This window comes from Drosophila simulans, chromosome 2L, assembly GCF_016746395.2.
Source record: "Drosophila simulans strain w501 chromosome 2L, Prin_Dsim_3.1, whole genome shotgun sequence".
NCBI classification, from domain to species: domain Eukaryota; kingdom Metazoa; phylum Arthropoda; class Insecta; order Diptera; family Drosophilidae; genus Drosophila; species Drosophila simulans.
The window spans coordinates 1,461,450-1,569,120 of record NC_052520.2 but is presented as its reverse complement, the minus strand read 5'-3'; the positions used below and the strand labels follow the sequence as shown (position 1 = coordinate 1,569,120).

Below are 107,671 nucleotides of genomic sequence, written 5' to 3'. Positions count from 1 at the left end.
TTTCATAGACTGTGGCTAGCTGACTGATTAGTTTTCATTTCGAACATTTTTTATTGTGGAAGTATCTTTTCGCTAGTTTTACATCTCAGAATCCTATATTGCAGCCCTGTACAATTTGGTCCACACTCTAATGCCATTTGGCCGCTGACCGGGTCTTGTTTAGTTTACTGCAACGGTGCTGTATTGCGCTGTTATTTTTGCTTTGGACCACGCCGAGTGCCAACTGTCGCAGTTGTAGAGCTGCATCTGTCGCATCTGCCACCGTTACACATACGCCGCGTTGCACGCACGTCGCTCATACGCCCCCTCGGCCAGATAGCAAACATCCAGCGCCCACTAGCCACTCTTGTTTGCGCACACGGCAACGTGTTGAATGCAAATGAATTTCTTCGGTGGCGGCTGTCATTGTTGTCTGTTGGCCATCGCTTTCAGTGCTTTTGGCCGTGATTTATGTGGCCAGACGGTTGCGATTGTCGCCGCCTTCTGGTTACGCATGATTTCAGCGAATTTTATGCATTGAACCCAGTTCCGGACAGAGATTGAAATTTTGTTTACCCGCAGTGTGTTTGTAAACAACTGCCAATTAAGCTCCGGCCATGGTAAAATAGGTTCACAAAGAGGCTATAATTTAATAAATTATCATTCCTATTTTTGGTTGTTAAAGCGTTAGGTAAACAATTATAATTTAATCCCAGCAGATGCCATTGAACAGTTCTTTCTTTGCTATAAAGTCCTCTTAAATAAAGAGAATAAAATGGATTTCCAAATACACTGTGTAATTACCATTAGTTTCTCTGAATTTATGGTAAATATTTATGGATAATTAAGAAGTTAAATTTTAGAACTTTTGTATTTATTTCCTCTGGACTTGTTTAATGCTTGCCAAGTTCCAATAAAACCTGGAATAAATTCCCCACAAAATCAAACGGAAACTTCTCACTCAATAGTTCCGTTCAGTTCAGAAGCCAATAGCAATTTTAACCGATAAGAGCTTATCAGCCAGAAATTTGTGGTTTTCTTCTCATCTTTTCCGATTCTCCATTTCAGCCATAATCGAGTAACTTTCATAAACCGTAAGTTTGTGATTTGCAAATGAAAATTAAATGGTTAGTAATTAGGAATGGCATTTAGCAATGGGCCACTTTGAGCTATGCCATTCGGTGGTCATTCGGAGTGCTGCGCAAATAATCATAAATATTTAACAAATTACTCCGCACACACAGAACTTTTTAAATTTAATTAAAAATTTAAATGCGCAAAACTGAGTAAGCTCTCCACTGACTCAAAACAACCCACACATGGACCAGCAATCATTGGCAAAATGCTAAGAGGGTGGGCAAACAAACTGGCAAAAACGGAGTAGTGGGTGTGGTCCAAAGCGACGGGAGAATTTAAATAAAGCGTATAAAACACAAGAAGCGTGCACTTTATGACTCCCCCCAGGACCTCGTCCTCCGTCCTCCCAACCTGAATACGGAATATGGGTGTACGACCATCAAAATGCGCTCCGGAGCGAGCGAGCGCTCACAGCGCCAATTACACGGGGCCCGGTCATAAAAATAAAGCGCAAATAAATACACTTAAAGCGAGAGGAAAGCGCCGACCCCGTCCGACCCGCCACGCCCCTTTTTTGCCCACATAACGGACAAAGTTCGGTGGCAAAAGCCGAAAATGAGGGACCGCTGCTAGGTCAGGACACGCACAGTGGGCCATTAAGTCCTAAGTACCTAAAGATCGAAAAATAAAATTATAATCAAATATTTATATAATTAATAAAATGTAATATAAATAATAGTAATGAATTTAAAGTGACACTTTCTGTTCAACCCAATCATCAAATATATTTCCTATTTCATTTTCATCGCAGAGCTCCAGAGCTTTTGAGCAGTTAAATGGCAGTGTCGCCCACCGTACTCAGGCTGCTTTGCCGTTCTGCAGCTCGACGCTGGCATAAATCAAGCTATTTAAATGGACATTTCGCGCAATGAAAAGCGAGGTCCGAGTCACTTTGCGCTGCCTGTTGGATGTTGGTTGTTGTATGTTGTATGTTGTTTGTTGGCTGGATGCTTGGATGGTTGGATGGCTGGACGGCTGGTGCGTGGAGTAATTACAATTACACCTGCACCACAGAGGGCGTAAAAGATGAGGCTGGAGTGGCGTTTGTGCGGGGGGGAAGTGGGGGTGGGGAAGCAGGAGTCGGCGCGTGCCATTGCAGTAAATTATAATTACGCCGAGTCAAAAGTTGACTTTTATTAAATTTTATTTATAATGCTTAAAATGTCATTAGCCAACTGGAGCCGGGTTAATTGCAAGCGAGTTAATGGAAGGTCATGGCAAAAGCCTATCGTTGTCCCACAAAAAAGAAAACCATTTGCTCAGAAAACTATCAGCAGAGACAAAAAGATTTGATGGCCATTAAATGTTTCCCCTGTCATTGCATTGATTTGTAATAAATGCTGGCCCAAAAAATTCGGAAGCAAAAACCAGAATCAGACAGTGACTGACGTTTATCACGACGCTGGCCATTGGGGCACGATTTGTCAAGATCCCAGTCGAAAAACACAGGGAAATTGTCTTTTTATGTGGCTACGTGAATTTCGGCTGGCAAAAACCCGATTCTATTCTGTAAGCCGGATGCGAATATGGGTTAACCACTCCGCACTTCCACACGCAGAAAACAAAGTGCCCATAAATAATCAATCAGCGAAGAGTCAACCGAAGTATTCACATTTTCGAGGCTTGATGATGATGGTGATGGTAATGTTTGGGAGTCGTTTTTCAGCTAAGGCAGATTTGCAGAATCTTGCGGCATCTGCTTGGACATTTTGTTTTTATTTGACCACTTCTTAGGCAACCTCAACTGGGTACAGTGACTTAAATGAATGAAATCGACGGAGCCGTACTTAATTAATTTATAAACTCGGACATTAAGCATTATTTATTTTCCCTAGGCATAGTAAAGCCTGTAAAAATGATGTGTTTCAATAAATATCAAGTACGGAATCTTTTTGATATAGGGACACTGTGTCAGAGAAAACTATGTTAAAAGTCAATGTGTCGAATGATTGCTGACCCAGTCGAAAACTGGAAGCAGATGCAAAACTTGTTATTTGCATTGGCCTATGATGTGCAAACAAGTTTTTTCGTGGACATGCAACAGCAAAAATAAATATAAAAATACAATAAAATAGGGAAATAAAAATTTAATGAATTTTTGGCCAAAAAAATAAAGACCTCAGCTTTAATCGAAAGTGTGCAGTGGCGAAACAAACAAAATATATGTTTTAAATTTCCAATTAATTAATAACGATGATTGCAATTAAACTTCTCGTTGATGCATTGTTAATAATTTAGGCCAGAAAAGCACGAATATCAGTAAGGAACTCGTTTTGTAACTTAAAGTCTGTTCAAATTTCATCCATCTTCGCCACACAATTTTCTCCGCAAATATAAGCAACTGTCGAACTTCAGTCTCCGTTAACAATAACAATAAAACTGGCACAAATACAATACATATAGAAAGAAAAGCAAATCCCCTTGGGGGAATGAAAATGTCGTAGAACTCAGTTCTCGAATGTTGTGAGTTCCAGTGATTTTCAGCTGCGACTTCAGCCCGAGCTAAATGTTTCGGAAACGGCAGTGCAAGTTCCGAACACCCGGATGCATTTTGTGTGCGCAACACACAGTGAACGCGAGCATTACACATACGCCGTGTGGTTCGCAGCTGGCTTCGCTGGCAGCTCGCGCTCATCTCATCAGCAGCCAATGCCTTCGACTGCAATTTGGCTGCATGGCTAAGACAGGCGGAGGATGGAGGGAGGTGGAGTGGGATTCAGGGAAGTGAGTGAGATTCAGTACACAGTTCACTGCACTTCATAGTGCCGCAAGCTGCGTGTTTCTGCAGTGCTCTGCTGTATTAATACCCCTTGAAGATGCTTACTAAGTCCATATTTAGTGGCAGTATGTTTCGTTTCTACAGCGCTATTGAATTAATCGTTTCGACTAGTCTTAGTCTTGAAATATAAGTAAGGAAATGTATCAAAATATAATGTACTTCAGGTCTCTGATATATTTTAAATAGATAATCACAATTTAGAGGGTAGTATTCAGTCTGTATTAAATGGTCCTTTGCCAGTAGATTTTTTTCAATCACAACTGTTTCTATAATCTAATGATGTCAATGTTTTTCCCACGCTTACAAAATAAGGGGGAAATCAGAGGACAGCAAGTAAGCCTTTAAATTATTTGGGTATTTTCTTACTTAAGAGATTCTGCATTTACGGTTCGCATTCTTATATTTAATAAGCTGATATACAAATGGCCATTTTCGAATTGAACAAACTGTGCAAAGCAACTAAAGCAAATAGTGAACAAATAACTATTAAACGTTTATTATTCAAGCACACATCATACTTGATTTTATTGAAATTGCTCTGCTGCAATACTGTAGAACTTACTGCATAGTATAAATACGTTGTACAAGTCAACACGTTTCTATAGTTTCTTTCCATTTACCCCTCATTCAAAACTTATTCTCTCGTGCCACGAAATTGGCTTTTATTACGCATACGCAACGTTGACTGCACTTGAAAACTTCTTTAGCTTTTCGTGCCGGGGAATATTTATGCGATTCCAGAGCACAGGAAAAGAAGAGAGCGAAGAGTGGTGGTGCTGGAAAAAGAAAACTGTCAAGATGCAAGACACAAATAAATAAATGCCAAAATATATTTTGCAGCAAGTTGTCAGCAGAAAACCTAAGCAGGAAGGAAATTATGAAACCCAGTCGAAACGCCAACAAAAACAGAAAACCTAGAGACAGCAGCAAAAACTTTTATAAAATGTGAGCTCCACTGCCTTCCTTTCGTCGTCCCCGTTTTTCTTCTACTTTTTTCGGTGGCCATGAGTGCATATTTTATAACATGTTTATGTGTTTCCCCAAAACCCGAAACCACAAACACAAAAAAGTGTTGGCAACGACAACTGCACAAAAAACATGCAACAAGTCAGCCCGTGAATCCAATTTCGTGTTGCACATGAATTTTTTTTTAGTGAAAAGAGATTGAAAACGTAAAATTTGAAAAATATATATTGCTTCCACAGCACTGAAAACGTCAAGTGTAAAACATTTATTTATAATGTAAGACGTGAGTTATTATACGAAGTTATTTCCCGACTTCATATGGAAATATAAGTATTTGTTATATCAGACAGATAACGCAATTTGAAGGGATTTGTTTTTAGAAGTTCAGCCATTGTATTGCATTATATTTCTTGTTTGTTTTATTTCTGATATTGTAACCACAAAAGTCAACTATAAAAGCTGAAATAAGTCATTCTGCTGGAACAAAAATAGCAGCATAAAAACAGAAATAATAATAAAACAGCAGTCTGAGGAGAAAAAAGGGCTTTACCACTCGCTGGAGTGACTGAAGAAATTTGCATATTTTATTAGCGTGACGGGTGACAAATTTAGACGGTCCTTGGCTTGCATTTTCTTTCCACTTCCTGCCTAAGTCATTTGCGGGCGGAAAAGAGATTTTATTAACTAATCTGTCGCTTCCTCTGGACGATTCGCATTGCCATTGCGATTGACGTCACCAGGTCTGCACTCCGCAGATGTAAATGTGGATGTGGATGTAGATCCTTTTTGCTCCCAAGTCCTTGCTGCTTGCCGCACGCAAAGTGCAATTTCCGGCGGAAATGTGAGAAGGATTCCGTAATCTAATTTTAATGATTTGGCCTTCCATTCGTCGCAGCGCGCGGGCAAGTGGCCGGATTGGATTGGATTTTGCACCCCCTGGAAAATTTAAGAATTAACCCAATTTCGAAATCGTTTTTGTTGCCGACGCCCTGGAAAATATTCAATTATCCGAATTTTCAATGTCTGGATGTGACAAAATGCCACACAACACAGTTTGGAAAAGTTTTCCTCGCACTCGCCCCACCTTATTTCCATCTTCTATATTTAGCCTGCCGTGATGCTAATGACGTCAGTGGCCTGTTTTCCTCCAACTTTCCTCTCAAAGCAAATTAGCCAAAAGGGGCTGGGGCGTTGGTAGGTGCTCCCAAAGGGCGGGGGCGTGGCAAAGTGCCATTCAAGCTGGCATCTGTGTTAAAAGTTAAAAATTAAGCGAGCAACGCAAGAAGTTCGAGGGGCCTTTTGGGCTGGCGAAAAGAATGTTTGTAGCAGTCAAAGAAAATGAAAGCTGATTAATGATAAAGGGCGCCCGATGGGCGTGGCAAGTGCGGGTGCGTGTGTGTGTTTCTGTGTGCGCTGCAGACTAATTAAACTAATTAAATGTGTGAAACTCACGGCATTATTTGACAAATGCTTACCAGATGCGGGCAAATGAGATTTGGTCTCCTTTTCACGATTTTTGTTTTTGTTTCGCACAGGGATCGTTTTCGAACCGAGAAAAGGTAAACTAATGCATACAACTTTCCATTGAGGCAGAAAGTAAAGTTCCAAATTAAAAGGATGTAGCCAATCAAGTTTATCGGTTTTACAATTTAGATTTGAAGACATTTTACATTTAACGAAATAATCCTTTTACCTTTTTTCAAATCCCAAATAATTCTGTGCAGTCTATCGCACTAAATCGATGTGACACATTTTCAATTGAATTCCTCGTCTGAATTTCCTTTGTTGGCTGCTAGTATTCCAGCAACCCGATCACTTATGCCATCAATAAATTTCCATTCTATTCGAGCAAATGCTGCATGTAAATCACCAATGAATTGCCAGCATTTTAGCCATGATGGATCAAATTTTATGCACTGGCCTAAAACAGCGCCACAAAACTTTAATCCGTTGGGACTAATTAACAATAATACGGTTTTGACCGTGGCGGCAGGCTGCAAACACAGAAACATCCTGAAATTTTAGCATTTTAATCGAACAGCCACAAAATGCTTGTCTTTTGAAATTGCAGCTGCCGCTGGCACTAATGAGTTTTACCATGTTCGCGTATTGTTTGCATTTGGGCCGGCCAGCTACCCCACTGCATTGCGAATTTCATCGCTGAAAATTCGAAAAATGATTTTTCTCTAATTACAAAATATCATGCAGCAGCCGCAGAGGAGACCAAAAAGCGCAATTGATGTTGATTAGGCCCAGAAAACTGGGCTGCGGCCACGTGTTGTTCTTTGCTTTCACACGTGTCCTGATCCTGGCTTTCCCCATCCTTGGAGCCACCAGGATGCAACCCCAATTGCAACACATTCAGTTGTTGGCCACCGTTTGGCTGCAGCTCTTACTCCTCTCATTTCTCCCATTTCAACTCGACCTTTTCGCCCATTATGTGCTTGATTTGATTTATTCGCGTTGGATACAAAATGAAAATGTTTTCTCTTGCGGGGAAAAGCTTTAAAGTTATCCACAGGACATTGATAAATACACTTTCTTTGGTATACAAATTATTAGATACTCTATTTCCGACCCTATAATTGCTTTACGAATATTAAAAACATTCATTCATAAATATAAAACCTAATGTTACGATATAAATATAAATCAACAGTAACCAATTACTATACCCATTGATGAAGGGTACAAGTTACATACATCAAATAAAAGCTAAAAAGAGCTTAAAAAACTTCAATTTCGATTTGCTGCTTTGTGACGCCATTCACTCGATCAAATTCGCAAAGTGCAATGGGGAGAGCCAATTGAATAGGCGATGTGGCAGCCACTTCCCACTTTTGCCCATATATTGGAGTACATCTGGGCCAGCATTTCATCTATTTACCGAGTCTATCAGTGTTTTTCAATCACGGCTTCACCTGGTCCTGGACCAAGTCCTTCTGGTCTTTTCTCCACTGTGCTCTCGAAATGCAACAAAAACAGAAATACGAAATAACAAAACAAATAAAAAGAACGAACGATTTTTGTAATAAAGGAATTGAACCAAGGGCGCGCAATTTTTCTAATGGAGCTAGGCAAGATGAGTCTTTCGATTGGAAAATGCTCCAAGGATATGAGGTGTCAACTGATGAGCTTTTCCTCGTTCTCCATCCCTTTTTCGCTTGGGCAGTTGTCTCTTTCACTGCTTGCTTCTTGATGTCAATGTGGCAAGGTGAATTCTTGGCGGAAATGGATACTCGGTAGACATCTTCAAAGCGGAATTTGTAGCAGTCCATTTGCGAAATTTCCTTTGAAACCAAATCATTGTTATTTTCTTATAACTTTCAGCATCTGTATCCATTTATTTATTTGCTAGGGAAACTACATTTTATGATTGATATTTAATTCATTCAGCTTAGCATGCATTCGTATTCGTATTTATTTTGCTTTAATATTCTTTTTATAATCTCATTAACTGGAATATCCCTGGAAGGTAATTTCGACTCAATTGCCCACATTATTTCTCCGTTTATCTTGACCACCAAAGTAAAGGACCTTTGAGGTAAATTGCAGACACCTGTCCTTATCACATGCCCATTCGGCTGATCGTGAATCCTTGTTTTTATAATCATTTGAATGGCCGAATAAAGAACCCAAGAGCACGAAAGGTACCGCACATTTGTAGCAATAAGCGGGACAATAAAACATTATGTAGCCGATAAGAAGCTGTGAACGGAACAAAGCGGAAGTGGGGGATTGGGGGCTCCCCGTCTGCGGTTTCCCTTCCGTTCCGCCCTGTCATCGAGCTGCTTAGCGCCCTAATGCGATTATTAAGTGCCAAGTGCGCTGGTGTCGTGTAAAATTCATTATATTAGCCCCGCTGCCACTTGCCACACCCCCAATTTCCGGCGGCACCCCAGCGAGTTCATTGGTCCCGTTCCCATTTGGCCAGCTTCCCAGGTTCCCGTTCCCCATTGCCACGTTCCGGCGCCCACTCGCTCATGCATTGCGCGTACTCAATATCCTGTCCTTTGGCTTTGCCTCTGCCAGTCTGAAACGAAACGCGGCCGGTGACTGTGGCGCAATAAATTAGGGTCGCAAATAAATCATCCATTTTAATGTGACAGTTCCGACAAACGAAGCCCCCCTCGAAAAGCAGCCGGGGATGCTGCTGGGTTCTCAATTGGTCTGCTGGTCCTCCGCTTTGAGCGCTGTAGGTTCGAGATGGGCTCGTGATTCGGTAAGCAGCTCCGTGCTCGTGTCACAAGATATTGAAACCAGAGATATTAAAGAAAGACTTAGTTACTCCTATCAATTTGCTGTTTGCTGGAATTTCAACATTCAGGCGACGTTTTTGGTATAAGCGATTGATTAATCCACTATGTTTCAGCCTAAGTCTAATCACGCGAACATCTCCATTGGACTATCTGCAGACCTTCCCCTTGGAAATCCTGCCCCTAGCGCAGTCGATGCCCCTATTTGTGAGCCATATTTTGCGGGTTCATTTTCAGGCGTGCCATCAGCTTTTCCTTCGGCTGGGCTTCCATTGTTTGCACATTGTTTGACTGGCATTTAGCCGCCTGCTCCTCTCCTGTTGTTGCCACTAAGTACTTGCCTAACTGCGGCACTTAATATTTTTGAATTGCTGCGCGTATGCGAGATGTTTGTGTGTTTCTCTCTCCAGCGGAGAATGGGAATGAGGCTGGGTCGTGGGGCACAGGAAGTGCCACCATTATCTGACACACCGAGGAGCACTGGAGAAAGCGCGATTTGTTGGACAAAATGTGGCCAACAGTGCGTATGATTAATAGGCGCTTATTAGGTTGTAGGTAATGTGAGAAATGACCAGTGAAAGGCATTCGAGACTTTACAAATGAGTGGGAAAATCCCTACTCTCCCCCTAATTTAAACATGAATTTATCGCACAACATTTCCTGTACGAGTGCAGCGTAATTTTCGGCTTGGGAAAAGGGGAAATTGCGCACATGTCGCCATACAAAATCCATCCAAATTCGGAACCCGAAAGACACACACACACGCATTGGGTAATGAACATTTATGAGGCAATTTCCTTGGCTGCGAACGCACACAAAACAGCCAAAGGGAGGACACAGCAGGAAGGACTTGGGGACAACTGACAAACCCACTGGAGGACAAGGCCTCCCACTGTCATCTTGGCGAGCAACTTTTTCTGCTCCACTTATGCCCAAACTAATTAAGTGCAGGAAAAAGTTGCCATTGCCTTGCCGTTTACAACTGCCGAGTTGCACTGTCTCGCTCGCAGCTAGGATACTTTGCTTTGTCTGTCCCGATAGTGCCAAATGCAGCGAGAACGAAGGATACTCGTCCTGCCAGGGATGCGAAATATGAAGACGTGCACCTTGGGCTAAAAAACACGAATCGAAAAAACATCAACAGAAATAATTTGATAAAAAATGTTACAATCGAGCTTTTGTATCAGTATTTGTATTTGAAATTTTCTATTTGCAATTTCTCTTCCTGCCTAGAAAACAAATTGAAATCACTTCTCATTCCCTTTGAGATACATTTGTTTTGCATCACAGGAAATGCGCAGCCCGCCAGCGCAGCACGTTTGACAACTTGCAACATTTTTAGACACTGCGCGTTGGGAGAAAGCCGGATGAGAAGCAGTGGAATCGCGGTATTAAGGACATTCTTATTCTCAGCCCCGTCGTACTATGCTTTTTGGCCCTTATGCATTTCCGTTGCCGGCCAAATATTTAGCAGCCGCTCCACTTTCGCGCTGATAGCCCATTCGAGCGTCATAATAACGAAGATAAATGTTGCAAAAGTTTGCTCACAACACGCCCCAGGATAAGGAGGAAGGACCCATCTCCTATTCGCCTGCAGCTGCGATTTCTCGGTTGCATTGTGTGTAGTTGCATACTTTTCGGCTGGTGTCTCTGGTGAATATTTTGCACAGACAAAGGCCCTGTGCGTAAAACAAAAGTTGAAGCGATTCATCCAGCAAGAACTTTACGGATGTGGTGTATTGCAGGGCATCGGACCAGTGGGAATGCTTTGTCTAAAAGGAACAAGTTGACGTCAGTTGAATGCTTAGCACTCTGGGGGCCAGCACTAGGGGATATCTTCTAAATGAGCCAAAAATATCCCTACCATTTTAACATGTTAAGTAAGTGGGACTTGCACTAAGAGAAATACAATAATAAAGCCAAAATAAAATACAGTTTCTTGCATAAGCAACAAGCTGTGATACATGAAAATCCAGGAAAAACGTTTGCAGCATATCACCTTTTTCACGATCAATGAAACCATCAAATTCAATCGAATCCATTATTTCGAAATCGAAAACTGATTAGCTGAGCACAATTTTGACATGCTAGCTTTATACAAACTTTGTATAGCAATTTAGAAGTTTAATGAGAATCTGGTGGTGCAGCAAGAAGGGCAACTGCAACGGCGATGACAACAACAACAGCAGCGACGACAGTTTACACTGATGCTCGTTAGTTCTACGCCAAAAACTTTGCCTTTGGCCTTGGCTGGTGCCACGCCCCTCGAAGTCCTCTTCTCGATTCTGGCTAACTGCAATTCACAAATTTCAGAATGGCCATGGGAAATGGAGAGAAGGGAAAGGACCAGCCCGGCAGCAGCTTTGTTGGACTTGTTGTCCTGCCATGTCCATGTCGTACTCGTTCTCGTTCACTTGATTTATGTCCGATGCGTCTGGCAAATGTTTTGGGACATCCCGATCCCCAGCTCCACTCCCATTCCCATTCCCATTCCCATCCCATTCCACCCCCACAATTCCCGAGACTGCAGTCTTTGGACTTGGCTTTAATTAAAAAACTAAAATAGATGAGTGGCCGGGTAATTTGTCTAGATTGAAGCTCTCAAAAGCAATTTGATTACTACTCGTAACAAGCTATAAATTATGGCACAAAAATAAATTAGAGGTCCTTGCGGAAATAACGAAAAGGAGTGCTTGTCGCTTTTGTCTGTTTATGTAATTAATGACGACATTGTAAAGAAGTGTAATGGAAAAAATAGTCACCAGGGCTTTTGAGCCAGTAGATTTTTCAGGCTAATCGTGCGTAGCCCAAAATCCCTATGCTCACTTTATTATTTTGAAATATTTTGCTATTAATAGGCTTGTGTAACTTAAAAGTCAAATAAACAAGCCCAGTTGATGGCGCACTTTCTTGTGTCTCGAGTGTTCAACCACCGATAGAGGAAGGGGCATAAAGTAGCTCTATAAAAATAACTCACAGATGGTTTCAATAAGACCAAAGGGAGACATTGCATGCTGAACATGCCACACATGGCGCACATTCATTCAGACATAGCGAACAAAAGAAAACCGAAAGGTTAAAGGAAGCAACTTAAGGAAATAGCTCATACGCAGCGTGTGCCGCACGCCTCGAATGCCACAAATGCCGCTCGAATAAAGGATCAGGACTTGCTTGCCGGAAAGAGGTGCAAAGTCAGTGTAGAAGAGGACACCACAGTCACGACTTCCTTTGGCAGCTGCCATGACTTGGCCACTTTCTGGCTGTGCACTTGCTTATTTTCCAATTTGTGCGTTTAGCGTTGTTTATCGGATTAGCAGCAATAATAAAAGAATAATATTACAAGAGGCCCAAAGTGTGCGTACTTTATGGGAAAATGTGTCTGCGAGCCATGTGATGGATTTACCATTTAATAATTAAAATTGGGGACTAAAATATGTTGAGCCAGTGCAAGTCACTTGGGAAAAGTGGCTGATGTCAACTGAAACTTACATTTATTTTCAAGGAGCTCGAAGCCTAAGTAAAATACTTTCACTGAAATATTTAGAAATGCAATACAAATTAAACAGAAATTGTGCAATATGCATTACCATATATTTTAAATTCCATTTTCTTCGGGCTGACTCGAATGTTGTTTCCCACATAGTGCATAGTAAAAGATACTTTACCTGCCCGATTCATAATGTTATTCCGATGAAAGAATTTATTGAATATTTTATGCGAATTCCTCGAAATACATTTAAGGGCTGCAGATCAAAGGAAACACATGAGCCACGCAGAATCCTTAAGCAGCAGACCGCGTTGCGACCCCGAGGCCACTAAACACTTGATTTGAATATGCGCACCTGATGTCGGCTACCTGGCCTCCGCTGATTGAGTTTACCTGGTTTTCGCGGGCCGGGAGCAGGGCCCGAACTTCCTTCAATCGAATTGGCCGGGTTAGGGAGAAGATGACGATGATGTCGATGCGGTTTTTTGGCTTCGCACTGCTGGCCAAAATCCATCATCGAGGTCCTCAAATGCAAACGCTGTTCAAAGGGAGTGCGATGTAGTACATTGTGCATATATCGGGCATGTTGCCGCTGCTCCTCTTGCAGCTGACTGAAACCACAAATTGCAATTAGCGTCAGCATTTCACCCCATTGACCTCGGCTGGAGCTGCTAGCCCACCATTGATTGATGATGAGCGCTAATTTGTGAACTTTTTTCACTATACTGACCTTGGAAGGTTCAGTCGGAATATAGCAACTAAATTTGCATAGTACAAGAGGTCTAATGCTAAATGATAGATAGATGAGACTCAAATAACACGGAACTCGGAAACAGTGATCTCAATGATTTGTTGAAGTTAAAAAGGGGCTGAATGTCCTTTACTGTGTGTGTGTTACTGAGGATGCTAGGTTAAGAGTGCAATAAAGCCATCTCACTCCGGCCTTACTGTCCCTCTTTCGCACCATTGTATTAATTTCCTTAGTTACATTTTTTATTCGCGCTGCACAATTTTTTCGCGCTTGACCTTCTCGTTATATGTTTTTTGCTGCTTTTATATGTTTTGTGTGTTCTGCTTCGTTACCTTGGTTATAACGCAAATCCTTTGTTGTCTCCTACCCCACTCCACGCCCCTTTTTGGTCCAACCCGCATCCGCATCCTTTTCGAACAATAGCTGTGAAATAATCACTTGCCTGTTTGCACTTTATTAAGTGGACAGTGGCAGGAAAGAGCCAACACGCCCCGGGCGCTTTCTCGTGTGAAAGAGACAACTGCAGTAGATTTACTGACCCAACTTTAAGTCCTTTTATGGTGGAGCTTGTCTGATTTTCTTTTGACGCCAAATAATTTTCTTTTGCTTTAAGAAAATGAGTCCATAATCACTTATAAAATTACCACACTAATATTTCGAAGGGGTCCTTCCGGGGGCGCCACAAAACTTGAATATTGCTAAGCGTAAGTACTGAAGGTTTATTAATGTGAAACGATATTTTCTCGAGTGCAGGTGTATAATAGCAGAGCTAGCATATCTTAGCCTATTGAAACTTTTCTGCCAAGTTAAATTGTTTCACAACTGTAACCACAGAAAAAGCCAGCTTCACCATCTATAAAATAATAATGATTTTAATCTCATACATACATTACATCTCATATTGATACTCACAGTTAAATTTGTTTGCATGCAAATAGGAAACACCCCACCAGCCGTGAGAGTAATGGGCTGCTGAAGATTGTGAAGAAAGTATACCAAAGTGGATTTGTAGCGACGGTCGGCAGAGGTCCAGTCCGATTGGAAAAGGGAGTCGGCCATCTCTTGGCAGTCATCGATAATCATGTTGCACAAATAGCAAAAGGGGAACGTCTCCATAGATACACAGAACATAAAAATGGCAGTGCCGACACCAGTCGAAAATGTTGAGAAAAACATTAAATTGATCATAGAGAGACCCAGTACAGTACCGATCAAGAGGAATTGTACAAAAATGGTTCCCGAAAGGACGGATCGCAAAGCGTCGACATAACTATAAAAATGGGTAGAGTAAATATGTTTCAAAACAATTATGTTTCAAATTACTGCAAGTTCAATAAGTTTGGAAAACGCAACGGCTTACTCCAATATCAAACGGTGATCTCGAACGCAGTCGGTGAGTTCCTGCAAGTACTCATCTTCGGTCCTTCCTGGTTCCGATCGGAGATTTCTCAGTCGCTGTTTCAGGAGGCTGATGTGGCATCGAGCCATTAGCATGGAGATCAGGGGACACACATCCGTACAGAGATCCATAAAGACGGCCGTCCCCATGAGAATGACTTCGGCGATGCTAGAGATGTAAAATTGCTTTTCGGAGTCGACGTAGGGAAAGTACATGCGCCAGGCATGGATTCTCTTAATTATAAATGACAAAAAGTTTGTAACCAAGAAGGTAGAGTACAAAATGTGATAAAAAATGTAGCAAAGGTTTCCCAGGGCGACATGTCGACAAACAATGGACCTCTCCTCATCGCGAAGGCATCTCTTGTCCAGCTTATCCAGTGACATCTTAGCCTTCTGTATCTTCTTATGTCCCATCATGGTAAAAGAACTTTTAAAACTGCTTCCGAACATGTTAACGCCAATCTGGATTGAGCTAAGAAACTCCCCCGCCGAGAAGGTTTTGAACCGATGAATATACTCTACGCATACCGAGATCGGAAGAAGGATAAATACCAATAATGTGAGGAAAGTTGCCCACAGTTTATAATGTAGATCCCACCTTGGCACGAAATCATGGTTGTTTCAATACTAACATATGTTCATAGGTCGATTTCATTACCTTTTGTTTTCAGGCTCTGTCCAGCCAAAGGACCACATCACACGATCCAAGTAAATGAAGGCATCTCGGGACTGAACCCGCTCGCTCAATGGCTTCTCTTGAATGTGGGGAAAGAACTTGCTTAACATCTCGTCCGTGGCTTTTTTTGAATGTTTGCTTGTGCTGGGAAACAGTTCTTTTTATAGGCCGCCTCACTGTTGCAAAAGGTCTCACATGACTTGGCGGTTTCAAGAACTTAAGCTGTGTTTTGTATTTGCTAAAAGTTTTCCGGAAATGTCTGTATTAAATTTAATTCGCCCATGTTCCAATAATTAGAAGACGACTTTATCGACCGCAGGTTCACCCACTAGAATGGAAATATGGTTGTTCAGAAAAAAATTAACAAATGTATGATTCCATTCGACCACAACCTACACCTACACACCTAAAGAGAAAATATAAGTATAAAGAGATTAAATGGAGTTTAAAATCGATCAATTAACCAAAAATCTCATTTTAAAGCTCTTGCAATGAATTATACATTTCATTTTTTTGTCCCTGCATATACTTTGTTGCTTTTATATGTTTCCGGTTTTTTGTATATAACTGCATTGGTTATTTTTCAATATAGCCAAACTTCCCCAAGCCATGCAAATGGATCCTTATTGAACAATTAGAAGTGAAATGATATCTTGCCCGCTTGCATTTTAAGTGGACAGTGGTGGTGCACCCAACCCATGCACTATCCTTTCCGAAAGATACAACTGCAGTCTTCCAGCTTGTCTGGCTTTCACCAGTCTTCCCCCCGAGGGCGCCACACAGATCGATTATTGTGAGAAACAGTGACATTACTAAATATTTATTAGGGTACAACAAATATAATACTCTATGCTTATGTTTTTAATAGCAGATCTCCTCCCACTCAACTTATTGAAACCTTTCGGCCAAGTTAAATTGTTTAATTATCGTGACCACAGAAAATGCTAGCTTCACCATCTATAATGAAAAAGTAATTTAAAATAAGTGTACAACCTATAATATATATAGAAACACACAGCCAAATTGGTTTGCATGCATATAGGAAACACCCCACCAGCCGTGAGAGTAATGGGTTGCTGAAGATTGTGAAGAAAGTATACCAAAGTGGACTTGTAGCGACGGTCGGCAGAGGTCCAGTCCGATTGGAAAAGGGAGTCGGCCATCTCTTGGCAGTCATCGATAATCATGTTGCACAAATAGCAAAAGGGGAACGTCTCCATGGACACGTCGAACATAAAAAGGCAAGTGGCGACACCAGTCCAAAATGTTGAGAAGAACATTAGGTTTATCATTGAGAGACCCAGTACAGTACCGATCAAGAGGAATTGCACAAAAATGGTTCCCGAAAAGACGGGTCGCAATGCGTCAACATAGCTAAGAAATACAATTAAAACAAATATTACATTATACCATGTCCATATACACCATGAAACGCCTTACTCCAATATCAATCGATGATCCCGAATGCACTCCGTCAGCTCCTCCAAGTACTCATCTTCGGTCCGTCCTGGCTCTGATCGGAGATTTCTCAGTCGCTGTTTCAGGAGGCTTATGTGGCATCGAGCCATTAGCATGGAGATCAGGGGACACACATCCGTACAGAGATCCATGTAGATGACCTCCGTCATCAAAAAACACTCGGCGATGCTGGAGATGAAAAACTGTTTTTCGGGATCGATATATGGAAAGTACATGCGCCAAGCATGGCGTCTCTGAAGCAAAAAATACGGGAAGTTCATGACCACAAAGCTGGAGTAAAATATGTGATACAAAATATCGAAAAAGTTTCCCATGGCGACATAGCGATGGACAGTGGACCTCTCCTCATCACGAACGCACCTCTTGTCCAGCTGATCCAGCAAAACCTTAGCTTCCTGTCTTTTCTTAAATCCCATCATGGTGAAGGCGCACTTAAAGGAGCTTCCGTATATGTTAACTCCAATCTCGAGGGAACTAAGGAACTCCCCCGCCGAGAAGGTCTTGAACCGGTGGAGGTACTCGATGCTCATCGAGATCGGCAGAAGGATGAGCATTACTATGTTCACGAGCGCGAACCACAAATTGTAAGGAAGGACCCATCTGTCTGGGAAATTATGGTTGTTTTAATTCTTATGTATGTGCTTAGATTGATTTCATTACCTTTTGTTTTCAGGCTCTGTCCAGCCAAAGGACCACATCACACGATCCAAGTAAATGAAGGCATCTCGGGAGTGAACCCGCTCGCTCAATGGCTTTTTACTAATATGGGGAAAGAACTTGCATAACATCTCGTCCGTGGCTTTTTTTGAATACTTGCTTGAGGTGGAAAAAAGTGCCTTTTATAGGCCGCCACACTGTTGCAAATGGTCTCACATGACTTGGCGGTTTCAAGAGCTTTAGCTCTCTTTCGTATTTGCTGTAAGTTTTCAAGGAAAATCAGTAGAAACTGTCATATGACAATTTCCACCAACCAGAAGTCAAATTAATCGACCGCAGGTTACCTTTCACCTGAATGGAATTATGCTCGTTCAACGAGCAGGAACTTAACATGCCATTTACCGAGTAAAACACTACCAAAAATACATTAATTCGCATGTATGGCTTCATTCGACCATACTGAACCGAATTCCCCTTATCCCGCCCAATATCATTGCCTTTCGTCTGTCATTGTGTTGACCATTGGCGGTGTTAATCAATGCCACCGCGATGGCATGCAACCGAAAAATGATTGCCGCCAAACACATTATCTGTATTATTAATGAGCTGCAAGCCGCAGACTGCACTCCTGGAAAATATGCGGCTTACATTTTATGTATAATTTGCGAAATATATTCTAAAAATGTATAAAAATGCTGAAGACCTTAAAGGCACACAATGAATTAAAAAGAAAAGATATATCAATCATATTATTAATATATCTTTAATACGAAAGTCCTAAGTCCTTTAGACAGCTTTACAACGGCTGAGCGCAAATGATTTTAAAACAATTTCAAAGATAAAAAATGAAGTTTGGACATGATTCAAGCTTTCGCTACGTGCATCGAGTGTCCTGTAAATTGGCATCATTGTTGATTGAGTTGATCGCGGGACCCGCTGCGGGTTAACCCAACCAAACATCTCTCTTTAGTGCTCTTTAGCTCTTTGCACAGCACATTGCATTCTCATTATAGCCTTGCTTTTCGGGTGTTTAATTAATTGAAAGCATTTTTGCCAGCGTTTGCGGCCGCTTTCCCTTTTGCCAATTTCACGGAGAGCGTGAAGCGTCGACCGTAATAATATTGACTCATTGGCGTTGAGGACGGACATCCAGACATGCAAATGCACACAAGAGGACCTCCGTGAACATGCAAATTAAATGCATTCGGCGGAGAGAAACCGTCCATGTGCCCGCCCTAGAATCTTTTGTCGGTTCTGGTAATTAATCGGAATATTTTACATTTTTTTTCCAGCTCATGATAGAGAGACGGAATTTAAAATTCAATCAGCGTCTGCAATGCGCAGTCCAATTTAAGTTAAAAATATGGGTATTGGCATTTAAATGATCATCCATCCGGATCATGCGTTTTAATCCTAATGGGTATATTTTTGTGTAAACGATCTAAACGTCCTTTTTTGCATTTTTAATTTCTAAGTTTTCACGAGCTTCACAAGGTTTTTTTAAATCGTTGAAAAGTCAACCTAAGTAGGGGCTACACAGTTTACAAACTCATCTTTAAATCAACGATTCCTGGAAAATATACCATATGCAAAACATTTGCCCGTTTTCTTATGTGAATTCAGACTGATTTTCATCGTTGGTCATTGAAGGTAGTTTAAATTATGACGCAAGCAACCACACCACAGAATATGGTACGAAAAACACCGAATTATTACTATTATATTTGGTTTTAATTGGCCCTTCCTCTAACCAATTAAAAGGCGACATTGGCTATTATATGTTTGACTAATTTACAACATATTCCGGTTACAACAACGTATACATAACTAAAAGTTATTGACGGCGATCTGATGACAAATGAATTGGTACGCATACAAATATTTTGGAATTTAAGTGATTAAGTGTTTTAAGTGGTTGAGTTTAAGAGTGAAAAATATAAATTTTTAAATATTCAGCTGAAGTCCTGCAATTAACTTTGAGAGCATCGCTATCAAAGTAATGCATATACACGATAAACGTACTTTCATATAATTATTTCAGCTTGTTTTTGGGTAAGTTCAACTAATTAAATCAATAAATGTGTAATTCTATACTATATTTTCTCGCCCTAGATTTTAGCATTAGTCAATCCTTTGAGGGAATGCAATTTATTTTAATTGCGATGCAAGGTTGCAGGACACTGCCAGAACGAAGGCGAAGGAATAATTAATGAATGAATGTTGAAAACATTCACTTTTTCTTCACGGACTGTTTTGCTTTTATTTTTTAGGTCCCAAACACATTGGAACTTCTTTATAATCAAACTTGGGTTTCTTAAATTTGCGCTATAACTTACCAATATGAACTGCAACTTATATCACAACATTTTGTAATATGAATTTGCTAAATAGGTGCTCTTAATGATTTTGTATTTCGTATACTTTCTAGAAACATAAGTTTTCCTTGTGACACCTTTAGCGAAGTTAGACTGTACGCGGACTTTGTGCAATTTGTTCGGGTTGAGGAAAATCCAGCCTAATCGCGTGCTCGCAAGAAAACATCTCTTGCAGCTGTCCCGGCAGGTAGCTAAACTGTCTAGCGCCAGCTGCCTTTTCCTCGGGGATTTCCCCAGAAGATCTTCCAGTGGCAGAAGTGCCGGTGTTTTCCCAGTAAACAGCAGCAGGTAGCCGATGGCTTGGCTTAAATACCAGGACACCCCGACCTCAGACAGCACTGCACTCTGGACACTCAAAGCGAACAGATCTCTGCGCAGCACTCAGATTCCCAGTAAATCAGTTGGCATATATTCGATAATGGCCGAGCTACTTTTTCCACAACTGGAGCGTCCTTTGCCCTCGCTGCCATCGCTGCACTACACCCTGTTTGCCTACAGGGAGGAGTTGCGACGCCGCGATGCCCCGTTCATGAAGATGTCCACCATCAAGCTGCACCTCACGGACAACCTCATCCTGCAGACGATCAAGAACATCCGGCAGTACGACACCATAGAGATTATGAATCTCAACCAGGAGATCAACTTCAAGCGGCGGCTGACCAAGCAAATGCGGAAGGTGCGCAAACTGGAGAAGCTCGGCTTGCACATCGATCCCCGGAAACTCAACGAGGACGGCCAATGGCACTGAAGTCCGATTAAATGGAACTCCAGAACTTAAACTCCCTACCTAAACTCTATCGTACTCATACACACACCCCCACACTATACTTACATACTCTGAGCATGTGAAATTAGATCGTAAGCAAAGCTCCTCAAGTTTCTAAAACTCCATAAGCCATACTAACCATAATAAGTCTATCTGTTTTAAAAAAGAAATAAAAACAAAAATTTAAATTATTTGTGTTGTTAATGTAAAAACAGATTTAAGCTGGGAGCTACAGTGGAAGTCACATTCCGATCAAAAAAGTTTGCTATGTAAAAATTGCCAAAAATGTCTACCTTTTGGTGTATTTACTTTCTATTTTCACTATTGATCTGGAGTGCTAAATCGTATAAATCTCAATCGGAACGTTCTGGAAATGTAACCATAATCACAAATTTGAGTGTGAAGGCAAGATCCGTAGATCAGTGCACTCCTGGCACGGTACTTAAGCTGAGAGTGGACAATTTCTTCGAAATCACCGAAGATGGGACGTTTTTCATAAAGTTCTATGAGCCGAATTGCATGGGCTGCCACGACTTTGAAACAACCTGGACTGATTTGGCCAAATCGTTCAAGTCGAAGGAAAACATTTGTTTTGCTGAGCTTAACTGCAAATTCGCAAAAACCATATGCAACGACTATGAGCTTCGGTATGAACCAAACCTAATATGGCTGGAGAATGGGGAGGAAGTTCAGCAGTACGACGGGGACTTGACTTCCCCTGGCATTAAAATATTCGTTAGGGAAATGATTAAGCGGAATGAAACCAACAAATCCGCTGCCGAGAGGCCATATTTTCACACCAAGCCAATTATCCTCTTCGGATGGTTCCTCTTTGCTGGGGATGTGATTTCGTATTTTGCATAAATATCTCTAAATTATAGTCGTATTGTAGGTTAAAATGAAAAATAATTATAAATAGCTGCTCTGTTGTTTCCATTAATATACGAATACGCCTCTCCTAATTATTTTAAAGAACTTTTGTCACCCAAACGCACATTTCATGCGGGCAGCACACATGTGGGTGGTTAAAACAGAAAACCCAAAAACAAGAACGCAGTTGCCGGATGCTGTGGCGGCCATAAAAAGTTTCCCCAACTGCAGCTACGAACCACATCTAGGAAAGCGTAAATTGTATTCTCAGCAGTAAGTTGCACTTGTACCCTATAGTTTTTATGTGCAGGAAACTGGCATCAGCTAAGCTAAGTCCTTGCTTTTGACCAATAAGGCATTGAAACCCCAATACTCCTCGTTTTCTTCAGCACACTTGGTGCCTGGCTCAATACATATAGTATGTAGTTTCCACAATATAGTTTGAATTATTATGTACTGGGTAGCGAATAGGCGGGACTTCTTACCCGGAAGGAAATGCAAATTTGTGTGTTGTGTGGGCGTGTTTCAGTAATTTAGTGCGCCATTTAAAATGTCGGTCCTTCGGGTGTGGTTTGCTGTCTTTAGAGGGAGGGGATCTGAAGATGGAGTATGTTAACTTGCAGAAACATTGCATACTTGCAAGGGCGTTTGCGCCTTTTGGTTTCAAAAAATATCAAAAGAACTCAAATATAGGTAAACGACTCAAGAAATCTAAACTGGGCATCGTCGGAGTAAAAAAACTAAATAAAACTGAAGAATGCCGCTGTGTATTTTGATACTCTTGAGAGGAATTTTTCTTAGAAATTGGACTTCAAGTACGAAGGACTAACAACAAATAAGTAACAAGGCAAAAAGACAGAAAACGCCGAGGAATGCACTAAAAATGGAAACGGAAGACAGGCAAAGAAAATATTAATCCGAAGCAGCACCAAACAGAGGAAAAACTTCTCGCCGTCCGCAAAAGTTTTCCTCTTCGGGGGAAAGTTTTTATTTTTTGGCTCGAAAGTTTCGGTTGCCACTCGAGCAAAATAGCTCAATGGCTGGAATGCAACTCTGTGCGAGTGTCAAAGTGCAGACGATGCTGACAGTCGCTCACAGAAGTACACCCACACGTGAGGCCTGCATTCTGAGGCACTGTGGTTGCGCAGTGTTAAGTACCGGGAAAAGTTTTCAATTCGACTTGTTATTTACTTGGGCGAAGGCAGAACAATCAAGAGTGTTTTTCGTTGGCTTGGTGGTATGAAAATGGTACTTTGCTTCTGCTACAGAGGAATATTTTATCGACAAGGTTCTTATCCCAAATGTTTAGCATTGTTAAATGACTCGGTACAGGAATTAAGAATTAATGATAGTTCGAAGGCCAAAACTTTCAAATATTTAAATTTTGAGTCCACCTGACTAAAGTCGTTTCATCCGTTCTCCATCAAACACACATCAAATTCCAGCCACATTCCATTCTTCAGCCCCGCTGGCATGGACATTTATTCCCAAGCCACTGTGGCAACCATACACAAAATCGCAAAATATTTTGTCCTGCAGACAAAGGAATCCCGAGGAAAGGAGACGATGAACCGGCAAGAAAAGGCCAAGCCCGAAAAGAGCAGAATTCCGGTCGATCCAGAGCGTACTCCACCACCCAATTCACCCACTTCGCCCACTTTGCCGCTGAAAACACAGCTAAAATATGCACAAAAGAAATGGAATGAAGTGTAGCGAAACTAGTCGTGACACAATTTCTTATGCAAATTGCACAAGTCATAGGGAAAATATCAAATATCCCGGCCAAATGAAAATGGTCAATTCATAAAATTCCTGCGCCAATAACATTATCGGCTCGTAAAAGTGGGCATCCAAAAATGCTGGAAAATAAAAAGGATACACCCGTCTAATATTTCGGGAAAATGTCGCACACACACTTAAAATGGAGACATGAACCAATTGGCCAACAAATAAATGGGGCACTCGCACCGGGGATGCGGTTCAAACCCAACTCGTAATATGTGTTGGCCAAAACGAGCATAAAACGAAGCCCGATACAATCCCAATTGAATCAATTGAATTGAATCGCCAACCAAAGGTTTGGGTTTATCGATGTGCGGGAATCGGAGTGGGGGAGGAAATGTTTTCCTACTTTGTCGTAACACCTAGCAAACGAAAAATGTCGGGTATTTCACAAAACATACTCGGAGCTTTTAGCATTTTATTTTTATAAGTATTTTAACTTTGCAATTTATTTTAATTTAGTGAATTTAAATAGGTCTCTCATACTCTTACTTCTATTCTTTACAGAATAAATTTGCTAGATATAAATTGTAGAATATAGGGCACATTCCCATCGATTCCTTTTATTCTGACCAATATATTTGTGTTTTTTCTAGAGCAACCCTTTCGGCGAAGCCCCCAAACGTGGCCACCAACAAGAGGAAAATAAAAATAAATTGATGTGCTCAACTGTCGGAGAAGAAAGCAGGAACGCGTGTCACATGGAGTAGTTTCCCCAATTTTAGTGGCCGCTGTTGCTTCAGCAATTTGCCCAATGATGCAATGCGGTAGCTGGAAACTTATGATTCGATATTGAATGTCTGTAAAAACTATGGCTCACTTAAAGTTTAACTTACTTCCTGCAGACTTGCGAACTATCCGAATCACATCCTAACTTTTGGCTTTAGTGAGTTGGCTGCACATCCGCGAAACCCTACTGGAATTTTACCATAGAGACAAGCGAACTGGGAATCTGCAAAACTTTTGCAATCGAAGGCACAGTGAAAGAACTGCGAAAGAAACTCTTGTGCACCCAGCTGAGTTCAGTTAAAGATGCGACTTCTCATCAGTATTTAAACGGCTGTAAGCTGGCCAAATACTTCCCCAGATCCCCCAAAACGGTTGTCAAGTTCGCATTACCTATTGATTTGCTGGTATTGTACACTTAATGCGTATGTCAGTCATTTTTCCCCGGGTGTGCACAGTACTTAACATATCTATAACGCCATCAAAGTTACTTCCGTTTGCGTAGCGAAGAAATACACGAAAATGATTAGCAAACAAGAAAAATCACTCAGGATGTCGGTGATATGGTATCTCGCGCTCACTCCACATGAGATATTTTATTCTCGTAGGCGAGTAAATGATATGGTATCTTAAAAGGAAAGTTTTTAGCAGCATATGCAGACATTTTCCACTTCACTACTCCAGAAATATTTCACTCAAATAGCCTTTCGGGCAAGTGTTGTGGCTGAAACTCTGTTAATTAATGAGAAATGTTTCATTTACGAAATGATTCAACTTTAAAATACTTGCATCCCATATCGGTATCAGCATGTGTAACGTCCAGGGTGAAACTAAAAAAGTGCAGGGGGCTTGGGAAATGTGGGAAATGGGTTCAAATCATGACGTATACGTACAACAAGTTGCCTCAACTTTTCATTACAAAAGCCAGTGCAGCAGCCGCAGTCTGTTCACATTACTGTGCCACGAAAAATGCGAAGGCGCCAGGGCAATGGGAATGTAAATAGAAATGGTGGGGCAAGGAGGAGCAGCGGCTGGAGAAGGAGCAGGTCCTGAAAAGAACAGGACTCCTGGCTGATGGCCCGGAACGATGCTTTGATGGTTCTGGCCACATGCGGCTGCAAAATAGGAATAGCTGCAGCCAAACAGTTGAAAACTAATGAACTACTCGTTCTGGTTTGCTGCTCTAACAAAAATAAACAGCAAAAAACTTGAAACAGTAAAATAAATATGAAAAAAAGCATGGAAAACGTTGACAAAATGGCAAAAAGTTTCTCCTTCCCCGCTGTCCCTGCATCCTGCGCCATAAGCACTCCATGTAAATATGAGAAATATGAATTTAAATGCTCGAGCGACGGAGATAAAGATGTGGCAAAATGGGCTCCCAACTTTCCTGTGCCCTTTTCAATGGCATAAAACATTCGGCATTAAGTGCCACAAGTGAAGGTAAGTCATGTGAAATCATGTTGTTTATAGCCATGAATGTAAACTTTGTTTAATGAAAGTAAAGCTGGTCTTGAATGATGTGCACACATAAAACAAGTTCAATATTACAACATGGATGGGTGAAGTGAGGCGAGAAACATGTGTATTTCAATTGAGTTTGTTTGGCAAACATTAAAGTATGAAATGAATAGTTTTAACATCTCCAAATCCTGTTGCTGCTTAATTTGATAACGGCTATAGTACAACTTCCTCTTGCATCAGAGGATTATACATTTATATGTGTCCTTTAAGTGCTTTCTAGCTTGTTGGCGTTTAACGAACTAAACTGCTTGATTATTATATATATTATTTTTTTTTTCCTAAGCAAGCATTTAGTGAGCTCTACGCAGATTTGGCTTGCTTTAGTTGAGTGCACTTGGGGGCAGAGTCTGTGGCCGTCCACTCGCTCCCCTCTTGAGTTTATTCACTATTCACTTCAGAAGGTATTCGGTTCATCCCATTCAAAACAAAACAAAGTTAAAAAAAATAAATAAACTAAAAAGGAAAACGTTCTCGTTCATCCATGCTCATTATCCTGTAGATTATTCGGTACTTTACAGCGCTCAATGCGATAATAACGATGTTGTGTTGCGAGCCAAGGGCATCGATGCACTGGCAAAATCTGAAAGAAGAAGCGTAGTCTTAGAAGTTCATTTTTTAATTGATCTTTTTAATGTATAATATAATAAATAATTCAATAATTGCAAGATTCTTTATTGTTCTAAATCTATTTAAATTTTTATTTTATCCGTGATGTTTCTAGGTGTATTTGTCTAGTGTTGAGGCTGCTCGATTTCGAAGCACGGGCCAAGTTAATGCAGTTTTGGCCTCGTCCTTGGCCCGACCGCTCCAAACTGTCCTGTCCTTTAGCTCCTTGATGACGATGACGACCATGATGATGCACTTGATATTTGCCGTATGAATGCGAATGGGGGGCTGGTGGGTGGGGAAAACGCAGAAATCTCTTTGCCATTTAAAGCAGATTAAGGCTTTGGCCCCTTGGTCCATATATATTTCGGACTCTTTGCGGGATTCGGAGCAGCTGGGACCGGGTCCTGGCGGTGGACATTCAAGACTCCTGGCTTTTGTTGTCGCTAGCTCCCGACTTTCACTGCACATTGTGTTTCGGGGCTGTCGTTTCGGCTTTTGTGGATTACTTGGCATTTACTGGGTGGCAAGTTCCTACACTTCACTCACCTCATACAGCACCCAACTTTTCCACCCACTTTCAGTCTCAGTTAATTTCTGCCCATTTAAATGTTAAATATCTTGTGGGGATTTATTTAGAGCACTGAGCAAAAATAAGGGAAATCGAGGCAAAACGATGAATTTGAATTATGGTTTCCTTGGTCAAATTATAACTTTAGTTAAAAGCATGTGTTATAAAACTTAAGAAACATCATTCAATTTAGGGCAATCCACGTGCTTTTTCTCAGTGCAGTGAAACCAGCTACATTTTTGCTCCGTGGATGTATGGGTGTGCGTACTCGCTGGACACCTGAGCTCGTCAGGCATCCTCGACTCACCTGAATCCCCTTTACCTTAAACCTATGCTCTGGCGTTGGGTCCGCGACCACGCCCCCTCCGCCGCCTCCCTAATGGACCTGCTGGCTGTCAAGCTGTTGTCATCATCGCCGCTAATCCCGCACTTGAGTGGCAAATGCCGAGCCTTCGTATGCACGGCGGCCCTGGGCGAAAATGATGATGATGTCCGGCTTAGGTAATGGCAATTTAATAAGCCCCTAAATGCTGCTGTCGCCTCGGGCGCTGCGTTTTGCACTCAGCCATCGGCGATTAGGGATATTCCATGTCAGCGGCGATGGTGACGGAGTCGGGGTCACCAGCGTGGATGAAGTTTTTGGGCTGAGCCGAGGGATTGATCTTACTTTTCGGAGGTCACTTTGAAAATCTGACACATCGAGGTTATTGGCAAGAAGGCAGTTGGCCCCAAAGTAGTATTAGCATTTATGATATTTTTAAGAATTATTAAAAGAGGAATCATTTAATGCCAGCTGTTTTGCAGTAAAAGTCAATTTAGAAAACCATACTACATATCAGTTGCTTTTCCGTTCAGCTGCCAGTTAACTTTTTGCCAAGCCATTTTTGGCTGCCCGCTTTATCGTTGGTCTCACCTGTTTCACAGGTATTTCCGAACATATTTCACCCGGAGCAGATGTGCCCCGAAAAGCTTGACCAGCAGTGTCGGTCTTAGGACAATTACAGCACGCAGGACGCGTTTTGCATGCAGCAATAATACAAGAGTCTCGCCCCGGACAAAAAAGGGCAATTCACAGAGTCGACAAGCGGAAAATTGACAAACGTTCTGGGCCCAAAATGCATTCAACATATACCAACGTACCAGCTGGCAAACAAAGCCAGGTCCTTTCGGGAGGATTCTGGAGTCCACGAGGCCAGGGTGACAACAAGAGCAAAGAAACTGGGACAGCAGCCATGATTGTTGCCCTACGCTGCTTGAGCCTGTTGACGATTGTTAGTGAGACATTGACTAAGTGTCCGGACGGAGGACAAGGTGCTGTGGGGAGGCAGTGGAGTGGGAAGGGGCTGGGAACAGCAGGAGGATCACGGAGGAGCGAAAGGGGTTCTGGCATCCAGATTGGACGGACAGCTTAATGACATTCAAAGTGTCGAGTGGACTACGACTGGCCAACAGAAGCAAGCATCGCACAGATTGCATCACTGAGCGAACTGAATGTTTTCAAATTTTAATACAGAACTTATAAATAATAATTATGTCCTTGAGCCTTCCAATATCCTTTTTCTGTCATCCTACCAAATTTTCCAAATATATTTGGAATATTATTTAGTTCCTAGTGCAACTTTAATTTCGTGATGAAATAGTTCATTGCTACTGAACAGAAACTTAATGTTTGGCATTTTTTCTCTCAGTGCTCTCATAGTGTGTCCACAGCCTTCCGATTTCCCTCGTTGAACTCCTTCAGGCGGTGTCAGAGTGCATTCTTGTTGACTTACTGACACTTTGGACCCTGGCAGAGGAGGGAACAAGCGACTGGCTGTTCGGGAAATTAGTGCCACAAAAGGGTTGTCCAGAGGTCGGAGGTCGGAAAGGCAGGAAGTGCTCATTATTCAGCTCATTTGCATGCATTTCGTTGCAGGACACACATTTGTCCACTCCGGGTGCTCTTTACTCATGTTTTTCCCATTTGCCACTTTCCTTTCGTCATTTTTTGCGTGCTTTTATCTTTCATTGTTGCAGGATGTATCTTCTGGCTGCGATGCATTAAGGACTGGAGTTGAGGAATACCCCATTTTTTTTTTTTAAATTAAACCTAAAATTTAAATTGCATTACAATAAATTTCCAAATGCTACCTCTATAATTTTGCAATAACGAATCAAAGGATGCGTTCCGCTACCCCAAAGCCAAGTGTTAATTTCAATTATTTCCAGCGTTATCCTTCTGTCTGCATTCATTCCACACCTTGCAGTCCGAATCTGTGTTTTGTAATCCCCCCAACAAATACCTGATACCCGAGTAATACTGAGTAAAACACACGCAGCAAACAAGCAGAGACTTAGCAGCCTGATCTCTGGTCAGTGCATTCAGCTTCCAGGACAATGCCAAAAACAGGAGGACATCTGGCAAGTTCTGGTCCTCCTGTCCCGCTCCTCCGCCTTCTGTGTCCTGGTCCCTGGCCCGTGTAATCGCATTTGGTCGGCTTCTCGGACCCAAAAGTCGGAGACGAATGCCATTTGTTAGGAGGAACTGGTTTTAAATAGATTTCGCCAGGCCAAAAAACAATGCAGATTCAGATGGAGATGAGCTCGGAGGAGGGTTGCGAAATTAAGTGCCTGTGGCAGGGGTTTCCAGTCATCTGTCTGCAGGTGTGGGATTTTTTCAGAGTGCGCATATAATCTTTAACTTTCAGTGTCACCCACTGGCTTTGTAATTAAATTGTCAATTGGAAGTCACGCTGTGTTGATCGCAGATGAAATTCATGTAAATACAAGTTAATCGTATGCAGTGCTAGTAAAATGATATATAGACAATGTTTGAAGATTTAAGTTTATATTTTCAGGAAGAATCCACAATATATTTCTTTAATACCTAATTCTAATTCAATTTATGTGGAAGACATTAGCAATAATGCGCCACATATCGATTGAAGTAGCCTTAATAAATCCGAAATGCTCATTAAGTTTCTTGCCAACTTGCCAGTGGAAACGATTTGAATTGCCAATTGAAATCTGCACTCAATCGAAGGACCCAAGTCCTCCTAATGAGCACAATCCGAGGTCCTGGGCGGGAAACCCAGGCCGAACCTAATTGCATTTAAATTGCCACTCGTGTTATGTTAACAAATAATTAGAGTTGCCCACTGGGCAGCGAAGGCGGACTGAGCTGGCCCGAAGGGGCGTGGCCGCACCGACTGGTGGCAATTTAGCCCAAGACAAGGACGCACTGCACACACTCACGTCCTGGAGATAGAGGTCCTGTCAGCCGGACAGACGGCGGCCCAGCCTCATTTGCATAAACGGCGATGCGCCACTTGAGGCCAACTGCGGATTGAGGCATAGCCATGGCTAGAGAAACAACAGCGGATTAAAGTGTGCTGAATATACTCAGGATTCCAGCTCGCCAGGACTAAAGTCAAGGTAAAAATTCCTTGAAAATCCGTTTAAGTAATTAAATAATAATTATAAAGCTGAACGGATAATCCTTTTTCTACGTATGTGGGAATACGATGTTCGTGGTTTAAGCAGGATAAATCATTCATAAAGTATATAGATGTTCACAAATATTATTAAGGTATTCTGATTAAGGTATTTAGGAGTATACAAAAAACATACACTTTCTCCTTGCCAAACGTTCATGCCCAGATGCACCCATAAAAAATTCATTCAAATTCAATAAAATACGTCCAAGTTGCTATGATGCACACAAATTAATTATTAGCAGCAAACAAAAACAATGGTAATCACATCAAGCTCAACAGGAAGAACCTCGAATAGGAAGCGGAAGTGCATGGTGCATGTAGAGTGGAATGTGTTAAAATCTCCAAAGATTAAATTGGTTTCGCAACGACAGACAAGTTCGGTCATACTGATGACGACAATAATGACGATGGTGTTGCTGGAGGAAAGGGTTAATCCCCCGAAGGTGCAGGTCATCAATATCCTGTCAAGCGCAAAAAGGCAAATTTTCACAGGCTCTTAGCAGTGTACTGTGGGCTCAAAAATGGGTCAACTTATTGTCAAGTAAAAGCTTAAGCAGCAGTTGTAATCTTATTTTTCAGCCAGTTATAAAGAAAATATAATACATAAATATAAATATAAATATAAATACATTTGAAAGACACTCAAAGTATCCCAAACAACCACTGTGCGGCGGTAGTTCAATGAAGTATTTCCCTGATCCCGATCCCGTTGCCGTGAAAAACCGAGAGGCATGCAACGAAGCATGCGAAAATTTGGCTAATACGGAATGCAGGCTAAGAAATTCAAAGTGCATAGATTAAAGCGCAATGAAATCGGGCCAGGGCAATGTGAGAGCGCCTCGGCGGAAACTAAAGGGATACCTCCCCCTTGGGGCCCCGAAAAACCCCATCCTGCACCTTTTCGAGGGGGAAAGCAAACTTAATGCAATCAAGCTTAATGCAGCGCAACGGCTGCCAGACGACGTCTCGAAGGGGAGGGGCGGGGAAGGTGGCGGAAAGTCGGGGAAACTGAGGCAAAGTGAATCCTTTGGGCATACCTGCGGTGAATTTTTAAGCAATTTACATAATAATTATCGAGCCAGCGCCGCCGAGTTGAGGAAAGCGCAGGAAAACCCGGCCAAATAGGGCTTCCGCCCGCAATTATCGAACAAAACTTTGGGCCCAACTGGAAAATGGGCTTTGTATGTGGCTCTTGCCTGGCCATAAATTGAAATTAAATATTCAATAACTAGAGAATTTGTATGCTTGGTGGTTGCTTCCATAAATCTCATAATTATAGATCCATTTCAAGCTTAAATCTTAACTACAAATAATGCTTAAATGATTAGTTTTACCTAATTTATTTCCATTTGGTTAAAGTTGTGACACCGAAATCAATTTGAAACCATTTGAAATATTGCCAAGAAGCCAGTTCTTAGAATTCGGAAGTAGCGAAGAGCAGCGAAACTCTAAGTCAATCAGGAAAAACAATTTTGGAAAATTGTTCGCAACAAATCCGAGCGCCACGAAGGATTTTGAAAAATATTTGACATTTACATTGTGCGCAACGCGCGAAAAAGGACACTGATGCTGGGGAAAACTCATCGAAGGAAAAGTGGGAGGACGTTGAGCGCTTGTTTAACTTAAATTGCTTTGCTCTGGCGTTGGAGAGATGGCGAAACAAAAGCCAACAACTGCAACTTTGCTCAATGCGCTTCCGTTTCCGCTACCCAGAATCCCTCTTCCTTCGTCCCTGGTCCTGCGCCCTTCCCCGTTATCCCGGCCAGTTTTTCCCCCACTTTCGCGAAAACTCCTTGGCACAGCCAAAGTTTGGCATTGTTGTCTTTGGCTGTTGCTCGTGGCAATCACTTTCATTCGTTTTCCCCCAGAAAAACCGCCAAACACTTCCGCCCCTCCGCGCTCTCCTCCCAATCATCAACCTTTGGGCCATGTCTTTGTGGCGAAGTTTAAGTATAAAATTTAGTTTCTTTTGGCTTGGAAAATGCATTTTCCAGCGTCAGCTTGATTTACCCCATGGAATTGCATACGTTTTTTGATTGAGCAATTAGGGCAGCACAACACCGAAATTCTCGATTGGGTCGTTGGTTCGTTGGTCGGACGGTTTAATGGCGGGGGTCCTGCGGTCTGATTGCTTTTCAAATTTCATTTAAAGTGTCAGCCACACCAGAAACTATTCCATTTCCATAATTTGACAGCCGTTGCGGGACAGATATGGCTTTGTATTTCGGCGATGGCAGCTATGGAGTTGCAGGTGGGTTTTGGGCGACAGCAGGACCACAGCCGTGATTAGTGGTCCTCCTGCTGTCCAGCTGGTATTCGGAATCCGATTCGGTCGGCAAATATGAAATCGCAACACATTTTTTCACGTGGCTATCGAATTTGAGTTGGCTGCCACATTTTGAGAGCCACTGGGAACATTTTTGGAAAGAGTTCGCAGGTATTTCAGCCACAGAAGTATTCTATATTATACAATCATTTTGGGATATGAAACCATTAAAAGGTCTAACCTGATTAATCCTTCGAAGGGATATACAAATTTTATGTAATGTAGTATCAATATACAATAATTCCTTCGTACATATCAACTTAGCAATCCAGTGAAAAGTAATTATAAAAAACTCTCCAACCGATGACATTTAAAGCCAAACGTTTAATTGCAACTGCCAATCGCCAGTTTCCCCCGATCGGCAGGACATCTTTCCCTGATTTTCCCCCGCAGCCACAACAATTTTGCCACTTTGGCTTATCACACGTTGGCGTTGTCCTTGTGTTCCTGCCAATGTCCTAGTCGCAGGGGGAAGAAAATAAAGCGTAAGCGAAAAACAAACAAAATGCAACTTGCAATGAAAATGAAACCGCAAAAGGGGCGTGGCTACGGTCGGGTAAAGAGAAAATGTAAGCCATTTGCGCGTTAACTGTTAATTCTGAGGGCCAAAAGGAGATACAATGAAAACTGCAAAAGTATTTTATTTTTAACTACCAATTTTATAAAAATACATAGTTATAACTATTAACTACATCAAATTTAAAGTACTTCAAATATAAACAGACTTTTTACATTTATTATATTAAAAATAAAATCACAGTCGTTACGGGACACAAATTAGAATATTATACCCAACTAAATACAATTTCGGTACTGTAGTGATTTTCGAGAGTCCACTGTAGCTGCAAAGTTGGTAAGGACAAGTTGGAATAATAGAAGACGGGGAGGCAAAACGTGCCGGAGTGGGGCTAATAACAAAGCGCCAGTGCCAACACAACACATTTGCACATCAAATTAGATTTAATTTCGAAAACAGCAAAAAATGTCTCTTTTTAGCGCCGGCAGCCAAAAAGAGCAACAAAAATGGCATTAGCAAAAAAAGAACTCAGCACACGAAACCGAGTCAACACGCAGGAGCAACAAAAACCGAGAAAAATGTGACAACCAACAGACAAAAAGTCGTAAAGATGCCAAAAACATACAGGAAATGGAGTCACGTGTCCTTTACGTTTAAATTACTCCGCAGGGAACACTCACAATCACATATGCACGCACACACATGCACGCGCGAATGCAAGCGAGGCCTTATAGGAAGTCCTTCGAAATACACTTATCCGTGCAAGGATCTCTCGCGGACTTCTAGAATGACTAAAGGATAATGTTTATGCTGTATTTGAATTTGGCGGGATTTTTACATTCTAGTACTGCTTACGTTCAAGCTGCAAGCGTTTAGCAGCACTGTCACTGTTTTGTAACAGCTTAGCAAAAGCACTGTTATCTTACTTAACAGCTGTTTTTCCGCTTAAGGTAATTCATTTGAAAATGATTCAAATGATTCAATGATTTGTGAATGTCACATACAATTTGTACAAACAAACCTAATATAAATGTTTCGTGCTTGGTTGGAAATTGTGGTTTTATTTATTCACTTAGCCCGTTTTATTTCTGCCCAAATTAATAAACCTCTACCTAATAGTTCATATTTCATTTGGTTTTATAGCTTATAGCTTTATGGGGATTTCCCGTCATATATTTCCGAGTTGACCACAGCACGGCGGAAAGCCCTCGTATAAGCCGTCATATTCGCGCCAAGAAATGGATAGCAATTCATACTGGACTCGCTGAAAATGGATGTTTGCCAAGGCGACTTTGGAATATCCTGCAATTTAAATTTTCAATCCATTTTCATCCATCTTCTTCTGGATTTTCATATTCTAATTTGACGGCGAACATGTTAATTCCCAGTGGTTTAATTGACTGCCATTGCAATTCAAAGGGATTTCCACTTCCATCGCCTTTGGGCACCTTCGATTGCATGTGGAGCAGCAGTCTTTCTTGCATGGCTTTTCTTCGTTTGCGGGTATCAAGTAAAAATCATCAGTTTTCATTTCTAGCGTTTAGGGGCGCCCACCCTTTGGCGTTTGTCGTGTGTGCCAGGCAATTTTTGAATTGCAAATGCGGACTACAGTGCATTCTTCACGTGAGAGGGGTTGAGTTTCCAGGAGGACGAGGAGGTCCTGGCCACATAGCATGCCAAGCGAACGTTGCAGCTTTGTAATGTCCTGCTGTTAGCGCCAGTTGCCCATTTGTGTAGCTCCGATTTTCTAGCGCCGTGATTTCGGTGTAATTAAAACAAGCTCACCTGTGAGTGGGTGATTTCGAATGAGCTTTTTGTCGATTACGAATAATTCAATATAATGCAGGATCGCTTAACTATTTTTGTTATAATATTCGATTAATATAATCGTATTTCTTTTATATATTGATATAATACTAGTCCACTGGAATGCAAATAATCTTAGGCAATTTCCACTTCGTTTATCTTGTATTTCATTAACTCTCGACCGCATTTTTCTTAGGCCAACTCACATTGTGGCTAACTAGTGTGGCTTACTTGGCCCAGCTCGACAATTAAAACTTAATTAAAATTGCATGCACTTTAACCTTCGCCCTGAACTTCCATTGCTTTTAATTAGAATATATTTATATGCGCTTGACACGATTTTCACGCCCATCCGGCGGGATTATATAATCGTTATGGCCATAACCAAATGAGACATTAAATGGAAGCAAAGTGTTATTAGTTGGGTCCTAGGAGGTCAACCGTGCTATGATTTAAATATTAATTACATATTGCTAAAAGGCACAAAGATTAAGCAGTTATCTTAATTTAAATGTCATATTGGCGGGAATGTAAATAAAGTACACATGTGTCTGTTATCTACCAGAGTAATGTAAGCCAAACAGCTGTGCGCCAAGATCTGGCAACGCTGCCTCATTTGCATTGTTTACATTTTAGCATGCGACGGCGAAACTAATAGAACGCGAAATATAAAAGTAAATCCAAAGCAGAACCAAGCCTCAGTTTTACATGAGCTGGCAAAGGCAGAGCAGCGCTTTCGGAGCCAACTGGAGGCCATCGAGGAGTCGGAACCATCGGATCAGCAGGCGCATTCCTGGCGTGACTGCGGTGCATTAAATCACCCGGAAAATCGCGGCGACGAACAGCAACCGGAAGTTCGGCGCGAAACGAGCAACTGGTGGTCACTAGAATGGAGGTTTACGCCTGGGTAGGAGCCGCAGTAAAACCCTCGATAAGGAGCCGAACACTGAAATACCCTTGCAGAGAACGAAGTGCCTTGAGATCCGAGTAAATCGTATATCTGTGCCACCTGTAGATTCAAAACCAGTTTCTTACCTAAAATACTAAGTAGTCCTTCATTGTTTTACCACTTTTCTGGACCACATCAACTTGGGTCTGAAACTGCATTACTCTCTGCAAGGGTATGAAAGAAAGAAACAGAGACATCGCCACGGTGCATTTGCATTGCAAATTAATGAGTGATTTCCTTGGCTTGGGTTCTCGCCCCTTTTTCCGCCATGTCTTAGGGTGCCAATTCTCACGGCCAGCTCGGCCTTGGCTTTGAGTCCGAATTGTGCATGACACCGCAACGGGTGGCCAAGTGCTCCTTCGCCCCCGCCCAGGTGCGCTTGATTCGCGGAGGTGGTGGCCATGTTCTCATCCTCGACACAAGCGGACGGATTCATGCCTGCGGATGGAACAATCGTGGCCAACTGGGACTGGATTCCACGGAGGAGTGCCACAGCGAGTTCAAGATGATCCCCACGGAATACTTCGGAGTAAGTAACCCTAAGATCGCCTCTCCCAGGAACCCATAATCTCTAACAATATAATTCCAGGAAGTTCCTGTGGAAACCATTAGCTGTGGCTGGGACATTTCGGGAGCCATCACGCTGACCAAGCGACTGTTTGTCTGGGGCTCCAATGCCTTTCAGCAGCTGGGAATTTGCCAGCGCGGCTTTACTGCCGTGAGAAGACCTATGCCAGTTAAGCTTCCACGCGAAGAACCCGCCCAGAGGATCAGCTTCGGCCTGCGTCACTGTGCCGTCCTTACGCAGGACAACAAGATCTACGTTTTCGGTCGACTCAGGATCATGGACCCTCCGCCCATCGAGCTGGATATCACGGCCACCTGCCTGCATCGCTGCAATACGGTGAAGATACAGGTCCACAATCCCAACGAACTGCGGATAGTTTCCATTTCAAGTGGTCAGAACCACATGGTGCTCAAGTGCGCGGATCTAAGCGAATTGGGTGGAGGCAGCACGAAAAGAATCCTTACCTTGGGTGACAACAAGTTTGGCCAGTCCAACGCCTTTCAGTTTGAGGAGGATGTGCGTCAGTTGGCCGTGGGCTGGACCCACAATGCAGCTGTGCTCAAAAACAACGAGATCCTCGTATGGGGTCGCAATTGCTACGGTCAGCTGGGAATGGGTTCGTTCAGCGAGCAGCAGGCCATACCCACGCCACTTCGCCTGAAGCTTCCTGAGGATCAGGGTCCTGCCAGAATTCACATGGGCGCCGAACACGGTCTACTGAGAACTACGGCAGGAGAGGTCTACACCTGGGGATGGAACGAGCATGGGAACTGCGGCAACAACAGCACCGAAAATGTGTAGGAACCAACCTTAGTCCACTAAAATGAGTACATATTTCCATTAATTTACTTTTCCAGGTGCACCCCAACTCTTTTACAACTGCCACCAGTGAAATTGTGCGGCGCAGGAGCAGGATTTTGTTACGCGATCACAGAGCCTGCAAACTGACTTTAAGGGGCTCAGTCCTTGTGTTGTCTTTCTGTTTAGCTTATGACCAATTGTAAAATGTTCGTGTACGGCTTTGTTAACCCTTTTTAAATAAAGATACTACTGTTATTGATCAAATGAAAAAGAACGAGCTGGAACTACAAATAGTACAATCAACCTGAGTTATCCTTGATATATTACAACAATTCTGAAGACACTTTTACGTCAAGCACTTATTTAAATTTGATTGATTGGCGGCTACATTCATATGTACACATGATTTCTGGGAGCGAACGGTCACATTGCGGTCACAGTTACATGTTTTGACATTTACACAGTTTCCTGAATATTCCGATTGTGAGTTAGATATTCAAATGAAGTCGCTTATTATGGTCATATCATATTTAACTGCCATATCTGAAGGTTTTCCTTTCATAACATTAGGACCAACAAATCAGTGTTGCAAAATAGTCCAGTGCTGCCCATCATCCTTCCGTCAAAATCTTCTTTGCCGGGCGCGTTTCTTTTCTTCTTGCTACACTTTGTCAGAAGGTGACGTTTGTTGTGGTGCGGTGTAAATAAATGAATTGTTTACTGCGTAATCCGAGCCAGTCTTCATAAACAAACTGGGTGCATATTGACTGGGCTTTTGCTCGATTGCCAAGGCTTTTCTATTGTTTTCATTCAGTGAGCTGCGATAAACAGCAGGCGACGGTTGATCAACATTATTAAAGTCAGACATATTGTTCGTTCCTCCAAATTTATAGTTTATGTTTCTAGAAGCCGCACGATGACCGAGAATGTCAGCAACAAGAGCCAGCTTATATCTGATGACCTAGACGAAGATGAGACTACGGCCGCCACTCAAGGTAGAACTTTCGGGTGAATTTCAAGGTCTCATTAATGCTTATCATGCTACCATTCTACCCCTCCTCAGTCAACATATCCAGTCAGCTGGCCAAGAAAATATGGGGGGTAACACCCAAAGACATTTCCCTGGGTCTCGTGGAGGCGCCTGAGGAAGCTGTGCCCAATTTTCCAAGTGGATGCGGATCAGGAACGTGTTGTGAAATGGGATCTGCCAGCAATCCAGCGGCCAGCGACAGTGTCAGCAAGCCAGCGGCCAGCGACAGTGCCGGGAAGCCAGCGGCCATCGACAGTGCCAGTATTTACGTAACCGAGGTGGAGCGCGTTGTCTACGGAGATACCATCGGTTACCCGGAGAACGGCACTCATAACTACTTCAAGGCCGCCGAGAACTACTCCCTGTTCGGGGAGAGCTTCCTCGACTTTCCCAAGGACACCGCCAGCTGCCTTGCGGGCCTGAAACCGATGGTGAGTCAAGCTTGGACTTCCCACCCGGGATACGAACGATCCACCAGGTCGGTGCCTCTATATGAAAGAAGACAAGCTTTTCCGGAACATGAAGGCGCTGCCTCCAACTTGCCGGGGGTAAGATATGAGCAACCGGGCGCGACTCTATTGAACAGTTATCGGGGCTTATAGAAAATAGTTTAGAATTCGGTATCTTTATCCAACATCCTATAAATATCCTGTGTTAACTGCCATACATTTATTTTGTGTTTTAGGTCGGCTTTCAGCAGCAACAAAGACAGAACCCTCAGCATCAGCAGCAACATCAGCAGCAGCACCATCAGCAGCAGCAACATCATCAGCATCAACAGCAGAAACAGCAGCAGCAACATAAACAGCAGCAACATCAACAGCAGCAGCCACAACGTCAACTTGGCACCGAAAACCAAAGTCGCAACTCCGTTAAAAATTTCAATGAGATACCATTTCCCCAGTTTTACCATCAAATGCGACACCAAGCGCCGCCGCAGCCGCAGCTGAATACGCCACGCAGCCACCATCATACCCACGTGCCCCAAAAGCAGCAGCAGCTGGCACCACCGCCATCACCGCAACAGCAGCAGCAGCAGCAGCAGTATCAGCAGCAGCTTCATCGTCCCAGTGTCGGGGATCTAGCTGCATTGTCCAACGCCAATCCCAAGGACTTTGCTCTGCTGTACCAGCAATTGATCGCTCGGAATCTGCGTCAAACTTCGCAGCACAACCAGCAACACTCGCAACAGGCTGCCCCGCAGCAGAATACTAACAGTGCTGCTGCAGCTGCAGCCATGATCTACAAGAACCTGGAGTTTCAGCAGCAAGTGCAGCTGCGACAGTTGCAACAGCTGCATCAGCAGCAGCAACAGACTCGCATGCCACGTGGCATTTATGGGGGCAACGGTGGTCAGCAAACCGCACAAAATGGAAAGGAACCCCAAGTAGGAACCCACAAGTAACCGAATAGCTCACAGGTCAGATTTCTTAATGTCCAATCGGTCGGAATTAACACCCATTAACAATTCAACACATTTATTCCAACTTTCTATGCAACTCCAACTTTTACAATGTAATTGAATTTTGTTCCGTCATTGATTGATAATTGATAATAACATTTGTTTACCAAATTATTTTCCGAATATTTAACATTTAATAATGTAGATACAGGATTGACACTCCTTATATATACAATTTTTCAAAATTAATTCACTTATACGCAAGGTGTGATAGTCATCATACAGCCGGTGCTATGCCCATTCTTCTCCTAGCCCAATCGAACTCCACATAGTTCTCCCGCATGAAGGCATCACCGAGTATCCAGTACTGCAGGCCTAGCATGTCCATAAAGGCGGAGAAGCAAAAATTATCGTACCTGATCACGTATGTATGTGGCTTCACGAAGAACTCCTTGCCAGCAATGCCAAAGACGATGATCGGAAGTTGGGGAATCGATTCACAGCTGACGGTGTACAGGTTATAGGTTTTGTTGTGCTTGGCTCCGATGTCCTTGTTGATGTAGAGGACTTCCAGGACAGGTCCAACGATCAGGGAGGTTCCCGTGTCCATGATGGCCTTGTTTCCCGAGCGGGAGCTCCTAGAACCCTTGCCATGGACCGCTATGAAGTCCAGCTTGAAGGTCCAGTACTTGGCCTCGGTCACATTTGTATAGGTCAACGGACCGTAGTACAGACTCGAGTTCGATCCACCGAGTATCATGGAGCCACCGTCGCTGGACCCACTTTTCAGATGAAACGAGAAGATTGGCTGCTCCACCAACTGTTGGTCAATCATTTGCTGGAAAGCAGGGACCGATTTGGTCATGGAGAGTTGCTGGAAGGCGAAGCCAGCGATTCCATCAAAAACGGAGCAGGAGTCCGATATGTTGACCAATCCAATGCCTTGGTTCTGGATCTTTAGATCGCCGAAGCCAACATTATCCGAGGCCACGATTCCCTTCACGGAGCCCGATCCGTAGGTGATGCTAAATGGAGTTCCACTTGACCGAAAGGATTTGGAATTGGACACCCGGAAAAATTTGTTCCCGCACGTTTTGATGCAGAATCTGCAATGGGAACTGGGCACCCAAAAGTCCGAGGAACCCGTGTCGAACTGCATGGTGAATGATTGATCTCCGACCGACACAACCCCGAAAAAGTTTGTATCGTAGGAATTTATCAGGGGCTCGGTTATCACGGCTCCCTTACCGGCCTCACTGGTCACATTGACAGCATTCACTGTACGGAGTGGAGTAAATCCGTACTTCCTTCGGAGCGCATTCCGGAACTGCAGGTGCAGATGGGCGTGCGGAATCTTGTGGTGACGGTGGGATCGTCTTTCCAGTCGAAATCTGTGCACTTTCTTACCGCCTACAAACACGATCAGGCAGAAAAGTAGGATAATCACACGTATATTCATGGTGGCTCACTGGTTGGGTTCCTGGTCACTTCGCCCGTTTTATAGTTTCTCCATGTGGGATTTATCTGGTTCATATTTATTTCGATTCACACGTATTGTGGGTTAAAGCTCGAGACTTGCACTGAAATATGTGATTTATAGGGAAAGCTCAATGATACGCAAATTCAATGGGGGTGTAGCTTTAGTTTTTCCAAGGGGGGGCTATTTATTAATGTGGTTAAGTAATGCAAATAATACAATTGTTAAAGAACTTGTTTAAATAGATATTTTGAACGACCTAATGAATTGCTGGTGCCAGTCCAATTAGTTTGTAGACTATATCATAGGTCGTATAGTAGGCGCCCAGGAAGATCTCGCCCAGAATCAACAAGGAGTTGCCGTTCATGCTGGTGAATCCCGAGACACAAGTGTTTCCATATCGGAGCACATAGTCGCTGGACTTCAAGGGGAACTTCCTGCGCGCAATGGTGAAGACAATGTCCGGAAGATCGCCGATCGAGGAGCAATCCACTAAAAAGACTCCATTCGAAGCCGTCGGGTTGAGAACTCTCAATATTTGGTTGATGGTATCTAGGACTTGCTCTGGCACAACAATTAGGGAAGTGCCTACATCGAGTATAGCCTCGCAGTTCTCACAAAACAGGATACTGCCAGTATCCTGCGTTGGAAACAGGCACATAGGTCAAACACCCGCTGTAGAGACCCGAATCCGATCCTCCCAGGATCAGCTCCCCACCGTTAATGGCATTTGTGCCATTTCTATTCAAGTAGATCGAAAACACAGACCGGTTTACTAGGCCTTGGGCCATTAAGTTGTAGAAGGGTGGGGTGATACTATTAATGGCTATGCTGGCAAACCCCAATCCCAAAATTCCATCGAGCTGGGACTTCAGAAATGCGGTCTCTGGTGCATTGGTGATTTCGGCGAAGATCTGATTTTTAATGGAGTATCCGGCGAAGTTCACCGTGTCCTGGGACTGAAAGCCGGAGAGTGCAATGGGTCCTTCCTCTGAATTGGAACCGTATGCAATATTGAATTCGGTATTGATAGCCCTGTAGGTTGTGGAAGCACTTGAGTTGTACTTTATGCGATTGGCACAGGGTGCAACCGAGTCTGGACACTTGGATGACAGCACCCAGAGATTCGCCGAACCCGTGTCGATCAGGACTTTCAAATCCTGCGGCGGATTTCCGAATCCTAATGTGGTGTAGTACTCCGTGTTGTATAGATTTTTCAGCGTTGCGACTTTTGATCCTGGGTCCTTGGTATCCGTTTTCGTAGTAGCTTTTGTATCATCAACCTTCAACTTGTGTTTGATGGAAAGGGTCTTCAATTCGTTCTTTATGTTGTCCTCAATTGGTTCAGGATTCTTGTGCAATCCAATCCTAACACGCTTCCTGGCCTCCGCTTCAAAGGCCAAGACAGCTAAAACTGTTAGCCAGAACAGCAATAACTTGAAATGGTTCCACCTGACCCTCATGGTCTGCGATTTTGATTTGCCCATTGAGGCCTATTCGGTCACGTATTTATAGCTCAGCAGCTTGACTGGGCTTCGTTCTCTGATATGACCGCCAATTGTGCAGCTGAGCTTCATTTTCACACCATTTAGCCAAGAATTTCACACGCGATAACGCAGGGCATGCTTCCATTCGAACATATTTTGGGGTGTTGACAATCATGTATTATGCGTGTAGTTAATATACAGTGGGTCCAAACGCTTTTCGAGCAGGCGAAATAGTTAGCTTGGGTCAATTTCTATACGCTCATTTGTTATTCAATTGTATACGATTTATTTTTTTGTATTTTTATAAGCAAGGTAATCCTAGAAAGTATGTCGATTGTTCGTTCGTTAAAGGTCTAGGCCAGAGTGGCGAAACCCACGCGGTTCTGACCGAAATCGAATTCGGAGTAGTACTGACCCAGGAAGACGTCGCCCAGGATCCAGAAGCCCGTTCCGATATCGGTGAAGGTGGACATGCAGGTGGTGTAGTTGCCCTCGGTATAGGTTTGGATGTAAACCGAGGGGGGCAGGTAGAAGTTGGTGCCACCGATGTTGATGGTCAAAACGGGCAGGGAGGAAACAGTGGAGCAGGGCACGTAGTATTCGCCCTGGATGAGAACGCCTCCAATCAGGTTGTTCAGCTGGATGTAGGCTGCCGAAGGAGCGGCGATCAGGGAGGTTCCAGTATCGGCGATTGCCTGGCATCCACTCGAGATCACGGTTCCATTCCAGGTGATGTTGTTCACAGAGAACTGCCAGTAGCCCTGCTGGGTGACGGGTGTGTAGGTCATCTCACCGGCGATGAGGTTCTGGTCGGTTCCACCCAGGGTCAGCTGGCCACCCTCCACGGCAGAGCCATTCCGTGCCAGGTAGAAACCAAAGACTGGCTCATCGATAAGACCTTCCTCGTAGAGATTGTAGAACGGCGGCACCACGTTGTCCTCGGCGATTTGCTGGTAACCCATGCCCAGGATGCCATCGAACGCCACGTCGGTGAAGCTGGCTCCCGGCTGGGAAACCGCCTCTCCGAAAGTCTGGTTCGCGATGGCCAAGCCGTTGATGGTCACCGTATCCATGGCCAGATAGCCGGAGACACTGCCTGTTCCGTACTGGATGGAGAAGTTCTGGCCGCTGGACACGAAGGTGGAGGAGGCACTAGAGTTGTACTGGTTGTGCTGCTGGCAGGCCACATCCGTGGACAGGCACTGGGAAGATGGCACCCACAGGTTGGCCGAACCCGTGTCGAAGACCACCTTGAAGTACTGCTCCGGGGTGCCAATGCCAATCAGGCCGTAGTAGTACATGTTCATCGAGTTGCCCAACTCCTCGGATGTGTAGTCGTCCGAGGGTTGGCTGGGATAATCGTATCCGTAGTCGGGCTGCACGTAAATCGGAACTCCATCGTCGTAAATGATGACTACGTCCTGCTGGTGGTACTTCTGCTTCAGGGCCTGGATAGCCTGCTTCCGATGCTGCCGAGTGTTCTTGTGATTCTGGTTCTTGTGGATCTTGATGCGGTGGATCTCAGCACTGACCAGCGCCAAGATGGTCAACAGGACTAGCCACTTCAGCATTATGATTTAATGAGAACTCTGAGCTTTTCTAACAAAAGATATTGTGCTGCCCTCTTTATCGTCTGGGGCTAGACTGAAGAAAAAACATCAGACACCGCCTTATATATGGTCGGTGATAAGTCCAAAACTGTCCCAAAGAAAGATATCAAACTTGATCGATGGTCCTTATCCATTCTGGCCTTTGTTTACACGGCCTGGTGTCGTGCGTAACATATAGAAACAAAAAGCAATTAAATTCAGCCTTTGGGATTTCTGATAAACTTCGCTATAAATCGTCGTTTCTATGAAAATGTCTGGGAAGTAATTGCATATTTTGCACCAAATTGATAATAAACTTTGGTTTGTTGTAAACAAATCAAGTGCGGCGCATATCTGGTTAACACCCTTTACAGACAAGCTACGGTTTCCGGTTCCCATAACCATTATATTTATTTTGACAGTCGATATAAATGCCTATCCAGGAATCAACAATCATGAATATTATCTACTAGAAATTAAGAACAAAATCTTAATGATAGTATTACCTATTTGGTCGAATTATACATTGCGGATTCATATTTGCTTAAACTTTGGGGGCTATGCCAACTAATTTGAGACCAAAATCGAACAATGTGAAGACGGCTCCGAAGAACACATCACCGAACACCCAGATGTTGTTCAAGTCTTCTCCATCATCATTGGTTTGGGCTCCATTGCAGTCGGAGAGACTAGAAAACCCGGATACGCAGGTTCCACTGTAGTTGAGAATATAGTCGGACGGGTTGAGAGTAAAGTCCTTCCATCCAATATTAAAGACGATCTTGGGCAAACGAGGCACCTTGTTGCAGTCGATGATATAGGCACCGTCCTTTCTATCGGTTTCCTTAATGCCCAGTTTTTTGTTTATGATTTTCAGAGCAGGGCACGGCACAATTATCAAGGAGGTTCCCACATCGAAGATGGCCTGGCAGTTGGAGCAGAGCTTCTTGGACCCAATCTCAACTTGGCCCACGGTGATCTGCCAAAAACCCACTTTGGAAACGGGCACGTATGTCAGGCAGCCTCTGTAAAGAGTGGGATCCGATCCTCCGAGCAGCAATACGCCACCATTACTGGCATCCGAGGCGTTTCGGTTGACGTAGAGGGAGAAGATGGGTTCGTCGATGAGTCCCTGTTCCAAAATATTGTCCAGAGGGGTCTTTACTCCATTCACGGCGATTTCGGAGGATCCGAGACCAATGACGCCATCAAAATTCGATCGTTTGCATAAGACCCTAGGCACCGAGTTTATTTCGGCAAAGGTCTGATTCTTAATGACCAGATCTCCTAAGGTAAAAGTGTCAGTGGAGAGGATTCCCGTAAGGACATCCTGCGATGCGAACTGTATCTGAAAGGGGGATCCATTGGCCTGATACGTTTGCGACTCACTGGAACTGTAGCCATTGTGGTGCAAACAGAACTGTTTCACTAAGTCCGAGGAGTAGACCAGCAGATTCGCTGAGGCGGTGTCCACCAGAAGGGTGACTGGCTGCGACTTGGGCGTCCCGAAGCCGGCGGTAACGTAGTACTCGGTGTTGTGGGAATTGAACAGGTTGTCTTTTGCCACGGATGTCTGAGATACAGATATCGAGGATATCGCCACATCGGTGGAGGTCGGGCTCAGTTTTTCCTTGAGTCTCAGCTTCTGGTTGTGGAAGCTGCTCAGTATTTTGGTGTGGTTCGTTTCCCTGTGCAGATTCAGTTGCACGGACTTTCGCCATCTTCTGGATTCCACAAGACTGTGGGCCAGGCACCAAATCAGCACTAAGGTCAGTGCCAGTGCGAGTTTCTGCGAAGACTGCATCGTTCGGCGGCCTCACTTTGGCCCTAAATCGAAAAGAGGTCACGTATATATAGGAAACTTCGGTCAAATTCCATTTTAATCAGGTTAGCTTGGGGTATTTTCGTTTTGTTGCTTGAGGCTCAAGTCAACCCAATAAAATTGGCTTGCCACGTGGGCGGATGTTGGCTATTTTTACGTGACTTAATATTTTTATTGTTTTATAATATTTGTTGAGTAAATACTTCAATTTAGTTTATTAAATATGTTTCATCCGGTTGTAAGCTGATAGAAGCGCCACCTAGGCGGGAGATAACGCAAACTGTTGCTGTAAACGTCGGCACGTAGAAAGTCAACGTAAAATATAGTTCTACATGACAGTCTACTAGTTCCGAAACTTACCGATGCTTGGCGCTTTAAAATTCGTATAAAGTTTTCGCGCTCACCATTCGAATTTTAAAAAGATATTAATTAAAATTGGCCTGTTTATTAAAAGGCTGCATTTTTTTGAACTTTCATTTCTAAAATTTTAAATTACTTTAAAATACAACAATAAATTAACATTGCTAATACATTTGTATTAACATAAAAGTTTAACTTTCGTCTTTCCGCCATTTAATAACATTAATTAAATCACTCTCAAAAATTCCACCCATAAAATCAATGGTTAAAATAAAAAGTTTTCAACTGAATGAGCGAGGAACTGCCACATCCTTTCGCTGACTTTCGAGTTGACCCAAGCCCCTAGAAAACTGGCAGTCAAATCCCTTTCCCTTCACCAATAATGAATGCAAACGAAAGTGATTGCAAAAGTTTCTAGAGACGCCCGACCGCCCAACCACGCCTCATTTACCCACCGAAATAAGCCAAGTTTTATTTGCTAATTGCAGCAAAAGTGTAGCCAAGGCAGTGTTTCTGCCCACAGCCCGCAACTCGGGAGAAACTTCGATTCCCATTGAGTTCCTTCGACTATTTCTATCACTACTTATTGTAAAAACAGCCCTTGGCGGTTACAAAGATTGCAAAATATTTTAAAAACAAAAAGAGTGGGCTATACCCTTAAATGCTCTTCCGATAATGAAATATTGTTCCTAGTTCACATTTAATTTTAAGATCTTGCAGCAAAAGTAATTCCCAAAAATGTGGAAAAAAGAGCCTTTCGTGCGGGGTTTTAGGGGGTGAAAGTTGACTGCCAACGTTTTTCCGCAAATTTCTTTGCAAGTTTTTCCGCCGTCCTAACATGAGTAAGTTTCCGGGTGTGAGGAGCCATGTTGTAATTGAATTTGCGTCAAGTTCCATTAAGTGGCGTAAACTTTTGGCCTCTGGAATTGAACTTGGCTCACCGCATGTGCATTTTTCATATGTTTATCGCACAGTTGCGATATATTTTCCGTTTTCCCTCTGTTCGATTTCGTTCGATTCCGTTTGACGACAAGTTTCGGATGGGGAAGGCCAAAAAGTGAAAAGCAGGAAAATACAGAAAAGAAAAGAACAGAAAAGCCAAGATAAGTCTGGGCTGTCAGTCACAGGGTCGCATATGTGCGGTTATCAATGAAGCATTAAATTGTTTCTGGCATTTTACAATGGCATCTCATCTGCCGAAAACCCCTACTTTTCATTTAGGACCCTTGTAAATCACATGAAAATCAAGCCCAGTCCTGGCCATCACTACTATAATCAACTATACGCAACTGATTTCGTATGCAGGACCACAAAGTCCACTCTGAGTGGAGTCCATTTTGCAGGTTTAATTTAGCATGACGAATTTATGCATTTTATTTCGCCAAATGCATTAAATTGTTAATGTCTGCCGTTTTGTTAGGATCGAGGGAATGGGTCACGGGCTCTCCTATCCCAAACACGGTATTTTGGGGTCACAGCTGCCGCCTCGCTGCGTGATTCGACATCAAATATTAAGAATGTCTGCGTCAGCTGGTGACATCTTTTTTCGCCACACTTGCCACTCGCTTTTTATATTTTATCACTTTGCACCCTCTTGCCGCAAAATCAGATGTGTGCCACAACAACTTTCAAAGTAATATCATAGAAGAATCGAACAAGTGTTTGTCCCAGGCATCCTTGAAATGGAGTTGTCAATTTTAAATTTATATTTTTTATAGTCATAAATCATTCTGTATGGTTTATTTTAAAGCATGGCAAACATGTTTTCCCATTCAATAGTAACGTGTTTGTAAATTCCCTAAAAAATATCTGATTGTTATCTGGTAATCGTTATAATCTCCCAAGCCCACTCCATAGCAAAACCTATCAAAAGCCAATTGTCAGCTCGGATTCCATGCCATTTCATTCAATTCTCAGTCCAATTAAGCGATTCACCCAAAGGCGGAATATGTTCATGCAAAACAATTTATCAACTTGTCAACATATTAAATGAAGCTGGGTTAAAGACTTGGCTGGTGATTTGCTCACCGCCAAAGCCCCACTCCCGAAAACCACCTCAACCCCATGGATCCATCCCCTTCAATCCGTCAATTCAATGACGAAACTCCAATAATATGCCAACTGCCAATATTGCGTATACGTAGCGTTGTGCGTCCATTGTTCCCGAACCGAAATGTTTTGCTAGCTGGGATTTGTTTAGCAGTAAGCGGAAATAGTTGTAGGCCAATACGATGGGGGCTGGGGTATGGTCTATGGATTTTGGGGGGCATGTTGTATATGTTGTTGAAGTTTATATGCAGGATAAACTGTTCAGCCAACTGACGTACACAGCATGTCCAGATTTCAGCAGACAGGAAGGGGAGAGGGGCCAGTCTGCCATAAAAGCAAATAACTGTCGTGTGTGTGCAGTTGGGTGTGTGTTTTAGTTAACTGAACTATGTAGTTGCTGTAGTGTCTGTGCCTCGACACACGCAGTACAGCACCCAGCATATATAGACATATATATCTGCTAATATGTTTGTCCATCAATTGTCCTGTCCAAACTGCTCCCGAACTGAACTCAAAGCCAGTGCAAACATGCTGTAGTCCAAATCCTTGCCTGCTCTGCGGTCGGGGTCAAGTCAACATTTCCGTTCCGAGTCAGTTAATAAATATTTTTATGCCACGTCAACGAGCAGAGTAAATACGGCGTAAAAAAGACGTCGTCACAATTTATATGTATGGTAAATATATTTCAAAACGATCTTTGTTCGAGCTGAGCAGCTGTTGCATTTCTCCCAAGTTGTTTGAGGTCTTTTCCCAATGTGTTTATTTACTTGTTTGTGGCCTAGACGAGGGCCACGTCTTCAGAGCCAAGTTATATGTACTGTTTTCATTATTGGAGGCCTGTGCAGTGGCCAATGTTGTGGATAAACAAGGCCACCACTGAATAGAAATCTCAATTAATTGGACGCCGCTCTGAATGCGAGATCCAGGTTTGGACAAAGGAAACAGGCTCTACTATTCGATTGTAAATGGGTACAGAGGTCTATCAACTCTTAAATGTCACCTGCCTGCCATTAGTATACGTTATTTAAGATCAATTTTCATAAGGACTTCGCCGCTCTCAACTATTTAGGTCAATTTAACATCGACGGGAAAAGTTTTTAAATTGGTTACATTTGCAGGGCCCATAACACAAAACACGCCCTCCCAATAAACTGGAGAACCCCAAACCAGCGGAATCGAAAACTCTCTGGAGTGAAATAACTCAGGCCACGATGACCCCCAACTGCTGGGTTATCCCCAAAATGGAAATGCCACCGGAAAATCTCTGAACACATGTTTGGCGAAGGTGGGAGTGCCACGCCTCCGTACAAGGATTTTCCGAGGCTAAAAGTGGGAGGTGGTCGTCTATTAAGGTTTGACATTAGCATGAAAAACGCATTTTTCTTCTAGAGCAAACAATGAAGAAAAGTCCGGGATGGAAAATGGCTGGGAAAAGGGAAAATGCTTTAAATAACTTTTCGGCAAAGTTGCCATTGCCATTCTTATAAAGGTGACAAAGGCATTTCGATTTCGAGAGTTCGATATCGTTACGCCTCTGATTGAATCAAATTGTTAGAATTTATTCCTTGCCCCACCACCCAATAAAGTTTATTGTGTTTCTCTTTTGGCATATTTATGCAATTGAATTGTTTACATTGAAATAACGATTCCGAAGGGTTCGAAAGTTTGGGAGTTCTTGCATGTGCTATTGGCAGCTTAAAAGCTTTTTCAGGCCATCAATTTTGCAGAGTTTGCTGACATCCAAAAGTCAGGCGACATTGATGAATTCGAGTTCAATGGAGGCGATATTTTGGTTGGCAAATTGTGACATATAAGAGCAAAAATACTTAAGGTTAAAGATAAAGAATATCTTGAATTTAAAAAGCAGCTTAATAAATGGATTCCCCTTGTCAATTCCCAAATATTAATTTTTAATGTTTCCCTGGATTAAAGGAACGCGTCTGCCGCCCTCTGATAAGCGACAATCAAAGCTTAACCCACAGACTTGGCCAAACTCATGCGAAATCCTTATCAAATCCCAGCCAAGAACAAAGGCCACAGTGATGCAAAAAGTTTGCCTCGTCTCGGCCTGATAGAAACTTTTAGCCAGCAACTCGCTTTTGGCCCATTGACAAAAGTTGACATATGCAAAAATAGGGAAACGAGAGCCAAAAAATATATATAGAAATTATCAGCACATCTATCTCAGGGGAAGACGACTGGGAAGTGGCAAAATGAAGCTGGAATGAAAAGTTTTGATTTATTTTTAAGCGCAAACTTTTGCCTGTCACAAAGATTTTGACAAGGGTGTGTGCCACGGAGACTCCCGAAACTGACTGAAATCGATGCAGAAAATGCTAAATCAAATCGCAAAAACGGACGAGACTGCCAGGACTTTTCCCAGGAGAAACAATGATCCAAACGAAGCCAATTGGAGAGGGAGTGACAGGGGACTTTCCCGTCCAACTTTTACTTTTCCTTCTGCCCAGATTAAACCAGCTTAAGGCCTATTAACGACCTCAAGTGACAAAGTCGGCTTCTGTTTTTAATTGCGGACAGCTGCAGTGTTAGGTGCAATCAAGCTGAAAATGAGCTGGGATATTCCAGGGCTTTGTCTTTAAGTCCCGGCCAAGTTAACAGCTTAAAGGTTCGCGACTTCAAAGATTGTTACTTAAACGTTTTTTATTGCGAATGTAATAGGTTATTTATTTCTTTCTTACCAGACTGCTAACTAAACCAAAGTCTTCACATATTAAATTGAAATCTTTGGCTGCAGCCTTTCTATTTTAAGCCAACAACTTTACCTTTTTCTCGCCCTGCCGTTTTGACAGGCAAATTTAAGCGCAATTTAATTTGCCATTTGTTAATGACAAAGCTGGCTAAAAACCAACAAAAACGGCAGTCAAGGGAAAAGTCCAAACTAAAAGCATTTCGCACACTTGCTAACTAAAAGTGCCGAAAAGAGGGGAAAGGCGAGGGTGTCAGAGTGTCTGCAGTGTCACTTGAAGTGTTGCAGTCGCCGCGCTGACAACGAAAATAAAAATTTGCCATTTTTTCGCAGGAGGCCAAAAGACTCTGGGAGCCCGCAAAGACCGTCGGACAATAAACACATGTTTCAGTTTGTAAAACGCGGGGCCGTAAAGTTGGCGAGACCCTCCCAGAATCTTCGCCCTTCTCGCCGAGTTACCTTCAGCAAAAGATACATTTATATAGCCATCTTTCAGATACCCTTACCAAAAGTAGGGGTAGTGGATGGAAGACTGAATAATATGTTTCTTACTCAATTAACCAATTCTTTGATCAGTGAATTCAATAGTTTTTAATTAATTGAAGTACCTCAAAGACTTTGATTGATAGTTAGGTACTCCTTATTACAGGGTATACGAGGAGAAGCGAAATTTGCGAGGGTAGCCGAAAAGTATCTTCGCAGTTCAGCTGCTTGTCTGTTTGTTATTGTTGTGTATTTTTTCTGATTGTGTGCGAGCACATGCCCTTTTCATTTTATGGTTCGAGAGTGTGTGCGAAGTTTAGCACGCATTTCCCTCGCAGATCCTTTATTTTCGCAGAGGAGATTACATTTGACAATGGGGAACATGTGGTACTCATAGGGCATTTGTGGAGAAGATAATGGCTAGGTAAGCCGTGTGAAATTGAACTGTGTCAGTGTCACAACAGAAATCGATTTCACAATGCCGTTTTGTGGAAATGTTTTTGGATTTAGGTGCTACGTTGGGGATTATTGCGGAGCGCATGTAGCGATCGACCTGGCCGAACGAAGGGAAATCCACATGGCGGGTATTTTTAGTGCGCACTGTAAGTAGTTTCGTCTGCGCCTCGATGTGTCTGCATTTCGCGCAGTGTCTGTGGGCCATAAACTGCGCTGGCTAATTATGGCCACTAATGAGCTTGAAATGGCACTTACCAGAAACAGTGTGTATTTAGATATTTGAATGCGCCATAAAGGCAAAACAAACAAAGGGGGAAAACTGTCTTACTCCTGCCGTTCCATTCCCAACATGCAATATTTATGGGCGGCAGCAAGTGTGAAAATGTAAAAGAATAATTCAAGTTAAAGTGGCCAAATCCAAAGCCCAACAATTGCCGTTCCACGAAATTAGCGGTAAGTTAATGAAGGCAGGAAGAAATTAAAGGAAGTGGGGAGAGCTGAGCAAAGTACCTATCATATATGTGTATTTATGTTCATTTATCGGTGTGAAATTCTTAGTTAGTGATCACTGTACCCAAAGACTCAACAATCCACCCAATATCATTGAGTTGTTCGCCTGCCTGCGTTCTTGGCTCCTCTGTTTTTCCTGGTTATTAAAATATAGCAAACAGGAGATCGGGTCCGGGGTCCTGCACTCCGAGTCCGCCCCTGTCTGCATTGTAAATTTTAATTATTTCCTACAAATGATGATTAAATTGGCCGCAGGCAACCAGCAGCCCGATATTAAATCAATAAATACAAAAATGCCGGCATGTGGGAATCCCCGCAGCCCGCAGACCCTTGATGGCCATCCTCCTCTGTTGGCCACGTTTAAATGGCAATATGTAAGGACGGCAGAGACAGTGATGACAGTTTACCGGTTTACAGTTCATTATATTGCATAAATTGACTTTATATCGGGCCGCACTAGGCACAATATTAACAAACAGCTACAGTAACAACAACGAGGACGAAAATGAAATGCCAGCAATTTACTGCCAACTGAAAATGAAATGTGCAAAAAAGGCAAACACTGGCCAAAAGCTCGAAATGGACAAAAAGTCAACAGGTAAGGCAGATTAAAAAATAACTATTGGAAAAAGACAATACTAGTAGATGCTGAGAAAGGCGATAAATAAATGTAAAGCATTTAATGCGGATTTGCTTACTTATGCAACTGATTGAACTGATGTCGGTTTGGCTATTGAGTAAATAATAAAATATATTAATTGGTTGGCCTGCAAAAACTGCATTTATGGATTCATCAAAGCACTTAGATAAAAACGTATCAACTTTTTTCTAGCTATAAAAAAAGAAATCACAAATAGGCAGGACGTATATGATTATCCCTCTATGCATCTCCCAGTTTTCTAAGCCAATAAAAAGTAACCCCCAAAAATCTTCCACTTCGAAGTATGAACAATTGGATGTACTTAGCATAGAATAACAATTTAACAAGCATTACTCGACCAGCACGTAAATGGCTACTTGAAGGACTTTCCTTCCCCTCGCCGGGAAAAAAATCTGAGCTGCAGTCATTGAGGCTTTTGTTCAGGTGACGAAATGCGACTGAAAACTACGTGAGTTGCCTGCCAAAAGCCACAAAATGAAGGCGAAAATCCGAGACGGAAAAGTTAAAAAAATCATGGGGAAAATCGGAAAACGAATACCCGAAAATCCAAAGTAACCCGGGGGTGGCACATTAAGGCGAAATCCCCAAGCGGGGATCTTGGGCCCGAAAGCCAGACAACAATGCCCAGGCTGAAGGTAAATGCAATCAATACGCGCAGACGGCACATAGCAGGTATTATGTGTTATGTATTATGTATAATGCATGATGTGCCATCATCCCGCAGCCCGAAAAACCGAGTGAGTGCCATGAAAAATCAACGCCGGGCGTAATCTATTAAATTATCCTAATTTCATCACGCACCAAATCCCTTTAGCCATGAGCCTTCGTCCTGCGTCCTTTGGCTTTTCCGCCGCGTCTGGTTCGTCTGGAAAACAATAAAAATTTGCATAATATCGGTATAATATTTTAGCATTATGTGTGCCCCACGAAAGGTGCAGAGGTGTCGAGTACTATGGCAAGAATATTCCTTTTCCAGTTTTTTGTATTTTTTGTAAAAAACGTGCGGGGCAACACATGTTGGCTACATTTTTCCTAGACACTTTTGGTTAAGTAACTGCACTAAGCGAATTTATCTTCGCCATTCCGGCGGTCTATTTGCTCGTGCCTGTTCTTTGCAGCTCGTTGGAAAAATCCACACTAATTACTTGTCTAATTACTGGGATTTTTTCCCGCCAGCCCAAGTAGATGCAATTTGTTTCGCCAAAATCTCATTTTAAAAATAGCCAAGTCAGGGAAAAAGGGCTAAAAAACGAAGTGCTTAAATGCCAAGCTGAAATGGTAATGTAGATGAATACATGGGAAAAGCCAGAATGAAAAGAGTTGAGTTAGATTAATGAAATGTGAATGAAAGGAAGGTTTTAAGTATAAATATACGTTCCGGACCATTTTTGAAATATTTGTTCTTATAATATTTCCTCTACCACAAATTGTTTCCTATCTGATTTAAGCAACATCTCAGCCAACTAAAACTAATTTCTAATCAATAGTCCCCCAGAACTCTTCCCAACCAAATTAAGATTAGGCCATCTTGCAGATTGCTGACTGTTTGCTTGCATAAATCTACAAAAATAAATGACGAAAATATTTGGCTTGGCGAAGGACTTGGCTCACACTCAAATAGCTGGCAATAATTTATCATAACTAACTCCGGAGGCGATGCTCATTTGTCAAGTCCAGCCAAGTACAATGAACTCCGAATTGCGAAATGGCCGCCAAAAAAATGTGTATTTTAGATCACAAAATGTTCTTAGGCAAATCGAAGGAGGAAGTGGGGGCTCGGGCATATGTGAGCCTGTTTGCGGTTGAGCTTTGATGGAGCAATTTTCCTGGATGCGGCAGATTCAAGCGTAAAATGAAAGGAAATTGAAATGCGGACAAATTGAATCGAGGACTGCCCGAGGGCCAAGAAATAACCCAGGCAATGGGTATGGGAATGGGAATCTATCTTGCAGCTCTATTTGTGGCTCAGTTCTGGTGTCTTCTGCTTCGTTTAACTTGCCCCCAAGTATGCAACAACTTTCGCAGCAAGTGGCACTCAATGAGTGCAATCAAATATTCAGGGCGGTGGTTGGTGGCCAACTTTGCGACTTGCCACGCCTTGATGCATAATTAAAATCCATTAAATGAATTTCTTACTCGCTTTTTCTGCTGCTATTGCTGTTGCTGCTGTTGCGAACTTTTCATTAATGAATCCAAATGAAAAAAGTTTCGAGGGCCAAGTTATTCCCATTTCGACCGAATCCGACCACTTCCTTGGCCCATTAATTTCCCATTTTGACATTTACACAATCGCAGCTCCGCCGCTTCACCGGTTGGTTGGCCACCAATGCAAATTTCATTTTGGCCATCATGAATGCCAAAGTGCAAAATTCAATCAATTTGAGCCATTTACCAAACCGTCATTGAGCGCTCGTCCAAAGTCCAAAGTCCGAGTCCGAATCTGATTCGGAATTTTAGTCTGAATCTGAATCCCGAGTGTGTGGGTGGAATTGTGTTTGTGACACACAGCTCACTAAACCATTCAAAAATATTTGCAGTGGATGTTTGTGTGCGCCAGGTAAATCATGATTGGCAAAGAGTTTTTCCCAATTAATAAACACCGAGCCATTGACTTTTGATTTGGCCAAAAATGCTTTGTGCTGCATTTTCCATCAGGCGAATTTCGCTTGTGCCAAAACCGATTTTATTGAAATACATAACTGGTTTTGCTGTCAGTTGGCTTCCTTGAACTGCCTGATGATGAAATATAAATATTTGCACAAACCGGATTGGCAGTAAATGAGTTTGATTGACGTTAAATGGAGTTATAGAAAGGTAAATAGTTTTATATAAATATATCTTTGCTTGGAAAGCTCATTCCAATGCAGAATAACACTTGCACCCATTGCGATATTTCCTTTGCGTGAATCGCATAAACAAATACAATTCGAAATGCAAATTAAGCCTAATAATCCCCCGATTCCGCCTAGGCGAAGCTATTCTAATTTACTGGAATTTAATTGCTAAAGGATTTGAAGCAAAATATTAGCGGTTGCCATTATGGTCCGGCGAGCGTGAAATTGTATGCAATCCACACCCAATTCCACTTTCAACTCCGACTCCAACTCCAATCCCGATCCCGATCCCTGTCGCCAGACCTCTGGCATGGCATTATAATGGCCCCTCGACCAATGCGATTATATTAATTAATTTGCCATCGATTGCCGTATTAGCGTTTCATTGTCTTGGCCTCCACTTGAGCGTGCCTAAGAGGATGGAACAATTGGCACAATGGACTCGCCATTTTCGGGGACGGGCAGTTACTCCTTAAATATGAATGGCAAAGTGTATGAACATTTTAAATCAGTTCAGAAGCAACTTGGAATCGGTTGCTAATGTATCACATCACAAGTAAGTAGAACGAACTTTAATAATTTTGTTCATTAATTTTTATTTCAATCACTTTACTACATTTACGTCCTCTGAAAAGCCAGAATGGCCATAAATTGTGCATTAACCCGCTCTTTGGTGCGTTAAAAGAACTCAGTATCTGCATAATCTTTCAATTGCCTGAGGTTTCCTCGTCGACGTTCTGTGTGGGATTATTCCTGCGTTTTGAAGTTGACGCGGCAGATGTTTTGTAAAATGCTAATAATTGCCTTAATTGCGCTGATATCCAAATATTTGCATTTGCGGCAGCAGCGCAGCGCATTTGAACTTTCGAGTGCCTGTCTTCGGAATCTGGATCTGAATCTGAATCCGAATCTGATTATGTTTGCCTCCGCATTTGCATTGCATTTGCAGCTCTTCCGCCTCGGGATTGATGCACTGCCTCAAGTGGACCGACGATGATGTTGATGACGACTTCTTGAAATGTTTGCTTTAATAAATGCGGAGCAAATTGTGCATTTTATGCTGCAAATGAGGCCCCGAACTGGCCGACGTTTGATGTTTGCCCCGGGCAAACTTTAATGACTCTCTGGATCTTATCAACTGGATGCACTGCGTGCGCTGCATGATGCGCCAGGTTGTGTCCCCACTTTAAAGAGCTGTGTTTGCTCAGCTGTGACGTAATTTCATTCTGCATTTCCCCGCCCCAAAGACCCCATTATATGGCTCCCTCAAGGATTAGGCGGCATGCTGACGTCTGAGATCCGAAATGATGTCTGTCAAGGACTCTCGGGCGATGATAATGTGCTCTGGCACAAACTTTGGAAACTCCCCCGCAGCCACCAGCACAGGCTTTCCCCCCAAACTTTTATGACTAGACAGTTTTTTGGGGAGTCGCCCGACTTCTGGCTCCTGGAGCTCCTGCTCGGTGATTTACTCTCCTTGTGGCCGCCCGTCAATATGCTAATAATGTAAACTCATGTGGCCGGAAATTGTTTAGCTATAAACTTTGTTTACGGCCTGCCGACATCAAATTGGCCTGACAGACGGCAGGCAAATCAGGTCTTAAATGCTAAATATTTAACTAGGCATATGTCGGGGGCAAAGTGAATGTCAAGCGGGCTTATCACTTAAGAGTGTGTTTTCCGAAAGCATCTTATCGACTTTGGCAGCAAGTTTTTGGGCCAAGTGGAGTGGAGCGAAATAATGGACTTGTGTTTGCCGTTACCAGCATTTGCAATTCGGATCCCATTTTGGGCTAGAGATGCAAAAGGGTTTTCTCTCTTTTTAGTTTAAAATGTTTTGATTATTTTCCCACATATTATTTATGATCCTGTTGCCCCGACAAATCTTGTTGTTTTCACCTGCCGACTCGGCGAATTCTTTTCTAGCTCAAAAACAAAATCAATTAATTTCATTTTTGTCTACGGCAAAAAAAATTAATGATATCTGCAGGGAAAAGTTGTTCTCAAGGATTATAGCAGAAAGTTGGGATCGACTTTGTGTAGATTTCCATGCAATTCCGGTTTACATTTTCACATCTATCAAAGTGTTTTTTCTAGCTTTTTGCAGCAATTTATTAACGTCACCTGGCACTTTGCATACTTACGAGTATATATGTATGTTTGTGTATCCATTAGTTCCCTCAAGATTTTGTTGTGTTCATTAGCCAGTCGGGTTTTTGCCATTTTTCTTCTTGTTTTGATGTTTATTCGGGCCAGGCCATTTGACACTTTTAAGGATTTGCCGAGTTTGACATGCGTAACGCCATTAAATTTATCAATTGCCCAACTCGCTCAGGAGCTCGTGTCCCCTGTCTCTTTCCCCCGCAGTCCAGCTGTCTCTTTCGCCCCGCTGGCTGACACCTTTTGTGGCTGCTGCTCTTATTATTTTTTTATTTGCCATTACAGAATTTACAACTTTTTTCAATCAGCAGCGCAATTCGCGAAGCGACGCGTGGCATGGGAGCACTTGATTTTGATTATTTGCGGTGGCGGGGAAACTTCGGATTTTATTTTCCTGTTGCCAATATAGTGGCACTTTATCATTCATTAGAGGGTTCAAGCGAAACTTGAAAAATAATGAAGGAAACTGTTGATAGATTGGGAAATCAAGGGGTTTTTCCGAGATAAATTATTTTAACAGCATCTTAGCTTATCTTAAGTGCAGGCCTTAGTTGGACTTACACTCTCAATCTTATGGAAATATATAAGTGGACTTTGAAGGAAGCAAAAGAGCATTTTATAACCGATTTTTACGATTTTGTTTATTATAATTTTATGTAGCAGGAACACACGTTTTGGTCCAATAAATCGAGGCTTCCTTTTATGGTTATGACTTTGTCGCAGGTGCGCTTAACGCAAACCAATATTGCGGCAATAACGTCGAAATGAATAAACATAAATAAGCATAAGTAAACACAAATTCAAGCCAAACACTTTAAGACTGCACCGATTCCGATTTCGGCCAACAAACGGCGACCGCAAGCTGACAGGAATTTTCACTTTTATGGCCAACATTTAACAGGCCATGACACGGCGGCAAGTTTTTCATCATCAATTTGGTTTATGGCCCGGAATGGCTGCCACATGGAACGCAGCCACTTGTCATAACACGGCGGTGAGTTACCGTTTTGCTAAAACATTTACCCATGCCATCAGCCGGAAAACAGAGACAACGGCAAAAAGGAAAACAGAATGCAGCAGGCCAACTAGAGATGGCAGGAAATGCGTGGTGGAAAAATCTGCGCCAAACTAAATCATGCAGCAATGGTAAAGAAATAACTATCACACTTATAGTTTCAATTCGAATGTATATAAATCTCGTTGCAGGAGATGAGTTCTATTGCAGCACACTAAATTTAATGTTTCTACGAACTAGTACCATCTCTAGATCTATTGCCCCATCTCACTCCCTCAGAGCGAGAGAGGAACACAGAGGCTGGGCATTGTTGTTGGCACTTTGCTAACATTTTCACACCCAAGACAGTGGAAAACGGCGGACCAGGCCAAAAGGCAGCTCAGCTGGACAATTTGTCTGCGAATTCGCGAGGTGCCACAGAAAAGGGTGAGGAGTGGGTTTCCCGGGGGCGGCGGAGGGTCTTTCGGTTGCATGTCCACGATGGCGTGTAACTGGTTTGTATCTTTTTGCAGCTATTTCTCTTCGTTTCCCGCTTCCCTGCTGAAAAGTGTCATGCCCCCCGAAAGAGTTTCCTCCTCTTCCGCTGTCCGATTTTGTCAACATTATTCAAGCATAAACATGGCCCAAACCAAAGCGATGACGAACCCAAAAGGGGCTAAATTGTTGCAAGAAAGGGAAAAGGCGCACGGTGGAAACGTGATGCCAGCCAAAGTGCTGCAAATGGTGCAAAATGCTTGAAACAAGCATTTAAACGTCGTTAGGTTTGTTCAAATCAAGATAAATGGCGATAGGACATGTGACCAGCCGAAGGACTGGATCCACAGGCCGCTTTTTTGGGGTGGTCCGAAAAGGACGAAAATTGGGCAGGTTCAGGTGAGAATCCGGTGTCCTCCTTCATTTGTTTGCTCGTTTCGCAACGGACAATCAGCGCCCCAATTATAATTTTTCCATGTTCCTTTTTAAGGAGACGATTTTCCAGGTGGCATTGTTAAAAGTTTAAATTTAATTTATAATAGGAAAATCCTTAAGGGTAAAAATTCAAAATAGATATAATAATTTTAATTTGCATTAAAATACAAGTGCCAGCGGCTTTAAGTTAAATTGCATTAAAAGTCACTTTAGCCTGTCAGCTAACCCAATTTATTTGCAATTTAACCAGACCACTTGGTCATCAATCTCCTTCCCCGACTTGGTCCTGCAGTCTTTAAGCCCCGAAGATTGCTATTCAAACGGAATGCTTAACATTTGCCCATCCAATTAGGCCAAGAATGGCGTATCGGGTGCCCAAATCCTGTGCCGTCCTTCCTTTTGCCCAGTGGCTTCTATTTTCCCACCCGATCTCTCCGCTGCAGTAAAATCCACACAGCGAGTGGCCTCGACTGCGCTAAATGCATCACGTATTGGGTTTTGACATAAACGCTTGTCCTCGTTAGCGCCGCATCGTGTTCCGCCCTCCCGTAACCCGGATGCCCATGGCCCCCACTTCGCCACCTCTCCAGTTCCACCCACTGGGATCCTCGAACCGCCTGCGGTGGCAAGGCAAAAGTTTTACAGCCGGGCGGGAACAAAGGTGCAAACTGAGGTACCAAAACTTTCAGACAAGTAGTAGGCAGCATGTTGATAAATTGCCTCGGCCTTAGCCCGCGCCCTCACGCTGTCGGATTTTATGCAAAAATCATTTCAAAAAGTTGGAGCTCAGCTGGGAGCAGCTCGAAGCGACTAGCTGGATACCCAGTAGTAACTGCAATTATTCTATGAATGTATATATAATGTTCTGATGTAAGCCAAGCTGGCCATGCTTAGTAACTGAGTCGTTAGGCAAAGGTTGATCACATTTGCCATCTGAAGTATCTAGGGTACTCATGGGTCTCTAATGTCGCATTCCAGGACCCTCGGAGGCACACCAAGCCGAGGTGGATGTGAAAAGTTAGCCCATTCGAAGACACTCCCAAGGAAAAAAGTAGAGATGGAGTCTCGCTTCGATTGAGATCCCCTGAGTGTTGACTGACGGCGCTGAAATAATGCGGCCAATAAATGTCAATGCAATGAGTGGAGGTGATGGCCAAGGTGATGGGAGGGAAGTTGCCTTTCATGTATTCAACTGCGTTTTGTGTGCATTAAATGGCAGTTAAAGTGGCAACACGCTTCGTTTTCGTTTGAAGTCGTCGATGGCTCGCCGTTGAGGGGTTGATGCATTTGATGATGATCTTGCAGCTGGCTGCTTCGCAGTGCATCCTTCAAACGTCACCTCATCTCACCTCACTTCACATGCCATGCATTATGCGTTTATAAATAATTCATACCTCGGAATGAAGGAGTGAAGCCAAACTCCTTGTGAGTCATATTTTTGGGAGCCGTGCAAAGACAGCTCTCGTATAAACAATGTATGCATATCTGGCTGTGTACCGATTTACTCATTTGCATTCAATGAATGGCCAGAAGATGAGCACGAATCCATTGTGAGTGTCGCTGTCAGTTTGGAGCACACTCGCAGACTCAGATGCCACCGACATTTGCATACTGCCACTTGACGAAATACTTATCTGGCCAAGGAATGGCAAATCAAATTGTTGGCAATTTGCATACATCATATGTTAACAGGGCACACATATCGCAGATAAATCAATTCCATCGCAGTCCCAGACTGACAGCCTCGATTGGTGGTTAAAACGAAATGGAGCCATCATCATTATCGCCGATGTGGGTTCGATTAGGCCCGGTTGTGCTTGAGTTTCAATGGCTTTCTGTCAGTGCCCGGGGATCCTTGCCTTTTTATTTTTAGCTGCATTACCATATTGGCGTACAATATTCAAAATAATTCGTATATTTGAAAATGCTAAATGAAATGTTGTGTATTTGCTCGATGACTCAATAATGTATTTACCTTGAACACATTTTCTTCTTGGAGCGCTAATAAAATATTTGTGTGTAATATATTATGCACATAAATCCCCAGCGGAATGCCCTAATTTATGTCTTTCCCCGCATTGTTTTCCCTTGAACTAATATCGCTTATCACATTTATCATGAGCACTTGGCGGCGGCCTCTTTTCTTCAAGGCAAAAAAAACGAAACGAAGAATTTGCGATAACGCCAATTTGCATAATGTGCAAATCATAATACGAATTTCCCGCCCATCTGGCCCTCCCTCCTCCATGTGTGTGGGCATAAATATGGCAACATTTGCTACAGACAACGCGGCTGCCTCCAGATAAGTTATCACGGAATCGGAAGGGAGTCGTCGGAAACCCAATGCTAAAATGCACACACGGCTCCATCCTCCATTCCCCCTCCTCACTTTCCATCCTGGAGTGGAAAAGTTGCCAGGAAAAGCTCAACAATCTGGCTGCTTACATAGAGAAAAACATTAATAATAACATAATATTACAAAGGGAGAATTTTCCATCAGGTTATTGCAGTTTAAAAATACTCATTCAAACAAAATTCTATACTTAAGTCATATTATTAATTTTTCATAGTGCACTCACTTTTGTCTTTTGTGAATCAGCCGACAAATGACAGCCCACTTTTAAGTAGTTTTAGCCCAACCATTTTTACTTTCTTGCATTTTTGCTCGGCAAAATGTTGCCACAGTTGTTCAATTTCAATTCGGAACTTTCTGACCATGTTGCAAGTGCGGCAAGTTGTTGCATTGTTAAAAGTCCTTCTACATGTGTCGGCCCAACTGTCTGTGGGAGTTCGTATCTGATTTTGTACCAGACAAATTTGGTAGAAATTTAAGATTAGAAGTACGTTTATATATAAGCCCTGTTTTTAAATTCAGCTGCAGTAGAGGAGATCCTTTTAATGAAGTACATTTTAAAATAAAGCATCTATGTTGGCATACAAAAATCATTATTTATTTACCACTTAATTCATAAAGGTGCTTTGATTGACATTCTTAGCTCGACCAAAGGTGTTTGGTTTTTTGAGTTCGCTTGCAACTGCCCCGTAGTAACCCCAAAAACAATTCCAATTTATCCCTTTTCATTCCCAGACACATCATCAATTCAAAAGCAATAGCTCAAAAACAAAAATCCAGCAATCATATGGACTGCATTTTCATAGTTTCGCTTTTCCTTTTCTTGGCAATTTCATTTTCCAAGAAATTCCATTTACACTCGAGAGCTTTGTTCTGGTTACGGTGGAAATGCGAATCCGAGTGGGAATGGCATTGGCAATGGCAATGTCATGACGAATTTGGCAGTGATAAATGTAGAACCCCCTCCGAAAGCCGAAAACCTGGTGCCATGTGGAAAATCCCAAAAAGTGTTTGGGCTATTTATGCGCAGGTAGCCGAAAACACAAAAACAATGAAGAAAAACTCAGAGTTTAGCACTGGGAGAAATGCGTAGTGCATGCTTAAGAAAGTATATTAAAGCTTGTATCAAAACGGCCATCAAAAGTAAATACGCGAATTCTTAAGCATCATTTTGCGGCGACTTTTGCATTGATCAATTAGCAAATCTTTTTGCTACAAGCAATTGTAGTTTAGATTTATAGAGCCAACTGTGATACCAAATAGTTTTTCCTCTGCATGGCCTGACAAACTACTCGGGTAAGATGTGGATTCTGGTCTGGATCGGTTGGGTCTCGGTGTTTTATGCATGAAATGCCAAAACGAATGCCACACCAGCGGTCGGGGGGACTGGCTGACTGCTGACGCCTTGATGCATGGTTCAAGGCAATGTCAGCGACAGGAAAGGATTGGAGTTGGGGAGCTGGAACTCGAGCTGCGACTCAGACTGAAGCCCGGAGTCAGGCACACTCCCAAAAAATGCGCACACCGAACTGCCGGCGGGCATTTTCGAGATTCAAGTGATGCTATTGAAATTCAGCTACAGCGTTGCTAATTTGTATTTTAAAATATGCGCAATTATAACATCCCAACAATGCATTCAGTGGTGTGTAAGTCTTCATGTTAAATAAGCCGAAAAGGGGTGCAGCAGAAAGCGATGTCACAACAGCAGGCGAAGGAGGCGGCAGTGACGTAGAGCGCAGAGGAGGCTTAGGGGGTTCTACCCTTAAGTGTTTTCCGATACCCTCGAAGGTGTGGTCTTCAGGGGTATACCGATTCGATTTAAATCAAGCCATTGTAACTGGCAATAAGTAGTCTCGTTGCTAAACAGACAGAATATACAGAACTAGGGTATCATGTGTTCGTTTCTCCACCCTTAAACACAGCTCCTTCTCCTGCTGAGCCCGCTGTTCCGTTGTTGTGGCGTGTGTGCCCCGCTCTCCCGGTTTTGAACTTATGAAAAATCATTAAAATTATTACATTTGGCTTGCCGACACCTTTTTGCCCGCGTGCCGGGCAGAAAGACAAACGATACAGCGTTCCGAGGGCCGATTCGTGACATTTGTGCGGGGATTAGACCCACAACTGTCACACATTTCCCGACTCGAATTACTATGATTAGCATAGCGTTCGCGCTCTTCGTCCTTGAGGGTGGGGTTTCACATTCCCACCCTCCGCTGAAAAGTCGGGGATCTAGTGCTGTTTATGGTCAGCTCAGCAGCTGCGATTATCTGCCTCAATGGACGGCAGTTTGTCAGGCTTCTGGTTCGTAAGCCCCGAAAGATATTTCTTTCTTACCGAATCTCCGGCGGCTGGTCCTAATGGCAAATATTGCCCGGACATTATGCAAATATTTGCACCGACTAATGATGAAACGTGCCTGGAACAATCTGCTCGTTATGTTGGCGATATAAAAGCGCAATGAAAGCGAAAGGTGTTGTGTCCCGGCTTGATTAAAAAATATCTTACGAGATTCCCGGGCCTAGGCCAAGTACAAGCCCAAGGAAAGCATCTGGAGACTCTGCAAATTGGGTTCATACATATTTAATTGGTTCCATCAAGGGGGAGATGGCGATAGCAGCCTTGCCATTGAAGTCCTCGTATGAAAGGAATTCCTTTCGTGCTCAAGGGTAAGTACTCCTGTCGAAGATAGCAAGATGGAGTAGGAATGCATATAGGAAAGAGCTAAGCTAACCATAAAAGTATATATCTATGTTTAAGTCATTTAAGGAATATATAAGTTGATATATCATAACTTAGTTGTTTCCCACGATTTCGAAATTATTTATACCATCCTTCGAATACTTGAACTTGCGCGCTGCTTCCGCTGCTCTCAACACTTTGTGCAAATGATTGTTTGCTTTCATTATGCATATATATGCATAAACCTTCGGGCGATTTCGGTGGTCGTTGTCATTTATCTTTTCTGGAAAATCATCAGCGCAGGGCGATCATTAAACTTCTCGCACTCAGCGAAACCGAAACGATCTTGATGGCGATGGCTGTTGTTGGATGGTGTGTTTCTGTTCTCGGATCGCCAAAGTCGCTGGAACTCGACCAATTTGCAATTCATTTCGTTTTGGCTTAATGTGCGCCAGACACGAAACATGGAATGGCAGCGATTTGGCTTGGAACAAGCATATATATTTCGGAGTGCGCAATAAATTTGTAAAATTAAACAATGCAAAGCGCGGCGAGTTATTGCCGCTTGAATGGCTGCTCTGCGAACACGCCCCATGCTAATCGGGGAAAAAATGATATATAAATATATGCGAGGGCCCGGATGAAAGGGTTCACAATGAAGCCAATAAACTGCCTGCAAATGCTTCCGCGCAATTTCATTTTGAAGTACATCTCGGAGTTGGGGGAGCGTCGTTACTCGCTATTCCAATAACAATGCCACATCAGAAGGCGCCTTCGGTTCCTCAAACCCTGCCCCCGATTGCGGCATTGTCTTCCGCGGATAGATTTCAGATTCAGATGTCTGCCGAGAGGCCTACGCAAATAATTGGCCACTCTATGGATGCCAGACCAAGCGAAATCCACGTACTTTTCTTCGAGGGCTCCAGGGAGTTGATCTATTAAGGAGCTGGCACAAGGGCCATCCAGGCGTAACCGGAAGTTTGCTTTGTGAAGTTCTCATTTAGCTTAAAATAATCCAAATCTCAGAGATTTTCATTGTTCAGCGAAGCGACGTCGAATTTTATGATTGTTGGTTGTTTAATTAGATCGAAATTGGAAATTGTGGGTTACTACAAATTTCAGACATTTTGGCAATCATTAATAAATCATCTTTTACTTACGTTTATGTTTTCTTTGTTTATTTAACACACATATGTGGAGCATTCAATTACCGAAAATAGATTCCATTTTCCTTGTGCGCCTCACATATTCCGCAGTCGTTAATGTCATTTATCTGTATGCTCATGAACTTGATTAATTACTTGGGGACTCGGCTACTGTTCCAACTGCCCGTCCATCAGTCGATCAATCAATCAATCCGTGGCCCGAAGAGATCAAAGAGCTCCACTTCAATGGCAAATGGTAAACGGGAACGTCTCCTAATTAAAGTAAAGTAAATCTCAAGTCCTGCTCCAGTTTCCCTCACAAAGGATCACAAAGGACGGACTTCGGAACCAGGCCCACAACTATGCGGCCTCGAAAAGGAGCAGAACCGGAGCTCTCCAAGTTGACAGTGAGCCGGAGGAACAGGCGACCAAGTGACAGCGTGAATAAATTTGTCATTAGTAAATGTCAAAGATAAAAGTGCTCCTCGGTCTGCAGCTGCCGGGGCAAGTAAAATTGTTGGGTAAAACTGTTGAGTAAGTGAAACAACTGGCGGCTCTTGTCTGCGGAATGGAATGGAGTCGTATGGCGTGGAATGCACTTGCCACTCGCCTACACTGCCGCCAAGTTTATGTGCCCCAAAAAAAGAACCTTTATACCTAATGGTTCCCTATGACGCAATCGGAAGGAATGGATAAGAATTTAGCTCCACATAGCTCCAAATCTAACTGAGTCATAAAGTTTCTACTTCCCTAATATAGGGACATTTTCTCGCTGTGTACGAGCGATGCATCTTCAATACGATCCCATCCATATGTTGCTTATTTGCAGCAGAGACCGTTTTTTGCCATACGAATCTTTTCATTTTCGCCACTCGCAAAGTTTCCAATCATTTGCGTGTGCTAATTATGAAACTTAATGTGCCATCGAGGCAGCTCAGACGACGTTGAATGCCGAGATGTTGAACTCGGACCAAATGCCGCGTGCAAAACAATTAACCATGAAATTGAAAATGCCGCCAAGGATGGCGATGGTGATGGTGGGAACAGAGAGCAGGGAGCAGGGCAAAGGGATCGGGAATCGAGGAGCAGGGCCATTTAAAGTGGCAAAGTTATGCAAAGCAGGCAGCTGTGCGGGGCATTTTCTCGTCCTGCGACCATTTGTTCCACTTCTGTGGCCAAAAAGGCGCAAGGAAGTGCCAGAGCGTGCGCGTGCCCCCCAGGAAAAACTGAAAAACCCGAGGGGGGAAGCAACAAAGCGGCAAGGCAGCCAAGTGACTCGGCTCGATGGCGGTTCCTCGGAAAACCAATCCATGGCAGCGCAGCCAGAGATGCCACAGCCTTTTTATAGCCAAATCAGGATGTTTAATAATTTTGAATAATTTTAGTCATATGATTTTCAGTGCAACAAAGTCTTTCAACATTAGAATTAAAAATCAATGTGGTAATGCAATTTTATCTAATACGAATACCTATATCTTTCATGGAGATATTGAATTAAGTTCCCGATTTAGCTACTTTTTAAGGTTAAATTACGCATCCCCAGTCAGACTAAAGAACATTGCTCTATTATGTGGCGTATTCTATCGGGGGTAAGTTCAAACGTTACGCTCTTGCACCCGATCAAAAATGTTATAAATAAATAACCCAGCCCATGAATGGCATTAGCCATGCCATTTGTCGGCTCTTTTTACCAAGTGGTGACCACAAATCCATATACACATGCTCTTCGGGGTGCCCTTTATTTGCCCCGTAAAGCGCTTCTAATTGGACATTTCAGATTAACGTTTATAACTTTAGGGAGCACTTCATGAGTGGTTTTTATGCATTTAGCATAGGCCTGAAATGCAGTATGTCTGTTGACTAAAGATAACTATGTTTAAAAAATGAATACAAATTATTTAAAAATATTTGAGCCATGTGTTCCTTGCAAAGTTGAAATAAACGCGCCCCTCCTTGTGGCAAGTTGGTAAGGTGAGGCAATTATTTCTTTCAGTCTATGACTTTATTAAATCTACTGACATGTAAACTTTCAAAAGGGTCTGTTTGTTTCCATTACGCTTTACCTTTAGGGCATGCCAAATTAAATGATAAAATGAAATGTTTTTGTTTCTCTCCGGAGTTGTTAATATTCGTTTCCCCGATTTCAGTCCTTCGAGAGGAGCGATTAAGTTGCGGCTTTGAGTTTGGGCTTTGTGCTACGGGTTCCGGGTGCTTGGGGGTTGGGGATTGGGGTGGTGGGCTCAAGGCCGCAGACAGCTGCCAGACAACTGATATGTGCACATGACTACAGCCGAATGGAGAGGAGTGCCTGGTAGCCAGACGGGAAGGTTGAGGAGAAGGAGGAGGCGGAGGACACAGGCCAGGACGAATCGGATCTCCGTCCACAAAAGGATGCAGTGCGAAAGGAGCGGCGAGTAGATGATGAAACTGATGAAATGTACTCGCTTATGAATCGTTTATACAGTGAGCTTACACTGACATACACAGAGAAAATAAATCTATCATAGTCTATAAAAACTGAAACTCAAACTTAAGGTTCAGAAATAGATTCAACCGTTTGAAAATATTAAAAGATATATTTTTTTTATATAAAAGTATAGCTTCACCTATTTTTCTCAGTCAACTTCGTCGAGACTGAAACCCTTTCTTGTGTCGTTTGAAATTTTTGCATTCAATTCAATTAGAAAAGACCGAAAAGGGGGACTGGGCCATGTTCTTTGTGCACGGAATTTGCTGAAAATTTGTTAGTCTTGTGCCTGGCTAGATAAACTTATGAGGCCGCCATCCACCTGTTCTGCGACCCCAGGGATATACATTGCATGCAAAAGGATCTGGCTGTGCACTTTGTAAAAGTGATTTTGCGGCGGAATGGGAAGCTCGGGGAATACGACGGTCTATCGCATTAACTCTTCACCTTTTTAGGCATACATACTCGCCGAGCACATTAAAAGTTTGCCTCCTCGGGGCCCAGAAACTTGTGTCCTTCGGGTGTAAATGGATCCACCGAAAAAGGAAGGCATTCCACGAATTTCGAGTGTTGGACGCGTACGTGTTCCGCTTAGGAATTCATGTTTGACATATTGCCCATGGCCACGGCGGGCATATTAATCCAACGAGGTGGGACTTTCGTATTTCGTATTATTCCTGCCGGTTCTGTTTTCTGTTTTTTGTGGCCTTCTCTCGGCGGAACATGTTAAGAAAATGTTAATCAAGCGGTCAGTGCGGAATAGAGAACACTCGACTTGTAGTTGCCTGCGGCGTGGGAGATTTTTCCCTGCTCACTTTTATTTACCCATTTGTGTTGCTGCCGGGAAGTTGCACGTCTTTGGACTGTTAATAACCTTTGTTGTCCTACCAAAAAACAAAAAATCCAGAAAATAAAGTAAGAACAAGGAGTGTAAAGACAACAGAAGACATGAAACGGAAGCTTTGGCAGTTGTGGTGTCACGTCTTCGGCCGCCGACCGATATAAATTCCCCCAAAGTGTTAAACGCCAAATGGTGATCCGAGGCGAGGCGTTTCGTTACCAACTCAATTTAAATTTGCTTGGGAGTTCTTAAATTTAAATGAATTGAATTCCATATTCAACATCCGCCAAGTTATGAAATCATTTCCGTCCCATAAAATTGAGTTAAGCAGCTGACTGGCAGAGAGTGAAAGTGAAGTGGGTTTGGGTCGAGTGCTTGCTTGCTGGCTGATTGTTGAACCCTTTTAACGTCAATTAATCACAAATTAAACTGTCGCCCTCACACACACACTCTCACACACACATACACTCGGAGTGAGCGGGCTTGCATCAACATTTATCCAGGATGAAAGTATTTCCTGGACCATTACAGGCTAAATAGGTAATAAATTTGTTGCTGACTGGCGGCCAAGGACAGCTTTCGCTTTTTCCGAGCCACAGAGTTTGGGGCTTCAGTCTGCCGTCTAGACACATGAGCGAGATTGCGGGTTAATGTGTGGGGTTAACGCAGAGGGGCAGTGGCGGAAAGGGGAAAATTCTGACCCGCATCGAACTCAAATCAAGTGGGAAAAGTGAGTTTCGGGATAAGTGTGCTGGGCTCTTCAATCGGACGATCCCTACAATTAAACCGCAATTCATTCCACTGATCACTTGCATTATGTAGCCACCCATAATTTCATTTATATTTATGGTCTTTAGATCTAATGACAAATGAAGAGGCTATAGGGATCTCCAAATCCAATATGATCATTATAAATCTAATAAACTTTTAAATATCGTTAAAAAACGAATGCATTTTCAAGTTCCTTTTCGACTAACCCCTATGAAGTCAACTGTAATCCTGACCCAGTTTGAAGCATGTTGTCGCAGAGTAATCCGGAACGGAACCGATTGCCTCAACTTTTTCAAGACGCACTCATCGAACCCAATCCAATCCCATTTACGTCCCATCCGCATAATGCAATAAGTCCTTCAGGGTGGGAAGAGGGCGATTTTCGGAGCGGAAATGCTGATTGAAATCGCTTTGGCGTGAAATCAATCATCGCACAAACGATGTGTCTGCCATCGCAAGGATGCGGCAACTTTCATTAAGAGTCCTTAATGCGATTTGGCGACGTTGGTGCTGCTGCTGCTGCAAATGTTGCTGCTACAAATGTTGCTGCTGCGCGGATCACTCAGTAGTAAGACAAATGCCTTCGGGAGTCTGACAAATGAGCTGCTCCCCGATTCGAGCTCATTTTGCATTTGCTAGCTGCATGTTCGTTACTCCCATTCTTCTTGGTTATCCAAACATTTTCAAAATTGAATCGAATTAACGGGCCGGCCTTTTCGCTGTAGTCGTAAAGCAACATCCGCATAAAAGCGGCAACGTCAATAGAAAAATTGTAAACACAGTTCAATTCGCTGAGTGTGTAAATGCTGAGCCGCACACACACAGACGCACAATTGCATGACTTTTTGAACATTAACCCCTATGTGGGACTATGGGCTAAAATGAATACTTGGTAGTCTGATTATACAAATATAACAAAGGTTATACATAAAAATATTGTATTTCAAGAGATAAATAGAAACTATATATACCTTGTCTACCTTGCAAAATATATTCAAAATTTGTATTTAGTAGTTGACTTTTTAAAGAGTAAAAAATATTTATCCTTTTCTTTTGGAAACTTGAAGCTTATCAATACTTTTTTTCTGACCTAAGGGTTAAGCATTGCAATTGCACACCCCCAATGCGTTTATTCTCCGGAGTGAGTGTAATCAACGGTAAACAGCAAACGAGGACCAGGAATTTTGAGTCGACCGAGCAGCGGGCGGTCCTCCGACCACGCCCACTGCCAGCCCCCTTTTCGAGGCCGCCTCCCCAGATTTTTCTGTGTGTCAGTGGGGTAGATGCCTTCCTGGCACTTGGAAACTTGCGAGGAAGCCGAATGTACATTGTTTTCCATAAAGTATTTACTTCCTCTTCTCGTTGAGGCCATGAGGCAAGGGGCTTAGTTGCAATCGCGATTCGAATTTTTAGCTTGAGCTGCAAAATCTTTGATGGATTATGATTTATGGCCCGCCGAACGAATAATTAAAACCGAAAACCGTTTACCCAGGCGAACCAATGCGAACGGACATTAATCAATTATCTTTGAAAAGTATACCGATCCAGGGAAGTGGTGTTGTAATGATGTGTGGGCAGGCAACAATTAAACAAAAGACACGCGCTCTCACATGTAAATCATTTCGGGTCTGGCAAAGGTTTTCCACTCCCCCACCTCCGGTGGAACCCCTCTCGCATCTGATTGATGGCCGCCTCTGTGAGTTGGGCCTTTGTTCCTGCCCCGACCATACAGATATATCCTATTCCGAACCTATCCCCCGATTTCCGAACAATACCACCAACTGTCGCTGGGGAAAATGATAAACAATGCCCGAACAGGAACGCCAGAGTAGTGAAGTTCGGTTTTCATTAGTTAATTGGCATCGAATAACCGGCAATTTTCGGAAAACGCCAACGGCACACACACACATCAAGTGCAATGAATGGTTTGAAATTTTAAAGGGCTAGTTTCGCTGCTACTGTTTAAAGATTTTTGAAATTAACAGATCATTCAAAGTAATAACAGCTTTCCCAATTAAAATGGCATCCAAGATATTTGTGATGCTTGAATGGTCAATCAATCCGCACATTTCAAATGCAGCCGGCAAATCAATTTCCCAAAAGCTTAATTCGGCTTGAGACCCACTTTTAATCAGGGGAATTATTACCCAGGAACGGGACAGTTGCCGATGCAATCTTACTTTCTGACCGGGCTAAGCTTTCATCAGTTAATTGGCATCAAATAACCGAAGACATCAAAGCTGAGGCCCACATCCCATCCCCAGCCAAGGACCTTCGGCCCACGACTGTAATTAAATGTTGAACCAAGCCAATCGCAACCCCTATGACAAATCAGAGGCCATGTTAATCTGAACGTTAAACAAACCAAAAATGAAACACGCAAAGATTTTCCCCGTAAGCGGCTTATTCCGGGAAACAAAAATAAATCTCCGAAGCCAAGTCGCGAATGAAGCCCTCAGAGGTAAGCTAAGTCAATATCGGAAACCATGGCCTCTAAAACTGCCTTGGCAACCAGCAGCCACTTCCCATTGCTGGTTCTTCGTGCTCCCCTGTTAATTGTTGTTTTCTGGAATTGTTGTTAAATGCACGCCATAAAGAATAGGATGCATTTTCGCTGGGGCGCAGGAAATTTTAATTAATTTTCACAGACGCAATTCGATTCCTACTAAGGCTTACTAGCCGCGTTAGTTAATCTTAGGCCGAAACTCACGGAGAAACAGTCCGCTTCATAATATCTATCTCTGCTGAAAGATATTTATTATTACTAAATAACTAAATCAGCAATAACTTATTAAAATAATTTCCCATTTGTTTCACATTTATTTTCTTACTTCCCAATATGAATGGCTAATGAATATTTTCATGATCCCATCTCTCGCTTGTTTTGGCACCATTATCGCTGGCTGCCATTTACGAAACGCACTGTACGTAGGTTCGTTCGCCAATACATGCTGCATCACTCGGAGCGACTGGTTGACAGTTTGGGACTTAGTGCCCGGCTCAGCGGATTACATGCTTAGCTGGTACAGTATACAGTGTACACTATGCCACATGAACACATTTGGAAGTGCGGGGAGATCTCGAGGAGAATCTGTGCGAACTCTGGCCCATGGAACAGGGCCATCAATCATCGTCTGTAAGCCGTGTAGAGCGAAGGCGGAAGTATTTAGCATTTGAGGTTTATCAAATTTTATTTGCGTTTTTCTGATATTTGTAATATAGATTGATTGTGCCGCTAATTCAGTCTCCCACGGCTATTAAAGCTTGGGATTATACGAACCACACAAAACAGTGTAATAGTTTTAACAAGATCTGTAGAGGGATTAAAAGCAAAGAAATATAAATAATGTCGGCGAAATTCCCACTACTTCACTTTTACACTGAAAGGTCTGCTCCTTCGCCTTCAAGGCAGCCAAACTTCCAAACCCTTGAAAAACATTTAGCGGCATTCGGTGGAAAGTTGGGAAAAATGTGTGTAGGTGGAAAATTGAAACCGCATCACGTTTGGCTGCGGTTGAGATGCTGCATACTTTGTTGCATGCACCCTCCATATGATTGCGCTAATTTGGCAACTTTCGTCTGGCTGCAACGTGTCGAAGATGAAGAAATCGCATCGGATACTCGGGATATGGGATATGGGTTATGTGGTACAGGGTATGGGTTAAGGGAAGTGGCGAACGGAGTCGAGCAATTAGTGAGCCATCGTCTCAATGTCGGAAAACTTTCACAGCGAAAAGCAGTCGCCTGGGAATATTTTATTTCAATTTATCTGAATAGAAGTGAGCATAAATTACACTGCATATCGGCACAATGCCATCTATATAGAGCGTATAGCGCGACAGCAACGGAAAAGGAAGTTAACGAAATAAGCCAGATAGAGAGATATAGATATGCCGACACAAAGCCCCAGCCCAATAAAAGAAAAGATAAATGTCGAGGCGACAGCAAATAAACTGGCAAGGAAACTGGGAAACTGGCAGGGGAGGGGAACACACAGGTAAATATCGGCCAGCAGCCGAAACTCAATACCGTCATCCGAAGGGCCAGATGAAGAAATTGTGCCTGCTACTGCCTTCGAGAGTAATAATTTCTGTTGTTTTATTCCTATTTGGCTTATATACTGTTTGTATCTCGTTTTCGCTTCTGCCCCGGATCGTATCGTATCGGATCGCATTTCACCTTCTTCTCTTTCAGGTGTCACCGATAGGCATCTCTTAATGCCCACGGAGAGCGCCGGCGAAGACAAAGCCACAACTTTACAGGTTCTCCTCATTTGTGCCCCTCCAGGTCGCCGGTCAATGTCGGATCCGGAGTACATATGTGTGTCTATATGTCTTTTGGGTATATCTTCTGTGTGCTGCCGTGTGGTCCGAATTCTCATTAAGCGAAATATTCACATAATCCCGCATTTATTTGATATGCGATAGTGCACGTGGGGAGCGGAAAAGGGACCAGCCAAAATATAAAAATATAAACGCCGAACCGGGTACAAAATATCCTGTCCACTCCATTCATCTGCTCCTCACAGGTATAATGGCTCCTTTTTGGCAATGCCGGAGCGAATTGAAGTTGAATGGCAGCGAGATATGATTAAAATGTTAGATAGGGATATGTGCTGAATTAATTTGATTAAACTGGCAGTTGGGGAAAAGGAGCGGGGCAGATTTTACCAGCAGGATATTAAACAAGGGCTTCATTTGACTAAGAATATTATAGTACAGCTAGCTAACGATGTTCATATAAATATCCTACTCTTACTTATTTATATCCATGCAAATATTTATTATCATAGCCAAACAATCAATGACATTGTGCGCAAATTAAATTGGCTACTGATAAACTCCCTGATCCCCTGAGTTATGCGACCATGCAAATAGCTTTATTTGTTAAAAAATACACAACGCATTTTCATTTGGACAATGCCTCGCACACAAGACAGCTGTATTGATGACGTCAGAGAAAGGTCTATCCGGGGCGAACTTGAAATATTTATGCACGTATTATTTAATCTAAAACGGATGCCGATCGTCTGCGACTGGGTTTCCCCATTCGGAATTGCCCTCGAAATAAAGTGAGAATTACTCAGCGCAATTATGCAGCTCATTGCCCTTGAGTTATGGCTTGCGTTGTGTTAATTTCTCCGATCTTTCTCCCACATGCAACCTTCTCCATATAGAACATAGAGGTACATAGATCCGAGGAACCACACCGCACTTTCCATTTGGAGTGTGTGCTCAATATGCAACCACACATGTTCAGCGGGGCACGCACGAAGGTTCCAGCGGAGATGGTATCGTGAGGGGATTCGTACTTGTACGATAGGTAGTTCCACTCAAATAGGGCTAAATAAATTTTTAAGAATTATTATCCCATCTAAGGAATGTTTATAAAGACTATTTCAGATTGAAACACAGAGTTTTAGATATATTATATGATATGATGTGTTACGGAAGGACCTCTTTCCACCTCCTCACGCTGCCATCTCCCGACTCACCTATTTATAGCAATGCTCGTTTATTACGCCCGAGTTTAGGTTTTCCATTTGGGCTGGGTTAGAGCCACATGTGAGGGGCATGTCTGGGGTGTCGCATTCCCGTTCTGGTTCTCGATCGGAGCGGAGTCGCTCTCGTTACGTTTCGATTCGAATTGAGCTGAATGGCGGGCCGAACCCACATTGGCTGTCACATCAGGTACCCCGGCATCCAAATCCATCTGCCTGTCTGCCCTCCTAATGGAAATTGTCATCGCGACAAGAGAGACAAGCGGGGCCTGGAACGACCTCAAATAAAGTTCGAACTGAATCGAAGTTTGGGCCACGGAATCAACAATCCAACATTAGCTTTGAGCGCTACTCGAGAATGTGCTGAATCACACTTCCATGTAATTCCATCAGCACGGGAAAAGGGAGGCATACTCACATACGTACATAGATGAAGACGATGGTCATTATCATGATCCAGAGCCGAGTCCGCATGTGTTTTAATTAGAATATCGTGAGTTGTTTGGCTTTCGATCATATAGCAAACAATATCCGAACATGCGAGTTCGTACTGTGTGTTTAGGCCGTGGGTGGCATTCCCAATGACTCGGCGCAAACGCAAGTTGAGTGTAAGCCGAAAACAACAGAGTCTGCCAAAGAATTTCCATAATAATTATTATTCTTTTCGGATCAGGTCTTGTCCGCATTTAATAAAGTAATCAAAGCCCTCTCGAGAACGGAATTGGGTTGAGCATAATGAGATTGTGTGCTTGTTTGGCAGGGGAATGAGTTTGCTCGAAGTGCAGAACTGACGTCTTCGAATCGGATTCGCTGAAATTTGAATACAATGCTGCTGGTATTTGGCGAGTTTTCTAAAAATAAAACTCATATAGGGAAATTGGCAGTGGTCATTAATAACACGATGTATAGCATCGAGTATATGACAGCTGAGCTGGAAATGATTGGATTAAGAAGGGTTAGGGAGGGTGTGATAGTCAGCATTTCAGCATTTCCTATTAACCAACATTTGCCATTACTTTTAGGATACGTTTTCCAAATCGTTATTAATATTTACCATGTCAATCGCAGTCAGCTGCTCATGTTGCTCGAATACCTGTTGCCGTGTGTTGCTGTGGCTGCTCCCGCTGGCAACATGTTGCAGCTGGCACACGTGGCCGCAACAAGCGGAACGTAGCGGAATGAAACAAGATCCACACACAAGTCGCTTCGGTTTTAAATGGTTTGGCGTCGAGATTTGTGGGCGAGAGGAGTGGGAGGCTGGCCAGGTGCAAAAAAGAGATAAAGAAAACCCAGGTGCGGGCGGCTCAGTTGACTTCATTACCGGACACTTGAAACGGGGTGACAAACAGCGGGACAGTGCGGTGCGCCTAATGACACACGGACACTCCAGCTCCATTCGAGCTCCCCACACGATCCGCACCACAGATGGGTGCGCCCCCCAATCCCCTCTGGCGTGATAATGATACGACCCGGCACTGTTGACACCCAGAGCATCCTTTAAGCCCCCTTTGAGTCCAGTGGCGTGACAGGTGTGGAGGGAGCTGCCGCTCTGGGCGGGGATTTCCCACATGCAACACTCGGTGTCTGGGATTTGGCCGTTGCCATTGCGTGTCTGCTGCCGCCTAATGCCGCAAAACGCAAAAAGGCGTTGAAACTGCTAAATGCTCGGTTATTGCCAAGGGGACAATGTCCTGCGGGAGGAATCATACTTCATAACTATTGGTAATGGGAATAATTCTGCAAATATATTTATTAAGTTTCTTGATTGCTTGATTTTGTGTTCCCCATTTGCTAGAAATAAGGCTTAGAATCTCCGAAGCCAAGTCGTTTTCAGGAGAGGTGGTACATGAATCACCTCCCCCTGGGTGACAACTAAAAAGTCGATTTCAATAAATAAAGTTCCCATGATAATTAGCCGACCAGTGTTCAGGAAACCGTTCCTCCAGCGGCGCAAAATGCAAAGAACGCCGTCGAAGAACATGAACAAGTAGCTGGAGTCGCGAAAAAAGAATTATTCGAGGCAAATATGCTGCACTTGTGGCTGCTATCGTGGGTAATTAATAAGCCATGGCAGCGCATTTTTTTCCACTAATCGCTGCAACAAATTGCGGCATGTGTGCAGCACACGTTGCACGAATGGCGGGGCAGAGCATTTCGATTACAAATTGCAAATGAACGCAAATCGATTAAGTTGTTTGTTCGGAGAGCCGAGCGGAGGAAATATGAAATGATCATGCAAATATGAGAAGGGGTGAGGCAGAATGGAGGGGCAAGTTGGCATGCACGTGCTGAAAGACAGCACATTAGCTTTGTTCTATGGAGTGAAAGTATCTCCAGCTCCTCGCTGTCTCTGACCACTTTCTTGCCCCATTCGCCCCCCTTTAAGTTGGCTGTCTGTGACCGTGGATCTTCCTCCTATTTGCAACTTTTCCAGCAAACAATGCTCCATGCTCGGTACCCCCACTCCACTCTGACTCCATTCAACTGGGAAATGTTTATTTAAATGCGCAAAATGCGTTGTGGAAGCCCAACTAGCTGCACAGTAGAGATCCGACACAGTGAACTTGAGCACGTTTTTAAGGCACAGTAAACTTGTGCCATTAAGAAACATTCTATGGATGGTACTTTTTTCAATATTCGATAGCAACCATTTATGTTTAATGATAGATTTTTAGTTAACTACTTAAATACAATAAAAGGTTTAAAGTATTATGATCTATATGGTCATTACCTCCGAGGGCTCACTGTGTGCTTACCTGCGCCTAACTAGCCAGCTTGTTGGACCCATCGAGCCTCGAAAGCCAGCCAGAGCAGCCATCCAGCCAAAAAGACCTCCTCATCCCCAACCAGTCCAATCCCAATCCCAAGCCATCCCATCGCATCCACATCCACATCCAAGTTGATTGCCCAGGCCATTAAGTGCAGCCAGAGCCAAACTGCTGCGCATGCGCAGCCTTCGCTCCATTTGCCGGGGGTTGGGGTCGCCCCGCATCCGCCGACCCCCCTTGCCGGCAGCCCCTGTGTAAGCGCGGCATAATGAGCCGCGCAGTTACATTTATTTTAAATCTGATATACATATTTCTCCCCGCCTGTGCCCCTCTTTTTGCATTGTTGTTACTCGTATTTTGGCCTTTGTTTTTGGTATTTATTTCTGCTTTTTGGCCAGACTGCAGCAGCGGCAGCAACTGAATGGCCATTGTTGCAGCTCGCCGTCCTCGATTCCGCCGCTGCAAGTTGTTGTTGTTGTTGGCGGTGGTGCCCCGACGCCGCTGGCGACTCTTACAAAGACTTTAGCGGAGACTAGCCTGGCTTCTGATAGATTCCAGGGTATTGCCCAGGTCCCATAACTTTGAGGAGGACTTTGACAGGAAGGAGCTTAGTGTTACGGAAAGATGCATTGCAACTTATATGTTCCAATCTAGATATATCTCGTTAATGATACTCAGTTAGTTCCAAAAACCATACTGCGAAAGGGAATTTCGGATTCGGTGCTCTGAGTGAGAAGTGTAAGTCCACCGTTTCTTGTTGTGATTGCGATTCGGCTGGCGGAGAATGAGCGGGCTACGCATGGCTGCCTAAACGCAAATGTATGCAAAGAGCCATTGAATTTGCACCGCCGAGCAAAAGCAAAGAATGGTTGCAGATTCTTGCGTCTAGATTTGTGTTTATTTTGCCCGAACAATGCACATGAATAATGTGTGTGAATCGCGCGGACCGAAACCTGTGCAGATCTAGAGATCTCAACTCATACCATAGCCAAATAACCGATTCGACTCCATTGAATATGGTGTGTGTGCACTTTGTGGCATTAATCAAAGCGCACTCGCCGACAGACGGAGTCGCCATCTCGTAATGACCAAATATAAGAAACGAAATAGCCCCCCGGCTGACCATTGGACCACTGGACCACGGGACCTCTGGACAGACCATCTAAATGCATTGGCAAACAGAAAGGCAAAGGCATTTGGCATTTCACACTTTTACAGCCGAAAGGCAGCCAGTCGACCGCCCAGTCAGCGCCTATTGATTTAAACAATCTTTCTCTCGTTTTACCAGATTTTCACTGTTGTACCTATATTTGGATTTTTGGGAAAGCGTGCACTTTGCTTTGTAAATTAAATGTTGAGCGAATCGCTGACTGCTGCACTTATATATTTCGGATATGTAAAGACTATTCCTATCAAATATGAAAGTAGTCCATGCACCCATGCAGTTTGCCATTCCGCTAAAGCTGCAGTTGGATTATTCTCGCCCATGGCAGCGTTTACCGTTCTGGACTTCATTATCATTTCGAAATCCCAGTTTCCATGCTGCCAGTCGAGAACGGCCTTTTAATGGCCGAATAATACCGCAGTTGCAGTTGGCATTCGGATCGGAAATCTTTAGTCAAGGCGGTGTTAACATCGCCCCAAACTCGTGACCATCGAACCGGTGGAAAAGGCGGTGCAAACTCAGTGCCAGCTGCTCAGCGCAGACTGCCTGAAATCATCATACGATATACATATATTTGAACGGCTGCATATCGCTTCCTTCTATTCCAATTCCTATATATATTCAATTATTGTCTTTCTGCTTTCGCAGGAGTCAAGGAGCAAAGGAGTGTCGGGGGACTCTAATGGCAAGTGCAAGGAAAGTTTTCGGCCGAGGCAACTAAGGCAATGAGCTGTAATCGAATGCTATGTCCTTAATGGATAAGTATTTCCAGTTTTTCAAACATTGACCTCAAATATTATCATTAGTTCAAGTCTGTGTTTTCATGTTTTACCAATAAACAACCCCAAGCATTCACCTATCCACATGCTACGATTAATTCACCTACCACAAGCCAAGTCCATCGAGAACCCATATGCTCGGTCGCTCGGAATGTAGAACCCTTTTCTACTACCGGCGGCAACGGCAGCGGCTGCAACTGCAACTGCAACCAGAGTCAAAAAGTTGTGGCTGCTGCCGTCGATGCCGCTGCAACTGAAGAATGCAACAAGAAGCATTGATTTCAAATAAATTTCGCTGCCGGCCAAATTGTATGCCGGTTGCTCTTTTCGGGATAGTTGTCGGTCCATGGGTGTGGGGCACTGAGAGAAATCATTCCAATCTGACTTGTTTTGAATTTAACTCTCCATAAAAAGAACATTTTAAATTGAAATCAAATCTTTTTATTTAAAGAGGACAGCAAATATTTACAAAATAAGTATTTCGCCTATTTTTGCCTAAGTGTATTGACTCTGGCTTTCGAGGACCCTGGCTTGGTGCCTTCTGCCTTCTTCAGTGGGTGTGTTTTGGGTGCGCACAGAGACAGACGGCGAGATAGAGACGGACAGATAGACAGGGACGGGGATAGGGCTAGGGACAGGGGGCTTCAGGGGGCGGACGGACACATACACACGCCCCGATGCAGGCGCTGATATGGGATGCATGTAAATGCAATCGTATCTTACGGCAGTGCACTTTCTAGCCAAAACCCACACCCGAACCCATGCCACATCCAAAGTCAGAGCACAAGTTCAAGTTGCACGGTGCACGTTGCACGTTGCTGCTCTCCATCTGGCATTGTTTGCTCTTCATTGTTGTTTTGATACCCGGCGAATGGGAAGGTTAACAGGGAATACCGGCACTTTGAGTCACTTGGAAAATCACTGAATAATTATCCAATGAATATGCTTATATTTATCACTTATAGGTTGCATTTTTATATCTCTGTCCCTTTATAATTTAAATTATTTGTAGAGCTAAGTAATGCAAGTTCGAGAGAGTTTTAGAACATAATTTCCAATCGTTTCCATTTTTTCGGGGGATCCGCTGCCCGCTTATTGTTGTAGTTCTTGTTGGCGGCGCGGCGCTTTGGCTGCTCCTGTTATTCTACTAAGTTGATAACCATGTTCAAATAAATCACCTTTTGCGTGGCTGCAAGCGAAAGGCGAACCGCTACGGACATGGACATGGAGATGGAGATGGAGATGGCGATTGGGTGGCCAGGGGGGCACAGAAGGTCGGCGAGAGGGGGTACCGGGGGCGGGGGCGGACAGCATCCGTGGCATGTTGCGGCTGTGGCAGCCAACTATGAGTCGGTTGTCGTTGCATTTCGGCTTTTATCTTTTGTTTGCAATATTCAGATGCATCTCGCAGATAATTTGTTGCTTTGCTAACCGAAAAGGTAACTTAGCCTCGGTTTCGCGTTCAAAATCGGTCCCCTACAACCACATCCGAGGCACCACCGAGCACCACCCACCCAGATGCGCACAGTGGGTTCAGTGGCTCTGAAAATGGTATTGGTAACTTTAAAATGCATTGCAAATAACTATATTTCTACGCGTCACTTACACAGAAATGCAATTACTAATTATCAGAGAAATACATCTATTATGAGCACATTTTAAATATTTAATATTAATTTAATTGGGCTTGCTAACTAGTTTTCGGTATATTATGATATGGAAAATTCCTTCTTTTACATTCTGAATTTAAATAATGCAAGGATTCAATTGCTAAGTATATTACAATGGAATTACCATTTATTTTCCATTTCCCATACTTGTGTGCCACTGCCATTGGCCTATGTGCGATTATTTTAGCATAATAAAAATATATCTGCAAAATGTTTTTGTTTTCTGTGGCTGGCGGCGGCCTTTCCTCGGTCCGCGTCCCTGGATAATGGCATAATGTGCCCGAGCCTTTGATGCCATATCGATTTCAAGGCACAAAAATTGCCATATCCGCCCCCTGTCCTTCCTCCTCCCCCACCACATTCCCCTCACGCCTTGCCTGCACTTGCCCCCTTTATCTGAGGATATCGCCACAGCCGTTGGTCTATCTGTGTCTTTGCAGCTGCCGTCAATTTTCTGGCTGGGGGAGCCTCTGGACCCGGCAACTGCGGCTCAGACTGATACTCAGAAACTTGGCCCGGGGATGTTGGTCTCATTAGCCAAGTTTGGTGGGGGATGGCGAAGAGGGTGAGGATCCGGGGATCGGAGCTGTGGCAGAGACAAGTTTTTGCTACGTGACAAAGGCACAACACTTGACACACACGTTCCGGCGAACACAACAAATTAGCAGGAGTTACAAATACTTGACCTTTTGCTTGGCGCGTCTTCTGATTAAGTTGTTGCTTATCAAATGACATTAACTAATTGCGAAGAGTGTTTGTGCGCTGTCGTGTGTGGAAAGTAATGACAAATGTAAGTCAGGTCTTTTCGGGGGCGGGCAACTCCCCGAACATTTATAAATTTAGAATCCTGGAATCCGCTTTTTCCGCTTTTTCCACTTCTCCGCTGTTCCCTCCGCTAATCTCGCATAAATCCTTGGAAAAGTCCGATTTCGATTGTGTCAACCCCATTGGAGCGGAAAAGTTTTGCGCCATTTGATCTGGATTCAGTTTCGAAGGGCCAAGGGTGGCAAAAGTCGGCTCAGCTGCGCCAACAAAGAATTGTCAACAGGAGGAGGAAAGTTTTACTTTCGAATCGGGCGCAAACTTTCTCGGCAATTGTTTAGACCGACTTGAATAGATTTTGCCGAGCGTTAGCATAAAAGTCGACAGTTGATGTGTTGAAGGCAGGACGAACCAGATGGGAATCGCTGGGATGTGGGTGGTAAACATATCCTTTGACAGAGCCATACAAATTACAAGGCAAACACATTTCAAATAGCCCTTTATAGCCCTATCGATGATATGAGATAAAACTAATTATTTTAAGTAATTTCGCATCTATATATAGAACTATAGTGCAATCACGAAATGAAATCGCATCTTACACTCCTAATTAGCTGATTAACCATCGCTTACATCTCAAAGGAGACAGAGCTCCGGCTTTCACTAGTCAGATCTGTGACTTGTTGGCCATTATTTATGCCGCAGAGGAAATGTGTCTCGCATTTGGCCATGATTGTCATGTTGTCACACAAAACCAAACCGAGTTTAAGTGGGGACTCCTCCACACGGCGAGTTCAAAATATGGAAACACCACCACCGACATTGTGTGTACATAACCGAGGAAACCGAGTAGCGAAAACCAAAGTGCGGGGACCAGAGAGCTTTTGCAAACGTATTTAATTACATTTGCCAATTGTCTATGAATATGCTAGCAGCGTGCAAATACAAATAAACAAATTAATAAATGGAATGCAGCCAGCCAGCAGGATGCCATTGTCCTTGAACAGGCCAAGAGATAAACTCACGCCCGAATTTCCCCTTCGGTTTGCGCTGTGTGCACAAATCTGCCTAAAATGTTTGCTTTGAAATTCGGATACCATTGATAAGCCCCCGGTTTCCCCGCTGCCCAGTTTCCCGAATCACTCGATGGTTCCTGGTCACTGATTGAATTTCCAGCGCAGACCAAAATCGCATTTGCATGGGTGTGTTGTGTAGCAAATTATGGTTGGAAATTAAATACACATCTCTCCATTTAGTTTGAATGGTAATGAGGTAACCGATAGGCACCCAATTCAGTTTACATCTGAGTTGCTCTCGGCCTGCTCGTAATTTAATTAAAAACTTTGCCAATTTATCCAAGTTTGTCGTCTCGTTTCGGCCTAGTGTCTGGAATTTGCCTCTCAATTTGGGAGATTTTCCAGGGGAAAAGCGGGAAATGTATGGAATTCCTTTGTTATTACTTAGAGGTCACTGTGGCTTTTGTTTATTCTGCGAATTTTATATATTGCTATGCAATAATTGGAGGCAATCTCTCAATATTCAAGCAGTTTATTATTGCACCAAAAATACATGGAAATGGTTTTCAGAGTGAATCAAGAAATATTGCCATTTATTTTAGATTTTTTAATGCGCTGGCTTGGCTATCGCACATATTTCTCTGTGAGTCACTTTTCAGACTGACACATTTGGATATTTTTAGCGCCTTGAAAAGCTCAGCTTAAATAAACAAAGCGAATAAATGAAAGGAATCGGATTATGGCCAATGTGTTGGCATTCTGAATCGTAGGAGTACGAGAATAAATTCACAGATCTGAGCAATATGTTTGTTTTTACATTCGCAGTGGCCGATCAAAACGAATTCAGCTGCCCGGGAATTTCGTTCATGTCATTTCCCTTGAAGTCAGTCCCCCACTGAATCACGACCCAATCGGAGAAGAAAAGGAGCACTTACAGGGAACTATTAAATGCAAATTATGTCAGTTTCATCTGGCAGATGCCCCACCCTCGGAAAACCTACTTTCATGGCATACAAATTAACAATTATCGCGGGACACGACTACTTTGAATGGTTCTTTTTCTAACGCTTTCGGCTAATTAAATTGAATTCAATTGAAATTTAGAACGTTGCGCATGGCACGTGATTGTCTTTGTTTTCTTTTGGGCTCTTGGCTATGGCTTTGGGCCCTTTTTCGGCCCAGTATAGAACGTAATTAAACAAGAGACAACGGTAAAAATAAGGGCGGGGGATTCCCGTGTAATAATGAAAACTTTATGGCTTTCCGATAAACGGTCGGATAATATTTTGTCTCTTTGGCGCTCTAATAAGCAGCTGAAAACGTGCTAGGAAATCGGAATGAGTTTCTTCTACGGCTGACCCACTGAAATCTCTAGATAATCTTTAGGGCCGAAAGCTTTTAGACCCTATTATCTACGTAATTCGATGGGTCAACTATTTACATTTATTCAAAAGCCCTTTGATGTTTCTTTTCCCCGGTTTTTTCTACACGTTTTTTAGTTAAATTTCCCAATGTTTGTTTACAAACGAAGCTAAAGCATATTTTTTGCTTTTTATTTCGCTAGAACAACAAATAAATGCTGAAAATACCAATTGAATGGGAAAATGGAAAATATGCTGAGCCAATGGGGCGGGGAAAACCAAAACCGAATTCAACCGGAAGCCAATGTAAATAAAGTGGCGAACATGTTTGTTGGTTCCGTCAAAGCAGCAAGAAGCAGCGAGAAGCTCCGAGCTGCAGCCACAAAAAATATCACTTTGATCTGCGAGCTGCCCCAATCACCACCCCCATTTTCCGCCCGCTCCACGGTTTTCCAGCTGCCCAGCGCATCAGTCAGCAAGTGAAAACTTTCGGGCTAAAAAGGGTTGCCAACTTGCCGCTTAAGTTTCTGTTTGGGAAATGTTCCCAAATTTGTTTACACTTTCCACGGGTGTCTGATTTTTTACTTTCGGGAGTGGGCGGCGGGAAATGAGAATGGAAAATGGGTGGGGATCGTTTGGTGGTGGATAATTAGCGGATGCGCCACGCTTTTGTCTGGTTTGCATTTCAAAGTGAAATTCAAGTAAATGAAATACTTGGAAAAATGGGAGAAGTAGTTTGGGTTAGGAATGGCAGCGTGAGAAAGGAAGGACTGATCGTGAGGGGATATAATCTTACTTAGTAAAGAAAAAAGTATATTACAATATTATGTAAGCTTTTCTGAGTGTACAAACCATGTAGTAAATAAACTCTTAAGGGGATTTGGATATTGTTTTTACGTTCTGTGAGTTGGCCATCTCCAATGATGCCCTAAATTTGATTTGTTTGTTTTTGGCTAATTTGGGGAAAGCCCCAGTTGTTTCCTCTTGTTGGATGCCCAGTTCCTCAATCATCGCCCTCAATGATTGAGACTGATTCAGTGTCCAAATGTTGTTTAACTCCAAAACAAATGAAGTTGCTGGCCCGCTGAGCGATGTCGGCGTAGACTGAGGATTCCCTTTGACAGGAAGTGGCAGATCAGCCCAAACAAGACGCCTTCTGCGGTGGCAAAATAAAAGGGAATAAGTACAAAAAAGTGGGGGAACCTAAGCCGCTTCACACTTGGCAAATCCCCAGCTTCCTCCGTGCAATGTCTACTAATGTCTGCAGATGTGCAGCCAAACATATAGAAAATGAAGATAAATATGATGCTCATCATGATCAAACTCCCACTTGGAACCACAATGCATTTCCCTTTCCCAGCTCGCCAGGTTGTGCTTTTCGCCCGAATCGCACTCTCGTTTACGTTTAATTGAGTTTATTGATGCATATTTGAAGTTGCCCCTCCTGCATTCGACTTCGATTCCGCTCTCGATTGTGGGCGGAAACTGCCTGGGTCGTTCCAGCACTTGAAAGTGCAAAAATGCAATTAATTAAGCGCATTTATTTGCACACTCAATGGGCCGTTCGATGAGTGCGTGGATGTTCTGGGCCAAAGTGGCTGCGATTCCCTTCGGCTTGGTGGTTCGCAGAACGCGTGCCGATTTGGCCATCTGTGGACGGCTTGATGGTGGGCCTATTAAAGCTGGCTAAGCATTGATTAAAGTTAGATATCAATTTTACAAACTTATGCTCATATCATGTTCATAACACATTAATACGCTAATGAAAATGTTCTAAGCATAAATCAAGGGGTCTCTCTCTTGGCTTTCAGGCCAAGATCTGACCTCCAGTGATATGCCACTTTGACCTTGCAACCTCTTCTCTATTTTTCCCCCTCCAAACTGACCGTTTAAGAAGAATCTCTTGCAACTCCCACACAAATTTCCCGGCTGCCTCGTGTTGCTTTCGAGTTCATTAAACGCCGAGCGGCTAATTAAGGCGCAATCGAGTTAATTTCTGTTCTAAGCGAGGCGGTTAATTAAGTGAGCAGACATCGGGAGTCGGATATGGATTCGGATTCGGATTCGGAATTGGAATCGGGGGCGTACCAAAATTATGCACTAATGTGTCGGCATACACACACTTTTCCCCACGGCGCACTTTCCCGTCGATTGGCATTCAATTCAATTTCATTCCATTCGATTCGATGCGATGCGATTCTGCGACTGCAACTGCTACTGCGGCCAATGGTAATTCAATTAAGGCCTGGTTGCATTGTGTTTAGTTTGTTGAACTCGTCGGAGGAATCTGCCCCGATTGATCCGATCCGCCTTAGCGCTCAGCGCTAATCCAGCCCGCATCTGAACTCCACACTCTCGATTGAGAAAGAAGAGCACCCGCAGCTCCAGGGCGCCATAAACAAGGTGACTTTACTGGCTCGGAGCAGTTGGCACTTTGCAGTTTTCCGTTTTCAGCTTTAGTTTCCAGCGGATAGTTGGTAGTCGTCCTCGCAGCGGGTGAGGAAATGGCTCAGGTGTGCTGGCCCACAAATGCGATAAGTTCGGCGCGGTGCGATCGATGAGTTATGGTTATGGGAGCATTTAGAGTCGCATCTCGTGAGTGGACATTTCGTGATTTGACTCGCTAAAAAGGCATATCTAAAGTGTTATGGATGCTCAAGGGTGAGGCTCATAAGTTGGCCAACTCAGATATCCTGCATATTGGAATTTTACTAGTTGTTTGCTGAGTTCTTGAACGCCCCTCGCTGTGTGAATGCGCATCACTCGATTGCACTTCAGACCACTCATCTTTCGCTGGTTCTGGCCATCAAACACGGCCATAAAATCAGCTAATATGACCAGATGCATTTGCGTGGCTCATACATATATCTGCCATTCGAAAGCCAGTTGCTCAACTCAGTATTTGCACATCTCACACTCAGGTGTGAAAATTATAATTGAATTCAATAAAGTTGTCGTGTGATGGCATTTGATTTTTCCTAATTGCCTGGCTCCCACTCTGTCCACATTTTTTCCCTTCCTGCATAAAGTGGCAAGTCTTACGATTTCAATTAACGTTCGATTCGATTTGTGGGTGCTGATGGGGTGGGATGGGATGGAATGGCTTGGGATGGAGGTGGAGAGGGCATAGTCCATCACAATTCCATGTGACATTAAATTACGTTTTTATTTCGTTTGCCGTAAACCGGAAATTGCGACATACGCACGGAAGTCAAGTCAATAAATGGCGAAGCTTTCCCAGCTGCCGCACCCCCCTTCCGTGTTTCCATCCCCTCAGCGCCTCAAAACTAGTTACACAAATTGCTGGAAAAACTCAATAACATTTATGAAACTTGAGCGAGGCGAACTTCTCCGACCAAAGCCCCTTTCCACCCCACCCCGCCCATGTGTTCCGAAAAAGAGAAATTCCCAAAAAGAAAATCAGGGGAAAAAGCTGCCAGGGAAAAAATTGTTTTTCAATTAAAAAGTTTATGTTACTGCTGCTTCTGCTGCTGCGTGCAGACAAATTTGCCATTCAATTTGCCCGCTGGACACGAAGGGGGTCGTCCAGGATATGGGATGTTCGATGGGGTTAAGGCGGCCAAGGGGACCAAGGGGTTAAGGTGGGGCCAGATGCCTGTGCCTGCGCCTGTGTGGTCCCACTGAACGTGCTCAGGTGCAACTTGGTTTGGTTGCGAGTGTGATGCATGCTGGCTGCCATAAATTTCAGAGGAATGCGTCTGATTTTCAAGTTAATTGTTTCTGTTACAGTTTAAATGGATGTGAAACAAATTGGAAATCATGTCGTAACCCGTACGTTTAAAACGTACAGCATCACAGCAAAAAATAATCAATGAAATGATCAGGTCTATATAACATGTGGTATATACTATAATTTACATATCATACTGCAGAGGATTTATTAAAATGCATTGAAGTGTACCCAGTGACCTCTTTACCTTGCTCGTTATCTGTGATCCACGTCGACCACCCACACGGCCATCAAGGTGTTAAACAAGCCCTGAATTTCCCGGCCATTTCCTTCGAGTTCGTTTGCCCAGCAGAGAGTACAAAAAATAAAAAAACGCTGATAAGTTGACTGGCTGTTTTTCCAGCCAAGTTTACATAGCATTTAACACTCCCTTCCCTCGATTTTTCTGTTTGGTCTTATGTGCCATAAATTATGCAGAGTGTGAGCATATTTGATGTCCTCCGCCAGGCGACTGGATGCCAGGAGCACCTGCTCTCCGACTTCCTGGCCATCATTAGCAGTCAACAGGCATGCCACAGAAATGGAGAAATCCAACCGAAAACCGAAAAAAATCGACATTTTTTGTCGCCCGCATTAGGGATATATGGGGGATATGTATCCCCTGTATTATTAATGCCTGGCACGTCGATGGTGTGGAAAACCCTTCTCCCCCAAAACTTTAGTTGTCCCCCCAACCGCGACTAAAACTCGATAAGCTGCTTTCTGTGGCCGGCTGTGTTGTTAATCTTAACACAACATTTAACTCAGCCTTGTGGCTATCTTCTGGCGACCAGGGGCAGCCGCCCACGCATCAGCCACCACCCACCACCCACTTTTAACCACCCACCGGGAGTGCAACATTCGCAAGGCCACGTGTGGCACATTAGATTCGTCGCCGAGCACGCGGCGCATTTGCTGTGCTTTCGGGCAACTTTTGCGTAGCTCCGATGCAATTGACTTGAACTAATCCAAATATTATCGCCAACAAAAGGGGGAAACGGGTGGATGTGGCAACAATTGCGATTGTCGCACGCCAACATCATTAAAAATTGTTTTGATTAATAACCAGAACGCAGGAGCACGCGTCGGTCCTTGTCTTTTGATCAGCACTTTTATGTTGTTTCCCCCTCCCTTTATTTTCAGTAAATATTTGCAAAATGCGGAACTCAAAATGTAGCTCAGGGGAGAGGCATCTGAAGATTTGGTAATTCACCGGGGAGTTATCAGAGAAGAAACGGAGAAAATTTGTTTACCCCAGTAAAGAATTGTTCGTGTTTGCCTGCAAATTGTACAATGAGCAGCCGATGATATCAGTTTTGTACCTTTATAGGGGTAAGATATGCTAAGCAAACGAACGTGTCGGAAAAAATAATTCCCGGAACAGATGGAAAATTTGACGGCTATCGGGGTTATCTGAAGCGGAATAAGACCATTAGAAAGTGGGTCTTTCAGATACGATAACCGCGCTGCAATTAGCCAATCCGAAAGTTCTGATCAAGTAAGATCCCACTATCTGCAGCTTATTTTATTACCCATCAATGCTGGTTTTCAAAAAGATCCATCTTATTCCGAGCTTGTTTTACATTCAACATTTCCATTTCCATTTCCAATGGCGCCTCTGTTTATGTTAAGCTCAGCTGTTGCCCAAAATGAGATCCATAAAAGAGATACATTTAACAATTTGTTGTGTCGCTAGCGGATCGCTACGACCTCTTGACGAATGCAACGAAAGGCGCCACTCAAATCGGAGAGCCATCAGGTTATTGGGGCTAAGTGAAAGTAAATTTTCGGTATTTTTATGGGATCCATTGGGCTGGAGACAGATGCCATTAATGTTGCATTCCATCTCTTCGCCGGCTGGAGTGTTGAAAGCTCTTTTGTCCGTCGCCCCGGGCACTTCACACCGAATTGCTTAATCAGAGTGGTTCTCTTGTGTGCATATCACATGAATATCGCATATATATCGGGCATATATCGCACAGTCGCATTCTTGGTGTGGTCGAGACGCAGTGGCTTGACAAAGGCGATTAAAATAATTGGCCAGCGACGATTCTTCGATTCTCGTCCGTGGTAAAAGCCATTCCGAGCTGATTTATCGCATTATAAATTTGTGCGCATGCCTAGGAAGCTAAGATTTTGAAATTTTAGAAAGTTGTCCCCTCCCCGAATTGGCCCCACCTTCCCAGTTCTCCGCACTCGGATACTTTATTGGCTACTACGCATCCATAAATTACGCCTAATGAGCCGGCTAGACGTCGAAGACAACAAAAGACTCGGTTCTCCGGGTTGGGCCCTTTAAGTATATGTATATGGTGTTCTGAGTTGGGGGAAGTGGTGTGAAATTGTAATTGGATTGGAATGCGCAATGAGGCGGAAATGTAATGCAAAATGTTGAAACAAATGGATCTTGTTTGTCAATTAAAGTGTGACCATAAAACATGTCACAATGATGTATGCCCAAAGTGGATTTCATAATCCCCGGCACACACAGAATTACACGAGTTTTATACTTTTACGAGCGGCAGATTCAATTGGAATTCGGTCGTTAATGAAGTGAGCGATCTTTCTGACTGGATATAAATTTAGAGGTATTTTAACTTAAAGTAATTACTTAAGAAATCTAATTATATGCAGGAATTAACAATCCCATCAATCCCAGGATACATCATTACCGATCTTACAGTCCCATTAGTACGGAATAAACCCCTCAACTTATACTCTATCAACCATCAGCCTAACTGAATGTAAATCCAACTCCTTATCAAACCTCAGGGTCTTCGAATAGATCACTACACACATCACTTCTCCTATCAGCATCACCATCATCATTTCCCGGGGTCGAATGGTGTGTTAGGACACATGAATTCTGGGTAAATAAGAACCCTTTTTTAGCCAACTGGCCTAAAAAACTAAGAGTGAGGTTGGGGAATGCGGGGTCATGGCGACAGCTATAATTCAAATGGGAGCAGCATTACTCAAAGCGAGTTGTGTGTGCGGCTGACAGTCGGCGGAGCTAACGAATGGAACCCGGCTTCTTCCCTTGGTTTTGATTCATGGTCGTTGGCCACTGGCCCGCTGCCCCTCCTCCGCATCATCATCATCTTTTGGCCAGGTCTAATCGCCTTGGCGACACCTATTTTCGTAGGCGCGACATCCCCGCCCATGCCCATGCCCCTCCGCCGACCACTATCCACTCGATTTGGGACCCCAAGTCGCACTCACATCCGTGCGTATGAGCATCATCAGTTGGCAGACCGTAACTAAAATGAGACGCCAAACAAAAAGCAATTACGTGTGCTGCCTGCCCCTTGAGTTACATAAACTCGCACTCGTATAGTAGTAGGTGGACCATGTTCGGGGTTAGCAGCCCTGAATAAAATTCCTTATCGCCATGCAAGTAGTACCGAACAGGGATATTCCCGGGATGGTGGCGTGAGATATGGTCGGTAAAAGGAATATTTTCAGATTCATTGTCCACTTTTAACTCGCATGGCTTAATATAATAAATATGTAATACGTAATACGCAATGTACTTTTCATCGTGACTGTGTACCATCTCTAACTTCGAGATGCACAGCTCAGATACATGAACAACAGAGGTGGAAGCACCAGAGGCCCAAGATACGAAGTCGCCGAACAAAAGGCAGCGGCAATTAATCTTCGCTTCTGAGTTTGGCTTCAAGGTGAGTTGTGTGGCATGCGCCCGAGGGCCAAGAGCCCGACGTGTTTGGGCCTCTTCCTTAACCCATTTGAGCCCCGCCGTCCTCCGCGCCCCTGCTAATGATGGTGGGTTAAATGCCGTGCTGCATTCAACTTTAACTCATTGAATTATAAATTATGCCTGCCTCGATTTGTGTGAACCCATAGGAGGAGGAGGGCGGGGGTGGAGCTGGAGCGCAGGAACTTTTGGCATTGCCCAATTGACAGCTATTTTGGGGATCCGGACGCCCTTCTCCTCCAGCTGTGCGCACCCGAAAGCGGACCATATGTACCCGAAGCCACGACCTGGGTAATTCGCTTTATGATCCCTGCCCGACTTTGGCCTGGAGTCTGCTCGCCGGGCCGATTGCCAAATCCAGGACCCAGGATGTCCGAGAACGTGTGAAAAATCCAGTCAGGCGTAAGTGCGCACGGCATAATTTTTGGGATAGGGACTCGGTTCAGGTTCGATTGGGAATGGCACTCCGGGTTCAGTGCACGTGGAAAATATGCTCCTGTTTCGGGCCCGACCGGCATGCAAAAGGATCGAGTGGAGTTCAGTGGAGTGTAAGGCATGGACACACACAGCAAATCACCTGGAAGTAATGCCATCGGTGGTATCTCCTGAAAACAATGACAGCCTTTCTGCAATTTATTGATTCTGTCTGACATTGAAACTGGGGCTGCTGATGTCTGCATTTGCTCGGGTCGTCATGGGGAGGTCTAAACGGGAGTTTGATTAATGTTTAGTAGCGATTCTGGACTGGCCAAGTCAGAAGGCAATTGAAATGATAAAACGCATGACGGAATGGCGGTAGTTTGCATGCAAACCCATGTGGACCATCGCTCTTAAATTCTGAAATTGAATTTTGCCTGCTTTTTAATAACCAACCCATATAGGAACTTGAAGTTTTTTGAACCCATAGAATATTCTGTCCATATAGACTCAAAGGCAAGCCGCAGGCGAAATTGTCGACTCTGAGATGACCCACATATTACCCAGACTTGGAGACGTATCCCATCCCAACTCATCTCACACTTCTGGGGGCTCTTCTTTTGTCTTCGGTCTCATTTTCCCCAGCCTCTTGGCTTTTTCCGTTGTTATCTTAAGTGCACTTTTGAAGTGTTTTATTTATTGCACGACTTTTTCCTCTCTCCGGAGTTTTCCTCCCCCCCTACCACCTAAATGCGGAAAGTGTTTCATAATTCGGAGCCGGGGCTTGACTCCAATTCGGATTCGTATTCCCATTTCCATTTCCCCCGCCCAGACGCAGCTCCAATTCCTCACTTGGCCTGGACCACACGTCGTCAGAGTCGCCAAGTGTCTCCCTGGCTGGATATGATGGTATCATCTCGATTGAATCCAGGGGCGCTGGTCGCCGCGATATGTGTGTGGTTTTTATGGGCCAGCCCATAAAAAACTGAAAAAAACCAACAAAATACGTTCTTTCTTTGTTATTTATATTTGTTACAGTTCGAGCGCATCTCTGGGACTTTTCCTCCGGTTTTTATCTATCAGGGCGCTGTCTCTAATTGCATAGAACTGCGACCGCCCGTTCCTTTAGACGATATATGGGCATCTTCTCGTTTGGCTCTCGGATGGCTTTGTTTTGATTGCTGCTGGTCGAAATCTGGAAATAACGTTTACGATGATGCGATTCGGTCCATAAACCAGCCGGACATTAGATAAGCAATCGTTTGTCTTGCTCTTCGGCAGGGAAATCGGTCAATTCATCAACTGGTAGGTAGGTGTTCCATTATTTAAATATTATTTGGGATCAATTAAATAAAATTCATAAATAAGGAATAGAGTATTTGAGTGTGGTCTTTTATTTAAATACGTATCAGTTCTCTGAAAAATAAACGATTATCTGGCGGGGAATATCTTTCCAATTATTCATAATGCTATCCCATGTGCTGGTTTCATTGGATTCCACACTTTTGGCACCTATAGAATTTGCATTGTCTTCCACAGTTTTTGTACACATTGATTTTAGTTTTTCCTCTAGTTTTGGCTTTATGACTTCCTTCATTGTGTTCCAGAATCCTGGGGAGCTCTGTTGATTCTTGAAGTTGCTCTCACAGACCTTGAGTTTTTCGTCTTTTTCTATTAGACTTTTTCTTAGTTGGTCCAACTCCAAGATATTCCCACTATTGATCTTAATTTCATCCAACTTCTTTAACAAATCGTTGATCTGCGACTCCAGCAATAACAGTTCCTGTTCCTTCGATTCAATCAGTTGACCATAACCATCGATAATACTTTCCAGTCTTTCATTGGAACACAAACTCGTTTTTAGAATTAACAAAAAAGCGAAAAGTTCTATATATTTCCTCATTATTATGATTTTGCGCTGAAATCAGAATTGATCTGTTGTTTACGGCTCTTCGAACTGAACTAAATCGTACGCAATCTTTACTTAATTTTTGCACTGCTCAATGTTCTTCACAATCAATGTGGACTATTGACTATTGACTACACATATGTAAATGAAATGATTATAAGATCTAATTATAAGTTGTGTGACTTAATTTCCAGGGGATTGGCGGGTTCAGTTGTCAAGAAATTGTAAACATCTTTAGCATTTGCCTATCTACCATATGTAAGCTGTAATAATTTATATGGAGCTCTTCAGTCATTTCCCAAATGATAGGCAACCTTAGTTGCTTATCAGCATTAATCACTCTTTGTTTATACTTCAATTTTGCCTCGGGTTTTTAATGGTTCATTTCAATTGGAATTTGATGCTAGATGTACCCCGAAAGTTGAAACATGAGCCGCTAAGCATTTCGAAAGAATATGAGGTTTAATTTTCTTTTTTTATTATTTCAAAGTGCAGTTGCTTATCTCGCAGCCTGATAACCTTCACAAGTCTGGGCGCAGAACAAAGAATAATAGAGAGTGAAATTGTAATATTTCCCCATTCCGATTTCGATTTCGAGGCCCGCACTTTAAGTAACCCTCCGGATGAATTCCGTCCTTTGTTCGATTCCCACAACTCGAGAACTGGAGGCAATTTGCAAAATGTGTTGAGAATCTTTCGGGTGATTAGAGCCCGACACCGGGACTCGAATGTCACTGCCAGCCAATTGATTGATATTCGAGCCGAGAGGGAGCGTACTAGATATTTACCAAAGTGATAACCTTGGTTCTGGGCCGGATTATGTTGTGATCCGATCGACGTGTGCGCTCAGTTTTCCCATCACGTGCCACACGCGACCTTGGCTTTATTTCTGCGACATTTTCTGCAACATGCGGCAACCTCTTGAATTTCAGTGGAAAGTGTCCCATGCTCGAAGGGGAGAAGTCCGGGGAACGGAGGGTTCGACACTGGGTTTGGCGGCTCTTCAAAGCAGCTGCAGCATTTTCCTGGCAAGCGAAAAAACGCCACAGTCTCGCAAATCCTTTCGCCTGTCTGCGGCTGCTTTCCGCAGTTTTCCCGGCTTTTCAGCTTCAGCTTTTTTATTTGGCATCCTGCACTGTCTATGCGGCAATAAACCAAATTAAATTCACAAATTAGCCTGCTGCAGTGCCACTCAGTCGGCAAACTTATGCTTTTCTATGATTTATACTTTAGACTTTGTACGGATTCGGTTAAAGGCATAACGTTAACGGTAGAAATATTTTCAATTAGTAATAGCAACTGGAAACAATTGCAACATAAATGTGCAGCCACCTTTTTCACCCTGATTTTTCAAGGTATCTACCCCAACCCTTATTGGTGAAATCAATCAGATTTTCTTCAAAACAAATTCTTAACGCAAAACCAATAAACAATTACGCATCCATGATCACCTATGCGGCACTCCATTGTCATTGTCATCCCCTGGCCACTCGATTTCCACCCCCATTTCCCCCTCCTCCCAGCGGGCACTTTTCCCGAGGACCCTTGGCCAGCGAAAATGTGGAAAGCCGGCAATCAGTGGCCATTGAATTGCATTGCCGTTGCCGGATTTATGCGCCATTATTTCGTGTAATCCATGTGAAATAGGGGCTCTGGACATGCGACTGCAGTTCACTTTGGGAACACTTTTGAGGCATCGCGCCACTCGAGCGAAAATGTTGCAAAAGTGGTGCGCAAGCGTGAGGACCGGAACCAGAAATGGAACGGGATCGCATTAGCCGGATGTCCGCTATGGTGGCCAGCTGTCTCTGGCCACGTATCCTGATTTTCCACCCCCTCAGAAGCCGAAGGATATTCGCAAACAATGCGAATGGAATTGGTACATGCAATTTTCAATCTTTGGAGTGCCGTGCAAATTGGCGGGGGTAAAAATGTTTGACAACTTGATCACTGGCCGGTTGTCCGAACAACAAAGTTGTGGCATTCTTCTCCCGGCCACGCCCCCACACCGCAGTCCGCCCCTACACCTATGTAGCTACAAATCACTCAGCCCGAAAGCCAACTCAAGTCAAGTCAAAGAGTCGAGAGCACGGCATAAATGTTTAACAACCAAACTGCAGTTTAATTGCCCAGCCGAGGCGGAGCAAAAACAGTGTTTATTTTTCCTCCAGTGCAGTTGGTTGGTGGAAATGACAGGCGATGCCGGCGGAAGAAGAATAGCAAAAATAAAATGTGACCCAAACAATCTGGCAGATAGGCTCGTAAAACGAGCGGTGCCAACTAAAAGACAAAAAATAAGCTGGAAAATAAAAACGAAAGGTTTTTCTGCGGTCGAAAAACTGAACACTGAAAAGATGAATACAACAACGCAAAAACAAATTATGAAGTAAACAAAGCCCGCTACATGTCGCCATACAAGGCTCCTCGTTACAGTGTCCCCCGACTAACAGGCAATTAATTAGTTCACATGCTGAAAAAGAGTCGAGATTGCAGCAATTCAGCTATGTGGTGTTGTATGAGCTACAAGCCAAAACAGTCATTATCCTTAATGGCAGGTTGGCGTTGGCATATTGGATGTGGATGGGGATTTGAAGGTGGGTCTACTTTGAATAATCCTCCTTATCATCTCAATCTAGCAGTTTTAGATTGAATCGAGTATATCTAGCGATTATAGCTCGAAAGATACATTAGTATATCAACTATGTGGCACTCCCTTTTCATATGATTTCAACCCACTGTGCGCCCTGCTTTTGGTGCCCCCTGCAAACATGAGATGGCTGAATGGAGAGATGCAACATGTGTTCCGGGAATGAGCCGCGTGCCGTTTAATACACGGTATGCTATAAATTTTATTGTTGTGTGCGTGTTCTGCCGTAGTTCCCGGATTCGGTGTTCGGTGCTCAGAGATCCCAAGTTCCCAGTGTTTGTATAAGTTGCATGCACCAGGCCTTTGCCTTTCCGGCCTTCTTTGAAGCGCCTCACCACATCCAGAGAGCAGAAACGGCGGAGCGGAGCAGTCAAAGGGCAACCGATCGTAAAGCAGCTGACATTTATGATGGATATCCATGTACGCAGATATGGATGCAGCGGATGGGATAGACCGCCTGGTTAAACGGGCCTCTTTTCTGGTGTCTTGGGCATTCCGGGCTTCGATGGCCGAGAATTCTGCGCCATTTGGGACTATTTGTCGCCGACTTAGATGCATTTTTCATCTTCCTGTGGTGGGGCAGTTGTGCTGGTTCATCTGGTATTTCAGTTCAGTGGTGTTCCAGTTCATGTTGATGCTGTGTCGCCCACACAAACTCGCAATTACGATGTTTATTCTCGGCGACAAGGGCTGAATGCATGCTAGAAATAAAAACATGCCAAAGGAGCTCGGCAGCAGCATCATTATTATCATCATCCTTTTGTCATCGCATGCAAACATCCCGACATGGCTCTCAAATTGTAAGAATCAAACGGCAAATAATGCAGACAACTACATAATGACAACGGAAAACACAAAACTAAGAAGCACTAACCAGAAGTCAAAAGTCATTGGCGAAGTCTAGATGGTCTTTCTACTGAAAGGACCATGCACTTGAAATAATGGAAAAGTTTTCTAAAGGTATGAGCACATGGTATATTTATAGTGATTTTAAAGAAGTCTTATTGGGCCATCTTAATGGGATGTATGTATCCCACGTTAAAACTGAAATACCCTTTCGATATTTTGACATCCTTATCTAAGGATGCCACGGAAGTCAGAACGACAATGCCTTGTGCCATTTTCCACTTGCTACTCCGCCTTTTTCTTCTTCTGTGTCAGCTGCTGGTTTTTTATTTGTGCACAAATATGCACAGAAAATGAAGAAATAATTTGAAAATTCAGCAGCACAGAATGCACATATAAACATGGCAGGATTTCCATGGATTTCCCGTTCTGGTCGTGTGGTGTGAACACAATGGCGCCAAATTATTTAATACTTCAAATGTCTGTCCCTGGATTCCACTCTTTTTATTTCGTCTCTTTTTGCCTGGCCAAATGATGGCAAACATTTTGCAATTGGGCTGAGTTGGCAGAATGGGGCATCGTCATTTCTCTGAGTGCAATTTGGGTTTGCTCTCGGCTCGAGTCCAACATTTAATGAAGCCCCATTTGGGCGGCTTTTGTCCGAGCGTAATGCAAAATGTTTTCCCCAAAATGGGGATTTTCTTCGATGATTTCTGTAATTTGTTGCACTCATATGCCGCCAGCAATTGTCTGCTGCAAAAGCGCCGGGCGAAGTCAAAGTTGATTTTGAAGGAAGGAAGCCTGCTTTCACTCTACTCCAATCTTTTTGTCCCGGAAAAGTCAGCAAATTCCTGCATCATTAAGTCCTGCAAATGGCAAAGTGCAACGTGCAATCGCAGCACAATTCAACTTTAACAAGCAATTAAATCGAAACAAACGCCGGCAGGAGGCGATTTTCAAGGGGTTGCAGTCGGAAAAGTCAGTGACAGGGGGTTGGAGCGAGATGAATTCCAGTTGACATTGATTTATTCTAACAATTACAATGCAACGTAAATTCTGTCATTATTGTCCATGTAAACAAGCAACTGAAAAAGGTGAGAACTGCGGCCAAATAGAAAGACTTCCAGCGAAATGTTGTTCCAAAGCGACAGCTGCTGAAAAAAAACAGAGACATTCAGAAATGAAGGGGTAACTAAACCCCTGGCGCCTTGCATTTGCTTGAAATAATTACTTTTCGAAAGCGGACCCATCATCCCCGCCTCCTCTTCACCCACCCCCTCCTGGAAAAACAGGACCACCACCCCTTTTCCGCCTGCATACATATGTCGCCTCGTTGCGATTTTAATTTTGAAATTTATGCTAACAGCAGTTTGAGAAACTGCCGCAGACAGCGGGGAAACGAGTGGAAAATGAAGCACCGTCTAGACCCAGAAATACCCTAATAAACGATGAAAACTGAAGCTTGGGTACTTGCTCGGAATATACATTTCAATATTCCCTGTAATGCAAACTGAGTCTGGAACTGATAACCCCATCACTTAAAGGACACTTGCGGCAGGATAAACCGCTTGCACTAGCAACATCGCTGGCGAAGCAGCAGGTTGCCAAGGGGTTGTCCTTGTGGGGTGGTGGCGAAAGGCCGAAAGGAGTGGGTGGGTTAAGGCAAATGAGGCAGCCGTATGACATTATTTGTGCAGCACTTTTTGCCATTCACCACCGCCGCCTGTACGGAACACCCTCGATATGTCTCCGTTCGCTTTCTGCCTTTTATTTCTGCCTTTTTTCGTCGCTTTCGCCAAGGGGCCACGAGTGGCTTCATCAATGGACCGTCGTCATCGGTGTCCTGTTCATCAGCCTCATCAACGCAAAGTAAATATTTGCATAATGTGCAGCTGTGTGTGCCACAGCCACCCACCTACCACCGCCCACCGCCCACCGCCCCCTTTTAAACTCTATCTACATGCATGCGTGTGTAATTTGTGGGTGGCAATCGGGCGGCAGCAGCACTTGGCCTGTTTAATGTTTACTTTACAAAATGCAATAACAGAGACAGAAAACGCAACTGCGGTGGAAGGGGGCCAAGACCATGATAAACAAAACAGCATTTGGCCAGCCTCGGAAAGCAGAGCCGAACCTCGCCCATTAACTGGTCGCCCTTAGCGGGCTCATTTGAGTGGATAACAATGTGATCAATAATTATTCGGAATCGATCTTCAAAAACCCGCTCGAAACTGAAACTCATCACCGGGAACATCGCCGACGTGATGTCATGGAAGAGGTTAATCCTGTGGAGTGCCTTTCTGGGCTTTTCAAGTGCATCCAGCGGCGAGCGATGAATCATTATCAATGGAGCCGCAGCGGATGATTGAAAGATGGGTTCTCGGGCGGTTGGAGGGGTATTTGTTACCATTTGGCTTATTGTCCGAAATGGGAAACATTACCGGGAACACTCCTAACGAACCTGGTCGCATGATCTGCGGGAGACGTGATCGGTGAAATAGTACAAAGTGCTCTTAAGTGGCCATATTTCGGGTAATAGGGACCAAATTGAAATGGGTAGCTTGGCTCAGTTCATGATGATGGTTCAGCTGGTAATGAAAATCAAATCAGTTTTACAGTAAGTCATGTTCCTCAGTACTCAAGTTGAGAAAATGGCTTGATTTGGGTAATAGTTAGTCAGCTGAATGGAGAGCCGCAGGAGAGATGCGCACCTATTTAAAACATAATAATCTAAGTACAATTCGGTGTTAGGGGGCGTTCCCGGCTATAAGTACTTCAGATTGCTGCAGTTTCCCACAGTTACTTAATCACCGAGAACCATCATCGAGTGGATACTTATTCCCAGTGGAATATTGCCGTTCTGGATAAACCATATGTACCACTTTTCACATTTGTCAAATGCAGACCACCTACTCGAGCAGCTGTCGCAGGATCTCGAGTGATTGGAAGGCGAACATAGTGTCGAAACCATATCGAAACCTTCGCCACGCCCCCTTTTCGAGGCGCAGGCCTGCGAAGGGCACTTCAGGATTCGTCACGTGTGATGCGAGCTTATGTAAATAGACGAAGACGCTGAAGGGTGAGTGAAATTGATAGTTGGTGAATGCCATCGACACGCTGTTGCTAATTAAAATGGATGATCGATCGCGGAGGCAACGGGGAGGGTGCCATTAAAAAAACAGCCCTTGAGAACCAGCTCCGCGCTCGGAGGGTGACGAAAGTAACGCCTGGTATTATCCTTAAGCCGACTTACCAACACCTCTCCAAGCCCCGATCAAAACTATTCGCCTTTCTTACGGCCAAATTCATTGCAGTCGCATCCGGAGGTTGAGCAACACGCAAATCTCCTGCGACAACATAAATACGAACGTGATTTAAGAGTTGCGGGATCAGCGTCAAAACTACAGCTGGGATTACAACTGGGATGCTGGGTTCCGAAATCGCCACGGGGCTCTTCCATTTTTTAGCATTCCTCCTCCGGGGGTTGTTCCATGTTGATTAGCCTTCTGCGCACAGCGGAAATGTCCCATTTCTATGCCCTCCATTTTTTATAGAGCACACACATCCCATCGTACATCCCATAAATTACGGCTCCGAATTGGGTCCGTCCTTTGTTGCGATCCGTGTAATTTGGTTTTGGCACGGCCGCCGTCGGGGGTTCATAATCAGGGAATAACAAACTGCGCAGGATAATTGCGTTCGAGGAGTTGTGTAAATGTGTTTGCTCGCAAACAACGGGCAAAGGTTGATTTTTCCAGTGGGTGATCCCCCCACTGCCGCTCATAATTTGATACAAAATATAGGCTTTTCATAGGCAGGGTGAGTTTGGAATGGGTCAGAAACATTTGATGCATGATAGCAGTACATTCCAAGGACTTCAAGTCTTAAAGGATTGATCTTAAGGTAGTAAGTAGTAGTATTTACCTTCATACTTGATGCTGCTTGGTGGTGCTCTTCTTTTATTCCATCAACATATGCCACTCCCCTTAAAATGCATTTGAGTCCTTAAAGTGGGGGAGTGGTGTAAAATTAGCACACGGCCCGACCCCAGCAACTAATTGCATTAATATGTCAATATACAAACGCGACTGACTGTTTATGGCTGAGACTCGGATGCGGAGTGAGTGCATCAGTGTGAGTGTTTATGAGTGTGCACGCCGCACTACTTAAGATTACACAACAACAAAATTTCGAAAAGTACTTAAAGTTTTTATTTATTTTGCGTCGCTCTGCTCGACACGCAAACATAAAACCCGAGGAGAGAGAGGAAAAATAATAAAATTGATGAAAGCAGCGCCAGAGAAAAACAGAAATTAATTCAGTTGCCACCCACTTGGTTGCTCGGTTGCTTGGCGCGCTTCCCAAAAATGTTTTCTTTTACATTTCGGAAAACTTCGTTTCTATTTGCATTCGCTGCGGAGTGAAAATGGTTTTTACTTTGCGGGAATTCCTATCTTATGATTTATGCCACATATCTAGCCAGACCGATCGCCCTTAGCGGCCCATTAGCCTGGCTCAGCCCCAGAGAAAGGGCCTTTGAAGTGCTGCTCCTGGCATTTTCCCCCCGCTTTTCATCCGCCGAACGACGTGCTAATTTGGCAAAATAATAAAGCAAACAATTAAAAACACATTCTGCCTTGCATCTGCCTTTTGGGGGGCAGAAACATCAGCACGAATATGTGAAATTTATGATGGCGTGCTGAAAGGCTTAATGGCATCTTTGGGTTGCATTACGTTGCATTATCGATCATTCGATATGTTGGAAAATATTTTTAAATATTAAAATGAGTTTGTAAGTCCATTGATTTGCACTTATAGCTTGAAATATGAACGCTACTTAAGTTTAGAACTATTTTTATCAGCGACCCGCAATGAAATGTGTGAGTTACTTAAACAAATGGGTTGTACATTCCATTTCAATGTTTTATTGGATCCAAAGAACTCCCAGTGTGAACTGTGCGTACGAAACTTCCAATTTAGTGATGTTGCCGCCAAAGCCTTGGTGTGTCAGATTATAAAGCCGCCAGATCTGTGCCCCAAGCAACTGATTGCGCACATCAAGTTGCTGTAGGAACTGGAACCTCCCGATCACCCCCTCTGGCCATAAACAATGCAAATGTGGCACAGGCACTGGTCTCACCCACTCGCTCCCAGTGTCCAAAAATTTAATTTATGCGCGGGCAATTAAACATGCATCATTTACGTTCGCATCTGAACGCGAGCGACATCGACATGATTCGACGTTCAGCATTCGCCGGCGACAGCGGAGGCGGCAACAGCGACACGAGCGGCCCTCCCAACATACACTGAGAGAAAATGGTATTCCTTTGAAGGCCTGCATGTTAGGATTGCTATGCAAACAATATGCAATGCAATACGGAATAGAAACTTACCCAGCTGAACCTATGCTTTAAGCACATGTTGTATGGATTCACTGCCTCCTTTTCTCCCTGTGCATAATCCCCAACTCTCCCCTGCATCCGAGCCCATAGATCTCTCAACACTTGGCGCATCGGGTCTGGAACAGCGAAAGAGGGCGAAATAGTGGGCTCCACATGACATCTTGGCATTGTCCATTCGCCAACGCCCCATCATTTGTCAATATTAACTTTAATTAGCGAATATTTCGTTTCTTGTGGCTTCATTTTATGTATATTCTGTGCCCCGATTAACTTGACATAGTCGGCGACCACTTCCTCCTGGTATTCTAATGAATCACAATTTGTTTTATTCGATTGGCCAGCGTTTTTTTCATTGCTCCAGTCAGATCATATCGTTTATATTCATTGCCAGCGGGAAGTTAGTTTTTTGTGGGTGGGAAAATACTGTTTTTTATGGAAAGTTGAATGGAAGCGTCACCCTCACCGTTGTTAATTAGGCAACTTTTATTTAATTAACATCATTGAACTGGGAAATATGTGAATAAGTTTCAGCTGTTATTGATCATATGTATTAGAATCTATTATTAAACTTTATTCACTTTAAATGCATTATTGAACAAAGTTGCATCAACTGAAACTGTTGTCACATTAGAAGGACATGCAACTGTGATTGCTAAAAATAGGTATTTATTTTATTTTCCCACACATGGTTGCCAACCGAAATAGCCATTAATTGATGAATTTTTAATAGAACATCGCTGGAAAGCCTTTTACTTGTTGAGTGGCATACCTTTAACGGATTTCTGTGTCAGTTTTTTCCCGATTTTGTGAAAGCAGCTCGAATGTGTAACCAAAACAGGGGAAACGGCAGCCGCAGCCGAAGAACGTGCGAAATCCGAAATGAATTGGTAATTTATTATGCAATGTCATGGCTTTCATGTGGGCCAGAGCAGCAGAACACCAGAAACCCAGAGGAGGAAGACGGAGGAATGGAGAGCTGTGGGCTAATTAATGACCAAATGGATCTGGTCATGTCAGCGCTTATCGTTGGCGTCCGGTATCGACAACATTTGCCAAATTAATGCAAATCATGCAAACACCAGAAGATCCAACCGTCCAGTGAGAAGGATGATTCCGTCGATGATGATGATGCAGTGGGTCCGGTATCAATGCGCGCCTAATGAGTCAAGTGGCCGAAAGGATTTTCGGTGGGTGCGGATGCCGATGCGGTTGTATCTCTGTATCTCCGTATCTCACTGTCTGGCCGAGAACCCCTGCCAATGTCTAAATCCCCCAAGCCAGATAAATTGTGTTTTCGAGGGCATTACTGTGGCAAATGAATGAATCACATCCGAGGCATCCGCACAGCCTCAGTAACAATATGTTGACAATAAGTCGGGGTCAAGACGGGCTAAGATAAGGCCCAACCTGCTTTCCATATCGCAGATGAGTGGACCGCACAATGGCCACCAACAAATACACAATTTCGCCATTTGCCTTTATCAATTCATCCATCATTCGTCTCATTCATTCATTCGGGCGACTATTCATTAAGTCACGGCCAGAAGGGGCGTGGTCATGGCTCACAAAGGTATAATATATCTCCTCACGTTGGCATTAATCATGTGACAATTGAGCCGATAGGCGAAATGAGATGCGTTTTCCATCAAAGGATGGGCAGCCTGAATCGCCCTTTAATTGATCGATTCAAATTAACACAAACTCAGCTGTTGAAAGGGGCATCCCAAAAACTTCTTAGAAACTTAAGTTCTTTCAGTTTTTTACATAAGAAATACATATTTTTTCAGCTGAATTCCTTCGACCATCTTTGGCAAAACAATGTACCACAACAAATGTGGGTCATTGCAATCCCTTCAGTTAGCCAAATTGCAGCTTGTTCAAGTCACCAGATAAGAAGACATGCAAAAACTGCAACCGCAGTATCTTTTGTGTACTCTGTGATCCCAGAAAACACAATCCATTCATAAAGGCAAACATCGCAAATCGAAAGAATGAGGTGCCAGAAGTGAGGTTGCCCTTTTGTGAAAGTGTGAAATATTTGCGCGAGATGCCCAATGAATATCTTTCGCAGTGCGGGTATATTTTCGTCTTTTGTATTTTCGGATACGGATTCGCATGGCTTTCTGGTGAAATGGCCTGACACTTGACGTGGCCGAACATGAGGCATCGTGCGGAAGGGGAAGGGTGGGGAGTCGCTGAGTTACGCGCATCCAATGGCCATAAATAAATGCGAAATGCATTAAATGCCGCGCACACAACAACGAACAACCAACATCCAACAACAATCATCGGACATGGGGACAACTTCGGCTCGATTCCCGCATCGCACGTCTCAGTAATTAATTAAAGCATTAAGTGCTAATTTTACGACAACTCGATTTGTGCGTTGGCCCCCTTGCAACTTGCAACTTGCAACTCGCCATTCGCAATTTGCATGCTGCCATCTCACCATCTCACCATCGCATCTCCCGACATCTCGCCATCGGAATTTGGCAGCCGCTGAATAAAAAAGGAAAATTTGAAGAGGATGCAAAGTGTCGTCTGTTTGGCAATGGGAATGGCAGCGTGACTCACGCAGCAGATTGATTGGCATAGGGAGGACAGGTGATCACCTGGGCCGCCCAAAAATCCAATTCGAATTTAAATGATCAACAATAACATCTATATCTTATTCTATATGAGCAGTGTGTGCACTAAAGTTACTTATATATTACTTTTGGAATTTTTAAGACAATTAGCTGGTACTTTTCGAGACATTTTTTTAAAATGTTTAATCAATTCGAGTATCACGTTACCATCGCCTGGAAATCCCTGCCCCTTGGCTCTTCCCCCGAGGTTTCCTGGCCAGTGTCGACTGTCAAACGTCAAACGCGGAGTCGCCTGTCAGCCAGACACTCGTCAGATGGAAATGAAGATGGAGACGCGGACGAGGAGCACCAGCCGAGATGTGGCTGGAAGAAGTTGGCCCATGCCAATGAGACGGTCTCCCCAAAGGCAATAATAACAGGAACAACAAGCGGGACAACAACAACAACAACTGTTCGACTGCTCAACTGTCGCCAAGATTTTCATCTGAGTCTTGGGTTTTCCACTCGCCACTTCCCGATTTTTCCCTGCCGCGACTTGTGCCTCCCCAAATCGCTGCAGTTTGCAGTTCATATTTTCACTGGCCTTTGTTTGCTTTGATGTTATTTTTAAAAAGGCGGCATAGTCGGGAAATCAGGAAAGTCGGGGAAGTCGAGGGGTTGAGACAACATAAAAATGCTCATTTGTTGTTGCTGTCACAGGCGGAGACTCCCTTGTAATTAATCATATGCATTTGCTTTCATTAGCAAGTCAACAAGAAAAGATACTCTTCAGCGCATCTTACAGATGCGGTGATGGCTTATCGAACAAAAAGCCACTCGGATATGGGAAATAGGTTAAACAATGCCTTGGGATGATGAGTGGGAAGGCAAGTAGGTATTAGAATCAAATGCAAACATCATAAACTTATTTCTTTTAATAATTGTTGGAAATCTGAATGCAATCAAAGTGCTGGAT

The 107,671-nt window shown here is 43.4% G+C and overlaps 11 protein-coding genes and 1 long non-coding RNA gene across 18 annotated transcripts; 5 read left to right on the top strand and 7 right to left on the bottom strand.

Moving 5' to 3' along the window:
• Positions 1-14,054: 14,054 nt before the first annotated feature.
• LOC6730585 (odorant receptor 22b) lies at positions 14,055-15,578 on the bottom strand. Of its 4 annotated transcripts, none has more exons than XM_039298607.2 (4): positions 15,415-15,578; positions 14,716-14,922; positions 14,268-14,625; positions 14,055-14,208 (listed from the first exon to the last, which is right to left on the bottom strand). In XM_039298607.2, exons 1-4 carry the CDS (start codon positions 15,540-15,542, stop codon positions 14,140-14,142), a joined length of 762 nt encoding a protein of 253 aa, XP_039154541.1. In that variant the 5' UTR covers positions 15,543-15,578; the 3' UTR covers positions 14,055-14,139. The 4 variants fall into 4 exon arrangements, with proteins under 4 accessions (XP_039154541.1, XP_016023026.1, XP_039154539.1 ...); XM_016179375.3 differs by having other exon boundaries at positions 14,716-15,354; positions 15,415-15,577; XM_039298605.2 differs by having other exon boundaries at positions 14,716-15,274; positions 15,415-15,485.
• Positions 15,579-16,220: 642 nt separating this feature from the next.
• Positions 16,221-17,733, bottom strand: LOC6730584 (odorant receptor 22a). Of its 2 annotated transcripts, none has more exons than XM_002077727.4 (4): positions 17,572-17,733; positions 16,873-17,511; positions 16,449-16,806; positions 16,221-16,389 (listed from the first exon to the last, which is right to left on the bottom strand). In XM_002077727.4, the coding sequence occupies exons 1-4, from the start codon at positions 17,697-17,699 to the stop codon at positions 16,321-16,323; spliced, it is 1,194 nt and encodes a 397-aa protein (XP_002077763.1). In that variant the 5' UTR covers positions 17,700-17,733; the 3' UTR covers positions 16,221-16,320. The 2 variants fall into 2 exon arrangements, with proteins under 2 accessions (XP_002077763.1, XP_039154538.1); XM_039298604.1 differs by having other exon boundaries at positions 16,533-16,806.
• Positions 17,734-17,832: 99 nt separating this feature from the next.
• LOC27206530 lies at positions 17,833-20,235 on the top strand. Its single transcript, XR_005545114.2, has 4 exons — positions 17,833-19,260; positions 19,330-19,434; positions 19,525-19,620; positions 19,681-20,235. It is a non-coding gene; the product is annotated as an uncharacterized LOC27206530 (long non-coding RNA).
• A 10-nt stretch (positions 20,236-20,245) lies between these two features.
• On the top strand, positions 20,246-20,897 carry LOC120284212. Its single transcript, XM_039298608.2, has one exon. It carries the CDS (start codon positions 20,362-20,364, stop codon positions 20,689-20,691), a length of 330 nt encoding a protein of 109 aa, XP_039154542.1. The 5' UTR covers positions 20,246-20,361; the 3' UTR covers positions 20,692-20,897.
• A 62-nt stretch (positions 20,898-20,959) lies between these two features.
• On the top strand, positions 20,960-21,627 carry LOC6730582 (protein disulfide-isomerase 5-1). Its single transcript, XM_002077725.3, has one exon. It carries the CDS (start codon positions 20,995-20,997, stop codon positions 21,571-21,573), a length of 579 nt encoding a protein of 192 aa, XP_002077761.2. The 5' UTR covers positions 20,960-20,994; the 3' UTR covers positions 21,574-21,627.
• Positions 21,628-35,510: 13,883 nt separating this feature from the next.
• Positions 35,511-37,530, top strand: LOC6730581 (secretion-regulating guanine nucleotide exchange factor). The gene is made up of 4 exons (XM_002077724.4): positions 35,511-35,820; positions 36,140-36,391; positions 36,452-37,227; positions 37,288-37,530. Exons 1-4 carry the CDS (start codon positions 35,803-35,805, stop codon positions 37,376-37,378), a joined length of 1,137 nt encoding a protein of 378 aa, XP_002077760.1. The 5' UTR covers positions 35,511-35,802; the 3' UTR covers positions 37,379-37,530.
• A 438-nt stretch (positions 37,531-37,968) lies between these two features.
• On the top strand, positions 37,969-39,837 carry LOC6730580 (putative cyclin-dependent serine/threonine-protein kinase DDB_G0272797/DDB_G0274007). 3 transcript variants are annotated; one of them, XM_016179210.3, is made up of 4 exons: positions 37,969-37,987; positions 38,138-38,226; positions 38,295-38,809; positions 38,947-39,837. In XM_016179210.3, exons 2-4 carry the CDS (start codon positions 38,148-38,150, stop codon positions 39,664-39,666), a joined length of 1,314 nt encoding a protein of 437 aa, XP_016023020.1. In that variant the 5' UTR covers positions 37,969-37,987; positions 38,138-38,147; the 3' UTR covers positions 39,667-39,837. The 3 variants fall into 3 exon arrangements, with proteins under 3 accessions (XP_016023020.1, XP_044779873.1, XP_002077759.2); XM_044923938.1 differs by lacking the exon at positions 37,969-37,987 and having other exon boundaries at positions 38,036-38,226; XM_002077723.4 differs by lacking the exon at positions 37,969-37,987 and having other exon boundaries at positions 38,038-38,226; positions 38,295-38,692.
• A 103-nt stretch (positions 39,838-39,940) lies between these two features.
• On the bottom strand, positions 39,941-41,144 carry LOC6730579 (pepsin-2B). The gene has a single exon (XM_002077722.4). It carries the CDS (start codon positions 41,120-41,122, stop codon positions 39,941-39,943), a length of 1,182 nt encoding a protein of 393 aa, XP_002077758.1. The 5' UTR covers positions 41,123-41,144.
• Positions 41,145-41,302: 158 nt separating this feature from the next.
• LOC6730578 (cyprosin) lies at positions 41,303-42,649 on the bottom strand. The gene is given in 2 exon segments (XM_002077721.4): positions 41,303-41,763; positions 41,765-42,649. Coding segments are annotated over 2 exon segments (1,227 nt in total). The 5' UTR covers positions 42,628-42,649; the 3' UTR covers positions 41,303-41,399.
• Positions 42,650-42,875: 226 nt separating this feature from the next.
• LOC6730577 (lysosomal aspartic protease) lies at positions 42,876-44,294 on the bottom strand. The gene has a single exon (XM_002077720.4). It carries the CDS (start codon positions 44,196-44,198, stop codon positions 42,981-42,983), a length of 1,218 nt encoding a protein of 405 aa, XP_002077756.1. The 5' UTR covers positions 44,199-44,294; the 3' UTR covers positions 42,876-42,980.
• A 307-nt stretch (positions 44,295-44,601) lies between these two features.
• LOC6730576 (aspartic proteinase oryzasin-1) lies at positions 44,602-46,050 on the bottom strand. The gene has a single exon (XM_002077719.4). The coding sequence runs from the start codon at positions 46,018-46,020 to the stop codon at positions 44,761-44,763; it is 1,260 nt and encodes a 419-aa protein (XP_002077755.1). The 5' UTR covers positions 46,021-46,050; the 3' UTR covers positions 44,602-44,760.
• Positions 46,051-94,695: 48,645 nt separating this feature from the next.
• Positions 94,696-95,297, bottom strand: LOC27207851. The gene has a single exon (XM_016183495.3). It carries the CDS (start codon positions 95,225-95,227, stop codon positions 94,733-94,735), a length of 495 nt encoding a protein of 164 aa, XP_016023019.1. The 5' UTR covers positions 95,228-95,297; the 3' UTR covers positions 94,696-94,732.
• Between the last annotated feature and the right edge of the window lie 12,374 nt (positions 95,298-107,671).

What these genes read in the sequence shown, in the direction of transcription:
- LOC6730585 (XM_016179375.3), bottom strand. Translation starts at nt 15,542, where the DNA reads ATGTTAAGCAAGTTCTTTCCCCACATTCAAGAGAAGCCATTGAGCGAG. An exon ending in GATCACCGTTTGATATTGGA is followed by an intron (nt 14,626 to 14,715) that starts GTAAGCCGTTGC and finishes CCATTTTTATAG; the next exon opens with TTATGTCGACGCTTTGCGAT. An exon ending in GCATGCAAACAAATTTAACT is followed by an intron (nt 14,209 to 14,267) that starts GTGAGTATCAAT and finishes ATTATTTTATAG; the next exon opens with ATGGTGAAGCTGGCTTTTTC.
- LOC6730584 (XM_002077727.4), bottom strand. Translation starts at nt 17,699, where the DNA reads ATGTTATGCAAGTTCTTTCCCCATATTAGTAAAAAGCCATTGAGCGAG. An exon ending in ACAGAGCCTGAAAACAAAAG is followed by an intron (nt 17,512 to 17,571) that starts GTAATGAAATCA and finishes TTTCCCAGACAG; the next exon opens with ATGGGTCCTTCCTTACAATT. An exon ending in GCATGCAAACCAATTTGGCT is followed by an intron (nt 16,390 to 16,448) that starts GTGTGTTTCTAT and finishes TTTTCATTATAG; the next exon opens with ATGGTGAAGCTAGCATTTTC.
- LOC120284212 (XM_039298608.2), top strand. Translation starts at nt 20,362, where the DNA reads ATGGCCGAGCTACTTTTTCCACAACTGGAGCGTCCTTTGCCCTCGCTG.
- LOC6730582 (XM_002077725.3), top strand. Translation starts at nt 20,995, where the DNA reads ATGTCTACCTTTTGGTGTATTTACTTTCTATTTTCACTATTGATCTGG.
- LOC6730581 (XM_002077724.4), top strand. An exon ending in TCCCCACGGAATACTTCGGA is followed by an intron (nt 36,392 to 36,451) that starts GTAAGTAACCCT and finishes ATATAATTCCAG; the next exon opens with GAAGTTCCTGTGGAAACCAT. An exon ending in AACAACAGCACCGAAAATGT is followed by an intron (nt 37,228 to 37,287) that starts GTAGGAACCAAC and finishes TTACTTTTCCAG; the next exon opens with GTGCACCCCAACTCTTTTAC.
- LOC6730580 (XM_016179210.3), top strand. Translation starts at nt 38,148, where the DNA reads ATGACCGAGAATGTCAGCAACAAGAGCCAGCTTATATCTGATGACCTA. An exon ending in GACTACGGCCGCCACTCAAG is followed by an intron (nt 38,227 to 38,294) that starts GTAGAACTTTCG and finishes ACCCCTCCTCAG; the next exon opens with TCAACATATCCAGTCAGCTG. An exon ending in CTGCCTCCAACTTGCCGGGG is followed by an intron (nt 38,810 to 38,946) that starts GTAAGATATGAG and finishes TTTGTGTTTTAG; the next exon opens with GTCGGCTTTCAGCAGCAACA.
- LOC6730579 (XM_002077722.4), bottom strand. Translation starts at nt 41,122, where the DNA reads ATGAATATACGTGTGATTATCCTACTTTTCTGCCTGATCGTGTTTGTA.
- LOC6730577 (XM_002077720.4), bottom strand. Translation starts at nt 44,198, where the DNA reads ATGCTGAAGTGGCTAGTCCTGTTGACCATCTTGGCGCTGGTCAGTGCT.
- LOC6730576 (XM_002077719.4), bottom strand. Translation starts at nt 46,020, where the DNA reads ATGCAGTCTTCGCAGAAACTCGCACTGGCACTGACCTTAGTGCTGATT.
- LOC27207851 (XM_016183495.3), bottom strand. Translation starts at nt 95,227, where the DNA reads ATGAGGAAATATATAGAACTTTTCGCTTTTTTGTTAATTCTAAAAACG.